Here is a 141,907-nt window from a genome sequence, read left to right on the forward strand (position 1 = left end):
TGATTGAGATCATCTATGTAAGTGTGTGAGAGAGAGCATGTGTGTAACTGAGAGAAACTGGTCAGAGAGGTGATGTGTGTGTGTATAGGAAAGACAATGGAAGTGACTGGTTGGGAAGATGACTGGAGTGTGTGTGAGAGAGAAAGTGATTGTGGGAATGAGAAGCCTGTGCATGTGGAGAGAGCTAGCATAGGAGTGAGAAACCTGGGTGTGTGGGTATGTGTGAGACACAGCATGGAAGCCTCTGTGTGTGCGTGCGTGCGTGTGCATGAGAGAGAGACTTTGGGAAGGTGACTGGTGTGTGTGTGTGTGTGTAAGAGAGAGACTGGTCAGGAGATGGTGTGTGAGAGAAAGAAACTGGTATGTGTGTGTGTGTGAGAGAGAAAGTGATTATGGGAATGAGAAGCCTGTGCATGTGGAGAGAGCTAGCATAGGAGTGAGAAACCTGGGTGTGAGTGAGACACAGCATGGGAGTGAGAAGCCTGTATATGTAAGATAGAACATGGGAGTGGGAAGCCTCTGTGTGTGTGTGTGTGTGTGCATGAGAAAGAGAGATTGTTCGGGAAGGTGACTGGTGTGTGTGTTAGAGACTGGTTGGGAGAGGATTGGTGTGTGAAAGAAACTGATCATGGGGGGGTGTGTGTGTGTGAGAGAGAGAGAGAGACTGGTCGTGGGTTCTAAGGAAGAGGACCATGAGTACAGAGCTTCAGCCACTATTGCTTCTGGTGTGTGCTATGGCCTGCATGGAAGAGGAGTAGGAGAGCTGCTGGAGGGGGTTAGTAAAGGTGAATTTTTAAGTTTATTTTTCTTGATTGACTGCCATTTTAATTGCTGAATATTATGTGATGTGTCTGCTGTTTTTAAATATTTTATTGGTGTTTGGAGAATTTTAAATAAGTTTTCCCTGTACGTACCCCGATCAGTCCAGACACCTGGGTTTTGCCTCCCCTCCAGCAGATGAAGACAGAAGTTTTTCCAAAACAACCCTGCCTCAGTCTTACTCTGACTCCAGCAGATGGCGGAGGTGCAAAACCCACAGTCTCTTCTGATTTAAAAAAAAAAAAAGATAGGCAGTCAGGTATAGTAAGTTTAGCAATTTAGGGGCTTGTGTTCCTTTGTTTAAAAAAAAAAAAAAAAAAAAAGAAGGAAGCTCGCTGAGAAGGCCTGTCAGTCTCCCAGGGGGTTGCCAGGTCCTGAGGGGACCATACTCCCTGGTCGAGACAGCTGCTGCTAAGGGTCGAGGGCCCTGTCACGAAAGCAGCACTGAGGTGATACCGGGGAGCCTGGCTCACTCACCCCAGCAGGAGCAGGAGCTGCCCAGAACCAAGGATAGCGATGGAGCAGGTTTGATTGGAAAAAAAAAAAATTGATAGAATAAACATTCTTCTGCTTTTTGCCGGGCCGGCTCTCCTGTCTTTTCTTTTGGGTTTCCCATCGAGCTGCGCCGCCATTTTCTTAATTTTTTCGCCAGTTTTCTCGCCGTGTTGGATCGCTTTGAATTTTGCCAGTCCGAGCATGCCCCGGGGTTCCTCCTGCCGTGTGTGCAGCTCGTCGCGTGGGCGTCTCTAGCGCAAAGGCCTCTGTGCTTCCTGCTCGCAGGGCAGCGAAGAACCCTCTGTTTCTCCTCGGGAAGGTCGAATTAGAGTCCTGCGGTCTGCCACACGGCCCGCATCGATTTGCACAGGATCAGCTGAGCTGCTCTCGCTGAGCGCGGGTACGGTGGCCCTTTTGGGGTTGCTTCAGGCAGCCGCATGGAACGTGGTGGGGGAGGGGATTTTACCCCCTTCGCTCTCTCCACAGCAAATGCCTTGGGGGGGGGGGCGCTCCCACAGGCCCAGCCTCTCCTGTGGTCGAGGATAGCCCTGAGGGGGCTACTGATTCCTTGTCGGACTCCTCCTTTTCTTTGGAGTTCGTGCTGCTGATGCACAAGGCTTTTAAAGCCAGGAAGACAGGGAGAAAGCAGGCTGCCGAGAAGATTTTGTCGCAACCCTCAAACAAGAAGTCACGGAAGCGTCTTGGTTCCAGAGTGGGCTGAGCCACCTTAGAGCATTCTTGCGTTCTGGGCTAGCTGAGATAGACTCGGACTCCTCAGGAGGATCCAGATCCCCAGTCTCATCTCCCCGGGGGGAGGGGGGGGGGGGCACATGGGGGCCCAGACACTCAGCAAGACTTAAACCAGGGAGCTCAAGTGCTGAAAGGAGATGAGCCTAAGGTGGTTCGCCTCTTTAAGAAAGAGGAGCTGAATCTGCTTATCCCGGCCATTTTGGGGAAATTAGGCTTGGAAGCCCCGCCGGCGGAGTCTCGGCTGGGAACCATGGATCTAGTATTGCTGGGGCTCCGGAGTCCTGCGACTTCGTTTCCGTTTCATTTCTCGGCGATGGATCTACTGTTTAGAGAATGGGACAACCCAGATTTGGGGTTGAAGGTCAGCAAAGCAATGGACAAGCTATATCCTGTGCTGGAGGAGGCATTTGATCTGCTGAGGGTCCCTAAAGTAGATGCAGCAGTGTCTGCAGTTACCAAGAAGACCACTATCCCGGTCACGGGGGCGACGGCCCCTAAGGATCTGCAGGACCGGAAGTTGGAGCTTCAACTCAAGAAACATTTTGAGGTTTCAGCGCTGAGGGTGCGAGCGGCAATGTGCAGTAATTTTGCTCTGCGTGCGGATCTTCGTTGGGCCCAACAGCTTCTAACTAATGTCGATCTCTCGGAGGGTGAGGCTCTCCACACAGTTCGTCTGGAAGCAGTCATTGCTTACAGCGCAGATGCTCAATATGATCTCTTAAGGACGTCCGATAGGTCCATGGTCTCAGCGGTTTTCGAGTGTAGGCTTTTATGGATATGGAACTGGGCAGCGGATGTCTCGTCCAAAGCCCAGCTCGGCTCGCTTCTCTTTAAAGGCAAGTTACTCTTTGGCAAAGACTTGGAAGACATGATCCAATCTCTGGGATAGACCCAGATCGAGGGGTTCCTTTATGGCTCGGTCTCGTTTTAGGAGTAGTAGGAGACCCCGACCAGCGCGCATGTCCGGGTCATCCTTTTGCCCAGGTTCCAGTAGACAAGAGTCGTGGCCTCAGCCTTTTCTAGGCAGACGGTTCGGGAGACCCAGTAACTCCCAGTCGACTACGGGAGCTAAGTCCTCACAATGAGATTCGGCCGGTCCATTCCCCGGTAGCAGTCGTGGGGGCCAGACTATCGCTCTTCTTCGAGGAATGGGCCAAGCTGACGTCGGACCAGTGGGTCCTCACTGTGATAAGTCAAGGTTATGCTTTAGATTTTGTACAGCGCCCTCAGGACCAGTTCCTGATCTCTCCATGCGCGTACCGAGAAAAGCGAGAAGCTGAACGAGGCACGCTACAGCGCCTATTGGACTTGGGGGCTATAATACCAGTTCCAGCTGTGGAACGACGGAGAGGCCGCTATTCCATTTACTTCATAGTCATAAGAACATAAGAAATTGCCATGCTGGGTCAGACCCAAGGGTCCATCAAGCTCAGCATCCTGTTTCCAACAGAGGCCAAACCAGGCCACACGAACCTGGCAATTATCCAAACACTAAGAAGATCCCATGCTACTGATGCAACTAATAGCAGTGGCTATTCCCTAAGTAAACTTGATTAATAGCTGTTAATGGCTTCTCCTCCAAGAACTTAGCCAAACCTTTTTGAAACCCAGCTACACTAACTGTACTAACCACATCCTTTGGCAACAAATTCCAGAGCTTTATTGTGCGTTGAGTGAAAAAGAATTTTCTCCAATTAGTCTTAAATGTGCTACTTGCTAACTTCATGGAATGCCTCCTAGTCCTTCTATTATTCGAAAGTGTAAATAACCGATTCACATCTACTCGTTCAAGACCTCTCATGATCTTAAAGACCTCTATCATATCTCCTCTCAACCGTCTCTTCTCCAAGCTGAACAGCCCTAACCTCTTCAGCCTTTCCTCATAGGGGAGCTGTTCCATCCCCTTTATCATTTTGGTTGCCCTTCTCTGTACCTTCTCCATCGCAACTATATCTTTTTTGAGATGCGGCGACCAGAATTGTACAAAGAATTCAAGGTGCGGTCTCACCATGGAGCGATATAGAGGCATTATGATATTTTCCATTTTATTAACTATTCCCTTCCTAATAATTCCTAACATTCTATTTGCTTTTTTGACTGCTGCAGCACACTGAGCCGAGGATTTTAAAGTATTATCCACTATGATGCCTAGATCTTTTTCCTGGGTGGTAGCTCCTAATATGGAACCTAACATCGTGTAACTACAGCAAGGGTTATTTTTCCCTATGTGCAACAACTTGCACTTGTTCACATTAAATTTCATCTGCCATTTGGATGCCCAATCTTCCAGTCTTGCAAGGTCCTCCTGTAATTATCACAATCTGCTTGTGATTTAACTACTCTGAACAATTTTGTATCATCTGCAAATTTGATAACCTCACTTGTCGTATTCCTTTCCAGATCATTTATATATATATATTGAAAAGCACCGGTCCAAGTACAGATCCCTGAGGCACTCCACTGTTTACCCTTTTCCACTGAGAAAATTGTCCATTTAATCCTACTCTCTGTTTCCTGTCTTTTAACCAGTTTGTAATCCACGAAAGGACATCACCTCCTATCCCATGACTTTTTAGTTTTCTTAGAAGCCTCTCATGAGGGACTTGGTCAAACGCCTTCTGAAAATCCAAATACACTACATCCACCGGTTCTCCTTTATCCACATGTTTATTAACCCCTTCAAAAAAATGAAGCAGATTTGTTAGGCAAGACTTCCCTTGGGTAAATCCATGTTGACTGTGTCCCATTAAATCATGTCTTTCTATATGCTCTACGATTTTGATCTTGAGAATAGTTTCCACTATTTTTCCTGGCACTGAAGTCAGGCTCACTGGTCTGTAGTTTCCCGGATCACCCCTGGAACCTTTTTTAAATATTGGGGTTACATTGGCCACCCTCCAGTCTTCAGGTATAATGGATGATTTTAATGATAGGTTACAAATTTTAATAGATAAGAAATTTCATTTTTTAGTTCCTTCAGTACCCTAGGATGCATACCATCCAATCCAGGTGATTTGCTACTCTTTAGTTTGTCAATCTGGCCTACTACATCTTCCAGGTTCACAGTGATTTTGTTCAGTTCGTCTGACTCATCACCCCTGAAAACCATCTCCGGAACTGGTATCTCCCCAACATCTTCATTAGTAAACACAGAGCAAAGAATTCATTTAGTCTTTCTGCAATGGCCTTATCTTCCCTAAGAGCCCCTTTAACCCCTCGGTTATCTAATGGTCCAACTGACTCCCTCATAGGTTTCTTGCTTTGGATATATTTTAAAAAGTTTTTATTATGCGTTTTTGCCTCTGTGGCCAACTTCATTTCAAATTCTCTCTTCGCCTGTCTTATCAATGTTTTACACTTAACTTGTATCAATCACAAACACCGCCCAAAACAATATGTATTCCAGAAAACACAAACAATATTCAATTGGTTTAATTGGTCTATCCTTTATATCCTTTTAAATAGCCATATTCAACATCAAAATGCTATGAATATGTCATTAAATGTAGGACCCACACTCACAGAGTTTGTATATCCATCAAACTCAGAAAATTTGGTGAAGGATCACTTTTTGTGAATCGTTTTTTTTATGTTTTGAATTTTCATTAAAATGCTGACAAACTGCAAAATGCAACTTCAACTTATTATGTCAAAAATCATAGGAGCCCACTTTTCATTTCTAATTGGCAAAAATTAAGTGAAAGTCCCGAATAAATCATATTAAGAGAGTACTCATCTCAAAATGTCCCAAGTTGAATGCAACACAAGTCCCGACACGATCGTGTTTCGAACCAATGGGTCCTGCTTCAGGGGAAATGCAGTCTCGACTCCTCTCTCAGTTTAATCAGCGATAAGAACTACATCTCTTTAAAGTGGAGAAGAATCAGTGAGGAGAGTGGTCCTGATTGTGAAGTACATCTCTTTAAAGTGGAGAATTAGTAAGGAAAGTGGACCTGGTTGAGAACTATATTTCTTTCACGTGGAGAAGAATCAGTGTTATGCTATCGAGGTGTTTGGTGGATTCTCAGGGGCAACAGTGATGTTATCTCCTACAGGGAGGAGCCCCGAAGGAGACTGATGCACCAGGCTAGACTCAGTAGCACAGATACAGAGAGTAGTTTCTTTTATTGTACAGCTAGGATGACCACCAGAGGTGGCAGTAGAGAGCAGGTTAGCTGGTAGCCGTCTGTAATCCTTGGTGAGGGAGACCCGTCCCACAATGGTGGTGTAAAGCCCCGATGCAGATGTCCAATAAGGCACTGTAGGAGAGACAGACTGGCAGATGTTAAACACACGCCCGTAGCTGAGTAGAGCGAATCCCAATGAGCAGTAGAGAGGATAAGTGTTAGCAGTCCGTAGTCCTCGGCAGAGGAGACCCGTTCCACATTGGTGGTGTAGGACCTGATGCAGAGAGGTAGCGAGGAACTGATGAGAGACAGACTGGTAGAAGCTGTACTCACTCTCTGTAGCTGATAGATGGATTTCCAGCAGTTTGACAATTGGAGCAGACATACAGGCCCTCGAGGAGCGAGTACCTGTAAGAGGATAGGCACCTGTAAATAAGCAGAGGGCCCCCGAGGAACGGGTACCCAGGTTAGAGAACCCCGAAGGGTGAAGATAGCTTCCAGTGGATAGAAGCGGCAGAGTAGCTTCAGAACGGGGCATACCGATCCTTGCTAACTCGGCGAGAGTCAGCAAATGGGCAACCTTAACTATGCGGAAGCAGTGACGTCACTAGAGGGGGACGCCCCCGAGGTTCGCGCCAATCCTGTTACAAAGGTAGGGATGCGCGCATGTGTGCATGCCCTAGGAGGCCTCGGGTCAAGATGGCCGAACTCCGCGCCAGAGCCGCTCCGGGGAAGCCGGAGGGTGCGGCAGAGAGATGCCATGGACACCATACTCCCGAGGCTGGTGGAGAAAGCTGAGAGAAAGGTGAGGCATGTCGGGCGAAGTTGTCTGAGCCTGACGGACGCAACAGTTAGTAAGGAAAGTGGACTTGGTTGAGAACTGTATTTGTTGATAATGGAAGAAAATCCTTCGGGCAGATTCAGACTTTAAGTGGGGGGAGTTTCGGACCTATCTGTAAACATCAGTTTTTGAAGATAACATACAGCTCTTTTGTAATACGTCTCTGTTTGGTGTAATTGTGAATAGGGGGGGGGAGTTTACTAGTGTGTTTGGAAAAGTGACGACCTGTTTGAAGACTATGGATATTAACGTGTCATTTCCAGGAGGGAGATAAAAGGTCCCGGGGTTCACCATGTTTTTTCAAGTAAGCGTGTTTGAAATCAGACAGCGGGAGAAAGAAACACAGGAAAATTAGCCATTTGAAGATTGAAAGTTTATCATTGATTAAACAGAGAGGAGTCGAGACTGCATTTCCCCTGAAGCAGGACCTGTCTGTTCGAAACAGGATCATGTCGGGACTTGTGTTGCATTCAACTTGGGACATTGTGAGATGAGTATTCTCTTAATATGATTTTTGACATAAGAAGTTGAAGTTGCATTTTGCAGTTTGTCAGCATTTTAATGAAAATTCAAAACATAAAAAAAATCTATTCACAAAAAGTGATATTTAAAATAAAGTGACCCTTCACCAAATTTTCTGAGTTTGATTGATATACAAACTCTGTGAGTGTGGGTCCTACATTTAATGATATATTCATAGCTTTTTGATGTTGAATATGGATATTTAAAATGATATAAAGGATAGACCAATTAAACCAATTGAATATTGTTTGTGTTTACACTTGACTTGGCAATGCTTATGTTTTATCCTATTTTCTTCAGATGGATCCTTCTTCCAATTTTTGAAGGATGTTTTTTTGGCTAAAATAGCCTCTTTCACCTCACCTTTTAACCACGGCAGTAATCGTTTTGCCTTCCTTCCACCTTTCTTAATGCGTGGAATACATATGGACTGCGCCTCTAGGATTGTATTTTTAAATAATGGCCATGTGCCTGTCGTACACTTTTAACCTTTGCAGCTGCACCTTTCAGTTTTTTCTATTTTCCTCATTTTATCAAAGTTTCCCTTTTGAAAGTTTAGTGTTAGAGCTGCAGATTTACTTATTGTCCCCCTTCCAGTTATTAGTTTAAATTTGATCATGTTATGATCACTGTTGCCAAGTGGCCCCACCCCCGTTACCTCTCTCACCAAATCTTGCATTCCACTAAGAATTAAATCTAAAATAGCTCCCTCTTTTGTTGGTTCCTGAACCAATTGCTCCATGAAGCAGTCATTTATTACATCCAGGAACTTTATGTCTCTAGCAAGTCGTGATGTTACATTTACCCAGTCAATATTGGGGTAATTGAAATCTCCCATTATTATTGCACTGCCAAATTGGTGAGCTTCCCTGATTTTTCTTAGCATTTCATCATCTGTCTGACCATTTTTGTCCCCAAAAAAGGAAGGTACTTTCAGACATTCTTAGATCTCAAAAGAGTCAACAGATACCTTTGGGTGCCACGTTTCAGGATGGAGACTCTTTGATCCGTCATCGCCTCCGTACGGCCAGGGGAGTTTCTGGCATCTCTAGATCTCACGGAAGCTTATCTCCATATCGGCATCCAATGGTTGCACCAGAAGTTCCTTCGGTTCTGCATTCTGGGAAATTACTATCAGTTCTGGGCTCTGCCTTTTGGGCTCGCCACCGCTTCCAGAACGTTCACCAAGGTGATGGTGGTGGTAGCAGTGCAAATCCTGAGGGAAGGCCTGTTGGTGCATCCCTATTTGGACGATTGGCTGATTCGGGCGAAGTCCGAGGCTCTGTGTCAGGCAGCTATCCGCCGGGTACTACAGCTCCTGTGATGGCTTGGCTGGGTGGTCAACCTTGCCAAGAGTCGTCTGACCCCTTCGCAATCATTGGAGTTTTTGGGAGCTCTGTTCAACACCAAGCAAGGGAGAGTATTCCTCACTACAGAACGGGTAGTCAAACTTCAGGGACAAGTGTTGTCCATGCGGATGCCCAGGGTGAGAGATTACTTGAAAGTCTTGGGATCCATGTCGTCCACTTTGGAGTTGGTACCCTGGGCCAACATATGCGTCCCTTACAATCAGCTTTGCTGTCCCGCTGGAATCCGGTTTCAGAACAGTTTCAACTACCGCTTCCGCTTACAGACTCCGCGAGGCTCAGTCTCGACTGGTGGCTCGTCTCGGAACACTTGGAGTGCGGAGTTCCCCTGGTAATGCCTGACTGGACAGTCGTCACCACGGATGCCAGTCTCTCCGGCTGGGGAGCAGTTTGTCTGGGGAAGTCGGTGCAGGGGCAGTGGTCCAGAGAGCAATCGCAGTGGTCAATCAACTGGTTGGAGACCAGAGCGGTGGCTCTGGCTTTACAAGCCTTCCTTCCGTTACTTCGGGTGAAGTCGGCCAGAGTTTTGTCAGGCAATGCAACTACGATGGCCTATATCAATCGCCAAGGAGGAACCGAGAGTCGTCCGGTGGCATGGGAGGCACGACAGTTGATGAACTGGGTGGAAACAGCACCTCGTCAGCATTGCAGCATCTCACATTGCCGACGTCGACAACGTACAGGCAGACTTCCTCAGCCGTCACCATTTTGATCCCAGGGAATGGGAGTTGGCCGACGAGGCTTTTCAGCTCATCTGCAATCAGTGGGGCACATCATGCATGGATCTGATGGCCACGTTCAAGAATGCCAAGGCTCCATGCTTCTACAGTCTGCGCAGAGAGACAGGCGCCGAGAGAGTCGACGCCTTGGTTCTGCCCTGGCCAACGAACATCTTACTATACGTGTTTCCTCCCTGGCCTCTGAAAGGCAAAGTGCTTCGGTCAATAGAGCTCCATCCGGCAGAGGTAATTCTAGTAGCTCCGGAGTGGCCGAGGCGTCCCTGGTTTGCGGATCTGCTCAATCTGTGCGCCACGGAGCCCCTACGGTTTTGGGAGTCCGTGGTTCTGCTTCATCAAAGCCCCGTCTGTTTGGAAGAGGCGGGTCGCTTTGGTCTAGTGGCATGGCTTTTGAAAGGCAGAGATTGAAGAACAAAGGTTATTCCGATGCAGTGGTGGCCACGTTGTTGAGATCGCGAAAACAGTCTACTTCTCTTGCATATGTCAGAGTCTGGAAAGTTTTTGAAGCCTGATGTGAAGATCGCGTGGTGGATCCTACACGAGCGTCAGTACCAGACATTCTAGGTTTCCTTCAATCCAGGTTCTCTAAGGGTCTCTCCTGTAGTTCCCGGGTGCAGGTTGCGGCGCTCTGTTATCTCAGAGGTAAGGTCCAGGGGGTAGTGTTGGCATTACACCCAGATGTGGCTCGTTTTCTTCGGGGAGCAAAGCACTTACATCCTCCCATTCGCCACCCGTGTCCTTCCTGGAACCTCAATTTGGTCCTTTCGTCCTTGTGTACTCCGCCTTTTGAGCCTATTAAGCGGATGACACTGAAGGATCTCATGCTGAAAGTGGTATTTTTGGTAGCAATTTCTTCGGGTGTCGGAATTGCAAGTATTGTCGTGCAGGGGACCTTTCTTGCGGATTTCTGATTCCAGTGTGTCCTTGCGGACGGTTCCCTCCTTTCTCTTGAAGGTGGTGTCTTCTTTTCACTTGAATCAGTCGATCGAGCTTCCGTCGTTTTCAGATTTGGACCGATCGGATCCTGCTGCAAAGGATTTACGGAAGCTGGTCGTAAGCAGGGCTCTGCTACGATATCTAGAGGTGACAAATCCTTTCCGTGTCACACCATTTCTTTGTGTTGTGGAGTGGTCTTAAAAAAGGTAGTATGGCATCCAAAACTACGATAGCTCGTTGGCTGAAGGAAGCTATCAGTTCCGCATATTTACTGCGTGGTAAAACGATACCGGTGGGGCTTCGTGCCCACTCTACGGGTCACAGGCTGCTTCTTGGGCGGAATGTCATCAAGTCTCACCCCAGGAAATTTGCATGGCGGCTACTTGGAAGTCTTTGCACATCTTTTCAAGGCATTACAGATTGGTTGTTCGAGCTTCAGATTGCAGGGGATTTGGGGAAGGAGTGCTCTGAGCGGGCCTCTCCGGCTCCCACCCTAGGTAAGTCAGCTCTGGTACATCCCAGGTGTTTGGACTGATCCGGGTACGTACAGGGAAAGGAAAATTAGTTTCTTACCTGATAATTTTCGTTCCTGTAGTACCACGGATCAGTCCAGAGCCCCGCCCGTGGCTGTGTACACTAAAGTATCGGAGAGTCCACTCGTATAAGATTTTTCTCTGGATATTGGTCCTACCTTATCGCTTGTTCTACTGGTTCTGCGAGTTCTGTTCCCAGTTTGGGGTTTGACTTGAGCATTATATTTCATAGTTAGTTATTTATATAGTTCCATTCTGCTTTGACATTACTTGAGAGTGAGGACTGTGGGTGGCACCTTGGTATATATGGCAGGGTTGTTTTGAAAAACTTCTCTGTCTCCATCTGCTGGAGGGGAGGCAAAACCCAGGTGTCTGGACTGATCCGTGGAACTCCAGGAACAAAAATTATCAGGTAAGAAACTAAGTTTTTAATTGTTGGATATTATTCTGTTCTTAGTTGTGAAACATTTATTCTGCTTATTAGTATAATTATACAATTATTTCTGTGTTAGGATCTATAGCTGCTTGGCTAGTTCTGTTTTCCTAATAAGAGGTGTATTGGTGTTTAGGGCCTGATTTTAATATTTGTAGTGTTTCCTTTTCATAGGTAGGGTTGTTACTGTTTGAGTGTATTCCATAATACAGGTATAACTGTGTGCAGATTAGTTTATATGCATTACTGCAGATCCTGGGAGTATGTTAGGTTGGTTCTGTGTATGTGACCGAGGTGAGGTATTTTACTAACATGTAAGCATTTGCATCAGTCTTATTTGTTGCATTTTCTCAAGAGGACATGCATTGGTGATAAACTGCTGTCTTTTCATAAGTAGGGCTATTGAGCCTGGTAGTAGGAGTTTGTGTTGCTGTTACTGGGATGACACTAGAACCAGAATATCTTTTTTGTAAGGTGAGTTGTACAGGGAATGTCATACTTCTGCTTTACATCCATAATTGTGGGTCAGGGGGGTTCCTGTGGATGCAAACTGTACTTTTACATCTAGCCCCATGACGATCATGGGTTCAGTGTGTCACGCATGTGAGAACCATCTGTCAGGTGTGTCCCGACAGAAAAAAGGTTGAGAACCACTGGTATAACTATACTAATAAGCAGAATAAATGTTTCACAACAACTATGAAAAGAATAATATCCAACAATTAAAAACTCATAAAAATTATTTAAAATTCTCCAAATACCAATAAAATATTTCAAAACAGTAGACACATCACATAATATTCAGCAATTAAAATGAAAGTCAATCAAGAAAAAAAAGCCACCTTTACTAACCCCCTCCAGCAGCTCTCCTACTCCTCTTCCATGCAGGCCATAGCACACACCAGAAGCAGTAGTGGCTGAAGCTCTTGTTACGCTTGGGCTCCGGTCAGGAGGCGTGAACACCACCCAGCAGGGTGGCTCCAGGTGGAGAGAGACAGGAAGCTAGAAACAGTGTCTGGTTCCAGGCTGGGTCAGGGCAGGCAGCAATAAGCAGTGTCTAGTTCAGGCTGGGTCAGGGTAGGCGGCAAGGAGCAGAGTCTAAGTTCAGGCTGGGTCAGGGCAGGCGGCAATAAGCAGTGTCTGGGTCCAGGCTGGGTCAGGGCACGGTAAGCAGGGCAAGGCAGGTCAGAAGGCCCGTAGGCCACACACACACAGAAGGCCTGTAGGCCACACACCATAAGCGGGGCAAGGCAGGTCAGAAGGCCCGTAGGCCACACACACACAGACAGAAGGCCCGTAGGCCACACACCATAAGCAGAGCAGGGCAGGTCAGAAGGCCCGTAGGCCACACACACACAGAAGGCCCGTAGGCCACACACCGTAGTCAGGGCAAGCAGGTCAGAAGGCCCATAGGCCACACACCGTAAGCAGAGCAGGCAGGTCAGAAGGCCTGTAGGCCAGGTGAGAACAGCGAGGAAGGAGGCCCGAAGGCCGCGCAAGGCAAGGAAAGGCCCGAAGGCCGCGCAGAGCAAGGAAAGGCCCGAAGGCCGCGCAAGGCTAGAGCAGGGAGCCCAGGAGAGCTCGATGCCGAAGCACCGAGGCAACTGTCAGGCAGGGTTATAAGGGCACACCCAGAGCATAGAGTGGACAGAGGAGATGGACTGGGCCTGTCAGGAAAGCCAGCACTAGAGGGACCCCTGGTGGTGAGGCGGTTGCACTGCAGCCAAAACTGTAACAGTACCCCCTCCTCAAGGCCTCCCCCTCCTCCTGGGTCCCATCTTAGCAGGGGGTACTCAAAGATGAGATCTGGCCCCTCCGAGGGCAACAACAGCTGGAGCCATTCAACAGGCTCAGATGGCTGAGATAGAAAGTCTGTTAGTGGTACCGGTTTGAGCCCCTCCGGGGGTGGCAGCAGGACCGGTTTAGCAGGCTCTTCTCGGGGTAGTGCAGCAGGACCGGTTTAGCAGGCTCTTCTCGGGGTAGTGCAGCAGGTTCGGACCCCTCTCGGGATGAAACAGCAGGCTGGAACACCTCTCTGGGCGTTGTAGCAGGCTTGGCCCCCTCTTGGGGCGATGAAGCAGCAGGCTTGGCCCCCTCTTGGGGCGATGAAGCAGCAGGCTTGGCCCCCTCTTGGGGCGATGAAGCAGCAGGCTTGGCCCCCTCTTGGGGCGATGAAGCAGCAGGCTTGGCCCCCCCCTGGGGTGATGAAACAGGCTCAGATGGCAGAGCAGCAAGGTTTGAAGCAGTGCACATAGAAGACTCAAGTAGCACTGCTGTGGGCTTGAAACCTCGAGCCACACTCTGAGGCTCCTTATTTTGTTTCTGGAGGAGCAGTTTAGAGAAGGCACAGGCAGTTCTAGGACGTCTAGGGAATGTGCTCGTTAGTGTCTCAACAGCAGCTGTGGGCAGCAGAGCCCTGCTAGAGTTAATCAACTCTCTCCGTTTGAGAGAAACCTGTTCCTGAGGCTCTAGCACTGGTGTCACAGAAGCCTTCTTGGCCAGGTAAGTCCTGGGTTTTTCTATCCACAAACTGCCAGCAAAAATGTCTGTTTTAGTTGAGCCAGAAACAGAATACTGGTTAGGAGAGCTGATAGCTTTTTCTAATTGCACAGCTGGTCCTAGAGCAGAACAACGGGGGCAGGGTTTGCCTGGTGGTAACAAACACGGAAGACAGGAGCATTTCCACCACCCTGGTTTAGGAGCCAGACAGTTCAAACACTCCTGATAGACAGAGACATTTTTCTTGTTGCAGTTATTGCATGACCAGTGTTCCTGACCAACAAGTTCACAGGCTAGACAGTTCTGATAGCTTGGATAATTCAAAGTCTGACAGGAATTGCAGGTATAAAACTTTAAAGAAGGAGGCATCTTGAATTAGTGAAAAGTTGACTCACCGGCAGGACACAGACCTATCTCTTCCCCTGGAAAATGTGATGGCTTCGGCATACTGTTACGCTTGGGCTCCGGTCAGGAGGCGTGAACACCACCCAGCAGGGTGGCTCCAGGTGGAGAGAGACAGGAAGCTAGAAACAGTGTCTGGTTCCAGGCTGGGTCAGGGCAGGCAGCAATAAGCAGTGTCTAGTTCAGGCTGGGTCAGGGCAGGCGGCAAGGAGCAGAGTCTAAGTTCAGGCTGGGTCAGGGCAGGCGGCAATAAGCAGTGTCTGGGTCCAGGCTGGGTCAGGGCACGGTAAGCAGGGCAAGGCAGGTCAGAAGGCCCGTAGGCCACACACACACAGAAGGCCCGTAGGCCACACACCATAAGCGGGGCAAGGCAGGTCAGAAGGCCCGTAGGCCACACACACACAGAAGGCCCGTAGGCCACACACCATAAGCGGGGCAAGGCAGGTCAGAAGGCCCGTAGGCCACACACATACAGAAGGCCCGTAGGCCACACACCATAAGCAGAGCAGGGCAGGTCAGAAGGCCCGTAGGCCACACACACACAGAAGGCCCGTAGGCCACACACCATAAGTAGAGCAGGCAGGTCAGAAGGCCCGTAGGCCACACATACACAGAAGGCCCGTAGGCCACACATACACAGAAGGCCCGTAGGCCACACACCGTAGTCAGGGCAAGCAGGTCAGAAGGCCCATAGGCCACACACCGTAAGCAGAGCAGGCAGGTCAGAAGGCCCGTAGGCCAGGTGAGAACAGCGAGGAAGGAGGCCCGAAGGCCGCGCAAGGAAAGGCCCGAAGGCCGCGCAAGGCTAGAGCAGGGAGCCCAGGAGAGCTCGATGCCGAAGCACCGAGGCAACTGTCAGGCAGGGTTATAAGGGCACACCCAGAGCATAGAGTGGACAGAGGAGATGGACTGGGCCTGTCAGGAAAGCCAGCACTAGAGGGACCCCTGGTGGTGAGGCGGTTGCACTGCAGCCAAAACTGTAACAGCTCTGTACTCATGGGCCTCTTCCTTAGGGCCCACGACTAGTCTCTCTGTCTCTCTCTCACACACACACACATACCAGTCATACCCCCATGGATCAGTTTCTGTCTTTCACATACCAATCATCTCCCAACCAGTCTCTTACACACATACCAGTCACCTTCCCGAACAGTCTCTCTCTCTCATGCATGCACACACACAGGCTTCCCACTCCCATATTCTATCTTACATAATCAGGATTCTCACTCCCATGCTATGTCTCACACACACCCAGGTTTCTCACTCCTATGCTAGCTCTCTCCACATGCACAGGCTTCTCATTCCCCCAATCACTTTCTCTCTCACACACACTCCAGTCATCTCCCTGACCAGTTACTTCCATTGTCCCTCCTATACACACACACATCACCTCTGACCAGTTTCTCTGTTACACACATGCTCTCTCTCACACACTTACATATAGATGATCTCAATCAAATGCTCTCATTTACACACAGGCTCTCAGTCACAGTTACACATACACACTCAGTCACACATACATTCTCTCACTTACTAGCTGGCTGTCTCTCTCCCCCCACCAGCATAGGTAGCTGCAGCAGCCTCCTCCTCTAGCCCCCGCAGGCCAAGAAAGAAGAATCCCATCAGCCACGGGAGGCTAATTCTGCTGTCTCCTGTGCCGATTTCTGGCTGCTTCTGATTTTGCTCCCGGCCCACGCTACTGCTCGGGCCACTGCTGCTGCCGCTGCTACTTTTTCGTGCAGCATGGCTCTTTCTTCTTCCCGCGCACCCCACTGCACATCACTTCTTGTTCCGGGCCAGGGGGGCAGGTGCGGGAAGAAGAAAAGGCCCAGCCGCGGTTGCCAGCTTCCAGTGAGACTGCTGCCGTTCCCATCCGGGCTTGAACGTGCTGCTGATAGCCCGGGCGGCAACGGCAGCAGTGGAAGATTGTCCCTCTCGCTCGGTGAAGGAAGCGCAGCGGGAGACCGGTAGCTTAGGACTGATGCAGTAAATCACACCATGGACGCAGAGCCGCAGTTCCCTGTACGTACCAGGATCAGTCCAGACTGCTGGGTTATGCCTCCCGTCCAGCAGATGGAGTCAGAGAGAAACTGAAAAGGCTCCACTGATATACCCTGGTGCGCCCCCTGCGATCCTTCAGTATATCTCTGACTCCAGCAGATGAGAGAGCATAACCTTGCGGTCCTGATCTCCTGTAAATTGAATTGTGAAGGGGTTTTCCCTATCAGGTTTGACTTAGTATATAGGAGAAATCCTGTGACTGGATCAAGGTAATACTTTGTACCTAATTTGGTACTGCTAATTTGGTACTGCTAATAGGAGCCGTAGCAGGCAAGGCAGGGCACTGCCCTACAGCCTTTTCCCGGGGTTTATTTCAGCCCTACCCAGTGAGAGGAGGGGAGAATTAATCGGTGGGCCGGTCACTCTCCCTCTCCGCCTCCTGAGAAGTTTAATTCCTCGGAGAAAAAGTTTAGCCGGGTGCACTACACCCCCTATCGGCTCCCCTAACAAATTGTTTGTGAGGTAGTTTTCTTAGCTGCCGGTGGCAGCGCTATCAATATTAAAAAAAAAACAAAAAAAAAAAACGAGGTAATTTGGTCCCAGCCTGCTTTACTCACTGTGGTCTCCGGAAGGGGTGGCTTGTCACCCAGCCCTTGTTCGCGCCGTTTTTCGCGCCGTTTTTTTGGTTTTCTTAAAAAAAAAAAAAAAAAAAAGAATGCCCCGAGGAACCTTTTGTACGGCGTGTGGGGATCCCGGCCGCCGGCTCTCCCGCGAAGGCCTTTGCTCCCTGTGTCTTCCCGGGGGTGAGGGCTCCTTGCGGGGGCCAGCCGCGGCCGGGGGCTCCCCTTCCCCTCGGCTTGGTGCACGGGCAGCGTCTGGCAAATCTCGGCAGTGCTCGCTGCCGATACCGATGGCGGCGGCCATTTTGGAAAATTCGGCGGCCATTTTGAATGAGCTCGATGGCGACGCAATTTCGTCAGAAGAGGGGGAGGACCTCCCCCCTCTGTCCCCGCCGGACCTTAGCCCCCGCGGGCCAGATTTGCCACCTGGGGGAGCAAAAGGAGGTTCTTTGAAAAGACCTCATCCCTTTACCTCACAATTTGTTCTTTTGCTCCATAAGGCGTATATGGAAGCCGAAACGGAATGGGAACAGGGTAATTCTGGCCCAGCTAAACAGGGGAGAATTTCTACTGGTCTCTTTGGCTTGGGGGATCCAGCTCCGGCTCCTCCTAAACCTCCGCAGCAGGCTACTCCGGCTCCTTCGGCTCCAAAACCGCCACAGCCTGCAGCTCCGGTTCCCCTTTCACAAAATCCGTCCACCCCGGATCCTGATACGGATCTGGGGGGTATGGACCCGGTTGAGGGAGATGATCCTCAGATTCTCCGGTTATTTCATAAGGAGGAATTGGATCCTTTGATTACTCATGTTCTTAGGGAACTAAAGATTCCAGTACCCCAGATAGACGCAAATTCCCAGCCAGGGGATTTTGAATTAGATGGGCTCCGCACACCCGCGCATGCTTTTCCTTTTCACAATAAACTGTTTCAGCTTGTATCCCGGGAATGGGATAATCCGGAGGTATATCTTAGAGTCAGCCGGGCTATGGATAAGCTTTACCCTCTCCCTGCTGATTCCTTGGAGCTCCTTAAGGTGCCAAGGGTGGATTCGGCGGTCACTGCCATGGCAAAGCATACCACCATTCCCGTAACTGGGGGTACGGCCCTTAGGGATCTTCAAGATCGGAAGTTGGAGACGTTGCTTAAACGCATCTTTGAGGTTTCAGCCTTGGGAGTACGGGCGGCCGTTTGCAGTTGCATGGTACAAAGGGCTACCCTTCGCTGGGTACAACAGATGTTGACATCTCAGGATCTGCCTCCGGATGAAGCAGAGCAGGCAAACCGCATAGATTCTGCGGTGGCTTACGCCGCAGATGCCTTCTATGACCTCCTCCGCACTTCGGCCCGGTCTATGTCTTCGGCAGTGTCGGCACGGAGGTTACTCTGGCTGCGTCACTGGGCAGCAGATTCTTCCTCCAAGGCCCAACTCGGTTCTTTTCCTTTTCGGGGAAAACTATTATTTGGCACCGAGTTAGAAGACCTTATCCGGTCTTTGGGGGAAGAATAAGGTGTTCAAGTTGCCAGAGGACAGGCCTAGATTTTTTCGCCCTTCGGGTACCTTCCGCGGACGATTTCGCGGGCAGCGACGTTTTCGATCGGGGAGGGGTTCCTCTTTTGCTACAAGGCAGCCATCTACGCGCTCCCAGTCATGGACTCCTTCCTTTCGTGGTAGAAGGCCGGCACGCGCAGGGGCGTCTCATACCTTCGCCTCCTCTAAAGCGGCTCAATGAAGGGACGCCGGCCCATTCCTCCGTCCCGGAGGTCGGAGGACGACTCTCTTACTTTCGGGAGGAATGGGCCACAATTACCACGGACCAATGGGTCCTCGACATTATATCTCACGGATACGCCTTAGATTTTGCAAAACCCCTGCGCGATTTGTTCCTAATCTCTCCCAGCGGTTCTCTGGTAAAGCAACAACGAATTGCTCAGACCCTGGAGCGGTTACAGGAGCTGGGAGCAATAGTGCCAGTGCCGCCCGCCGAACAACGCACAGGCCATTATTCCATTTATTTCATCGTTCCCAAAAAGGAGGGCACGTTCCGGCCGATTCTGGATCTCAAACGGGTCAACAGGGCTTTGCGCATACCGCGGTTTCGGATGGAGACCCTGCACTCTGTCATCGCCGCGGTACACAAAGGCGAATATTTGGCTTCCTTAGATCTCACGGAGGCTTACTTGCACATAGGGATCCAAGAGTTCCATCAAAGATTTCTGCGCTTTATGGTCCTGGGATCTCATTTCCAGTTCTGCGCTCTTCCGTTCGGTCTGGCGACAGCTCCGAGAGTGTTCACCAAGGTAATGGTGGTCGTGGCGGCGAGTCTTCGGAGAGACGGAGTGTTGGTACACCCTTGTTTGGACGACTGGCTCATTCGGGCAAAATCGCGCCGTCTCTGCGAAGACGCAATTCAGGCGGTTCTCCATCGGCTCCACTCCTTGGGTTGGGTAGTCAATTACCCCAAGAGCCATCTGATTCCCTCCCAGAATTTGGAGTTTCTGGGCGCCTCGTTCGATACCAAAGTGGGGAAGGTTTTCCTGCCACAGGCAAGGATGGAGCGGCTGATGGCGCACGTTCGCCGTCTCCTCGCCCTTCCCTTGCCAGTGGTATGGGATTACTTACAGGTCCTTGGATATATGGCGTCCACTCTGGATTTGGTTCCGTGGTCTTTTGCGCATATGCGACCGCTACAGAGGGCCCTTCTGTCTCGTTGGGACCCCAAATCGGAAGAGTTTCAGATACCTTTGCCACTCTTACCCCCAGCAAGGACCAGTCTGCAGTGGTGGTTGGATCCGGTCCACTTGCTCCAAGGTACCGATTTGGAGCCACCCCAATGGATCATTGTCACGACCGATGCCAGTCTGACGGGCTGGGGAGCAGTCTGTCAGTCTCAGTCCGCTCAGGGACGTTGGACGCCTTCTCAGACCAAGTGGTCTATCAATCGTTTGGAAACAAGGGCGGTTCGCCTAGCGCTACAGCAATTTCTGCCTTTGATTCGGGACAGAGCAGTTCGGGTTTTGTCCGACAATGCAACCACGGTAGCGTATATAAATCGGCAAGGCGGTACACGGAGTCTACCGGTGGCAACCGAAGCCAGCCAATTGATGGTGTGGGCAGAGCAGCACCTGTCTCGGATCGCGGCGTCTCACATCGCAGGAGTCGACAACGTTCAAGCAGACTATCTCAGCCGGCAACGACTAGATCCGGGAGAGTGGGAACTATCTCCCGAGGCACTCAGACTCATCTGCCGCCGGTGGGGAACTCCACGGTTGGACCTCATGGCAACTCGTTTGAATGCCAAGGCAGCTCGCTTCTTCAGTCGCAGAAGGGAACACGGGTCGGAGGGCGTGGACGCGCTAGTTCTTCCCTGGCCCACGCACGTTCTTCTGTATGTGTTTCCACCGTGGCCGTTGGTGGGGAAAATATTGCGGCGAATAGAATCCCACACGGGACCCGTCGTTCTCGTAGCCCCGGAATGGCCAAGGAGGCCGTGGTTCGCCGACCTCATCAATCTAGCGGTGGACGGCCCCTTGCGCCTCGGTCATCTGCCTCGGCTCCTTCGGCAGGGTCCAGTATTTTTCGACCAGGCCGATCGCTTTTGTCTAGCGGCTTGGCTTATGAGAGGCGGCAATTGAGAAAGAAAGGATATTCCGAGTCGGTCATTACTACTCTTCTGCAGGCTCGTAAGCCCTCTACCTCGGTTGCTTATGTCAGGGTATGGAGAGTTTTTGACTCCTGGTGTCAGGGTCTGGAAGTACAGTCGTGGAAGGCTACGGTGTCTCATATTCTGACCTTTTTGCAAGAGGGTCTAAAGAAGGGTTTATCCTATAATTCTCTGCGTGTGCAGGTAGCAGCCCTAGGCTGTTACCGCGGTAAACTTGACGGAATTTCCATTGCCATGCATCCGGACGTTGCACGATTTTTAAAAGGAGTTAAACATTTGCGACCCCCGGTACGACCTATCTGTCCTTCTTGGAGTTTAAATTTGGTTCTCTGGGGTCTTTGTACTTCTCCGTTTGAGCCCCTACGAAGGGCTACTCTCAAGGCTCTCACTCTCAAAACTGTTTTTCTCGTCGCTATTTGTTCGGCTCGCCGAATCTCGAAACTTCAGGCGTTGTCTTGTAGGGAACCTTTTCTCCGTATTTCTAATTCGGGGGTTTCTCTACGTACCGTTCCCTCGTTTTTGCCTAAGGTTGTTTCCGCCTTTCACGTCAACCAGACGGTGGACCTACCGGCTTTTGCGGTGGACGGCGCTGAGGTGTCGCGGCAACCGGAACTTCGCAAGTTGGATGTTCGCAGGACGCTCTTGCGGTACCTGGACGTTACCAACCCCTTTCGGTTGTCTGATCATCTGTTTGTCTTGTGGGGTGGTCCAAAGAAAGGGAATAAAGCTTCGAAAGCTACGATAGCACGCTGGTTGAAGGAGGCGATTGTTTCTACGTACATTTCCCAAGGTCGCGCCGTTCCGGAGGGTCTTAAGGCTCATTCTCTGCGCTCCCAGGCGGCGTCTTGGGCAGAGAGTGGTTTTATTTCCTCACAGGAAATTTGCCGAGCGGCTACTTGGAAGACGTTGCACACCTTTGCGAGACATTACCGTTTGGACGTGCGCGCTCCGACGGTGGACTCCTTTGGCAGTGGTGTGCTTCGTGCGGGACTATCAGGGTCCCACCCCGTTTAGGGCAGCTTGGGTACTTCCCAGCAGTCTGGACTGATCCTGGTACGTACAGGGAAAGGAAAATTAGGACTTACCTGATAATTTTCATTCCTGTAGTACCAAGGATCAGTCCAGACGCCCGCCCATATCAGTGAAGAGTGTAAAGTTCCACAACTGTTGTTCTTTTTTTTCGGGTTCCGTTTTTACGGGTACTTGTTCTTGTTTTGTATGGTTGTCTGCAGGGTTTCCTCGTTTTCCACATGTTCATAATTTTCATCTTTATCTTGATCTAGTCACAGAGTTTGCCATAGTTTTCTAATTTTCATACTGCTTTGTTATGGATTATACTGAAGGATCGCAGGGGGCGCACCAGGGTATATCAGTGGTGCCTTTTCAGTTTCTCTCTGACTCCATCTGCTGGATGGGAGGCATAACCCAGCAGTCTGGACTGATCCTTGGTACTACAGGAATGAAAATTATCAGGTAAGTCCTAATTTTCCTTTAGAGCCCCGCTCCCTGCTGTCATAAGATTATGGCTGAGGGGGAACACGGGGCTACTAATCTGGGCAGGCATCGGTGAGACCTCGTCCCTGGCCCACTTTACATGGAGCGCAGGTTGTTTCAGACATTACACATAGATCCTCACTTGGCTTTTATTTCTTCAAAATGTAACATTAAGGCTGGAAACTCTTTCACGGTCATCACAACAATAATGTCCCGCTATTAAGTTTGATTATTGCAAAGAGTCCGGGCCCTGCTTCCTCTTCGTCTTTTGCAGCTTTTCCGTTAATTCCCTTTGGGCAGGAGCCGGTGGCCAGCATCCTGACCAGTTTTGGCTTTAGCAAGAGCTCAGCACGTGTAAGGCATATAAGGCGGCATAGAGGGCCATGGCACAGCTCTGCACCGCTGGGCTCCAGCCTTCAGGACTCACTCCACCTGCTGCTTCATCCCCTGCGAGGCTTCCTTGCCTGACACTAAAGAGCTCCTCCTCCAAGACTTTCTGCACCTTCAGGAGACAAGAGCAAAAATCAGACCCCGGGGCGCTGATAGCCTTCCTTATCCCCTTCATAGCTGCTGTTGCCCATCTGCACACCCCCACCTTCATTATACCACTCCTTCATTTTCCAAGCAGATTGATAAATGACCCTAATTGCTAGAAGGCTTTTTTGCATGCGTTAAGCCCCTTTAACGCCTTTGAAAACGCCTTTAAAGCCTGTGAAAGCACCATAACGCATAGTGAGATGCAAATCAGAAAAAAGGGAGGAGTTTGGGGCGTGATTTGTGACCAAGTGGGCTGGGTTCACAATTTTGCAAAGCCCTATCGCACGGCTTGGCTTTAACGCAGAGCCAGCCAGCTTAGCTATCAGGGCCACGAAGGGGGGGGGGGGGGGGGGGTGGAGAGAGCAAGAGACTAGCCATAATGGCCTCATACTAGATAGGTATTTATATCTCTATGGGAGGCCCACCTAGTAACTCGAGGTGAGGTTTAGGTATTAGTGTAGGGGTTAGGGGCCACTTTGACATTCAAAGTGAGACGTACGAACAGAAAAGTGCTCCCTTGTAAAGATTTGATGACCTTTGGAGTGAGGAAACTCACCCAAAGATGAGATTTGAGCAATGGTCTCTCAACCTAGCTTGATGGACTCTCTACCTGGGTATCATCAAGCTAGGTTGAGAGACCATTGCTCAAATCTCATCTTTGGGTGAGTTTCCTCACTCCGAAGGTCATCAAATCTTCACAAGAGAGCACTGTTCTGTTCGTACGTCTCACTTTGAATGTCAAAGTGGCCCCTAACCCCTACACTAATACCTAAACCTCACCTCGAGTTACAAGGTGGGCCTCCCATAGAGATATAAATACCTATCTAGTGTGAGGGCATTATGGCTAGTCAGTCTCTCTCTCTCCCCTCAGTGGCCCTGATAGGTAGGCTGGCTCTCCAGGACCTTAAAACTACTAAACATGGCCCCACCAGTGGTTGTATGTAGGAAATACAACAATTCTGACACATCACTAAGTATGGAAAAGTTATCACAATTTGTGCTAAGATAGCGCTTCGCATATGTATTAGCGCAAATTGCAATAAACTGCCTATTACCATAAAACACACCCCTTTTCCTATGGCAGGCGATATTTAGTGCATTTTTATAAATCCAGGCCAGAATTTGAAATGAGGAGAGCTAATTAACTAACAGTCCCAGCTAAGATTCCACAAGGCAACCTCCCTTCTTCTGAACATGGCCATCCCCAACACGCCACAGCTGGGACAGAAAAATGCCTCCAGCAGCCCAACCATGACAGCTTGCAAAGAGCAGGTCAGGCAGGTTCCTTCCCAAACTACCTGTAAGGATGTCAAGGTAGCCCCTGCCACACCTGAGCCCTCTTCCCCTCCCTTACTGCTGACCCTGCCTCCTTGGCATTGACTGAGGCTGCGGCTCACCCTCTTAAGCTGCTGGCCTGTATCCTGCCTCTCCACAGACTCCACCAGCAGAGATGTCCCGTCCTCATCCAGCTCTGAAAGATCAAACACATCTCTGAGCTAAAACTTCTTTATCCATCCTCCCCCCTCCAACGAAATGAGGAGGCTTGAAGCTTGCACCTACAGGGACCAGAATTTAGAAGCCAAAATTCAACCGGTATCTGGCTGAACAAGTTACCCAGATAAAGATATCTGGCTTTTTCCAGTCCACTATTCAGTGCCATTTAGCCAGATAAACTGGAATCTAAGACGTGGCTGGATATTCAGATGCCGCACTTAGCTGGATAAATTGGAATCTAAGACGTGGCTGGATATTCAGATGCCGCACTTAGCTGGATAAATTGGAATCTAAGACGTGGCTGGATATTCAGATGCCGCAATTAGCTGGATAAATTGGAATCTAAGACGTGGCTGGATATTCAGATGCCGCGCTTAGCTGGATAAATTGGAATCTAAGACGTGGCTGGATATTCAGATGCCGCGCTTAGCTGGATAAATTGGAATCTAAGACGTGGCTGGATATTCAGATGCCGCGCTTAGCTGGATAAATTGGAATCTAAGACGTGGCTGGATATTCAGATGCCGCACTTAGCTGGATAAATCGGAATCTATCCAGCTCTGAATATCGGATATATGGGGATCAAATTATTTGGCTAATTATCGGATTGTCAAATAGGTCTTAGATTTATCTGGCTGAACATAGTCACTTATCCAGCTAAGGTAGCCAGATAAATGGCACTGGGGATTGTTTTGGCTGCCACATCCAGTTAAGTGGAGCTGCATCTTTAGGTGCCCGTCTTCACCTGTCAGCTGCATCCATGCCAGAAGCTCATCCTTACCGCTCACAGCATCCAGGAAAAAGAGGACCGCTCGGACCAGCGGGATGACTACTGGTCTGCTGGAGAGGCCCAAATATCCCAGCAGCCTTGCAATGGAGGGCTCGGGGTGCGCCTTGCTCTCCCTGGCACTGCAATACAGAGACTGTTCCAGCTGCAAGAGGAGGAGGGGAGAAGCAGCGTTATAAGGGGAGAACCAACCACCCTAAAAGAAAATAAAACATTTAAAAAAAAAAAAAGGGAGATCCTCATAGCATGCTGACAGGTTTATTGTAAAGAGCAGCCAAGGTGGTGGCACGGCTGTCCTTGGAGCAGGGGCGGGGGGGCGCAGCTATTCTGTCAGGACCTTAACAACATAAGACTTGTCATACTGGGTCAGACCAAAGATCCATCAAGCCCAGTATCCTGTCCAACAGTGGCCAATCCAGGCCACAAGTACTTGGCACAATCCCAAAGGGTAGATGGGATAAACTGCATGGAATCTAAGAATAAGAAGTGGATTTCTGCAATTCTACCTTAGTAATGGTTTATGGACTTTTCTTCCTGGAACTTGTCCAAACCTTTTTTAAACGCAGCTACACTAATAACCTTCACCACATCCTCTGACAATGAATGCCAGAGCTTAATAATGCATTGAGTAAAAAAACCATTTTATTAGTTTTAAATGTATCGCCTAGTAACTTCATTGCATGTCCTCTAGTCTTTGTACTCTTTGAAAGAGTATTTTATTTATTTAAAAGCATGTATATCCCACTGATCTACAAAACTCAGCAGGTTACAACATAACCCACATAAAATGGTAACATAAAGGGACGACACCACTAAAATTAAAATATAGACATTAAAGCATCACTAAAGAGAACCAGTTATCCCTTGAGATCCTGCTGCCCTACCTCTCTCTTTGGGATGTTAACCCTGCATCATCACTATTACATGTGGCACAAAACAGGTAGCCTTTGATGATTTTTCTAAAATGTGGGTAATCATGTTCCTTTTTTTAAGTCAGACTTGCTGGTCTGTAAGTTTCCTGGATCACCCCTTAAGCCCTTTTTAAAAATTGGTGTTACATTGGCAACCTTCCAGTCTTCAGATATCATAGATGATGTTACTGATAGTTTACACATTTTCAACAGCAGTTCCCCAATTTAATTTCTCAGTTCTTTCAGTACTGTGGGATGTATGCCAGCTGGTCCAGGTGATTTGCTAGTCTTTAGTTTTTCAATTTGCCCTAGTACTTCTTCCAGGTTTACCGAGATTTGTTTCAGTTCCTCTGAATATAATTTTGTCATAATGCGCTATGTTGATGGGAGGAGCAATCAGACAGGAGTAGCAATCTGATGTATTCCGCAGGCGGAATAGCAATCTGTTGTTATAGACTGCTGGAGAGTAGTGGGTGGATCCTTGAGCCGGTGGCAGATGACCACGCTCCCGGGGGAAGATCCCGAGAGGGACCACCGGCTATGCTTAGAGTATGGAGACAGACACACACTAGTTTTTTTATTAAACAGGTCTTGAAACCACCAGAGGTGGCAGTAGTGAGCTGGAAGCGCCCAGCAGGGCTGAAGTCCCTCAGATACTGGAACAGCGTCCCTGGAGGCTGAGCTGTTGAGAAACTGAATACAGTGTGTAGGCAGGGTATGCAGAGTTCATGAACAGAACTAGAGGACAACACTCACATACTGGTCTCGGGGAGCTCAGGAGCTGGAAAGGATAGGCCCTCGAGGAGCGAGTACCTGGTTCCAGGGAAAGCTCTGAGAGAGCGATGGTAACTCACAATGATGTAGACAGTGATGGCTTCCAGGCAGAAGAGAATCAGCAGATAGTCAGGAACGAGGCCCTCGAGGAGCGAGTACCGGTTCCTGTCTGGAACCTGAAAAGCAAAAGCGAGCGAGGCCCCCGAGTAAGTCTGAGGAGGCAGAGTAGCTTAGGCAGGGTAATGTGAGTAAACCTTGACCTAACCCGAACTCATTGCTAACTGGGTTTGTTAGCGATATCAGAGACCTTTAAATATCGGAAGCTGATGACGTCATCTCAGGGGGACGCCCCTGAGGTTCGCGCCCTTGCTGGTACTTCACTTGGAGCGCGCGTGCGCCCTGGGCTTCAGGCAACATGGTGAATCTGCAGCGTCGAGCCGGTCCAGGGACGCCGGAGAGAGACGGCAAGGAGATGCCGTGGCAGCCAGCCGTCCTTCAGACCTGGAGTGTTGTGAGACCCGATCGCGATTGCATGCGATCGGGCCTCCCTACCTGTTCCCCGCAGGACACTCGGGACTCCTCCATCAGCGGTCGGCAGGGCACGGGTCGCGGCGGAATGGCGTCCTGCCGTCATAAGACAGCATCGAAGAAGCCGCGGCTGGCCCCGCCCCTTAAAGGGGCCGGGCTGCGGAAACGAGGTCGGCCCCGGAGATGACGTCAGAGGGGAGGGAGATTTAAACCTCCTCCGCGGTGTTTTGGACGCCTTTTCAACAGGTCCCTTTCGTGCCTTGACTCTGTGTTTGCCTGCCGCCTGCCTGAACTTGGACTGCCTTGACTCTGTGTTTGCCTGCCGCCTGCCTGAACTTGGACTGCCTTGACTCTGTGTTTGCCTGCCGCCTGCCTGAACTTGGACTGCCTTGACTCCGTGTTTGCCTGCCGCCTGCCTGATCTTGGACTGCCTTGACTCCGTGTTGCCTGCCGCCTGCCTGAACTTGGACTGCCTTGACTCCGTGTTTGCCTGCCGCCTGCCTGAACTTGGACTGCCTTGACTCCGTGTTTGCCTGCCGCCTGCCTGAACTTGGACTGCCTTGACTCCGTGTTGCCTGCCGCCTGCCTGAACTTGGACTGCCTTGACTCCGTGTTTGCCTGCCCCCTGCCTGAACTTGGACTGCCTTGACTCCGTGTTTGCCTGCCCCCTGCCTGAACTTGGACTGCCTTGACTCCGTGTTTGCCTGCCGCCTGCCTGAACTTGGAGTGCCTTGACTCCGTGTTGCCTGCCCCCTGCCTGAACTTGGACTGCCTTGACTCCGTGTTTGCCTGCCCCCTGCCTGAACTTGGACTGCCTTGACTCCGTGTTTGCCTGCCGCCTGCCTGAACTTGGACTGCCTTGACTCCGTGTTGCCTGCCGCCTGCCTGAACTTGGACTGCCTTGACTCCGTGTTGCCTGCCGCCTGCCTGAACTTGGACTGCCTTGACTCCGTGTTTGCCTGCCGCCTGCCTGAACTTGGACTGCCTTGACTCCGTGTTTGCCTGCCGCCTGCCTGAACTTGGACTGCCTTGACTCCGTGTTTGCCTGCCCCCTGCCTGAACTTGGACTGCCTTGACTCCGTGTTGCCTGCCGCCTGCCTGAACTTGGACTGCCTTGACTCCGTGTTTGCCTGCTGCCTGCCTGAACTTGGACTGCCTTGACTCCGTGTTGCCTGCCGCCTGCCTGAACTTGGACTGCCTTGACTCCGTGTTTGCCTGCCGCCTGCCTGAACTTGGACTGCCTTGACTCCGTGTTGCCTGCCGCCTGCCTGAACTTGGACTGCCTTGACTCCGTGTTTGCCTGCCGCCTGCCTGAACTTGGACTGCCTTGACTCCGTGTTTGCCTGCCCCCTGCCTGAACTTGGACTGCCTTGACTCCGTGTTTGCCTGCCGCCTGCCTGAACTTGGACTGCCTTGACTCCGTGTTGCCTGCCGCCTGCCTGAACTTGGACTGCCTTGACTCCGTGTTTGCCTGCCGCCTGCCTGAACTTGGACTGCCTTGACTCCGTGTTGCCTGCCGCCTGCCTGAACTTGGACCGCCTTGACTCCGTGTTTGCCTGCCGCCTGCCTGAACTTGGACCGCCTTGACTCCGTGTTTGCCTGCCGCCTGCCTGAACTTGGACCGCCTTGACTCCGTGTTGCCTGCCGCCTGCCTGAACTTGGACTGCCTTGACTCCGTGTTTGCCTGCCGCCTGCCTGAACTTGGACCGCCTTGACTCCGTGTTGCCTGCCGCCTGCCTGAACTTGGACTGCCTTGACTCCGTGTTTGCCTGCCGCCTGCCTGAACTTGGACTGCCTTGACTCCGTGTTGCCTGCCGCCTGCCTGAACTTGGACTGCCTTGACTCCGTGTTTGCCTGCCGCCTGCCTGAACTTGGACTGCCTTGACTCCGTGTTGCCTGCCGCCTGCCTGAACTTGGACTGCCTTGACTCCGTGTTGCCTGCCGCCTGCCTGAACTTGGACTGCCTTGACTCCGTGTTGCCTGCCGCCTGCCTGAACTTGGACTGCCTTGACTCCGTGTTGCCTGCCGCCTGCCTGAACTTTGGATTGCCTTGACTCCGTGTTGCCTGCCGCCTGCCTGGACCTCGGACTGCCTCGGATCTGCTTTGTCTACTGGAATCCGGATTGGAGTTGCATTGCTTCCCGGGAACTTTGCTCTACACCCCTGCCTGGGAATTGGACTTCCTTCTGACTTCCCTGGCCTGTACCCGATCTGCCAAGGACTGCGAAGGGTAGTGAGGGGTAGCTGTACCGAGACGTCCACCATCCGGAGTCGTGGGGCACCTGGTTCCTCAGGTGGGTGTCTCTCTTTCTCCGGGCCAAGGGTCCACAATATACCAAGTATAACATGGAGGGAGTCGCCACAGAGGTAAAGAGGGCGGAGTGGAGAGGTCGGGCAGCGACGGTCGCAACAAATTTCTGGCATGGGTATATCTCTTAATCTTCCTCCGTGAATCCTGAAGCAAAGAATTAATTTAGTCTCTCTGTTATGGCCTGGTCATTGCTAAGTGCCCCTTTTACCCCTTCATCATCTAATCCAATTGACTCCCTCACAAGTTTTTTTTTACTTCAAATGTACCTGAAAAAGCTTTTACTGCGTTTTTGCTTGCTTGGCAGGCTTCTTTTCAAAATTCTCTCTCTGCCTTCTTTATCAATGCTTTGCATCTGCCAGTGCTTATGCTGCTTCCTGTTTTCCTGTAGATAAGCAGCATGAATTAGCCATGATGTCCTCCCAGCAGCCAGGTGGCGGAGCTCTTCTAGATGATAGAGTTTTTCAGTTAGTGCGCCTGCATGTGTATTCCTGCATGGCCCCTGTCTTCCTCAGTCCGCTTTTTTCCACACGACTGTCAGCACGTGGAACTCCTCTCTCCTCAGAAGGCAGGGAAAAAAAAAAACCCAGCGAGATCATGCCGTGACCGCCTGGCTTAAAATTCTGCCAGTGCGGCAAGAATCTAAAATGTTACCTTTGCCTCGGTCTGGACTATGATCAAGCTGCTTGCAGAGACTGTGGACGCATGTCTCCTCGGGCCCAGCAGCAGTGGGCCTTAAACATCGCCAAGTTGAAACAAGCAGCATCGGGCTCTTATGCCCCCTTTACTGGGTCCACCCAATCTTCTCCCAGGCTAGCCAGCCAGACCTCGAAGCATCAGAGAGCCTTTTCAATTGGGCCTTCGAGTTCCCCCAGCCCGCCACTGAAGCCCTGACGTACGGAGCTGCAGGAGATGTGTTGCTATCACCCACGCGGCTGACGGCACCGATCCCCCGATGCACCCCTACGCTGCACCACACACTGACACGGGTGCGTCGAAGCAGACGCATGACCTCGCATCGAAGCACTCTAAGCATAAGAAGCCGTCAACGCAAGAAGACGCCGACGCAGGACACTCCTAAGACCCCGGTGCGCCACTCAAGCGGAGATAAGTGCTCCAGGGACAACGTGCCTCTCTTAGTAGTCTATTCTGACCTCGAGCTGGCATCCGCAGATGGCTCCACCGGATCTTCAGGATCATCTAGAGCAGAGCTTTCCAAAGTGTGTGTCGCGACACTTTACTGTGTCGCCTGAGGTGTGCCGGTGTGTCGCGCAAGCCCGGTGCACGTGACACACCGGCAAGTGCAGGGACCAGGAACCCATGGCTCCGAGCCAGATATGGCTCTTTGGAGGGCTGCATCTGGCTCGCAGACAAGTATCGCCACACTTTCCCGCTGACCCAGCTGCTCCCCGGTCCTCCTCCGCCCGGGCGGAACGCGGCACCGGCGTGCTCTCTTCTTCCCGCCCCCCCCCCCCCCCCCCGTGGCCCGGAAGAGGAAGTGGAGAGTATCGGGTGAGTGCGCGGCAAGAAGAGGCCATGCTAGTGCACTCGGCATCGGCCCGAAGAAAAGAAGACTGCAGCGCGGCTCGGAGGAAAATGAAGAGGTTCAGCCGTGGCCGATGGGACTCCGCCTCCGCGAGGGCTGAAAATGAAGAGGTTAGCGTTGGGAGGAGGCTGCTGCTGCTGCCGCGAGTTCCCAGGGTAGGGGAGAGAGAGAGTGAATGAGCTAGCATTCACTCTCTCTCACCCCCAGGGTGGGGGAGAGAGAGAGTGCCGATGCCGAGCGCACTAGCGTGGCCTCTTCTTGCCGCGCACTCACCCGATACTCTCCACTTCCTCTTCCGGGCCGCGGGGCCCTGTGTGTGTGTATGAGAGAGTGAGAGATTGCATGTATGTGAATGATTGAGAGCCTGTACATGTGAAAGAGAGTATGTCTGTGATTGAGAGCCTGCCTGTGAGAGAGAGAGAGCATGAATGTAAGTTTACCATTGGGAACCTGTATGTGTAAGTTTGTGATTGAAAACCTGTTTGCGTGAAAGAGTATGTGTGTATGATTGAGATCCTTTGTGTGTGAGAGAAATCATGTGTATGTATGATTAAGAGCCTGTGTGTATAAGTAAGAGAGAGATCATGTGTGTCTGTGTGTGATTGAGAGCTGATTTAGCTGAGGGAGCATGTGAGTATGTGATTGAGAGCCTGTGTGTAAATGAGAGAAAGAGAGGACATGTTTGTAAGCATGTGAATGAGAGTCTGTGTGTGAGAGAAAAAGACAGCATGTATGTGTGTGATTGAAAGCCTGTGTGTGTGTAAGCGTGAAAAGATAGACAGCATGTGTGTAAATGTGTAATTAAGAGCCTATATAAGTGAGAGAGAAAAAACATGTGTATATGTGAGTACTGAGAGCATGTGTGTATAGGTGTGTCATTGAGAGCCAGTGTGAGAGAGAGCGCTGGTATGTGACTGAGAGAGGAGAAAGTTCCAAGCAAACCACCCCACCTCCTGCTAATTCAGAACAATCTCAGGACACCTGATATCAAACGTTCCCAGGTATGCAGAGCAAAAAAATGTTTGTATCCTTATTATTTTTCATTACTGGGTCTTTGTGTCTGCTATTTTGAAATATTTTGTTGGTATCTGGAAATGTTTTATATGAGTTTTTAATTATTGGATATTCCACTCATCAGCTGTTTCGAAATATGTTCTTTTTGTTAGTACAGTTTTACTGCTGATGATTTTATATTTCTTGATTTGTTTTATAAGGATGGGTGATGTTTCTTTTTTCCTTTGTTACACTGCATACAACCTCTGGTTTGCTAGTAGACTGAATTACTGTGTCCCGAAATTATGTTTGTCTAAAAAGTGTGTCACCAACATGAAAAGTTTGGAAAGCTCTGATCTAGAGTATACTCCGGCTTGTCTTCAGCCTCCAGACACAGGCATACAGCGCATCTCCAGGAGCCTCTCACCAAACGGGACAGACGCCCGCCTAAAGAAATCTCTACAGGGAATTGTCCATGCGGGCCAGACTCAGACAGACATACTCCTGGTGGCGGTACCACCATGGGGCGCCCCTAAAGATCCCCCACCTGTACCCCAGGAAACACTAACATCTCAAGCCATGTCGCAGATCTCCATGATCTTGTCGCAGTTTCTCAACACGATAGAGAAACAGGGCAAGCACTCCGACACGACACCTCTCGAGGCTCCCCTCTCTCCACAGGATAGCCTTAGCCCAAGGCCTCATTCCACTAGCCCACACTCCCCGGGTTCTCCACCCAGGGAGGGCTCACCTCAGCCTCCATCCACTTCCCCTGGATCCTCAACCAGCTACCCATCGGACCCCCCCGGAGGATCAGCTGGAGCCTCCAGAGGCTCTCTCATATTCCAAGTTTGTAGAGAAGGTGGGGCACAAGTTAAACACTGAGACCCGAAAGATACCAGAACCCGGGGCAGAAGTCCTTGGCATCTTGAAGATCTTTGAAGCGCCATCGGAGCGCCCACCACTTTGCCTTCTCATGCAGTCCTAGATGCCGGGATAACTAGAGCATGGGAATCTCCATTTGTTGGCCCACCCACTTCCCACAAAACGGACCTTTAGTTCCTTATGAGGCAATCACCTTTCTACAGCGTAGTACAACTTCCGCATGTTTCGGTCGTGGTTGAATCCACCATGCAAAAAGCAAAGAAGTCACTGCTGCATTCCAACACCCCCCTGGGAAAAGATTCCAAACATCTGGACAAGTTCGGCAAACAGGCCTTCCAGTCAGGTATGCTCAACGCAAAGATCCAGCAACATCAATTTTATATCACTCAATATCTATATGAGTGTCTGCAATCCTTGAAGCCCTTGCTGCAAGAGGCCTCCCCAGACAATTGCCTGCCAGATCAGTTCCATGACCTAGAGGAAGGCTTAAGGCACCTACTCCGCACCATCTGTGAGGCCTTCGACACATTGGCCAGGACCACAGCAAATGCCATTGCAGCTCATCGATTGGTGTGGCTCCGCGCAAGCGCAATCCGAGAAGACGTCCATGAAAAACAAGCAGACCTCCCTTGTTTCCCGGACAACCTTTTTGGAGACAAGCTGCACGAGACGGTGGCACAACTCAAGGAACAAAATGTGGCGGTGATGTTGCCGACAACATAGGCAGTAGAGGAGGACCAGAAGACTCATCTGCATACTGCTCCCAGCATCCCCCGAGAGAGGCATCCAGAGGTCACCGCAAACGATCCAGGAATTGAATTCCACAGCCCCAGCTTCCTGAGGCCCCGCAACCTTTGCAGTACAGGAGGATCGGAAGTGCGTACCTCATGGCGCGCGAGTTTCAAACCCTTCTATTCTTTGTGTGAAGATCAATTTAATAGTGTTTAAAGAGGATTGGTAAGTATAGCTTTGGAAAATCTTTGGGTTTATAAAGGTTTGGAGAAAGGTGAAATAGTGGGATTTTTTTTTTTAGAGTTATTGTGTGTCAACCCTTGATTTTTTTTTTAGAGTTATTGTGTGTCAACCCTTGATTTTTAGGCAAGAGAGACTTTCTCATTAAAAATCAATCAGGCTCTTATCTCAATAATACTATTGTACCAGCCCTTATTCAAAGTTTAATCATCCCCTTGTAGGACTCTAGCTGATTAATTAGTAAATTCACCTGTAAATTTAAAGTACTCTAATTTCAACTCCCTTAGTATCCTAAACTTAACTAGGAACTCAATAAAATTAAGATGAAGGCAGCAGTCTAGCAGCAAGAGGGGAGCTTTCCAGAGTGTCACATGCATGATTTTTTTATCCGCCAGTGAGAAATTGTATGTGTGCACTCGGTGCAAAGAGCTCCTGGCTCTCGGAACAAGTCTGATCTCTGGAGGCTAGAGTAGCAGACTTTGAGCAGCTGAGGGAGACCGAGAGGTACATTGATGAGACCTTCAGGGACATAGGAGCCAAGTCCCAAATCCAGTCTGGCAGCCCCAGTGCTACCTTAGATCAGAAAGGTCTCCCAGTAGGAGAACATCACCCTGGTGTAGCAGGAGGTGATCCTGTAGCAAGGACCTGCTCTCCAGGTGATGTATTGTCCTCTCGCAATGAGGACAAGTCTCCCAGGGCTATTGCCCAGGAGGGAAGGGTTGGCCGGCCATCATAGTTGGTGATTCGATTATTAGAAATGTAGATAGCAGGGTGGCTGGTGGACTGCCTGGTGTGAAGGTGGCAGACCTCATGCGTCACCTAGATAGGATTATAGACAGTGCTGGGGAGGAGCTGGCTGTCGTGGTACATGTGGGCACCAACGACATAGGAAAATGTGGGAGAGAGGTTCTGGAAGCCAAATTTAGGATTTTAGGTAGAAAGCTGGAATCCAGAACCTCCAGGGTGGCATTCTCTGAAATGCTCCCTGTTCCAAGTGCAGGTCCCCAGAGGCAGGCAGAGCTCCAGAGTTTCAATGCATGGATGAGACGATGGTGCAGGGAAGAGGGATTCAGTTTTGTAAGGAACTGGGGAAACTTTTGGTGAAGGGGGAGTCTCTTCCGAAGGGATGGGCTCCACCTTAACCAGAGTTAGAACCAAGCTGCTGGCACTAACTTTTAAAAAGGTGATAGAGCAGCTTTTAAACTAGAAGAAGGGGGAAAGCAGACAGTCACTCAGCAGTGCATGGTTTGGAGGAATGTATCCTTGAAGGATACTAATGAAACAGGAGAGTTAGGGCATCCCAACAGAGAGGTTCCAATAAAAGCAAATGTAGTCCATGTGTCTATATGTAAAAAATCACCAAAGCTAATGATTTCCAAATTATCCCTAACAACTGAAAAGCAGATTGTTAATACAAATAAAAAACACACTTTGAAATGTCTGTATGCCAATGCCAGAAGTCTAAGAAGTAAGATGGGAGAGTTAGAGTGTATAGTAGTAAATGATGACATAACTGGCATCACAGAAACCTGGTGGAAGGAGGATAACCAATGAGACAGTGTTATAAGAACATAAGAAAATGCCATACTGGGTCAGACCAAGGGTCCATCAAGCCCAGCATCCTGTTTCCAACAGTGGCCAATCCAGGCCATAAGAACCTGGCAAGTACCCAAAAACTAAGTCTATTCCATGTAACCATTGCTAATGGCAGTGGCTATTCTCTAAGTGAACTTAATAGCAGGTAATGGACTTCTCCTCCAAGAACTTATCCAATCCTTTTTTAAACACAGCTATATTAACTGCACTAACCACATCCTCCGGCAACAAATTCCAGAGTTTAATTGTGCGTTGAGTGAAAAAGAACTTTCTCCGATTAGTTTTAAATGTGCCCCATGCTAACTTCATGGAGTGCCCCCTAGTCTTTCTACTATCCGAAAGAGTAAATAACCGATTCACATCTACCCGTTCTAGACCTCTCATGATTTTAAACACCTCTATCATATCCCCCCTCAGCCGTCTCTTCTCCAAGCTGAAAAGTCCTAATCTCTTTAGTCTTTCCTCATAGGGGAGTTGTTCCATTCCCTTATCATTTTGGAAGCCCTTCTCTGTACCTTCTCCATCGCAATTATATCAGGGTACAAACTATATCACAATGATAGAGAGGATCTACTTGGTGAGGGTGTAGCACTTTATGTCCGGGAGGGTATAGAGTCCAACAGGATAAAGATCTTACAAGAGACTAAATGCTCAGTGGAATCTATATGGGTAGAAATCCCATGTTTGCTGGGTAAGAGTATAGTGATAGGAGTATACTACCGTCCACCTGGACAAAATGGTCAGACAGATGATGAAATGCTAAGAGAAATCAGGGAAGCTAACCAATTTGGCAATGCAATAATAATGGGAGATTTCAATGGGTAAATGGGAGATTTCAATGGGTAAATGTAACATCAGGACTTGCTAGAGACAAAGTTCCTGGATGTAATAAATGACTGCTTCATGGAGCAATTGGTTCAGGAACCAACGAGAAAGGGAGCTATTTTAGATTTAATTCTTAGTGGAACACAGGATTTGGTGACAGAGGTAACAGTGGTGGGGCCACTTGGCAATAGTGATCTTAATATGATCACATTTAAACTAATAAATGGAAGGGGGACAATAAGTAAATCTACAGCTCTAACACTAAATTTTAAAAAGGGAAACTTTGACAAAATGAGGAAAATAGAAAAAAACTGAAAGTTGCAGCTGCAAAGGTTAAAAGTGTTCAACAGGCATGGACATTGTTTAAGAATACAATCCTAGACACGCAGTCCAGATGCATTCCACCATTAAGAAAGGTGGAAGGAGGGCAAAACGATTACCAGCATGGTTAAAAGGTGAGGTGAAAGAGGCTATTTTAGCCAAAAAAAAAACCATCCTTCAAAAATTGGAAGAAGGATCCATCTGAAGAAAATAGGATAAAGCATAAACATTGTCAAGTTAAGTGTAAAACATTGATAAGAAAGGCAAAGAGAGAACTCAAATGATGTTGGCCGTAGAGGCAAAAACTCATAATAAAAACTTTTTAAAATATATCCGAAGCAAGAAACCTGTGAGGGAGTCTGTTGGTCAATTAGATGACCGAGGGGTTAAAGGGGCTCTTAGGGAAGATAAGGCCATTGCAGAAAGACTAAATTAATTCTTTGCTTCCGTGTTTACTAATGAGGATGTTGGGGAGATACCAGTTCCGGGGATGGTTTTCAAGGGTGAAAATTCAGACGAACTGAACCAAATCACTGTGAACTTGGAAGATGTAGTAGGCCAGATTGATAAACTAAAGAGTAGCAAATCACCTGGACCGTATGGTATGCATCCTAGGGTACTGAAGGAACTCAAAAATGAAATTTCTGATCTATTACTTAAAAATTGTAACCTATCATTAAAATCATCCATTGTACCTGAAGACTGGAGGGTGGCCAATGTAACCCCAATATTTAAAAAGGGTGCCAGGGGCGATCCGGGACAAGTGAGCCTGACTTCAGTGCCAGGAAAAATAGTGGAAACTATTCTGAAGATCAAAATCGTAAAGCATATAGAAAGACATGGTTTAAAGGAACACAATCAACATGGATTTACCCAAGGGAAGTCTTGCCTAACAAATCTGCTTCATTTTTTTGAAGGGGTTAATAAACATGTGGATAAAGGTGAACCGGTAGATGTAGTGTATTTAGATTTTCAGAAGGCGTTTGACCAGGTCCCTCATGAGAGGCTTCTAAGAAAACTAAAAAGTCATGGGATAGGAGGCAATGTCCTTTCGTGGATTACAAACTGGTTAAAAGACAGGAAACAGAGAGGAGGACTAAATGGTCAATTTTCTCAGTGGAAAAGGATAAACAGTGGAGTGCCTCAGGGATCTGTACTTGGACCGGTGCTTTTCAATATATTTATAAATGATCTGGAAAGGAATACGACGAGTGAGGTAATCAAATTTGCGGATGATACAAAATTATTCAGAGTAGTTAAATCACAAACGGATTGTGATACATTACAGGAGGACCTTATGAGACTGAAAGATTGGGCATCCAAATGGCAAATGAAATTTGATATGGACAAGTGTAAGGTGTTGCACATAGGGAAAAATAACCCTTGCTGTAGTTAACGATGTTAGGTTCCATATTAGGAGCTACCACCCAGGAAAAAGATCTAGGCATCATAGTGGATAATACTTTAAAATCGTCGGCTCAGTGTGCTGCAGCAGTCAAAAAAGCAAACAAAATGTTAGGAATTATTCGGAAGGGAATGGTTAATAAAACGGAAAATATTATAATGCCTCTGTATCGCTCCATGGTGAGACCGCACCTTGAATACTGTGTATAATTCTGGTAGCTGCATCTCAAAAAATATATAGTTGCGATGGAGAAGATACAGAGAAGGGCAACCAAAATGATAAAGGGGATGGAACAGCTCCCCTATGAGGAAAGGCTGAAGAGGTTAGGGCTGTTCAGCTTGGAGAAGAAACGCTGAGGGGGGATATGATAGAGGTCTTTAAAATCATGAGAGGTCTTGAACAAGTAGATGTGAATCGGTTAATTACACGTTCGGATAATAGAAGGACTAGGGGGCACTCCAAGAAGTTAGCAAGTAGCACATTTAAGACTAATCAGAGAAAATTATTTTTCACTCACTCAACGCACAATTAAGCTCTGGAATTTGTTGCCAGAGGTTGTGGTTAGTGCAGTTAGTGTAGCTGGGTTCAAAAAAGGTTTGGATAAGTTCCTGGAGGGAGACGTCCATTACCTGCTATAAATCAAGTTTACTTAGGGAATAGCCACTGCGATTAATTGCATCAGTAGCCTGAGATCTTCTTGGTGTTTGGGTACTTGCCAGGTTCTTGTGGCCTGGTTTGGCCTCTGTTGGAAACAGGATGCTGGGCTTGATGGACCCTTTGTCTGACCCAGCATGGTAATTTCTTATGTTCTTAAGTCTTAATCTAAAGATGCTTCTACTGGCCCTATCTGCCCTTAATCTGATCCGCCAGCTCATCCACAATCACCTCAACAGCCAACACCTCGCCCTTCCAAGACACCAATGCCCCTAAGCCCCCTCAGGGTTTTTAGCAACACTGGGGCCATCTCTACCGCTACCAGTGGGAGGCATGCTTTCCCACTTCCTTCTGGCGTGGGAGGCGATCACCTCAGACCAGGATAATCAAAGATGCTCAGGATAATCAAAGATGGCTACTTTCTCAACTTTACGTCTCTCCCGCACATAATTCGTCAAAAGCAGGCAGACTCCCAACACAGCCGGCCCCTGCAGGAAGAGATCACCAAACTACTCCATCAAAGATCTATCCACAAGGGGCCTGCTTCTCAACTTCATCAAGGGTTCTACTCCCAATACTTCCTCATTCCCAAGAAGTCGGGAGGCTTACGACCCATCCTGGACCTGTGGTCTCTCAACAAGTACCTAACCAGGGAAAAGTTCAAGATGATGTCACTCAAGTCCATCCTATCCTTTCTCCGCCCCAATGACTGGATGTGTTCGCTCAACCTCAAGAATGCTTACTCTCATATCCCTATGCACCCTACATCATATAGTACCTATGCTTCACAGCCAATGGCCGCCACTTCCAATACAAAGTGTTTCCCTTTGGCTTGTCTTTGGCTCCCAGGGTCTTCACGAAGTGCCTAGCGGTAGCGGTGGCCTACCTCTGGAAACAGGGAATCCAACTGTTTCCTTACCTGTATGACTGGCTGTTAGTAGCCCCCAATCCCCCCGTCCTGCACAACCACTTACTGGCGACCATCCTACGAGAAATCCAATCTACAGCCCTCTCAAACTCTGCAATTTAATCAGCGCATACATCAACACGACTCTGGACAGAGCTTTCCTTCCGGAATCCAGGTCCCTCACCCTCAGGTCGTTGGCCAATCATCTCCACAAGGCCCCCAAGCACCTCCGCTCAACAGATACCCATCCTCTGTCGCATGGCTGCATCCATCTATGTAGTGCCCTGCGCTCACCTGCACATGCGCCACCTCCAATGGGGCATGAAATCCTAATGGAACCAATTTCGCCACCCTCTCTCCAGACAAATCATCCTCACGCCCAGCATGAAACGAGATTTAGAGTGGTGGCTGATTCAGTCAGTGCTCGCAGCAGATGCACCTCTCCGCCCCCCCGATGCATCACATCATTCTCACCATCGATGCATCGACCAAGGGATAGGGTGCCCACCTAGCCCAACTTCAGACACAAGGACTGTGATCCTCCTGGGAACGGACGCAGCAGATCAACCTCCTAGAGCTTCGGGTCATCCGAAATGCTCTTCAAACCTTTGAACCCTCTCTACAGAGAAGGACAGTCATAATCCACACAGACAACCAGGTCGCAATGTTCTACATCAACAAAGAAGGAGGGTCTGGTTCCTGGAGACTGCAAGGAGGCGGTGTGGATCCTGGAATGGGCTGAAAGCAGCTCCATAACATTGCAAGCCACTTACTTACCAGGCATACAGAACTCCAGAGCGGACAGACTGAGCAAGATTTTCTATCCCCACTAGTGGGAACTTCGTCAGGATGTGGCGGAAAGACTCTTTCGAACCTGGGGTCTTCCTCACGTCGATCAGCACCTGGCGCAAGATGCATTTCTCATCTCCTGGATGGGAGGTCTTCTTTACGCTTTCCCTCCCATACCTCGCACAGTCCAGAATTGCATCGTGGACGAGGCCAATCTCATCCTCATAGCTCCAACATGGCCCAGGCAACTGTGGTATGCGTATCTAGTTTGACTATCTGTGGACAAACCGATACCACTGGGCCACAGTTCGGACCTGCTCACCCAGGAAGGGGGCTCTCTGCTTTACCCCCTCCATCTCACTACATGGAGATTGAGAGGGTGGTACTCCGCCACTTGAACCTATCCCTGCAACTTCAGGACATCCTGGTCTCCTCCAGGAAACCCTCCACCAGACAAAACTATCAGAGGAAATGGGTCCGGTACTCTTCCTGGTGTACAGAGAATAGTATGGACCCCTTCACCTGTTCTCCGGAATGATTGCTGGAATACCTTCACCTTCTCTACCGGAAGGGACTGGCAATGGGTCCATCTCAGTGCCATCGCGTCCTACCATCACCTTCATAACGAGGCCCCAATTTCCTGCCACCCACTAATTTCCAAATTCATGAAGGGAGTTCTACAACTGCGACCATCTGTTCAGAATCCTCCAGTCCCGTGGGACCTAAATGTGGTTCTGGAGCAATTAATACTACCGCCTTTCAAGCCACTGGACAGTTGTCAACCGAGATCCCTCTCCTGGAAAGTACTTTTCCTCATCACCTTCACCTCAGCATGACGTGTCAGTGAATTACAGGCACTGGTGACCTACTCGCCGTACCTGGAATTCTACCATGACAAGGTGACTCTACGTCTGCATCCAGCGCTCTTTCCCAAAGTGGTCTCGGCTTTCCATCTAAGCCAGACCATAGCTCTGCCGACCTTCTATCCATAGCCACACAGGAATGACGGCGATCGGAGGCTTCACATATTGGATTGTAAGCATGCGCTAGCCTATTATAAGCAGACACACTCTGAATGTAGAGCCTCCCAGCTTTTCGTCTCCTTCAACCTGAATGGCCCAGTTTCCAAGAGAACCCTTTCATCCTGGATCTCAAACTGCATTCAGTTCTGCTATCAGAAGAGATCGGAGGCCTTATCTACTTCCCCTAAGGCTCACACTATACACCCAACAGTGTGATCCTATCTGCAGGTATTCTGTTTGATGGCGGCAACCCTGGAAGTGGTGCCATGGGTGAGGGCGCATGTGTGTCCTTTTCAGCGCTCCCTGCTGTCTCGTCCCAGGACTATTCAATTTAGCTCCACCTGCTGATGGAGATCTGCTCCCAACTACAGTGGTTGTTACAAGCAGATCATCTAAGGGAGTTTCTCTGAAATCACCGGTCTGGTTAGTACTCACGATGGATGCGAGCCTTCAGGGTTGGTGCGCTTACTGTCAGGAACTGAAAACGCTGGAGTGCGGAAGAGTCTTTCTGGAACATCAATCTGCTGGAAGCCCAGGCGTTCTGGATGGCATGCTTGCAGTTCAGCAGCAGACTGCAGGGTCGAGCGGTCCAGATAATGTCGGACAATGCAACGACAGTGGCTTACATCAATCAGCAGGGAGGAACGAAGAGCCAGCAAGTGTTGCAGGAGATAGACCAAATTTATGGAATGAGCAGAAGTGCATCTTTAGGAAATCTCGGCCTCACACATTGCAGGAAAAGACAATGTTAAGAGCAGACTTTCTCAGCAGGGAGAGTCTGGACTCAGGAGAATGGGTATTGTTGGACGAGGGATTTCAGCTGATAGTGGATTGCTGGAGCCGACCGTTTCTAGATCTACTGGCAACTTCTCACAATGTGAAGGTTCTTCAATTCTTCAGTTGCAAGAGAGAGCCGAAGTCCTTGGATATTGATGCTCTCGTGCAGGAATGGTTGGAGGACAAGCTGCTATATGCTTTTTGCCCATAGTCCATGTTGGACAGAATGGTTTGGAAGGTCGAGGGTCACAGAGGGATGGTGATTTTAGTGGCACCAGATTGACCCAGGAGATCATGGTATGCAGATCTGTGATGGCTCCTGGTAGACTCCCCCTCCAGTTTCCGACGCACAGGAATTTGTTGCGGCAGGGATCTGTGCTTCACGAAGATCCAACTCAGTTTTGTCTTACAATATGACCCTTGAGAGGGCTTGGTTTCTGAAGCTTGGATATTCTACTGCACCATGCCATGAGCAAGAAAGGTCTCCACTTCCTTAGCCTATGTGCAGGCTTGGTGAGTGTTTGAGGCTTGGAGTGAAGATAGAGGTGTTCTTCCTGCTCATTTTAGAATTTTTACAGGATGGGTTGAATAAAGGGTTGGCCCTTAATTCCTTATAGGTGGAAGCAGTTGCTCTTGCCTGTTTCAGGAGTCACGTGAATGGTGAGTCCTTATTGGCTCATCCAGATGTGGCCCATTTCTTGAAAGGAGTGAAACATCTTCGTCCTTCCTTGCGGTTACCAATACCATTGTGGAGTCTTAATCTGGCTTTGGATTTTTTGGCGGGCCCTTCATTTCAACCTATGCGTAGCCTTTCCTTACAGTCACTGACCTTGAAAATGGTGTTTCTTGTACCAATTTATTCTACACATCACTTCTGAGCTGCAGGCCTTGTCTTGCCGGGAGCCATTCCTTTGGGTGACTCCAGGGGTGATACAGATGTGTTCTATTCCTTCCTTTTTGCCAAAAGTGGTCTCAGATTTTCACTTGAATCAGTCCATTTCCCTGTCATTTCTGGATAGGGAGAGAGATGGAGGAATATCGCCTATTGCAACCCTTGGTTGTCAAGAGATACATTGTGTGTTATGAACTCTGCCCGCGGGTCCCCCCACAAGCAGGCACTCACCTCTCTTCCCATGCTTGCTGCCCGACGTGGCATGGAGCCGCCGAAGTCGGGACTTCCCATGCAGCCGGAGCCGCAGACTCCGCTTCCCTTTGCGGCCCGGAGGCCGTCCGTCTTGCCTGCTCTTCATGCGGCAGGAGCTGCGGACCGCTGTCTGCCATCTTCGCGGCTGGAGCCGCCGCCAACAGGAGGCTTGCGGCCTCCAGCCACATCTTTGTGGCTGGAGGCCACTTGGTGGCTGGAGCCATCCTCGGGGCCTCCTGAAGCGGCTGGAGCCGCTGCCTTCATCAGGGCCTGTCTCCAAGCCCAGCCCTGCTTCCTTGGCGCTGACGTCGGTGCAGGACCGCTGTCCACGGTCCTGCACAGCTTCCTTCCTGCTCTTGGGCGTGCGGCCGCGCCTCTCTTCAATATTTAAAGGGCCCATGGCCAGATATGCCCTGGGCCCCACCTAGTGACTATTTCCTGTAGCAGCCCTATAAAAGGGCTGTCCTTGCACTACGTCCTGGCCTTGCATCGGAGTGTCTTCAGCCCTGGAGGCTCCTGCCTGCCAGCGCTCCGACAGGTCCTTTGTCGTCTTCGTGGAGCTCCTCGTCTAGTCGTCTCGTCATGTCTTCGTTGCCTGAGGTCCCTTTCCAGATGTCCTGGTGTCTCGTCATTGATGTCCGCTTGCTGATGTTCCAGGTCCCTTGATGTTCTTCGCCTGAGCTCTGGAGCCTTCTGTTCTGCCAGCCGTGGATCTCCAGATGATGCTTCTCTGTCTTGGGAGATGCCGGCAGTGGACTGGTGTCCTGTGTTCCTGAGCAGTCCTGTGCTGCCAGTCTTTATGGTGCTTTGGATGACATCGGCTTGGTTGTCGAAGTCCCACCTAGTCTGGATCCTCTCCTGCGCTCGTCCCGCTCTCCTCGTGGTCTGTGACCAGCCCCCTCAGGCTGTATAGGGCATGCAGTGGGACAGGGTAGTCTGCGACCAGCCCATTGGGTCCGCCCGTGAAGGTGGACTGAGTAGGGCGCCCTGAGAGACAGTGCCAATGTCTTCCTTCCCAGCTTCTCGTCTTGTCTGGACTTCTCCAAGTTCCTCGTCTCGTCTCTGATGCCGTTGCATCAGCATTGGTGTCATGTCTTCAACAGCCTTGGTGTCAAGGCCTCAGTCTGCCCTCCTCTTCAGGCTGGCTTGCTGCTCCATGCCGATCCAAGTGGCAGGTCCGAAAGGGCTTGGAACGGTCGGAGGACCGTTCCCCTACCAACATCATCTTGTTGTTGGCTCTGGGAGCTTGCAGGCCCGGCAGAGGGTAAGATCGTGTTCTGCCATTCTGGAACACGTCTCCAACCCTCGGTTCAGTCCTGGATCCGTCTGGGGTCAGGCTGAGGCCCAAGGGCACACTAAAACACCCTCATTGTAACAGAATGCAAGGCCTTCCGTGGCTGTTTGCCAATGTAACATTGTGAGGTATCTGGAGGTTTCTAAACCTTTTCAGAAGACGGATCACCTGTTTGTCCTTAACGGTGGAGGTAAACAGGGTGAGCTGGCTTCGTGGGCTACAATAGCTCGTTGGATTAAGGAGGTAGTCATGGCCGTGTATGTGGATGCTGAAAAGCCATTACCTAGTCAGGTTAGGGCTCAGGCAGTGTCATGGGCGGAAGTTAGATTGTTGTCTCCCATCGACATTTGCTGAGCTGCGATGTGGTCCTCCTTACACACCTTTTCTGAGTATTATTGTCTAGATGTGCAGGCCCAGGATGACGCAGCCTTTGAATGTGCAGTTTTGACAGGACTGCGGGCAGCATCCAGCCCTATTCGGGAGTAGCTTGAGTACACCCCACTGGTCCTGAATTCATCTCTCTGGATGCTAGGAAATGAGAAGTTATTTCTTACCTGATGACTTCCTTTTCCTTAGACCAGACAGATGAATTTAGCTTCTTGCCCTTGTGTTATGGTCTCCTGCTGGCCATGTGTTCAAGGGGTTACTGTAAGTGTTACTCCAGTCCCTAGACTAGTAGTGTTAATGTATTCTTTGTCTGAGTTCAGTGTTTCCTGTTGGCTGAGTATTGAAATGATTATCTGTTGTTAATCAAGTGTTTGAGTCTGCCCCCAGTTGGCTTTTGAAGAGAATACTGGCTGGCTGATGTCACTGCAGGAGTACATGTACTGTGACGTCAGCTTTGCTCTGTCTCCATCTGCTGGTAGAGGTGCATAACCCACTGGTCCTGAATTCATCTGTCTGGTCTAAGTAAAAGGAAATTACCAGGTAAGTAGAATTTCTCATTCTTGTTGGTTCTTGTACCATCTGCTTCATGAAGCAGTCATTTATTTCATCTAGGAACTTTACCTCTCTAGCATGTCCTGATGTAACGTTCACCCAGTCAATAATGGGGTAATTGAAATCACCCATTATCATTGTGCTGCTGATTTTGTTAGCTTCCCTAATTTCTGTTAGCATTTCATGGTCTGCTCATTCTGGCCAGGTGGGTGGTAATACACCCCCACTGTTATTCTATTCATCTTCTCACATGGAATTTCTATCCGTAAAGATGCAACATTGCATTTTGTTTCCAGCTGAACTTTTATCCTGTTTGACTCAATGCTCTCTTTAATATATAGTGCCACTATTCCGCTCATCTGATCTAGCCTATCATTTTGATATAATTTGTACCCTGCAAATAATTTTCTCACGAGAAACCAGCAAATAACCAAAGAGTGTCTGGAAATGAACTAAGGTTACCTTCAAACAGCATGGCAGGGTGTCAAAAGGTATTGATTGCTGGGGTCCCCTCTAGAAATCCCGGGGATCTGTCCTGGACAGACCCCTCCTCCTCCTCCCTCCCCCCCATCACTTATATATATATATATATATATATGAGAATTATAATGCTCCACGGCTGTCAGGCTCATTTCATAGAAGCATGACAGCAGAAAAAGACTGTGTGGCCCATCCATCCAATTAATTTAGCATTATAATTCCCATCACTCCCTCTGAGATGCCCTGGGTTTATCCCCTGCTTTCTTGAATTCAGATACTGTTTTTGTCTCCACCACATCCACTGGGAGGCCGATCATTAGTGTCTTTCTGTCTGAAAAAAACCGCAAGTGAAAAGATATGAATGTACCCTGCTTTCAACATCTGCCGAAGTTTTGGGATCTTTTATAAGGAGGAGGAAAGCAGCTAAGAACTGCTCAGCAACTTCTGGAGAGAGTAAGGTGAACTCGACGCATTCCTTCTCAATCTGTGCCATCACAGCCGGGAAACCTGCAAAGCAACGCACAGGCTGAGTGCCCTGTCCCTCAGCACTGTTTATGGATTGATTTGATTTCTAGACTTCTGTACTGCTTGTCCCAACAGTGGCTGGAAGAAGGTTAACAAAACACACAACCGTTATTCCTGAACATAGCCAGATCAGTCCAGACAAGTGGGTATTGCCTCCCTACCAGCAGATGGAGTCAGAGAGCAAAGCTTTGGGCACTGCTACATAACCGAGAGAGCCACCTGCAGTCCCTCAATATCTCTCTGACTCCAGCACATGGTAGAGGTGCAACCCTACAGTCTGAGATTAAGAAAGAGAGAAATTGAAGTAGGAGAATTTCAGAGGAAGCTCCCTGAGGTGTTAGGCTCCTTGGAGGACCATCCCTCAGGTTGAGCCGGGCATCCAGGGGGGGGGGGGAGGGGGTTGGAAGCCTCTGACGTGCTTGCCCGCATCGTGCCGGGGGCCCTGAAAGCCAGGGGACTGGTTCCCTCAGGGCTTCCGAGGCCTCTGTCTGCAAGGCCCTGGAATCCGGGAAGTACCCCTGTATGTGATTTTTGCCTTTGTATCTGTGATTTTAAAGTTTAAAAAAAAAAAAGAGAGGAGAGGAGCGGAGCAGAAAGGCTTTGCTGGGGGGCAGAAGGTATGGCCATAGGCCTCGGCAGAAAGTAGGTAATTACTGCGCCGGTCCGCGCGTGTCCCGGGGGGAGCAGCATTAGCGGCCAAGCCTGGAGTGGAGGAGGCGTGGCAGCAGTTGGTGCGGCCATGTTTGTTTTCCTGCACGTCTCTCGGGTGAGCTGAGGCCGCAGAGCAGCGGTCTTTTCCACCGGTGCCCGGCTGATTTTTCTGCACCGCAGGAAATGGCGCAGCGCGGTTAAGAAAAAAACAAAAAGGCGTGCACCAGAGAAAAGATGGACAGTGGTGTTTGCAGGCCGCAGGATGGGCATCTGTGTGGAAGCACATGGGATGGCGCCCAAACCTCGCAGAGAAGTGCGCCACGCATGTGGGCTGGAGTCTACACGCTTGAATTCTTGCTCCCTCCATCCTGGTTGCGCTTTGGAAGAGGAGGGTTCCTCAGAAGGGGCTTGCTTGGGGAAGCGAATTTCCTGCCCTTCAGGGGTGGGGGGCGGGGAGGGACGTTGGTGTTGGCCGAGGGATCCACAGGACCCCACAAGGTGGCTGGATTTGCAGAAAGCCGCGGGCAGGAGTCCTTTTTAACTAGGGAACCCAGAGATTCCCCTCTCCCGTTTTCTCCTGTGGTTCAGGGGGACTCTGATGAGGGGGGGGGACTCAGATGACAGCCTGAAGCAGGGGATGGATGGCCCTGAGGGATTTTCACCACAATTTAGCCTCTTGATGCATAAAGCCTTCCTGGTAAGGAAGGTGGCTAAGGGGAAGCGGGCGAGAGTGGGGCATCCCCTATCTGCCCTAAAGAAGCCTAAGAGGGCGGCAGGTGGGTCCAGGGATCTACTGCCTTGTCTGGGACTGCATCAGGCAGAGTTGGAGGTGGATCTCAGGGATGGGGGGGACGGGGGGACTCCATGGATGATCCACAGGATGTCCCTTTGGACCACCAGGGGTGGTTCCAGACGCTGATGTGACTGGGGCACTGGGTGTGGACCCGGATGTAGCTAAGGATAACCCAGAGCCGGATGAAATATTGGAGGGGGATGATCCTCGAGTTGTCCATCTATTTTAAGAAGGTGGAACTATGTCCTCTTATTCCCCAGGTCTTGGAGGAATTGAGGATTAAAGTGACTCAGGATGAGTCGGATAGCGAGGGGGGTGAGTCCATTCCTGGATGGGCTGAGGGCCCCCCCCCCCCCCCCCGAGTGCCTTTCCCTTAGCTAAAAAGATCAGGACGTTGGGAAGCTATATCCCCTGATGGAGGAGACTTTGGAGATATTGCGGGTACCCAAAATGGATGCTACGGTGTCAGCGGTCACTTAAAAGATGACAATCCCGGTGGTAGGGACTGCCGTTTTGAAGGATGTGTAGGACCACAAGTTGGAGATTCACCTAAAGTGGATGTTTGAGTTCCCTGCACTGAGTCTTTGGGCTGCCGTTTGTGCCAGCTTGATGCAGAGGGCCTGTCTGTGTGGGGTGCAGAAAGCACAGGAGATGGTGCCCTGCAATCAGCTCGTTTAGAGGCTGGGGTGGCTTATGTAGCCGATGTGTTCTATGATTTGGTTCGCATGTCAGCCAGGAGTATGGTCTCGGCGGTGGCGGCCCGCAGGCTTTTGTGGCTGTGCAATTGGTCAGCGGTCATGTGGTTGAAAGCTCAGCTGTATAATCTCCCTTTCAAAGAGAAGCTTCTCTTTGGGGAGGATTTGGATCAGCTGATGAAGACGTTGGCGGAATCTAAGGGGGAATAGGCTGCCCGAGGATAAACGAGCTAGTAAGAAAGTGTTCCCTCCTCGAACCCAGTTCAGGGATTTGAGGAGATTTCGGTCTGGTAGGACCACCTCCAACGTATCTGCGATGCCAATGGGCAACTGCCAGCAGTCCTTTCGTAGAGGCTCCAGAGATGGAGCCGGTGGTGGCTCCATCTCTGGAGCCTTTTCAGCATCCACCACACACAGTCTCCTGCTTGCTGCGAGACCACGTGAGACTTGAGAAAGGCCTCCCTAACCAGGCACAAAAATTCTAGAGCACAGCTCTCTCTTATGACCTCTAGCACCCAACGGTCCGAGGTAATCCTGGTCCGCTCCACGAAAAAGCTGGATAAGCTGCCCCCTACGGTTTCTATGCAGGGTGTCCCACTCCTGCATAGAAACCGTAGGGGGCAGCTTATCCAGCTTTTTCGTGGAGCGGACCAGGATTACCTCGGACCGTTGGGTGCTAGAGGTCATAAGAGAGAGCTGTGCTCTAGAATTTTTGTGCCTGGTTAGGGAGGCCTTTCTCAAGTCTCACGTGGTCTCGCAGCAAGCAGGAGACTGTGTGTGGTGGATGCTGAAAAGGTTACTGGATCTACGTGCCATAGTGCCCATGCTGCAGGAGGTACAAGGGCAGGTACTGCATTTACTTCGTGGTTCTCAAGGAGGGTACCTTCCTTCCCATTTTTGACCTGCAGAAGGTGAACAGGGCCCTATGGGTAATGCGGTTTCGTATGAGGACACTGCGCACGGTTGAGGCAGCAGTCCACAAAAGGAGAGTTCCTGGCGTCCCTGGACTTGACAGAGGCGTATCTTCAGAATCCAATTTGTATGGACCATCAGAAGTTTCTTCGTTTCATAGTGCTAGGTCAGCATTTTCAGTTCCGGGCCCTTCCTTTCGGACTGGCGACAGCGCCATGAACCTTCCCCAAGATAATGGTGATGGTGGCTGCAGCCCTATGCAAGGAAGGAATTCTGGTTCATCAGTACCTGGACGATTGGTTCATTCGAGCAAAGTCAGAGGAGGAGTGCAAGAGGTAGCTTCAGAGGTGATGAACATCTTGCAATCACTAGATTGGGTCATATGTCAAAGAGCCGTCTGGTTCCAAACCAATCCTTATATTATCTGGGGGCTTTTTTCAATACTAGGAAGAGCAGGGTGATCTTGTTGGAAGACCGAGTGAAGAGATTGCAGGCACAGGTGACACACCTGCTTCGTCTTATGTTGCCAACGGCTCGGGATTACTTTCAAGTGCTCGGTTCCATGGCATCCATGTTAGATTTGTTTCCATGGGCGTTTGCCCACATGAGACCTCTGCAACGTGCTCTGTTGTCCAGGTGGGACCCGTTGTCAGGACAATATCATCTGCCGTTACCCTGCTGCAAGAATCCAGATCTACTCTCTATTGGTGGCCGTCTCAGCACAATCTGAAGAAGGGAATGGACCTGAAACCCCTGGCCTGGGTGGCGGTCACCACGGACGCATGTTCACGTATTTTCAGACAATGTAGCAATGGTGGCATACACAAACCTTCAAGGTGGGATGAATAGTCAGGCGGTAGCTCTGGAGGCACGGCATTTGCTTGTGTCGGCAGTGCGCCTTCTCGAGGGCATAGCGGCCTCGCATGTTGCATGGGCAGAAAACAGACTTCCTCAGCAGGCAGCAATTGGACCCAGGGGAATGGGAGTTGTCCCATGAGGCTTGGAACTGCATTTGTGCCTCGTGGGGAGTTCCCTAGCTGGGCCTTATGGCGAGACGGTTCAATGCAAAGACAAAAAGGTTTCTCAGTCGCAGAAGAGAGGTTGGTTCGGTGGGCCTGGATGCTCTAGTGTGCCCTTGGCCATCGGGGATCCTGCTGTACGTGTTTCCTCCTTGGCCTCTGGTCGGTCGAATTCTGAGGTGAATAGAGGTGCTTCCCGGTTCCGAGGTGTTGGTAGCGCCCGAGTGGCCAAGGTGTCCGTGGTTTGTAGATCTGGTGCATCTGGCGGTGGTTGGCTCGCTTCGGTGGCTCATCTACCAAAGTCAGGGGCCCATATTTTCAGATTGAGAGGATCACTTTTGTCTCGCAGCTTGGCTTTTGAGAGGTGGTAGCTGCGCCTGGAAGGTTATTCGGAGCAGGTTATCTCCACATTTCTCCAGGCTCGTCAACCTGCCACTTTGGCGTATATTCAGGTCTGGAGGACGTTTGAGTCTTGGTGACTTCGGAGACAGGTGCATCCCCTGTCAGTGAAGGTTCCAGGGTCTCACCTATAGTTCCATTCGCATTCAGGTGTCAGCTTTGGGCTCTCTTAGGGGCAAATGGTGAGGGACATAGTTCGTTTCTTAAAAAAGGTCAAGCATTTGTGACTTACAGTCTGGAAATTATGCCCAGTTTGGAGCCTTAATTTGGTCTTCGAGTTTTGTGTGGGGCTCTAATTGAGCCTTTGAGGAGAGCGACGCTGAAGGCTTTGACTCTGAAGGCAGTGTTCCTGGTGGCCTTCTGTTCGGCCAGACAGGTTCCGGAGTTACAGGCTCTGTCTTGCAGGCGGTCTCCTCTTTTTGGTCTAAGGTGGTGTCCTTCTTTCAAGTTAATCAATCGTTAGACCTTCCAGCTTTTCCAGTGTGGTCTAAGGATTCCCCTAGGGGCAGGGATCTGCATCTTTTGGATGTGAGGAGAACTCTTGCGTTATCTGGGGCTGTTGAATAGTTCCGGCGCTCTGATCAACTTTTTGTCCTGTATGGGGGCAGGAAGAACGGAGAGAAGGCCTCTAAAGCTACCATTTCCCATTGGTTGAAAGCGGCTATTTGCTCGGCCTGCATTTGTAAAGGCCATCAAGTTCCAGTGGGGCTGAAGGCGCACACTACAAGATCGCTAGCCACATCCTGGGCAGAACGTCAGGTGCTGTCGCCTCAGGAGATTTGTAGGGCTGCGGTGTGGTCCTCTTTGTATACTTTCATCAGACATTACCGCATGGACGTGAGGACGTAGGAAGAAGCGTTCTTTGGTGAGAGTGTTCTGAGTGCGGGTCTAGGGGTGCTTGGGTACATCCCCCTTGTCTGGGCTGATCTGGGTGTGTTCAGGAAAGGAAAATTGGTTCTTACCTGCTAATTTTTGTTCCTGTAATACCTCAGATCAGTCCAGAGACCCATCCCGTCACTGCCGAAAGACTTATGTTTTTTGCCAACTGGTGGTTCAAGCTGGGCAGCCGTTGATCATGTTTTGGGTTTTTCAGATTTAATTTTTGGGAGTGTTTTGGGCGTTTCCAACCCTATAGTTTTCACTGTTAGCCCGAGAAAGGGGTTTTGGGATTACATCTTGACTTAGGTACAGGTCAAGACTTGAGGGACTGCAGGTGGCTCTCTCGTCCCAAAGCTTTGTTCTCTGCCTCCATCTGCTGGTAGGGAGGCAAAACCCACTTGTCTGGACTGATCTGTGGTATTACAGGAATGAAAATTAGCAGGTAAGAACCAATTTTCCTCTATAATACATTCAAAACACATTATAAATGTTCCGAACAACTAAAAGTACAAATAATAAACAATTTACATATATCCATATGACTGCATGTATCATAAAACAAAATCAACTCAATGTAAGACACATTGTTCCTGGCCCTTAGCACTATTACCTCATTCCTTGCCCCGTAGTGCTGCTCCCTTCCTTGTGCCCCCGGATCAACCCTGCCATGCATTATCACTTACCCTCCTGGAAGTTTTCTAGTATTCTCAGATCTGAAAAACAGCCAGACAGTAATAATCAGTCTCTTACCCTGTGAAGCCCAGGTAGCAGAACTTGAATAGGGAGCTGGGGAGTAACAAGGTGTTCAGCGGTTCAGAGGACTTTGTAGAGGTCCTGAGTGAGTGGAGGGAGCTAGGGAAGTGGTTTACGACACCCCACCCACCCAGGGCACACACAGCTCTCCATGCATACAAATCAGCCAGCTATTAACCTCAGGGAGCAGAGCTGCTCCCAATGCAAGAGCTGCTCCCAAAGCTGCGCCCATCAAGCCAACTATAAAACCGCTATGAACCACTACAGGACCACCATATTACGCACGAAAAGAGATTTCTATGCCAAAAAAATACATAGCTTCCAGTATGACCCAAAAACACTATTTTCATATGTATCAGTCCTTACTACACCTGTTCCACCAGTCATCCCAGAAGAAGAAGCCCAAAACAAATCCACAGAATTGGCATTATTCTTCGAGAAGAAAATCAACAACTTACTCGCACCGCTGACTACTTCAAACACCCAGCCTCCACCCATCTACAAGCCATCCCCATCCACACACAAACCGCTACTAGAATCATTTGAACTCACATCGTCCCTGGAAATTGAATCCTTAATCAAGAAAATGAAGCCATCGTCACATCCAACTGACCAAATACCTACTAAACTCTTACTTACCATTCTAAACACCATAGCCATACCACTGGCAGACATCATAAATTGTTCCCTCGCACAAGAATCTGTTCCGGACTCTTTGAAAACCGCTTCTCTAAAACCACTACCAAAGAAACCCAATCTTGATCCAGCCAACCCCGCAAACTTTCGCCCCATCGCAAATTTACCATTTATCGCCAAACTAATGGAAAAATTAGTCAACAACCAACTTACAGACTACTTAGATTCTCACAACATTCTCTATCCTTCCCAATACAGTTTCCGAAAACGCTTAAACACGGAAACACTCTTACTCTCGTTAACAGACAACATCCTGATGGGCCTAGACAAAGGCCAATCCTACCTTCTGGCCCTTCTCGACATCTCCGCAGCGTTCGACACGGTAAACCATGCAATCCTCATCAACCGTCTGACGGAAATCGGCATCACAGGCTCGGCACTCAAATGGTTCAAATCTTTCCTCAATAATAGGAAATACAAGGTGAGAATAAACGATAAACTATCCCAGCCCATCCCTTCCAACCATGGCGTACCCCAGGGATCCTCGCTATCCCCCACACTGTTTAATATCTATCTGTTACCCTTATGCCAGCTCCTAAAAAGCCTCAACCTAATTCACTTCGTATATGCTGATGATGTGCAGATCTTAATCCCTATCACTGATCCCACCTCCAGCACCCTGCACTTCTGGAACAACTGCCTTCGCTCCATCAATAGTCTACTCTCAAGTCTCAATCTGGTTCTTAACACTTCCAAAACAGAACTGCTAGTCATCTCTCCTAATGACAACAACCCCCTTATCAGCAACCCACTCTCACCATTAGTAAACCAAGTGAGAGACCTAGGAGCTACTCTTGATACCAGAATGAACTTCAAAAAGTTCATTAACACCACCACCAAGGAATGCTTCCATAATCTTCATGTCCTAAAACAACTAAGACCTCTAATACACTTTCAGGATTACCGTTCAGTACTACAAGCCATACTGTTTTCAAAGATCGACTATTGCAACGCGCTTCTCCTCGGCCTTCCGTCCTCCTCAACCAAACCACTACAGATGCTTCAAAATGCCGCAGCCAGGATCCTTACAAACTCTCGACGTAAGGACCACATCACACCAATCCTTAAAAACTTACACTGGTTACCCATCAACCAACTATAGAATACTGTTCAAGACCCTGTCCATCATCCACAAAACCATCTATCATCGATCTAAACTCCAACTCAAAATACCACTCGAACTCCACACTTCCACAAGACCAATCAGATCGGCATACAAAGGATCTCTCCAGGCTCCCCCTAATAAATCCACTAGTCACACCTCCATTCAGAAACGAGCCTTGTCCACTGCTGGACCTTATCAATGAAATCTTCTTCCCCCAGAACAATGTCCTTTCTCCTTCAGAAAGAAACTGAAAACTTGGCTGTTCATTCAAGCCTTCCCTTGATGGGTCACTCCACAACTAGCGTAGACTCTCACCCCTTATTTTCACAGTTCCCCCCCTCCTTCTCCTGGATCGTTCCTGCCACAGTTCGATTTACATAGCAGGCCATTGTCTAAGCTTGTATCTTATGTCAATTGTTACGTTCGTTTCTCTTGTTAGAATTATGTTATGTTAAACTAATATCTTTTGCTCTTAACTCTCCCGTACTGTAAATCCCTGTTCATTGTAACTTTATCTGCTACTCAACTGGTTACCCCTGGTTACGCTGTAAACCGGTACGATAAGACCTTCGTCTTGAGTATCAGTATATCAAAAGAATTTAAATAAATAAAGAGGCAGATGAAAGGCACTTACAGTCGCTTTGAAAAGTTTGTTCTTTTTTCCTTGGTACATGGGAAACAACTAGAAATGTACAAAGAAAAAGTGTGAATAGACAAAAGTGTCCTCTGCTAAAGGCTGAAGAGCTTAGCATACCACTGACCCTTTCCCTTATCCTTATGCAAGGTGTGTGTGAGAGACGATACCCTCCCTCTCCCCTCTCCGGCAGAAAGTATCAGGCCGCCAGGAGTCGAGACCCTCTGATTTATTTTATTTATTTATTAAAATTTTTATACTGGTATTTGGTAGGAACATCAGTTGACAACTAACTAAAAAGTAACAGGTACATCAAATAAAACAATATGGGGTGGATTTTAAAAGCCCTGCGCGCGTAAATCCTTCCGGATTTACGCGCGCAGGGCACTCGCGCGCCGGCGCATCTATTTTGCATAAGCCGCCGGCGTGCGTAAAGCCCTGGGACGCGCGTAAGTCCTGGGGCTTTCTAAAAGGGGCGTGTCGGGGGCGTGGCCGGAGCGACGCAGCGTTTTTGGGGGGGCGATGCGTGTGACGCGGTGGTGGTTTCGGCCCGGGGGTGTTCCGGGGGCGTGGCCGCGGCCTCCAGACCAGCCCCCGGGACCAGAACACAGAGCGGGGCTGCCGGCCGGCGCGCGCAAAGTTAGGGGGGGTTTAGATAGGGCCGGGGGGGTGGGTTAGGTAGGGGAAGGGAGGGGAAGGTGGGGGGAGGGCGAAGGAAAGTTCCCTCCGAGGCCACTCCAAAATCGGAGCGGCCTCGGAGGGAATAGGCAGCGCGCGCTGGGCTCGGCGCGCGCAGGTTGCACAAATGTGCACCCCCTTGCGCGTGCCGACCCCGGATTTTATAAGATACGCGCGTAGCCACGCGTATCTTATAAAATCCAGCGTATTTTTGTTCGCGCCTGGTGCGCGAACAAAAGTACGCGATCGCGCAAATTTTTAAAATCTACCCCTATATGTAGAAACAGTGTTACTATTACATTATTAAGATCAATTACAAATTTATATTATAAAACTTTCAACACATCACACGAAGGACAGTAAAGAAATTGACAACTTGCATTGCTCATCTGTTTTCGCCTTCACTAAAAGCCTGTTGATAAAGCCATGTTTTGATTTTTTTTTAATTCTGCCATGTTGGTTTCTAATCTTAGTTCAGTTGGAAGTTTATTCCAGATTTTAGGCCCAGCTAGCAATAGGGCTCTGTCTCTTACAGTTGTTAATTTAGCTGAAGCCAAAGATGGACTAGTTAACAGGCCTTTATTGGCTGATCTTAAGTTTCTTTGCGGTGTATGGAGTCGTATTGCCGCATTCAGCTATTCAACTTTGTTCCGTGGATCGCCCTGTGCAAAATACATAACGTTTTAAATTGTACGCATTGTTCTATAGGTAACCAGTGCAAATCCATTACAATTGGGGTAATGTGCTCTTTTCTGCTAGTACCAGTTAATATCAGTTGGCGTTGACTCCTTGGCCCTCTTACCCCATTCACCCTCCTGAATCTTCAGAAGTTGCACCCTAAAGCCCAGGACGCTGCCTTTGGGGATAGTTATGCTCTTCTTTTGCCTTGCTTTACTCTGAAATACAAAAGCTTCTGTTATGTAACAAAGAAGAAATGTAAATCTAAAATATGGTACGAGATGCCTTCAACCCTCTTCCAAATAATGGGCTTATAACCCTTCAAACCGCCTCACTGCCAGCTGCAATGGGTTTTTTGCTTTGGTTTTTTTTGGCAATGATCAATTGTTACTGGCCTTTGCTTGGCCAGACAACACTCTGGCCCCCGAGGACTACAAGGATCAGGGAGGGCACATTCTTGGGTTTGTTGGTAAGGGACAGACCTTGATTCCCACTTTAGAGAAGAAAAGGCTGAGGCTGCCCTCCAAGGAGCTGGAAATGTTGATGGTGGTATCCTGTACAGCTTCGATGGTCTCTGTTACCACATACAAATCCTGTAGTGTCTCCTTCAGTTCTCTTATCAATGTGTGATTCATATTAATTCTTCTAAAGAAGAGGCACAAAAAATAAAATAATCACAACAAAAACTTGCAAAGACAAACTGCTGACTGAGGAGATACCCAATAAAAAAGATAGTTTAGGATGGGTGCAGGGATGCAGAGCCTGTGACTGCATCCCTGCAGGGATGCAGTCACAGGCTCTGGATCCCTGCACCTGATGGGTGCAGGGATGCAGTCACAGGCTCTGGATCCCTGCACCTGATGGGTGCAGGGATCCAGAGCCTGTCACCTGTAGGACTGGAGGGAGCAGGGGACGGGAGCAGGGATACAGAGCCTGTCACCTCTAGGACTGGAGGGATCAGGGAAGGGTACAGGGATACAGAGCCTGTCACCTGTAGGACTGGAGGGATCAGGGAAGGGTACAGGGATACAGAGCCTGTCACCTCTAGGACTGGAGGGATCAGGGAAGGGGCACAGGGATACAGAGCCTGTCACCTCTAGGACTGCTCAGGGGAGGGGTGCAGGGATACAGAGCCTGTCACTTCTAGGACTGGAGGGATCAGGGAAAGTACAGGGATACAGAGCCTGTCACCTCTAGGACTGCTCAGGGGAGGGGTGCAGGGATCCAGAGCCTGTCACCTCTAGGACTGGAGGGATCAGGGGAGGGGCGCAGGGATACAGAACCTGTCACCTCTAGGACTGGAGGGCTCAGGGGAGGGGTGTAGGGAGCCAGAGCCTGTCACCTCTAGGACTGGGAGGGCTCAGGAATGGGTGCAGGGATACAGAGCCTGTTTCCTCTAGGACTGCTCAGGGGATGGGTGCAGGGATACAGAGCCTGTCACCTCTAGGACTGGAGGGCTCAGGGGATGGGCGCAGGGATACAGAGCCTGTCACCTCTAGGACTGGAGGGCTCAGGGGATGGGCGCAGGGATACAGAGCCTGTCACCTCTAGGACTGGAGGGCTCAGGAGATGGGAGCAGGGATACAGAGCCTGTCACCTCTAGGACTGGAGAGCTCAGGGGAGGGGTGCAGGGATCCAGAGCCTGTCACCTCTAGGACTGGAGGGCTCAGGGGATGGGAGCAGGGATACAGAGCCTGTCACCTCTAGGACTGGAGGGTTCAGGGGATGGGCGCAGGGATACAGAGCCTGTCACCTCTAGGACTGGAGGGCTCAGGGGATGGGGGCAGGGATCCAGAGCCTGTCACCTCTAGGACTGGAGGGCTCAGGGGAGGGGTGCAGGGATCCAGAGCCTGTCACCTCTAGGACTGGAGGGCTCAGGGGATGGGAGCAGGGATACAGAGCCTGTCACCTCTAGGACTGGAGGGTTCAGGGGATGGGCGCAGGGATACAGAGCCTGTCACCTCTAGGACTGGAGGGCTCAGGGGATGGGGGCAGGGATACAGAGCCTGTCACCTCTAGGACTGGAGGGCTCAGGGGATGGGAGCAGGGATACAGAGCCTGTCACCTCTAGGACTGGAGGGCTCAGAGGATGGCTGCAAGGATACAGAGCAGGTCACCTCTAGGACTGGAGGGCTCAGAGGATGGCTGCAGGGATACAGACCCTGTCACCTCTAGGACTGGAGGGCTCAGGGGATGGCTGCAGGGATACAGAGCCTGTCACCTCTAGGACTGGAGGGCTCAGGGGATAGGTGCAGGGATACAGAGCCTGTCACCTCTAGGACTGGAGGGATCAGGGGAGGGGGGCAGGGATACAGAGCCTGTCACCTCTAGGACTGGAGGGCTCAGGGGATGGGTGCAGGGATACAGAGCCTGTGACCTCTAGGACTGGAGGGCTCAGAGGATGGCTGCAGGGATACAGAGCAGGTCACCTCTAGGACTGGAGGGATCAGGGGATGGGCGCAGGGATACAGAGCCTGTCACCTCTAGGACTGGAGGGATCAGGGGATGGGCGCAGGGATACAGAGCCTGTCACCTCTAGGACTGGAGGGCTCAGGGGATGGGCGCAGGGATACAGAGCCTGTTACCTCTAGGACTGGAGGGCTCAGGGGATGGGCGCAGGGATACAGAGCCTGTCACCTCTAGGACTGGAGGGATCAGGGGATGGGTGCAGGGATACAGAGCCTGCACCTCTAGGACTGGGGGGATCAAGGGATGGGTGCAGGGATACAGAGCCTGTCACCTCTAGGACTGGAGGGCTCAGGGGATGGGGGCAGGGATACAGAGCCTGTCACCTATAGGACTGGAGGGATCAGGGGAGGGGCGCAGGGATACAGAGCCTGTCACCTCTAGGACTGGAGGGATCAGGGGATGGGAGCAGGGATACAGAGCCTGTCACCTCTAGGACTGGAGGGATCAGGGGATGGGGGCAGGGATACAGAGTCTGTCACCTCTAGGACTGGAGGTATCAGGGGATGGGGGCAGGGATACAGAGCCTGTCACCTCTAGGACTGGGGGGATCAGGGGATGGGTGCAGGGATACAGAGCCTGTCACCTCTAGGACTGGAGGGATCAGGGGATGGGGGCAGGGATACAGAGTCTGTCACCTCTAGGACTGGAGGTATCAGGGGATGGGGGCAGGGATACAGAGCCTGTTACCTCTAGGACTGGAGGGATCAGGGGGTGGATGCTGAGATACAGAGCCTGTCACCTATAGGACTGGAGGGATCAGGGGAGGGGCGCAGGGATACAGAGCCTGTCACCTCTAGGACTGGAGGGCTCAGGGGATTGGGGCAGGGATACAGAGCCTGTCACCTCTAGGACTGGAGGGCTCTGGGGATGGGAGCAGGGATACAGAGCCTGTCACCTCTAGGACTGGAGGGCTCAGGGGATGGGGGCAGGGATACAGAGCCTGTCACCTCTAGGACTGGAGGGCTCTGGGGATGGGCGCAGGGATACAGAGCCTGTCACCTCTAGGACTGGAGGGATCAGAGGAGGGGGGCAGGGATACAGAGCCTGTCACCTCTAGGACTGGAGGGATCAGGGAATGGGAGCAGGGGTACAGAGCCTGTCACCTCTAGGACTGGAGGGCTCAGGGGATGGGGGCAGGGATACAGAGCCTGTCACCTCTAGGACTGGAGGGATCAGAGGAGGGGGGCAGGGATACAGAGCCTGTCACCTCTAGGACTGGAGGGATCAGGGAATGGGAGCAGGGGTACAGAGCCTGTCACCTCTAGGACTGGAGGGATCAGGGGATGGGCGCAGGGATACAGAGCCTGTCACCTCTAGGACTGGAGGGCTCTGGGGATGGGAGCAGGGATACAGAGCCTGTCACCTCTAGGACTGGAGGGCTCAGAGGATGGCTGCAGGGATACAGAGCCTGTCACCTCTAGGACTGGAGGGCTCAGGGGATGGGTGCAGGGATACAGAGCCTGTCACCTCTAGGACTGGAGGGCTCAGGGGATGGAGCAGGGATACAGAGCCTGTCACCTCTAGGACTGGAGGGCTCAGGGGATAGGTGCAGGGATACAGAGCCTGTCACCTCTAGGACTGGAGGGCTCAGGGGATGGGAGCAGGGATACAGAGCCTGTCACCTCTAGGACTGGAGGGCTCAGGGGATAGGTGCAGGGATACAGAGCCTGTCACCTCTAGGACTGGAGGGCTCAGAGGATGGCTGCAGGGATACAGAGCCTGTCACCTCTAGGACTGGAGGGCTCAGAGGATGGCTGCAGGGATACAGAGGAGGTCACCTCTAGGACTGGAGGGCTCAGGGGGTGGATGCTGGGATACAGAGCCTGTCACCTCTAGGACTGGAGGGATCAGGGGAGGGGCGCAGGGATACAGAGCCTGTCACCTCTAGGACTGGAGGGCTCAGGGAGTGGATGCTGGGATACAGAGCCTGTCACCTATAGGACTGGAGGGATCAGGGGAGGAGTGCAATAATAGAGAGCCTGATATTTGGTTGTAAGCAAAGGTTGTAATATAGTGTAAAGCTGATTTACTCAGGCCTTTCTGTGGGACAAGCCTGCACCCACCCAACGCATATTACAATAGGTCCTACTAACACAGGTAAATAACAATATAAATCATGAAATACTACATCCTCATAAAATTACAAAATACAATATAAAACCCTATTACAGCCTTATTCCCCTCCCCCCACAAACTAAAGCAGTAACATTTAAATTACACTCCCTCCAAAACCCTGGAGTCCGGGCTGCTTCCAGGCCTTTAAGGGTTTAGAGCTTTGCAAAGCTGACGAGGCTGCTTGTTGATTCTTACTTTTTAACACAAGAAGCTCAAGGTTCCCAATTTAGTGTCTTCAGGGGTCAGGTGCCAGGGTATTGTGCTGGGTCTCAGTCTAGGCCAAAGGGACAAGAGAGGACTGGCCTGAGCTCATGGCTGAGACCGCTTCAAGGGCAGGGCTGGGACGGTCATTTTACCTGTTGTCTTTCAGTGTCTCGAGTGTCGCCTGGGTCACTTTCATCTTATTGACATGGGTGGATCGAGTTTGGGAGATCTCAGCTGCACCTTTAACCTCCACATTTATAACGGGGTCTGGAACCTCTACGTTCAGCACCAGCGTCCCATCGACTTGGTCTGTGACCTTGAACTGCTCTAAACGAAGGATTTCTGCACAGAAAAGGGACCTGGATTGGAGTCGTTAACACAGGAGATGGGACAATTACCGAACACAGGCAGGAGAGGAGCTGTAGGGCAAGGTGCAGACGGGAGGGTTTCCCAAATCCTTACACGGACTGCAAGGACACTATCGGGAGACAAACCTCCCCTAATTTACCAGTTCAGTGCTAGACTTTTGCCTGTGTACCCCTCTTTTTCTCACAAATATACCAGAAGAAAGTCACCCAGCCCTGATTTCTCAGCACCAGCCTAGAACCTCAGATCCAGGTGTGTGCGCTGTGTCTGCCCGCCCCGCATTCTCACCGAGGACTGGGGGAAGGGGAAGGGGTGAGCAGGGCAGAGGTGCAGCATTACCTATCTCCTCCCCAGCATCTCCAGCCTCCATCACCTCCGTCAGTTTGAAGCCGGTGCTCCGGTACTTCTGCTTCCTCCAAGGCAGCGGCAGACCCAACGTCCTCCTCCACAGCAGGGACAGGGGTTTGAAGCGGTCGGAGTGGATTACGCTGGAAGCTGGAGTTAAGTCCCCGTCTGGATCCAGTTGGCTGACGATCGATTTGGCCATGGTGCCAAACACAGAGCCCATTCTCTCAGCAGCCTGGGAGGGAGGGGGAAGAGATCATGGCGGCTCTGGTGTGGGCCAAAGCGATTCTTAGCAAGCATTGGAAACAGCGCAGAGCAAAGCGTCCTGCTCAAGGGGGAGTCAGATCATTACACACACTCAACCAAAAGCCTTTTAGCATCTAAACTCTTTCCTTGCTGAATACAGCACTCAGACCTCGGCAAAAGAAGCAGTTTCAGAAGTAGAAACTGGGCCGGCCCAGTGGCAGTGCTTTGCGCTTCCATGTGGAAGGTCCCTTGTTGGACTCCCAGGACAAGTCTTCCCCTCCGGGAGGGGGAGGGGGAAGGTCATCAGGACCCCGTCAATGCAGGGTTCTTCAAGAAGGCCTGGCACGTGGCTCCTGTCCCAGGACCATCAATAGCAACCAGAAGAAAAAAGGATCAATAAACACCAGGTACTCTTTATTAAGCTCTGAATGTGATAAAAGCCCGACTCAGGCCCAGTTTCGCTCCATGAGCTGCTTCAGGGGCTATTTCCATTCTTGCAGATGATTAATCTTCGTGCAGCAGCTGAACTTCTCCAGTGAGCAGCCAGGTAAATACCAAAGCCTGCACTTGACTCACAAGAGAATTCAATCGAACAGATGTCAATATTAGGATTCTCACGAACGTCAAAACAGCTTGCAACGCTCAGCTTCTGTTCGATTGAATTCTCTTGTGAGTCAAGTGCAGGCTTTGGTATTTACCTGGCTGCTCACTGGAGAAGTTCACCTGCTGTACGAAGATTAATCATCTGCAAGAATGGAAATAGCCCCTGAAGCAGCTCATGGAGCGAAACTGGGCCTGAGTCGGGCTTTTATCACATTCAGAGCTTAATAAAGAGTACCTGGTGTTTATTGATCCTTTTTTCTTCTGGTTGCTACTGCTACATTGGATCAATTTCCGGTTTGTTTTTTGGACCCAGGACCATCACTGCAATGGCCAGACTAAGGTCCCGATGCAACAAGATGAGCTTGGCTCCATAGCATGCGGTTGTGTGCACATTTTTTTGAGTATTTTACTTGTGATGTAACAAGCACTGCACAAAAAATGTGTGCAGAAATGTGCGTAAAACCGTGCACATAACCTAGCGATCCTCCATGCAAATCCCACATTAATCAAGTCATTAGTGGCTGCTCTCCATGGACAAAGGTACAAGGCCATAACTCAGGTTTTCTTAACACTGGAAATGTAACTCCTGGTCAGAGGTGGAGGGTCAGTCTATAGGGCTGAACTGGCATTCAGGGTGCTGGGGGTCCTGTACTTAGCATTTATGTGCAGAAAACCTGAGTTATGCATCCAACTCCCACCCACCCAAATAAATAAGAAAATTGAACTGCTGCTGAAACAGAGGATAGATTACAAGATCTTTGTAACCGAACAACGCTATATAAAACTGGATAAATAAACAAAGATCTGAGACAGCAGGGCTTTACCTAAGGCAGGTCTTGTCAGACAAATCTGATCAATTTCTTTGATTGGGCGACCAGAGTTGGATCAAAGAAGAGCGCTAGACGTAATGTACTCGGATTTCAGCAAGGCCTTTGACACGGTTCCCACACAGAAGACTTATAAATAAATAGTGCGCTCTTGATATGGATCCTAGAGCGACTGACTGGGTTAGAAAGTGGCTGAGTGGGAGGTGACAAAGGCTGGTGGTAAATGAGTTTTCTCTGAGGAGGGGGTTGTTACTACCTGTGTACCTCAGGGATTGGACTTGGACCGGTTCTTTTCAGTATTTTTGTGAGCAACATAACGGAAAGGCTGTCGGGAGAGGTTTGTCTTTTTTGCTGATGATACCAAAATCTATAATAAGATAGACAGCCAGAAAGGAGAGGAAAGATTTAATGCTAAAAAATGCAGAGAAATGCATTTAGGATGCAAAAACCCAAGGGAAGGCTTCAGTACTGGAGGTGAAATCCTTCTAAGCACAAAGGAAGAGCGGGATCTGGGGGTAATTGCATCTGATTAACTTGAGGTGGCCAAAGGTGGATAAAGTGATGGTAAAAGCCAGAAAGATGCTTGGGTGCACAGGGAGAGGGATGGTCAGCAGAAAAAGGGAGGTGATGCTGCCCCTGTATAGGTCCCTGGTGAGACCTCACTTGGAATATTGTGCACAGTTCTGGAGACCCCACCTTCATAAGGATAGAAACAGGATGGAGTCAGTTCAGAGGGAGGCTGCTAAAATGGGCAGTGGTCTTCGCTCCTAGAGCAGCGATTCTCAAGCGGTGTGTCGCGTGCTGCCGGTCTCCCGCTGCTCTTCCTTCACCGAGCAAGGGGGACAATCTTCCACTGCTGCCGTTGCCGCCCGGGCTATCAGCAGCACGTTCAAGCCTGGATGGGAACGGCAGCAGTGTCACTGGAAGCTGGCAACCGCGGCTGGGCCTTTTCTTCTTTCCGCACCTGCCCCCCTGGCCCGGAACAAGAAGTGATGTGCAGTGGGGTGCGCGGGAAGAAGAAAGAGCCATGCTGCACGAAAAAGTAGCGGCGGCAGCAGCGGCCCTGAGCAGTAGCGTGGGCCAGGAGCAAAATCAGAAGCAGCCAGAAATCGGCACAGGAGACAGCAGAATTAGCCTCCTGTGGCTGATGGGATTCTTCTTTCTTGGCCTGCGGGGGCTAGAGGAGGAGGCTGCTGCAGCTACCATTTATGGGGGGGGGGGGGGGGAGGAGAGACAGCCAGCCAGTAAGTGAGAGAATGTATGTGTGATTGAGTGTGTATGTGTAACTGTGACTGAGAGCCTGTGTGTAAATGAGAGCATTTGATTGAGATCATTTATGTAAGTGTGTGAGAGAGAGCATGTGTGTAACAGAGAAACTGGTCAGAGAGGTGATGTGTGTGTGTACAGGAAAGACAATGGAAGTGACTGGTTGGGAAGATGACTGGAGTGTGTGTGAGAGAGAAAGTGATTGTGGGAATGAGAAGCCTGTGCATGTGGAGAGAGCTAGCATAGAAGTGAGAAACCTGGGTGTGTGTGAGACATAGCATGGGAATGAGAAGCCTGTGTGTGTGTGCATGAAAGAGAGAGACTGTTCGGGAAGGTGTCTGGTGTGTGTGAGAGAGAGACTGGTTGGGAGATGATTGGTATGTGAAAGACAGAAACTGATCATGGGTGTGTGACGTGTGTGTGTGTGACAGAGAGACTAGTCGTGGGCCCTAAGGAAGAGGCCCATGAGTACAGAGCTTCAGCCACTACTGCTGCTTCTGGTGTGTGTTATGGCCTGCATGGAAGAGGAGTAGGAGAGCTGCTGGAGGGGGTTAGTAAAAGTGGCTTTTTAAGTTTATTTTTCTTGATTGACTGCCATGTTAATTGCTGAATATTATGTGATGTTTCTGCTGTTTTGAAATATTTTATTGGTGTTTGGAGAATTTTAAATGATTGTTATGAGTTTTTAATTGTTGGATGTTATTCTGTTCATAGCTGTTTGGAAACATTTATTCTGCTTATTAGTATAGTTTTACAATTATTTCTGTGTGGGGATCTATAGCTGCTTGCTAGTTCTGTTTTCCTAATAAGAGATGTATTGGTTTTTAGGGCCTGATTTAATATTTGTAGTGTTGCCTTTTCATAAGTAGGGTTGCTCCTGTTTGAGTGTATTCCATAATACAGGTGTAACTGTGTGCGGATTAGTTTATGTGCATTACTACAGATCCTGGGAGTATTTTAGGTCGGTTCTGTGTCTGTTACCGAGATGAGATATTTTATTAGCATATAAGCGTTTGTATCAGTCTTATTTGTTGTGTTTTCTCAAGAGGACATGCATTGGGGATAAACTGCTGTCTTTTCATAAGTAGGGCTATTGAGCCTGGAAGTAGAAGGAGTTTGAGTTGCTGTTACTGAGATGACACCAGAACCAGAATATCTTTTTTGTAGGGTGAGTTGTATGGGGAATGTCATAATTCTGCTTTACTTCCATTATTGTGGGTCAGGGGGGCTCCCGTGGATGCAAACTGTACTTTTACATCTAGCCCTGTGACGATCATGGGTCAGTGTGTCACGCATGTGAGAACCATCTGTCAGGTGTGTCCCGACAGAAAAAAGGTTGAGAAGCACTGCCCTAGAGGAAAGGTGAGATCTGAGAGAGACACTGAAATACTTCCAAGGTTTCCATGCACAGGAGGTGAGCCCTTTCAATGGAAAGGAAGTTCTGGCAGGGCCACATTTAAGAATTTGGGGTCCATAGGCAGAGTGCCATGGAGGTGCACCTTTGAAGCTGTGCGGACGCATGGCCCTAAGGCAAGCAGAAGCAGCCTGCTCCTTGGCCTGGATATTTGGAGCCTTCAAAATCTGGCCCCCTGGGTAGTTGCCTGGGCTCTGAAACAAGGAGTCATGGGATGAGGATGAAAGAAGGTAGATTCAGGAGTAATCTTAGGAAATATTTCTTTACAGAGGGAGTGGTGGATGCATGGAACGGCCTTCCCTATGGAGATGGTGTCTGAACTGAAGAAAGCATGGGAGAAGCGCAAGTGATCTCTGAGGGAGTGGTGGGGATGGGCAGACTGGCTAAGCCCTCTGTGCTTTTTTTGCCCTCATATTTTTCTGTTAACTTGTGTTTTATGCACATAAAAGGTGTTTTGTGCTCCTAGCTCATGTTTTGAGTGCAGAACTTTTAGCAGCACAAAAGGAAAATTGGTTCTTACCTGCTAATTTTCGTTCCTGTAGTACCACGGATCAGTCCAGACTCCTGGGTTTTGCCTCCCCCCCCCCAGCAGATGGAGACAGAGAAAGCTTTGACAGACTCTGCCAGTTAAGTTGAGGTGCCACATGCAGTCTGTCAGTACTGAACTGTACCCAGGCCAGATGAATAGGACACAATCCACACTATGTACAATTTACCCCAAACGAGCAGAGAGAAGAAAACCTTGGAAATTCAATAAGACCTGTCACCCGCACAACACACGTGTGCAGGACCAGAACATGAAGCCAAACACTGATCGAGCGGACTCTCAAATTTCCCTAACCGAACCTAGGCGGGTGTCTGGACTGATCTGTGGTACTACAGGAACGAAAATTAGCAAGTAAAGGACCAATTTTCCTTTCCCTGTATGTACCCAGATCAGTCCAGACCCCTGGGATGTACCAAAGCTTCCCTACACTCTGTGGGACCCCGAGAGTCCCGCTCAAAGCACACGGGCACCAAAGCCCCTGCTTCCGGGGCCTGGACATCCAGACGGTAATGTCTGGCAAATGTGTGCAAAGACTTCCAGGTAGCAGCCCTACAGATCTCCTGTGGCAAAACCTGCTGACACTCAGCCCAAGAGGCCACCTGCAATCGAGTAGAATGAGCCCGAAGCCCAACCAGCAGCGGCAGACCTTTGGCAATGTACGCAGAGCTGTTAGCCTCCTTCAACCACCGAGCAATAGTGACCCTAGACACTTTATGTCCTCTCCAGAGACCACTTCACAGCACAAAAAGATGATCCGACAGTCGGAAACTGTTGGTAATCTCCAAGTAACGTAAGAGAGCCCATCTCATGTCCAAGTTTCACAACTCTCTGGCCTGAGGAGTGGAGGAACCTAAACCCTGGAAAGAAGGGAGCTCCACAGGCTGATTCACATGAAAGGAGGACACCACCTTAGGTAGAAAGGAGGGAACCATTTATAAAGACCCTCCTGAGTCAGTAATCCTCAAGAAAGGTTCCCTACAGGAAGCTCTGACACCCGCTGAGTGGAGGCTATCGCCACTAGAAAAATCACTTTCAAAGTAAGATCCTTTAACGTTGCGTGCCTTAAAGGCTCAAAAGGTGATGCACACATAGCCTTCTAAACCAGGCTGAGGCACCAGGAAGGACAAGGATTCCGGATGGGAGGATGTAAATGCTTTGCTCCCTGAAGGAAGCGTACAATGTCCGGATGTGCAGCCAAACAAACCCCTCGCACTCTACTATGAAGGCAACCCAGAGCCACTACCTGAACTCTCAGGGAATTAAAGGACAAACCCTTAACCAGACCATCCTGTAAAAAGGCCAAGACTTCACTCATGGCGGCATGAGTGGGATCCAACCTGTAATCCACCCACCAAGACTCAAAAACACCCTTCACCCTGACATATGCTAGGGAAGTAGAGGTTTTCCTGGACTGCAAGAGAGCAGCAATCACGACTAACCCTTATTCCTTAGCTGCTCCCTCTCAAAAGCCAGGCCGCTAGACAAAAGCGATCTGCCCCTTCCAAACAAATGGGGCCTTGACGGAGGAGATTTCGCAGGAGCTGAAACTGCAAGGGACCCCATCCAGTGCTAGGTTGACCAGGTCCGCAAACCATGGGCGCCTCGGCCATTCCGGCGCCACGAGAATTATGTCCCCCCGGTGGGCCTCTATGCGGCACAATACCTTGCTGATGAGCGGCCTCGGGGGGTGGGGGGGGGGGGGAACACATAGAGCAGGACATCTGATGGCCAAGGGAGGACCAGAGTGTCCACCCCTTCTGCTCCAGTCTCCTGACGCCAACTGAAAATCCTTGGGGCCTTGGCGTTGCGAAAAGTCGCCATCAAGTCCATGCAGAGCTGGTTCCACCTGCTGCATATAAGTCAAAAGACTTGCTCCGAAAGCTCCCACTCCCCGGGATCCAACTAGTGACAACTCAGGAAGTCTGCTTGAACGTTGTCTGAGCCCACAATATGAGAAGCTGCTATCCGCTCCAGATGCGGTTCTGCTCAGCTGATCAATTCCTGGACTTCCAGAGCTACTGCTCGGCTCTTGGTGCCTCCCTGGCGATTTATGTAAGCCATGGCTGTCGCACTGTCCGACAGGATCCTCACTGATCTTCCTAGGGCCTGGAAAGCCAGTCACATGGCCCTGGTCTCCAACTGGTTGATGGACCATGAGGACTCCTTCACCGACCAAAGGCCCTGGACTGAACTGCTCTGACAAACTGGCCCCCAACCGGAGAGGGTGGTTACCACTGTTCAGGAGGGGACTTCCAGGTCTATCCTGTGGTGAAGTTGTCCGGGGTGAGCCACCAGGAGAGGCTGGACCGTGCAGATTCTATAAGCAGTAGCTGAAACTGCTCGCAGATCGGATCCCAGCGGGTAGCAAGGCGGATTGAAGAGGCTTCATATGAGCAAAGGTCCATAGGACCAACTCAAAGATGGAAGCCATGGAACCCAGAACTTGCAGGTAATCCCAGGCCCTAGGCATGCGCATGGTCAGCAGTGAGCGAACCTGAGCTTGCAACTTGTGGATCCATTCCACGGTCAGGAACACCTTGCCCAATCTCATCTCAAAGAGGGCTCCCAAGAATTCCAGGGTCTGGGAGGGAACCAGATGACTCTTGGCAAATTGACTATCAATCCCCGGGACTGCAAGAGGTACAGGACCCGATCCACTGCCTCCTGACAGAGAGATTCTGACTTCACTCGAATCAGCCAGTCATCCAAGTAAGGATGCACCAGGGCTCCTTCCTTCCAAAGGACTGCTGCCACCTCCACCATTACTTTGGTAAAGGTTCTGAGCGCCATCGCTAGACCGAAAGGTGGGGTACAAAACTGGAAATGCTCTCCTAGGATCATAAACCAGAGGTAGTCGGGTCGAATCCCGATGTGCAGGTAAGCCTCTGTCAGGTCCAGGGATGCAAGGTACTCTCCCTTGTGGACTGCCGCAATCACAGACCGCAAGGTCTCCATGCAAAAACGTGGCACCTGAAGTGTCTTGTTCACCTTCTTCAAGTCGAGGATGGGCCTGAAGGTGCCTTCCTTCTTGGACACTACGAAGTAGATGGAATATCTGCTTGTTCTTTGATCTGCAGGAGGCACCAGCACAATGGCCCCCAGCTCATGGAGGCGAAGGACGGTAGCTCACACTGCTAACTCTTTTGCTGATAAGAGCATGGGAAGACAAGAAAACAATCCCTGAGAGGCCGAGCAAATTCTAAAGAATAACCTTATTACGTCCAAGACCCACTGGTCAGAGGTAATTTTGGCCCACTCCCAGAAAAAAAGAGCCAGCTGGCCCCCGATTAGCGGCACCAAGGAGTGGACCGGCCTCGCTTCATTGGAAAGATTTTGCTCCACCCACTACCTGGGCGGAACCATCTCTGCTGGGCCGGCGGCCGCGAAAAGGCTGACTCCACGACTGCTGCCTGCTCGGGGGTTGCCGGCAGAAGAACCAGAAGATCTAGATGCCCGAAATCTACGATTTCTTCAAAACTGTGCCTGAGAGGGAAAGGGAGACCTTGCTTTCAGCTTATACTCGGGCAGTTTGTGAACTTTATTCTCTCTCAAGGATTTGATCTCCTTACCAAACAGCAGCTTACCCTTAAAAGGGAAAGAACCCAGTTGCGCCTTGGAGGAGATTTCCGCCGCCCAATTCCTCAAGAACCTGCGAGCAGAAACAGCAGATATCATAGTCCTGGCCAAGGTCCGCAGCAGGTCGTACAACGCATCTGCACTATAGGCTACCACAGCTTCCAGCCGCTCAGCCTGGAGGGCCTCCGCATTGGAGAGGGACTTATCCATTTGGAGTTGCTGCACCCAACGAAGACCCGCTCGTAACATGAAACTGTGCACATAGCAGCCCGAGCCCCCAGGGCAGAGACCTCGAAAATCTTCTTTAGGTGAACTTCCAGCTTCCTGTCCTGAAGATCCTTGAGCGCTGTAGAGCCAGTGACAGGGATGGTCGTCTTTTTAGTAACTGCAGGCACCGCAGCATCCACCTTTGGAATCTTAAGAAGGTCAAGGGCATCCTCTGGAAGCGGATATAGCTTGTCCATGGCGCTACTAACCTTCAAACCTGCGTCCGGGGTATCATACTCCCTGAAGAGCAGGGCGGTGACAGACATGTGAAATGGAAAAGCTGTAGTTGGACCCCAGAGGCCCAACATCACTGGATCCACAGCCCCAAACGCCATGCTTTCCTGGAGGGCCTCAATGCCCAGCTTCTCGAGAACTGAGGGAATCTGGGGCCAGTTCCTCTCCCCGGAACAAACACACCACCCTGGGTCATCCCCAGCAAGCAACGGAGCATCAGACTGGGACTGATCGGGATCCCGGTCCACCCCATCAGCAGGCCCCTCTGGAGGATCTGAACCCTATGCACTATCAGGAGCCGAAGCCGCAGCAGGTATCACAGACCTCACTGGACGGGAAACCTTGGAGACCCTCGCACTCTCAAGGGTCCTAGGCCTCGTGGGGACCGCAACCGTAGCCATCTCCTGCCTTGGACCCTTGAACCTCTTGCCAGCTCTGAAGGAGATCTCCTTGTGACCGAGGTGCTTGGCAGAGCATCTAGCCTTAGACTTTGTGTAAAAAAAGCACAAACTCAGAGGAAACAGAGGATGAGGAATCTAGCCTTCCCCAGGCTCCTCCTCAGAAGAAAGGCCCCCAGCCACCGCGATGCAGGCCCCCCCCCCCCCCCGGAGGCCCCAGCTTACGGCAACGAGGGAGGGGAATTCCCCCCCCCCCCCCCCACAGGCCGCTCAAACGTGGCCAAAATGACTTCCGTTCCTGTTCTAAGCGGAAACGGGTCTCCCAAAGGCTCCTGAGCCGAAGAGAGCCTCCCAGGCTCCTGGTGAGCTGACGGCTTCCCCCTCGCAGCTGTCCTGGAGGGTCCCTCCCATCGGGGAGGCACTCCAAACACAGGCCGTTGCGCGAAAGACGCACACACACGCAGCCCCACAAGCAACACAGGCTGCACCACGCGGCATGACCAGAGAGCCCTAACCGCGGGAGTCGGGGAGGCAACGTGGCATAAAGGGGAGAGTCCACGAAAGCCATCTGAGGCAGCAGCTGCCGGAGCTGTCACGCACCGAGCCTACCTTTGCTCTGTTCCAAAGGGCTCTTCGTTTGTTTTTTTTTAAACTTTACTACAGTGTTCGGCTGCAGGCTCCTAACGTCCCCTGGCAGGTGAGTGAGCCAGGCTTCCTGGTATCAATCCTGGCGATTGCCAAAAGGGGGCGAGCTGCAAGGTCTCTGACCCTCTGCTCGAATGCCTTTATTACCAGGGGGGGATGGTCCCTCCGGGACCTAGCAAACCCCTGGGAGGCTGTAGACACCTCTTGAAAATAAAGCTTCTTCTTTTAGTTGGATTAAATTTTTTTTTTTTTTCTGTTCAGACTACAGGAGTTTGTACCTCCACTATCTTATCTGCTAGAGACAGAGAAATACTGGCAGACTGCAGGTGGCACCTCAACTTAAGGGGCAGTGTGAGCCAAAAACTTCTCTGTCTCCATCTGCTGGAGGGGAGGCAAAACCCAGCTGACTGGACTGATCCGGGTACGTACAAGGAATCATGATTTATGGTGTTAAACATGTCGTCTGTGCACATTTCTGGCTCAGTGCAGTTTTTATGAAAATGTAATCAACAGATTTAAACAAACACTGAGTACACAGGGCATGGCAGCAGTGACTGAGCACACCAAGAAATGAGTAGGAACAGAAACCCCCGCCATGAGAAAGGGAAGGAGAATTACCAATAGCCAACCACTGATTAAATCCATTGAACTGTCAGTATCAATAATTAGGAAGTATTCAAAGCCCTGCGCCTAGCTCGTCGTGGTAAAGAGGAAATATATGGCATTCAGATACCCAATGTCTCCTTTTTCATTCTAGAAGAGTAAATCTTCCCAGGCAACAGTTCCAGAAGTAGCAAATTATAGACAGCATTTGACCAGCACATAAAGGGGCCGACGTAATAAGGTGCCCTGAATCTGCCACTGGTTTCTGCCAGCTAAATAGGTTTCCCACGCAAAGCCCTATACGGGCATATAGAAGGTTTTGTGCACGGGGAAAAAACGCTTTCAAATACACTTACTAAGCCGTGGTTTTTTCTGCGTGAGTGCATGCTAATGGAATGCAAAGGAGGTGATTATCTATTCGTGGGCAAGGCAGGGAGCCACGCGAGAAGACAGAAATGTTAGTGCGGGTTTTTTAATGCAGGAGTTTTAGCGCCATAGTCAGGACACGAGTTAAGTGGCGGTGCCATCTCAGGGGCCATTTTATTTCATTGCTTGCGTTGGTGTGGTATGGTTGTGTGTCCGGCGAGGATGCAGACTTCTGATTGTGTCCAGCTGTTCCTGATGCTGTAGTGTATCCTGAGGCTTCACCACAGCATGACAGCAACAGAAGATTTGGCAGAGGTCATGGCTGCCATGCAGTGTGAATTAGCAGCCATTAATATATTTGCCATGATTTCTGCAGCCCATAGTTATTAGAAATAGAAGCATTCCTATGCCAGGGACATCATTTTGCTAAAAAGAGAGAGACCCGGTCGCTCGCCACATTTGCTTTTATGTGTGGGTTTATGTGCGGATTATCGAGTAAGAAAAAGGAAGTGATTATCCCCTTGTACAGGTCCTTGGTGAGGCCTCACCTGGAGTACTGTGTTCAGTTCTGGAGACCGTATCTACAAAGAGACAAGGACAAGATTGAAGCGGTACAGAGAAGGGCGACCAGAAAGGTGGAGGGTCTTCATCGGATGTCATACGAGGAGAGATTGAAGAATCTAAAAATGTACACCCTGGAGGAAAGGAGGAGCAGGGGTGATATGATTCAGACTTTCAGATACTTGAAAAACTTTAACGATCCAAAGACAACGACAAACCTTTTCCGTCAGAAAAAAATCAGCAGAACCAGAGGACACGAGTGAAGGCTCCAAGGAGGAAGACTAAGAACCAATGTCAGGAAGTATTTCTTCACGGAGAGAGTGGTGGATGCCTGGAATGCCCTTCCGGAGGAAGTGGTGAAGTCCAAAACTGTGAAGCACTTCAAAGGGGCGTGGGATAAACACTGTGGATCCATCAGGTCTAGAGGACGCGTATAAAGAGCAGGCAGCAAAACACTGCACGGAGCGGCAGTAGCCACAGAGGCATTCACGGAGCGGAAGGATGGAGGGCTGCCATCTCCCAATTAAAAAAAGAAAAAACAAACAAAAAAAAAAAAACCAGGGATGGGTTCATGGGCTATAGGTATTACCAATTATTAGGCTTATTCAATTACCAATTATTAAGCTTTTCAATATTTGATGATAGTTAATGTAACTTTCAAGGCATACTTCACTTTCAATGCATATCCAGCATAGCTCCCTGCTTCAACATCAGGGGAGAAGAAAAGCTAATTCACGCATATCTCTGCTTCAACGGCAGAGAGCTATCCTGCCGCTTACCCAACTAATCAAACTTAACATTTCACTTGGAAGCAGCTCCATCACTGCTCTCTACATTAATAGTGGAGGTGAAAGGGAAATAGAACCAAAGGTTACTAAGAGCCAAGAGAAACAGATAAGTATGAGAAAAAAGAAGTGTGAAGCTTGCTGGGCAGACTGGATGGACCGATTGGTCTTCTTCTGCCGTCATTTCTATGTTTTTATGTATCGGCATGGATGCAGGCGCATATCACATAGCGCCTTACTGCGCATCTGTACGTGTGTTTTTTCATGAGTGCATGGATTTGTGCGCGCAAATCATTTACATAATTTGCTTGGGTTTTTTTTACATCCTATGGAGGCTCCAGCTTCAGCCTTGCGCAATGATCAAAATCACGCTCATGGGGCGGAGACAAGATGGCCGCGTGAGAGGATACCGCATTTCTTCCTGGCTGAGCTTCTCTGGTTTCTTTATTGAATATTTTCCTTGGTTTGAGCTGCCATGCCTCATAAGAGAAAGGAAAAGATAAGGATTTATCCTACCGAACGCTCCATCCCTTCAGACCAGCGATTCATCTTTGAATACGCGGTTCCCACCCCAGAATAGAGGGTGTCTACTCCCACTGGCGAGGCTGTGAGAGGAGCGCAGCTGTCGCCGGGAGAAGTTTCTCTGACCCCTCCTGACCTGCGTCGACCGCCGCCGACTTTTCTCTCCGAGGCCGTCGGCGTCGCTGGGACGCCGAGAGTGTGTGAAGCTCTGCTTGTCCAGCTGGAGGGGGCTGCCGGCAGATTGTCAAAGTTGGAGACAGTTTGGATGGAACCCTGGCTCGGGGGACCCCTGAAGAGAGAGAGCAGGTATGGTTGGTGAGTCTCCTCTTGTTTTACCGTTGGAGAGAGTGGGTGCAAGTGGCTCCACCTCCTCAGCTTTGATATCTGCGAACTCCAAGTACCCTTGCCCCAAGACAGAGATTATAAAACTGGCGGTTGTGACATTGGAGTCCCTTTGGGATCTCATTGCAGGAATGGTGTCTACGCTCAATGATCACTCTCAACGCCTAGATCAAGTATCAGGAAAACTGGCGCTAGTCGCTCAGGATCCCCAGCGTATTCTTCAAGAGCGTGCTTTATCTTCCCAGTCTGTTGGAGAGGATGTGAAAAATCTACATTCTGCTAAGTTTGCAATAATGCTGACTGCACTAGCACATCAAGAAGGCTTGAAACACTTGAAAATTCCCTAAAGCATTTGAACTTGGGGTTACTTAACTTTCCTAAAGTTCTTGGAGAAATACTCCTGATTACATTTAGAAAATATTTGTCTGAAGTCTTGAAAATTTCCTCTGATTCTATTCCCCCCAACAAAGCTAATGTTTCTTCTTCATAGGCAAAGGTGTCACAATCCGATATACAACAGGAAAGGGGTAATATTCCCAGTCTGTCTGAATATTTGGAAAGTTCTGCTGCTGAATTGGTTGATAAGAGACCAGCAAAACTGATCTTTCTTTACTGAATAAGATGTAAGTTTGATTATGAAAAATTATTTTAGGAATTTGAAAATAGCATTTATGGGGGACAAGGTTCGAATATATCCTGATCTAGCTAGGCCCACGCAATTACATAGGAAAGCGTTTCTGAATATGCGCTCAGAAGTTGTTAACTTAGGAGCTGGTTTCACCCTTCGTTATCCATGTAAGTGTATAATTAAGTATCAAAGCAATTCCTAGATATTTTTTGTTCCTGAACAACTTCATGAATTTTTGAATGTCAGAACACAAGTTACTGCTAATAACGTAGACAGGTCTTAAATGTATAAACTGGGAAGACACGTGTGATTTCCAATATATTTGAAATATTTCCTTATCTCCTCAGTTTTACCGTCACTGTACCCCCTCCTCCCTATTTCCTTATGATGGATGAGAGATTGTGTAATAATGTCGAACTGATTTGTAATGTTTTTTGTTCTCTCAATTTCTATTACAAAGTTATTGCCTTGTTAAATTTGAGAAATTCTTTAATAAAGAAGAAAATTTAAAAAACAAAAAAAAAAAAATGCTCACAACTAGCACCTGTTATGCCGCGGATCTTATCATATTAGCCCCAAGGGAGGCTCCATTTCCTGTCGGCCGGTAATGAAGCATCTGTTGCCGCCCATCGGTCACAGGCGGCTGCGACCTATGCTGCTCACCTCCTTTCTCTACACAGCTCCAAGTCTGGGTAGAATGATGGCCTCCGCTTCCACACGCCGGCCCTCAAGGCGTGCCTGGGGCAGCGTGGGCACTCCCGGCAGCCATCTTTCATCCGAGGTTACTTAGGCACGTGCGCGCCTGCCATCCTTTTAACTACGTCATGGCGGGAACCTCAGGGGCATCCCCACCACATGACGTCACCTGCTCACGAAACTTAAACCCAGCTGACCATCTGAGCTACGGGTTAGCAGGGAATCTCGTCCTGCTAGTTCCGCTACCTCGGGACTTCCTCACTGACTACTGGGTGACCTAGGTTCCTGCTCCTCGGGGGCCTTGCCGCACTCAGGGCTATCCGCTCCTCAGAGAGCCATCTCTCTCTCTTCTTATTTCAGTGAGTTCCTGCATCATTCTCTTCTACTCCTGCTGATCCTGCTCCAGCCATCCTCGGGGCTTTGCCACCTCTGCCTCTACCTTCCAGTGTGAGTACACTACCTTTGTGGCACGGATTCTCGGACCACTACCAGATCCATCGTGTCTTGTGCATTCTACCAGAGGCTTCCGGCCTACCCCACGCTGCGGACCACTACCGGGACAGCCAGCACAAGCAAGCCTAGATAAGGTATTCACCGGGACTCTCCGCGTTGCGGAGTTCTACTGGACTTATCAGCTGATTCCAGCCTCCTCTGCGTGCTCTACAGGATTTGTTGCTGTACAATAAAGTTGTCTCTCTGTTGTATCTCTGCTGAGACCTTGCTTGTCAGGGTAAGGGCTCACAGGGCTCCACCCTGTGGGCGGAGTCTTTGCTCACCTCGACCCAAGGGCCCACTATTAAGTTCAAGACACACGGAACATAACAGATTGCTAACTCCATGGACCCGGCTCAGCTCATTCCTGGCCTGGCCCAACGGATCACTGAGCACCAGAGGTCTCTTGACACTTTGTCTACAGCCTTCAACCAGCTGAATTCCAGACTGATGGACAAGGACTGGTATCCCTTACCATTAATTTCAGAACTATTTGATTGACTTTAGGGGGGGCGAAGATTTTCACTAAACTGGATCTAAAGGGCACCTACAATCTTGTTCATATCCGCCATGGAAACGAGTGGAAAACAGCCTTTAATACTCGCGATGGCCACTTCGAACATTTGATAATGCTTTTTGGCATCTGTAATGCCCCGGCCGTATTTCAATATATGATGAACGACATTCTACGGGACCTTCTGTATCAATGTACGGTCGTTTATCTTGATGACATCCTCATTTTTTCCCGTGATGTGCAAACCCACCAAGCAGATGTCGTTACTGTTTTACAGCGGCTCCGGGATAACCATTTGCATGCCAAGCTTGAGAAGTGTGCCTTTCACCAAGAGTCTGTTCCATTCCTTGGGTACATTTGTCGAGTAAAGGATTTCAGATGGATCCCCAGAAAATGAGAAGCATACAAGACTGGCCTCAACCTTCTGGTTTCAAGGCCCTACGCCACTTTCTTGGCTTCACTAATTATTATCTTTCTTTTATCAAGGACTACTCTACCTTGACAGCTCCTCTAACAGCTATGACAAAGAAAGGAGCTAACCCCTCTGAATGGTCTCCAGAGGCCATTTCCGCATTCCAACTACTAAAGAAAGCCTTCCTTCAGAAACCATGCTTACGCCACCCTGATCCTCACAAGCTGTTCATCGTTGAGGTAGATGCCTCAGTCGTCGGCGTAGGGGCTGTCCTTAGCCAGCACAGCAATTCACTCGTTCTACACCCCTGCTCCTTCTTCTCAACTACGGCATCGGCAATAAGGAACTGCTTGCTATCAAGCTAGCATTTGAAGAGTGGCGCCCCTGGTTAGAAGGTGCCCAACACCAGATAACAGTGTTCACTGACCACAAGAATTTGGAATATCTTAGGCACGCTCAAAGGCTCAATCAATCATTGCCAAGCTAGATGGTCTCTGTTTTTCAATAGATTCAACTTCCTGCTGAAATATCGTCCTGCTGAGAGAAATGTTCGGGCAGATGCCCTTTCCTGGTCCTTCACTCCGGATGATGTCCCTAATGAGACACATCACATCATTGACCCTGAGAAGTTAATGCTGGCCGCTACCCATTCGGTTCCTGCAGGGAAGACGGTAGTTCCTCTGTCTCTAAGGAGGAAGCTTTTGAATTGGGTTAATGATTCTAAGTTAGCAGACCACCCTGTGTTGTGTCCGGTCTCAGATGGCTGCGACCTCTGTGCCTCACCTTTTTTCCTTCTCTCTCCTCAAGCCTTGAAGATGGCTGCTGCCGTGTCTTCATGCCGCTCTCTCCGGGGTCCCCGGATCGGCAATGGCGACAGTGTTCACCATGATTTTCCTGAGGACCTCCTAGGATGCGCGCGCGCACGCCACCCATGTCTTTATCCACGTCTTGGTGGGAACCTCGGGGGTATCCCCTCAGAGTGTCATCACATCCTGATATTTAGCCTGCCCTTCATTTGCTAACAAACTGAGTTAACAAGGATTGGATTGCCTCCGGTCTAAGATGCTCTGCCGCTTCCCAGCTGCCACAGGAAGCTCTCTCTGCCCTTCGGGGTATTCTTCACTAATCTGGGTACCCGCTCCTCGGGGGCCCTTCTGCTCTTTTTCAGGTACCTATCTTGGGATACCAGGTACTCGCTCCTCGAGGGCCTGCTCTCCCTAATCTGGTGCCTGCCACTGAACATCTTCTGCCTGCCAAGACCTTCAACCATACAGCTGTCTGCTTCAGTGAGTACTAATCCTTTCAGTCTGTCTCACCTTCGGTTTCAGCGCTCTGTGTCTACATCCGGGACCTGTTCCTGCTACACCGCGCTGCCTATCACTTACTCGAGGACCCCTGGACTACTTCACTGGGTTACCTTCACTGCTGCCCGCTCCCCGGGCAGTACCATCGAGCTGTACAATAAATACAACTTCTCTGTGTCTGCGTGTATAGAGTCTAGCCTAGTACTGCGGTTCCTCACGGGGCTCCTCCCCATGGGAGTGGCCATCACCGCAATACCCAAGAATCCACTCCAACACCTCGTACCATAACACCCTGGACAAGCCATACCCTTGCTACCCTACGGCGATACTATCGGTGACTGTCAATGAGGAAAGACATGCAAGCTTATGTAGAGTCCTGCGCCAGGCAAAAACCTCCTGACGATCGTCCTTGGGGCCTGCTCCAACCTTTGCCCATTCCTGATGAGCCGTGGACACATTGCAACAGATTTTGTAGTCAACCTGCCCCTTTCTAATGGTAACAATACGATATGGGTTACTGTGGACCGGTTCTCAAAGATGGCGCACTTTGTTGCTCTTCCGGGACTGCCATCTGCTCCAGAGTTAGCCAAGCTCTTCGTTAAACACATTTTTCGTTTAAATGGGATGCTGAAACGTATAGTATCAGACAGAGGAGTCCAGTTCACCGCCAAGTTCTGGAGGGCACTGTGTCAAAAATTTGATATCTCTCTGGATTTGACATCTGCATACCACCCTCAATCCAATGGACAAAGAATGAACAGGACTCTTAAGCAATTCATCCGCGCATATGTCAACTTGAGGCAAAATGATTGGGCAGAGTTACTACCCTGGGCTGAATTTGCCTTGAATTCACATCCGGCATCCGCCACAGGATCCTCACCATTTCAGATTGTGTATGGTCGTCAACCATTTCCACTACTCCCATTACCATTGACCGGTACATCTCCAGCTATACAAGCTACAACTTATGAAATTCATCAACTCTGAATTCAGACCAAGGAGCTCCTTCATAAAGCTGGACAACGAGCAAAGAAATTCTATGATCTCCATCATCAAGCAGCTCCCCAGTTTAAGCTAGGAGATAAGGTATGGCATATAGGCATATAGGTAGAGCATATAGAAAAACATGATTTAATGGGACATAGTCAACATGGATTTACCCAAGGGAAGTCTTGCCTAACAAATCTGCTTCATTTTTTTGAAGGGGTTAATAAACATGTGGATAAAGGTGAACCGGTAGATGTAGTGTATTTGGATTTTCAGAAAGCGTTTGACAAAGTCCCTCATGAGAGGCTTCTACGAAAACTAAAAAGTCATGGGATAGGAGGCGATGTCCTTTCGTGGATTACAAACTGGTTAAAAGACAGGAAACAGAGAGTAGGATTAAATGGTCAATATTCTCAGTGGAAAAGGGTAAACAGTGGAGTACCTCAGGGATCTGTATTGGGACCGGTGCTTTTCAATATATATATAAATGATCTGGAAAGGAATACGACGAGTGAGGTTATCAAATTTGCGGATGATACAAAATTATTCAGAGTAGTTAAATCACAGGCAGACTGTGATACATTACAGGAGGACCTTGCAAGACTGGAAGATTGGGCATCCAAATGGCAGATGAAATTTAATGTGGACAAGTGCAAGGTGTTGCACATAGGGAAAATTAACCCTTGCTGTAGTTACACGATGTTAGGTTCCATATTAGGAGCTACCACCCAGGAAAAAGATCTAGGCATCATAGTGGATAATACTTTAAAATCATCGGCTCAGTGTGCTGCAGCAGTCAAAAAAGCAAAAAGCAAATAGAATGTTAGGAATTATTAGGAAGGGAATGGTTAATAGAACGGAAAATGTCATAATGCCTCTGTATCGCTCCATGGTGAGACCGCACCTTGAATACTGTGTACAATTCTGGTCGCCACATCTCAAAAAAGATATAGTTGCGATGGAGAAGGTACAGAGAAGGGCAACCAAAATGATAAAGGGGATGGAACAGCTCCCTTATGAGGAAAGGCTGAAGAGGTTAGGGCTGTTCAGCTTGGAGAAGAGACAGCTGAGGGGGGATATGATAGAGGTCTTTAAGATCATGAGAGGTCTTGAACGAGTAGATGTGACTCGGTTATTTACACTTTCGAATAATAGAAGGACTAGGGGGCATTCCATGAAGTTAGCAAGTAACACATTTAAGACTAATCGGAGAAAATTCTTTTTCACTCAACGCACAATAAAGCTCTGGAATTTGTTGCCAGAGAAGGTAGTGCAGTTAGTGTAACTGGGTTCAAAAAAGGTTTGGATAAGTTCTTGGAGGAGAAGTCCATTAATGGCTATTAATCAATTATACTTAGGTAATAGCCACTGCTATTAATTGCATCAGTAGCATGGGTTCTTCTTAGTGTTCGGGTAATTGCCAGGTTCTTGTGGCCTGGTTTTTGGCCTCTGTTGGAAACAGGATGCTGGGCTTGATGGACCCTTGGTCTGTCCCATCATGGCAATTTCTTATGTTCTTATGTTCAGTACCAGATATATTCGACTCAAGCTACCCTCAGTTCGTTTCACTCCGTGATATATTGGACCCTTCACCATCCTCCGACGTTTGGGACCTTTGACTTACAGCTTGAGGTTACCACCCTCAATGAAAATACATAATGCCTTTCACGTTTCACTTTTGAAACCACTTATCCTGATCCACAACCCCTTGATGCTGAAGATGACATAGCCTACAAGGTAGATGATATCCTGGATGTGCGTAAAAAAGGGAAGCACTGGGAGTACCTCATCTCCTGGGAAGGGTACGGACCAGAGGAGAACAGCTTGGAGCCTGCTGCTAACATACTGGACAAAGAGATGCTACATTGTTTCCACCTTGCTCATTCCAAGAATCCGAAACCCCCTGGGAGGGGTCCTAAGAAGGGGGGGTACTGTTGCGCCTGGTTGCAGGCAGCTGTGACCTATGCTGCTCACCTCCTTTCTCTACACAGCTCCAAGTCTGGACAGAATGGCGGCCTCCGCTTCCACATGCCGGCCCTCATGGGGGCAGCCATCTTTCATCCGAGGTTACTTAGGCATGCGCGCCCTCACCTGCCATCCTTTTAACTACGTCATGGCGGGAACCTCGGGGGCATCCCCACCGCATGACGTCACCCGCTCACGAAACAAACCCAGCTGACCATCTGAGCTACAAGTTAGCAGGGAATCTCGTCCTGCTAGTTCTGCTACCTTGGGACTTCCTCACTGACTACTGGGTGACCTAGGTACCCGCTCCTCGGGGGCCTTGCCACACTCAGGGCTATCCGCTCCTTGGAGAGCCATCTCTCTCTCTTCTCATTTAGTGAGTTCCTGCATTGTTCTCTTCTACTCCTGCTGATCCTGCTCCAGCCATCCTCGAGGCTTTGCCACCTCTGCCTCTACCCTCCCGGTGTGAGTACACTACCTTTGTGGCACGGATTCTCGGGTTACCCCGCTTGCGGACCACTACCGGTACAGCCAGCACAAGCAAGCCTAGAAAAGATATTCACCCGGACTCTCCGCACTGCAGAATTATACTGGACTGATCAGCTGATTCCAGCCTTCTCTGCTTGCTCTAGAGGATTTGTTGTTGTACAATAAAGTTGTCTCTCTGTTATATCGCTGCTGAGACCTTGCCTGTTGAGGTAAGGGCCCCCGGGCTCCTCCCTGTGGGCGGAGTCTTTGCTTGCCTCGACCCAAGGGCCCACTATTAAGTTCAAGACAAACCGAACATAACATGGTCACAGTCCTGGCAACCAGAAAAGCCTTAGAGATCCACAAGTTTTGTATCTCCGTATATCGGTTGCCTTCAGATAGGATGCCATTTGTAGAAAGAAAGGCAACTGTATGGAAAGAAATGTCCCCAACATAATCAAATAACATCATCATAACATATGGAATGAGCTGAGATACTGGGAATCTATTTACATTTTAAACCTACATCAGAATCTGTTAAGCCTGCTAAATAGGCTTGCCTTTGTGAAATATAAGATCTGGATAAAATCTTGTACTGGAAGAAAAACCTGAAGTGTAGTTCTTGTGTCCACCTATTCCATAAATCTTCTAAAGAGAAGGACTGCAAAGCAACTTGCAAGGATTTACGAAGAGAAGACAAAAGCGTTTCTACTAGGATCTTCCAAATCAAACCATTCTTGCATATCTCCTGCTTATCAGCACTGAGGTCTTTTTGATTTAAAGAATGCAAATTCTGCCTAATCTGCAAGTAGCTAAAGTGATCTACTCCCTGGTCACCTAATCTTTTGAACCTGCGCTGTGTTAGTACACCATTACCTTACTGCACTAGGAGTTAACTCTTTTGATTTAAGATGGGAGTAAGGGAAATGTGACTGAATGCCAAAGCTCATGTTTTTCTTGGGGGAGGAGCTATACAACAGGGAACAAACTCTGAGTAGTTGTGGGTCAAGGGTCAGGACTCTAGATCCCAGCCCTGCTGTGTTCAAAGTCAGACGAGGAAATCCCTGATCCTTCCCACCGGTTAGCTCTTCTGGAATGAAGGGCTCAGCTGCAGAGCGAGTTCCTCCCTGCAAAGACTCCTCTAAGTGTGATTTTACACGAAGACTGCCAGAAGTGCTCTCAGGCCATCTTATACAGTAAGCGTGACCCAGCAGCCAGCTCACATGCAAACCATTAATCACACACCCCCCAACCAAAAATAAAAGCCCCAAATCCCTAAGCCCACCCATGAAAAGCATTGCAAAGTAACACAGCCTTCCTGCCAGAGTCTCTAAAAGCCAGAAGCAGACTTGCCAAAGCTCCGGTGGCCCCCTGCTTCCCCCGGAAGGGTTTTATTACCCGCCTGCTCTCCGATCGCTGGGAAACTCTCTGTCGGAGCCTGGCCAGGAAAGCCCCCGAAATCCAGCCCAGTTCACAGTCCCTGTTTCTGTTGGCCACGAGCTGTCCGGAAAGAGTTCTGGCTCGCCGTCGCCACCTGCTGTTCCAACTGTGCAACTGCAAGCTCCCTATGCCCTCTTTCCTGCGGCTGAGCTTGTACCAAGGCAGCCAACGCCTTTTTGGGGCGGGGATCCAAACAAAGCATCCTACACCCCTGCCCCCTCACTCCAGCAATTTACTTACTACAGCTGCTGTGTGGAGCCCCGGCCCCAGTGGCTCTCCCCATTCTACTGCCCATGATTGGGAAGGCTCACTGTCCCCTTAGGGAGAAATTGCAGGAGAGTGGCATCCAAATGGCAGATGGCATTTAATGTGGACAAGTGCAAAGTGATGCATAGAGGGAGTTACCACCCAAGAAACAAGCTGATACAGTACAGGGCGCTCCGGTGGAGCGCACTGTTAACCCGTGATTAGACACGCGTTTTCAACACGCTAGCTTTATCCCTTATTCAGTAAGGGGTAATAGCGTGTCGAAAATGCTCGTCCAACCCCCCCCCCCCCCCCGAACCTAATAGCGCCCGCAACATGTAAATGCATATTGAGGGCCCTATTAGGTATTCCCCGCGATTCAGTAAATAAAATGTGCAGCCAAGCCGCACAGTTTATTTTAAGAAATTAGCACCTACTCAAAGGTAGGCGTTAATTTTTGCTGGCACTGGAGAAGTGCACAGAAAAGCAGTAAAAACTGCTTTTCTGTGCACCCTCCAACTTAATATCATGGCAATATTAAGACGGAGGTCCCGAAAGTTTAAAAAAAAAAAAGAAAAAAAAATTTTGAAATAGGCCCGCGGCTCGAAAACCGGACGCTCAATTTTGCCGGCGTCCGGTTTCCAAACCCTGTGGCTGTCAGCGGGCTCAAGAACCGACGCCAGCAAAATTGAGCGTCGGCTGTCAAACCCGCTGACAGCTGCCGCACCTGTCCGAAAAGATGCGTTAGGGACGCACTAGTGTCCCTAGCGCCTTTTTTTACCGCCGGCCCTAATTTAAATAAATTAAATTACTGTATCGTGCGCACAGGAGAGTGTCCTGGGCGCTTGCCCGCTGTCCCGCGAGTTTTACTGTATCGGCCCGAAAGAGATCTAGGTGTCACAGTGGATAATACACTGAAATTGTCAGCTCAGTGTGCTGTGGCGATCAAAAAAGTAAACATGTTAGGAATTATTAAGAAGGGAATAGCAAATAAAATGATGGATGATATAATAACTCTGTATCGCTCCATGGGAGACCACTCCTTGAATACTGTGTGAAATTATGGTCGCCGCATCTAAAAAAGGATATAGTTTCACTGGGAAAGTTACCGAGAAGAGTGACAAAAATGATAAAGGGGATGGAACTGCTCCCCTATCAGGGGAGCAGTTCAGCTTGGAGAAGACGGCTGAGGGAGATATGACAGATGTCTATAAAATAATGAGTGGAATAGAATGGGTAACTGTGAGGTATTTACTCTTTCAAAAATTATAAAGACTAGGTGACATTCTATGAAGTTAGCAAGTAGCACATTCAAAACAACTTGGAGAAAATTCTTTTTCACTCAACGCACAATTAAGTTCTGGAATTCAATGCTGGACAATATGGTTAAGGCAGAAGCTGGAGTTTCAGTGCCAGGTCCTGGAGGCAGGATTTATGCACTGAAAACATGCTTTTTGCACTGAAAACATGCTTTTAGCACAAATGATTTGTGTGTATAAATCATGTTTTACTGTACACTAAGCCTCTTCTTTGTGCATATTTCCTGGTTTGTGGGCATTTTTAAATTCCTGATGCATTTGCTTGGCAGTAGATTACTGCACTGGGAGTTTTAAAAAAATTAGCATGTTAAGAAATTGTGCACAGAATGTCAGTTTTTTTACATTGGCCTCAGAGAAACGACGGGGTATTTTCCCTTTGAAAGTCTGCATGAAGTATATGCATTAAAAATGCATCTGCACAGTTTGCAGTTACACAGGTTGTTGTAAAATGTTTTCCTTAATGTGCACTGCTCTCTCTCTGGTGTTTTTCTGCAGGGGGGAAGAGCTCCTGAAAGTTGATGGCAAACCGATAAGTTAGCCAAGTATGGAGGGCCCGGCTCCTGCTCGTTTGTTGACCTTGCTTTCTAGGTGTCTGGGTGGACAGATGTGAAAAGGTGGATCTGGTTTGTGATATTTTCCGAGCCTGTTTTGCAGTTTGGTTCACCTGTTGCCCACACCTCTCTTTATCTGAGCATCCACTGAAGGTGGCTCAGGGCTCTCCCGTTGTCTCTGGAGGGAGGCAGATGAATGCACTGGCTCCAAGTCCAGGGCAGGAGCCCATTTCTCCAAGCAGCTCCTGCCTCTGGATGTCTCGTTTGCTGCTGCACATCCAGGAAGCATTCTCCACGCGCTCCTTACCTTCCACACCTCTCATGGCAGGCCAAAGCAAGCAAAGGCCAGGGTTACATGAATAGTCACCTTTTATTCAATTTCTCTTTCAATACTGTACAAAGGGATAATAAAAATACTATTCACACTTTTTCTTACATTGCCAGAGGACGGACCTTTATAATTTCATGTACACACACGCACACACACTTAAAAAGAAGGCAAATGCTATCCAGACACTGGAGGAAAAACGTCCCCTCTACAAAGCAGGAACAGAGTCTACAAAATTGAGTTCAGCTAACTGAAGGCTCTTTGCATGCACACACATTTATTTAAAAATATGGATATTATATTTAACTACCAATGTAATATCTCACTGCAAAGAAAAAACAATCATATTACATGTGATCAGATGTGGAGCCCTGTAATTGCAACTTGATGTCCCTGCTCAGGCAGCAGTACCCCCCCACCCCAGTTTAACAGGATTTATTCAGGGAGGTGCCCCTTTGTTAAATTATTAGTTTTTAAAAACAAAGAATGCCTCCACCTGCAGCGAAGCTGATCAGAGCTTCTGGATGAAATCCTGACAGTACATCCCTGGGGATTCATTGAGAGAGCGAAAGAGAGAAAATGGACTGAAGGTCCCAGCAGGCTGCGATGACCCCTCGACCTTCACGTCCCACGCTGCGCCCAAGCCCGGGCTCCGTGGAGATGTCAAAGTGCACGGTCCTTAATGATCATTTTGTCAGCATTAAGTAAAGCACCTACCGTAGTTTACTTCAATATACTTTTAAATAAAAATAAAAAGGCACAAGCACAAAATTCACTAAAACTCCCTTTGAAAGCAGTAGTTGTGTGCAAGTATGCAGGAGGTACCGTAGCAATCTTACCCGACAGCCAACCTTTCCCTCTGCCTGGATTCCTATGCCTTTTATCCTGCTAATCAACTTTCATAGATCTCAAACTTTAATGAGGTTTTTTTTCTCAGCTTCAATTCTCTTTGAGCTTGATTTCAATTTTTAAAGTGAGTTCCAGCAGACGCCCCCATACACAGGACATTTGTGCACCAGGAAAAGAGGGTGAGGCATCTTAGGTGTGTGCAGACAACCATACTTGTCAGTAATGCATACAAAACTTGGCGTCCCCAGAAAAAAACTTAAAAAGTACCTGGAAATATGAAAGTGCACTAGCACAAGTTAACCATTATCCAAACAAATCAGGAAAACAGGGTCCAGGCCTCTGCTATGTGTGACCTGAGACACTGCCACTGGCACGCCACATCCAGATCAAGCAGCAACAGCACATATGTGTGCACACTCCACTTACTGTTCCTTTACATGGGACAGTCCCTGGACATGGTGGTGGACTTGGCTTTGGCTCACAGAGAGAACAGGAGGCCTGGAAGTAGTGGAGGCCTCTTCCCTTTCAGCATTTGACCAGCAAAGGACCTCCCTCAGGTTGCCTGGCACAACTTTCAGGACATAGAGAATGAAGTCTCCCAAACATGCAACAATGGCACCACCTTGTGTCCACTGAGCAGATTGCAGCTGGACAGTCCTTATAAACTGAGTTTTTATCATAAGAGCTGGTGAAACAGATGTCCACTCCTTCAACGCCTCCTTCCCAAATTTTTACCTCAGTGTTTCAAATGCTAAAGTATCTTCAAAACCGATTCCACTGCAAGCTACCTGCTCCTGCTGCCTTGTCCGATAGTCCCTAGCCCCCTGATTCATAATAAAAATGTTCCATAATTTGGTTTCAACCAATCAAGTCACATAACCAAAATACAAAGTGTGGGGTTAACAGTGACATCACTTGAATTTCAGATAAAAGCAAGAAGTGGCTGCAGTTCCTGGTGCTTGAACGCCATCTGCCGGCGTGCATCTAACAAGGCTGAAACTATGGGGCTGAGTGAGCAGAGCCCTGGCCATAATCTGGAGCCACCAGAGCCTCTCTCATCCATGGGTGTCCCCCCACCAGCACCCTTTTCCATTCTTTGCAGGACACTCCTGGAAATCCATATTACACCTTACCAGCTCCGGAAGGAAGCACAAGCATTAGGAAGCGCACTAGCAGTAAATGTCATAGACTGAGATCGTACCCAATGTCCTCTGGCTTACGGGTGAAATTAATTCCTGTAGCAGTACGCAAGGGGCAAACTCATTTAGACACACTGACCCAACAGCCTGCAAGAGTGACGAGGGGAGGCTGTAAGTTTCCCACTGTGGACAGTATCTCTAGGATCTGACTTTTGCAGCAGGAAACCCCTGGTCACCCGGGTTCTTCTAGCCTGGCTCAATACATCTATTTCTTTCCCTCCCCAGTTTTCTGGCTAAATCGTAAAATAATAATATGCAGTCACGCCATGTCCAGCAGCATTCCCAGGCACTTTGCATCCACCTCTGGGGTGGAAAGTCTACTCGTTCCAAAAGGCAGGAACAGTTTTGTTGACATGATTATCCCAAATCCATTAAACTGCGGAGGGAATAAACATCACATCGAGTCAATGATTTTGGCTCAAGAATGCTATAAACAGAACACTATACCATTCTCAGGATTTAAGCAAAAGTACATTCAAATCTAATTTTGGAGGATTTTAACTGTGGATGTCAGTGTACTTCTGGGCTCTCCAGAAAGGTGGCAATCTAAGAACAGGAGCTTGGAGCAGAACCCCAGACCAAAAAGGAAAAGCTACCACCACAGGTTCTTCTCGGCCGGCAGAATAGAACACAAGTCTAAGGCTCCGCCTACATCTAGGCAGATAAGGGCGCTGTCTTGCTGTTTATCATCAACAAGATATGTGGGACCAATCTATAAATATTCCAAAGTGCAGGTACAATATAGAGAGCTGAAAAATGCCTCAGAGGAGACGCGCATTCAACAAAAGATACCACCTTTACCATGTGAAAAGTGAGACAACTTTAAGGGAAAAGGGCTGCTACCGAGCTTACCACAATTATTAAGCGACTTTTTAAACCCCATTTCCAATTAAATTTATGAAATCCCCAAAAATGCAATTTATAAGTCAGCAACTGAATTTCAGGGAATTGGTGTGCTGCATTCCTGCCCACTTCCACTGCTCTACAGAGAACACAAGCCGCCAGCAGCACCTCTTACAGAAGCCAGATCATCACTGTCCTGCTTGTCACGCTTGATGTGGGCACAGCGACACTCTTACATAGGAGAGGCAAGTGTGGGATTCCCAGACCAGGCTCATCCTCGCATTGCTGGCATTCCAAGCTCTCTCTGAACTTTCTGATTACACAAGTCATGAGAAAACGTTACTCGGAACAAGATGGCAGCCTTGTAGGGGCGGCTGAATGCTTAAACGCATCCAACCCTGTCCCTTTTAAGTTAGCTTTCACTCGTACAGACTGCCAGGGAGCCAGAATTATTCCCCATATTGCTCCCTCCCTCCGAGCTACTCTGAGGACCAAGTGGATCGCTTACACATGCCCAACGTATGAGAAAAGGAAATCAAGAGTCACCACCAGAAATATGCAAGGTGGAGTGTGAAAAGGAAAGTCCACAGAACCCTTAGCAGAGAAAGTCCAGGAAACCCCAGCAGGAATGGCTAGAAACATGATTGGTGCATGCTGAGAGGGAAGTCTGCGGCTGATTCTGCTGCAGACTGTTAGCTCAGTCCTATCAAGCTCTTGTTGATCTGGTGCTGGCCTTTCTGACTACCGGTTGTCACCATCCAGGGATCCGAGGCCCCATACTTTCCTTACATCCTGTTTGCGTGCAGCCTCCTCGGATTCAGAGGCAAGAAGGGGACAAGGGAAGCGTCAGCAACCCGATTACCGCTGGACAGAAGAAGCACAACCTCCTCACCTCCTGGATAAAACTCCCCAGACCATTTCTGATCAACATGAAATGACCAGGGGACCCCAGCAAACACCCCCCTTTCCTTGCCAGGCCCCGAGCAACTCTCCAGTAGCTGAAAAGTCAAAGCTTACTGAAGGGGCATGGGTCTTAGGTGGTCCACGGCCTGAAGCCCACCTTCCCACAGACAGCTCCCTACGTCCGAATCAAGGTGTCTCCTGGCCCTCCAATGACGAGGCTGCGCCAGGGAGAAGCGTTCAAATCTCCCAGCAGCAGACAGATGTTCTGCTCTTCACAGTCCTGCCCATACCCGGCACAGGGGAGGGGCAAGGTCCCGCCCTAATATTTGTTGATGCCAAAGATTCGGACTCCGTGCAGCTGTGGCAGTTTGGGGATCAGCACGCTCATTAGGGAAAGGGTGTTGATGATGAAATGTATACGGTCGTACTTGGTGTAGAAGCTGGTCAGGAAATATCTGAGGGAGACAGTGAAAGAGACTGTGATTCTCATTACAGTACAAATGTTAATACTGTCCCAGCTTCTAATCACGTTTGGGGAGAGGAGTTCTCCACCCCTAAGCCACAAAAACCACAGCCTGGTCTCTTTAATCCTCTGTGGTCCTGCTAAAGGTGCAGCTCCCACTCCCCATATTAAACCCTTTTCCAAACACATTTTCATGTTATAACCTAGATTACAGATCCTTCTCCTGATCCTGAAAACATTGATAATTTTAAATTACACATCTTATCTACAGAGTACTCTACAATGTTCCTCCCTAATTCTCTTATTTAATAGACTGTAAACTCTAGGTGGAAGGGACTGCCCCTTATGTGTATTTGTACAGCAATGTGTATGTCTAACAGCACTATGAAAATAATTAGCAGGTGCATGGGCAGAGCTGTGTGTGTGGGGGGGGGGGGGTCTCAATATGCCCGAGATGCATTGACAGAGCTGTGTGTGAGGGTCTCAGTACTGGAATAGCAGAGGGTGCAGCAGGGCAGGAGTGAGGTGTAATGGAAGAGCTGTGTGTGAGGGTCTCAGTACTGGAATAGCAGGGAAGATGCAGGACAGTAGTGAGGTGCATTGGCAGAGCTGTGTGTGTGAGGGTCTCAGTATTGGAATAGCAGAGGGTGCAGCAGGGCAGGAGTGAGGTGCATTGACAGCTGAGTGTGAGGGTCTCAGTTCTGGAATAGCGGGGAGTGTAGCAGGGCAGGCATGAGGTGCATTGGCAGGACTGTATGTGGGGATCTCTATATGGGAATAGCAGAGGGTGCAGCAGGGCAGGAGTGAGGTGCATTGACAGAGCTGAGTGTGAGGGTCTCAGTACTGGAATAGCAGAGGGTGCTACAGGGCAGGAGTGAGCTGCATTGGCAGAGCTGTGTGTAGGGTTCAGAACTAGGATCTTAAAGTAAAAGTCTGCTCTCTCTTTAGTCTGTGCCAGTAAACCTTCCTTTTCATGAACAAAAATCCTGACTACAGCCATCATTTTAATTAAAGGCACTGATTTTGTGTGTGTGTGTGTGTCCAGCCTCTGGTGACTGGGCACAAACCCTCCAAGAAAACACTCACAGTATGATGGGGGTGATGGTCAGAAACTTGCGTGAAGCTGTGAACTGGACTCCATAGTCCATCTGCTCCCAGTGGGTGAGCAGGCGGGCCTTGCCCTGGTCTGGCGTTTCGAAGGGCGTTCCTTTCACCGTATGCAGGAAGATATACATACCCTGGGGAGAGAGGGAAGACAGGAAGAGCCATAACCTCGGCAGCTGCTAGAGGTCACAGAGCATGGCTCAGATACAGGCTCCTGGGCCTGCTGCCTCTGCCAGAAGATCTGCTGTGCTGAGCATGCTCTTGTAGCCATGGGGACAGGCCAGGGCTCTATACGCAGGAAACATTTCAGCCTAGCAGCCCTTGGTTTTCTTTCTGCTGAATAGGAGATCGGGGGGGGGGGGGGGGGGGGGGGGGGGGAGTTTGTTGGGTTTTTTTTTACCCTTTCCAAGCCTTGTTATCAGTGCGGGCTGGTTAATATTCTCTCTGCTCCTGACTCACGTGATTTGTCTCTCAGGGACATTTCACTTGTCTGGTGCCCAGTGTCAACATTCACCAGGGCCCAGTATTCCTCGGGTGCCTGGCTCCACCTGCACCAGATCAGCCAAGAACCTTTTTACAGACAAAAATGGACAAAATGTCCTTCTAGGGCTTGAGATCTGCATGAGGTCAGGCCTGCAGCTTGTAAAGGGTCTGCTCCCTCCATTGCTTGCATCCCCACATGTGACACATGGCTGCCAAGTCCCCTTACCATGTTGTGAATGATGTTGGTGAGGGTCCAGACGACGGGAACGCTGAAGCAGGGGATGCTGAGGAGGACCACATGCAGGAGGCCGATGGCCAGAACGTAGGACAACCAAATGCCCCTGCTGTTCATCACCCGTGTGTTGGGGTTCACCTCGCTGTGAGCCGTGCCCACATTCATTGTGGCTCCCGGTGTCGGTGTCGTCTCAGCAGCCTGCAAGAGACAAAAGAAGTCATCATGTCCAACACTGGGGGGGGAAAACCCCAAAACAGTCTCAGCATCAGCAGGGGGCCTGGTCATGGCATAGGCCTTCCCTCATTATCACTGCATGGCATCTCCTGCAGCGAGAATGAAAACTCAGCTACCACACAATCTGCAACAGGGAGAGGCACCTGCTGACTCCACAGCCCTAAGGCATCATCCTCTGGCCTGGGCAGCAGATGCAGCTCTTCCTCCAGCTCCTTCCAGCTGTGCTTCCCCACTCCCAGGAGCACGATTTGGTTCTCCCTAAGATCATTCCCAGCCCCAGGATGGATTGGCGTCCAGATCGCCTGCTTGGCAGCAGACGTCTAATTCACTGCTGGCTCTCGGCTGCCCCCTGCCACCACACCCCATACGGCAAATAAATTTCCCCATGTGTCAAACTATCAGCAACTCCCTCTCCCCACCCTCTTCCTAGCACTCCCTAAATCTGTTACAGTGATGACTTTCCTCAGCTCTGCTAGCAGGCACCTTCCGGTCCACCCTGCTCATTAAAGCTTAGGTTTAACCAGGAGCCCTCAACGCAGGTCCCCCAACCTTACTGGAGGCTCAGTTTCATTTGCAACACTGCTGCTCCGTGCAGGTCAGTCCAGTATTTCATTCCCATCATCTTGCCACCAGGAATTGTATTTATTTATTTATTTAAAATCTTTTCTATCCCGTCGCTCAGTAATATGCCGTCACAACGGTTCACATGGAGGCACATATAGTAAATTGTACATGCATCTGTTCCTATTTTTGGCAAAGCTCGTTAACATAGTTTCATAATAATGGCTAATAGTTCAATGTTGTCTACTCTGTCCTTTAACTACAATAAAAACTCTGTTAGATTATACATTCAAGTTAAAAGGTGCAATAAACAAACCGAAACATACATACGTATATCTTCCGTGTACATCCCATGCATTTTTTAAAATTCTTTAGTGTTGCAGGGTGGCTGGGGCCGCAGAGAGGAGAGGATGTTTGTGGACAGGGGGATGCGCAGCAGGCTCTCTCATACAGCCAAAGTCCCCAGGGCTGTGCTTGGCCTGCCAGCAGTGTTTCACCATTCCCGACCACTCCCCCAGTCCCTTTCTTGTGCAATTCAGGACATGCTTTGCTCCAAATACCCAGCTATTCAGACTGTAAAGACAGAATCCTCCTCAGCAAGTCTTGCTTAAATACAGGTCAAATATAAATTGCTCCAGTTAATCCATATATATTGCTGTCCCACACTAGAACACCAAATCCACAGCAAGGGTGCTTTAATCCTCCTGGTTTTACTATGATCCACACATCTTTGTATCTGCACTGAGGATGGATCACAGAGAATTAACCTTACCCCCATGTTATACAGATTCTCAATCTATGCCAAAAGGCCAAGAAGGGACCATCGTCAGCCCAAGCCCCTGTGCTTGGATCTCTGCCAAAAGAAGACTGAGAAGTAATCTAGACAATGCACCTCATTCCTGCCCTGCAGCACCCCTGCTAATCCAATACTGTGACCCCCATACATAGCTCTGCCAATGCACCTCACGCTTGATTGCAACACTTCCTGCTGTTCCATTGCTGAGACCCCATACTCAGCTCTGGCAAGGCACTTCACTTCTGCCCTGCTACACACCCTGCTATTCCAGTACCGAGACTCTCACACGAGCACCTCCACACACAGCTCTGCCAACGCACCTTACGCCTGCCCTGCAGCACCTCTTGCTATTCCAGTTCTGAGACCCTCACACAGCTCTGCCAATGCACCTCACTCCTGCTCTGCAGCTTCCCCTGCTATTCCAGTACTGAGACCCTCACACACACACACACACACACACATAGCTCTGGCAATTCACTTCACTCCTGCCCTGCTATTCCAGAACGAGCACCTCCACACACAGCTCTGCCAATGCACCTCACTCCTGCCCTGCAGCACCCCTAGCTATTGCATTCCTGAGACCACATACACAGCTCTACTAATGTATCCTACTCCTGCCCTGCAGCACCCTCTGCTATTCCAATACTGAGACCCTCACACACAAACACACACACACACAGCTCTGCCAATGCACCTCACTCCTGCCCTGCTGCATCCCCTGTTATTCCACTACGGACAGTCCAAATGCTACAGTCAGCTTTTCACCTCTTTTATGTGCCTCTGGTTTGTTGAAATCTTGACAGACAATTAAGTTGTTGCCTTTTTGGGTTCAGTGGGAGTCATTTGCTTTAATCCAATCAGCCAACCCCGATGTCTAACCCCTCCCCATACTCTGCCCTGTAACTCCAACAGGCCAAAGCAGGCGTGACCACAGCATGCACCCTGCTCTCGCTCTCTCTCTCTCACCTCCAGGTCCCGTCAGCTGACACTTCCTGCTTATTACACGCCCCCCACCCCCCCCATTTGGACAATGCAAGACATTTTAGTCAAGGCTCCCCAAAATCTGGTTCGCTGGATAGAGTGTGTGAGTGGGACAAACATATTCCAGCAAACCCAAGTAAGAGCAAATGGTCACCCGGAACAGGTTCTGCAATATTTAAAGAGCTGAGTGCAGCAGAAGCTCTTCAAATCAGTCCCCTGCAGGAACAAGAGGAAGGCCAACACATTCCACTCAGAGCTCTGTATCTCTATCACCAGCTGAGAACAGGGATCAAGTCCCCCATCACCTTATATCTGCATGCACTGTCTCAACTGTATCCAGCTCTATCTCATGCATGGTCATTGAAATGATTCTAATCCTTCTTTTCCTCTGATTGTTGAGGGGTCTGAATATAAAGACCCATCTCTCTTTGACAGAGTGGGGAGTGCCCCTATGGAGATGTTATCTCAGGGAGGGAAGAAGGGAGATTCTATGACAGAGCAAAGCTACTAGGACAAGTTTCCAAGCTATGTACACCTAATGGACTTTTAATTGGATTAATCTGACAGAATATATGAATCCAGGAATTTTTAGTTTCAGGCGTGAGCTGCAACGCATGTAAAATTGTCATGCCAAAAAAGTTATTTAAATCTGACTCAGTCTAGAACACAACCAGCCCAGCATCTCAGAGCCAGGAGAGCATTTCCAAGATGAGACCCAGCTTGAGAACTTGAGTCATGAAGGGGATGCTGGAGTCAAAGGAGTTATTCTGGCAGAATGATTTTCCACCAAATGTTCAGTTTCCTGTCTGAAATGAGATGGAGATGGAGGTGGTTGTGGTCTCTGGGATACTCTCAATCTTCCTAGCACCCTGAGCAATTGTAGTCCTAGAGGGCCAAACACTAGTGAAGCTTTCAGAACATCCCTAAGTTAAAACTCACTGCTTCACAAGACGTGGCGTTTACAAAATATTCCTGAGCTTCAATTACAAGTTAAGATATTGCATCAAGCAATATAGAAAGTAACCATCGCTAAGGTTTTGCTGCTAACTGTGAACGCCCCCTAAAAAGTCACACATAGGGGGTCATTCACTAAGCATTTTTCCCATAGCCCTACCACAATCGACCTACAAATTCCCCTCCGCTTACACAAATCCACAAGACCTACCAGAGAAGCATACAGAGGATCCCTCCATGTTCCCCCTACTAAAACCACCATTCACAGCACCTTAAGAGATCGAGCCTTTTCCACAGCAGGCCCATCTTTATGGAACTCCATCCCCCCAGATCTCAGAAATGAGCCATGCCTCCTAACCTTTAGGAAAAGACTTAAGACATGGCTGTTCAGGCAAGCTTTCCCGAACTCCACCTAACATGCCTCACCAATAACTACTCTACACAGCAGCTATATATATTGTATAATGTATATATTGTATACTTGTATATAATTAACTTCTTCTATCTCTCTTTATTTCCTCCACCCCAGTTCAATAGTCCTTGTTAATTGTAACTGCATCTCTTCATCACGTTTATCTAGGTTCTTTGTTGTATTCATTGCACCCCTGTTTTTTATGTAAACCGACATGATGTGAGCTCTTCATGAATGCTGGTATAAAAAAAAAACCTTAAATAAATAAATAAATAAATAAAACAGACACAAAATAGAAGAAAACCTTTAGTAGATGACGCCCATAGTTTGGAATATTTGCTTAAAAATGTAAGACCAACATGTGGAAAGAATTTTAAAAGGACGGCTGCGTTTTGTGTCAGGTCTCCCCCACAAGTAAGGTGGCGTCTGAGGGCAGAAAATCAAGGATCGCCAATTTCCTCCTGTTTTTTATATTTAACAATTTTTATTGCTTTTTCCCAATTACACTGAATTACATGACAATTTGCGAGATACAGTGTTTCTTCAGCATCCCACAACAAGAAGCAATACACGGTTACAGATCAATGTATTAAACCTCCCATTTCCTCCTGTTTCTATCACCAAAGGGAGCGGACATCATTGATGAAAAAAAAACCCCGAAACAAATAGCAATAAGCACAATATCCTGTAAATCTGTATTTATTTATTTTTGCTGTGGATTTGGGGAGGTAAATAAATAGAGGAGTCGGGTACTAAAACTCAATCTGATTTTTATACCTGACCATTCATGGGGGGGTAGAAAATGCTCCACATATATTGAATAGGACTGAAGTGTGTCCTTCAGAATTATACGCGCAATGTTTGAGACTGGAGCAAGGCGCACAGCTTCTCCCTCACGAGCAACAGATGCCAGCGAGGACGTACAAAGATGAGAAAGGTGATCCGGGCTACTCTAGTTTTGAGCTTTGTCTTAAGTGTTTCCTTTTGACCTTGACCCCCTTTATTCATTTTGATGTAAATGCAAATATCTCTAACCTGCCAAGGACTCGATTCCCTTCGGAACTGATTTGGTTTATCTTTCAAGCTGGTGAGTTTCACAGAGAGCTCAGCCCCGCAGTTCAAAGGCATTGGATAGCGAGGGAGTAAAAGGAAGCCCCTCTTTGGGGATTTTAATGCCAGCCAGTACCCTGTGCCAACTGGAAGCTAAGGGGCACTGCTGGGAGGAGTCAGTCTCCACCGATCCCGATTCTGGGACATCTGTTCACTGCCGAGCCCCAGGACCAACGGCAGGGAAGTTTTACAGACAAACACAGGCTATAGGGAATGCCGGGGGGGGGGGGGGGGGGGGGATGGGGACGGTAGTAACTGCATCTCCATTCAAGTGACTGGAAGTCCACAGCTTTCTCACTATAATCCACTCATGTGCAGGCTATTCTGAAATACTCTCAGTCAGGGCATCATTGAAAATTCATACATCAGTATCGACAAGAGACTCCAAACTACAGACATCTGCATGTGTCAGCACTAACAGTGTGTGTGTGTGTGTGTGTGTGTGCATGCATGTCTGCATGTACATGTATAAGCAGTGTATATATGCATTGCATGTATAAGTTGTGTCTATGTTTGTGTTTCTGGACACCAGCAGTGTGTTGGCATGCATGTCCATGTGTACATGTATCAGCAGTGTGTGTATATACATATAACAGGTATGAGCAGTGCATATATGTGTGCATGCATGTTTAAGTGCACACATATGAGCAGTGTATGCATGTACACACGAGCAGTGTATATAATCTGCATGAACATTATAAGCAATGCATACATGTGTGTGTGCATACATGTACACTTATAAGCAACGCATATATGCGTGTACATGAACAGTGCAAGTATGTTCACATATACACGTATGAGCAGCGTGTACATGTATGAGCTGTGCATGCACATTCATGTGTACACGCATGAACATTGTCTATATGTCTGAGTGTGCATGCTTGTTGCTGGACTCCGGCAGTCTGTGTGCATACACGTCCGTGTGTACACGTATGAGCAGCGGATGTCTGTCTGCCTGTCTGTCTGTACTCACCGGTGGTTAGGGGGGGCAGCGGTGACACTGAGCGCTGTAGTCGGGCCCCGGGCTTCGCCCCTCCCCCCCCCAAACTATCCTATCCCTGGTTTCCCACGGACCTCCGGTCTCCGGTCGCTGGTTCTTCCCCTTCCTCTGGTTTGTTTTCTTTCTCCGTCTCAGCTGACAGCGCAGCAGCTTCCCCGGCGCCGTAACGTCACAAACACGCGCCCGCCCGCCCGCGGCCTGCCGGGAACTGTAGTCCCGAGCCGTGACGTCAGGCTGAGTCCTCTCCTCCCTCCGCTGCGGCCCCAGGGTAAAGTGTTCCCCGGCTCGTCTGTAGGGGAACAGCACCGGGACAGCCTGCAGGAAGCTCCTTATTCCTGTCTGTATGTTTTAAGTCTTGATACTATCGTTTTAAATTGTTTGTTTTATGTTTATTGTATTATGAATGCAATTCGGTTAGCCACTTTGGATAAATGAAGCAAACAAATCTTTTTAAATACATAAAATTGTTGTATTCAAGTGTGCATCTTTTGAATATGGCCACACTCGCTGTTCTCCTTGCCAGTGGCCCGACAACCACTGCCGCTGTTGCTCCTGGGTCTTCCTGTTTTTGATGTAACCGAGTGGCTGCAGATGACAAACAGGAGAACACCACCCACTGTGGTGGAAGTAGAAAGCACCTTTGAAAAGGTGACTTTTCACATCAGGAAGGGAAGAGGAAGTGAGAAGTTATATGTCCAGAGAGGCCTTCCAGGAAGATGGCCTTAAGACTACCATCTTGCCAACCTACTTCCTGGGCTAAAGTCCGAAAGTCCATTGCATAATCTGCCAAGGAGCGAGCCCCCTGACGAAGTTGCAGCAGATCAGATGTAGCTGTGGCTACTCGGGCGGGCTCATCAAAGGCCTGGCGGAAGTTCGTGATGAACTTTTGTAAATCCGTTAGCGAAGAATCATTGTTTTCCCAAAGGGGAGAAGCCCATTATAAGGCTTTCCCATCAAGCAGGGACAGGATATACGCCACTTTCACCGCATCCGAGGGAAACTGCCGAGGCAATAAGGAGAACCGCACAAAACATTGGTTCAGGAAGCCGCGGCAGGTCCTTAAATCCCCAGCGTAGCGGGAGGGTGCCGGCAGCTGCGTCACTGAAGAGTCTTGGGCCTCGGGTACTGGGTCTGGGGCAGAGGCAGCCCGGACATCCAACCAGGCCGATAACTCCCCTATTGAACCAGTAAGGACCTCAAGGTACTGCTTTTGATTCTGCAGCTGCTGGGCCAACCCAGGCAGGTCCAAGGGGACAGGCGCATCCGCCGAGTCCATGGCCTTGCAATCTGTTATGGGAGTCTCTGTTTAGTGAACCCTTGGGCCAACCCACTGGAGACTGGGAAAGATGGTCAATGTCTCTAATGAACAGCAGGCCGGGAGGCAGATGTTCAGGTAGGACGTAGATGCTCTTTACCCTGGAAGCTGGTACTCCCCCAGGAGGAGCCCTTAGGGGCCCGGCCGCTGGGACTTAGGTGGCTTCACCCTTGGAAGCCGAAGGCCCCCTGGGAGGAGCCCGTAGGGGCCCGGCCGCTGGGACTTAGGCGGGTAGTGGGTCAGGTAACTGGAACCAGACTAGGACAGTAGCAATACTGTAACTGGGTACGGGTTCTGGAACCAGGCAGGAACTGTAGCAGGACTCGGGTACTGGAACCAGGCAGGAACTGTAGCAGGACTCGGGTACTGGAACCAGACAGGAACCAAGCAGATACTGTAGCAGGAATGGAGCGACGAAACAGGGCGAGTCACTCCGGGGCACAACGCAACAGGGAACCAGGAGGCTAACCCATTGCAAGGCAAAGGCTGGATGGCCGCGGCCGGCTTATCAAGGCTGCGGTGTCTGACGTCAGGATTTGGGCGGAGTCAGCACTGGCGGGAAAACGGCCTAGAAAAGCGCCCAAGTGGTGCGCGCACGCACCTAGGAGCAGGGCATCCATGGCAGAACTCTCAGCGGCGCAGCCCCAGCGGGGACGCCACCAACCAGGAGATCCCTTGTGAGGTCTGGCACACTGATTTCTTCCTCTGAGCTTTTGGATCCACTGAATGTTCATGCAGCAGACTTTGTTGGTCCTGTCTGTCTCTTGCAGGGGTCTTGCATGTGTCCCTTTGGTTCTGGTGATGGTGGCTGCTTTTTCTGATAGTCTCTTTCACCATGTTTTCTCCTTCCTCATCTGGATTCTTCTAGGGACTCTCACCTGTGAAGCAGAAGGACAAGAAAATTATTCCTTACCTGCTAATTTTCGTTCCTGTAGTACCATGGACCAGTCCAGACGGTGGGTTATGTCCCCCGTCCAGCAGATGGAGTCAGAACAGAGCTCGAGAGTGGCACCTCATAGGCTAGCGCACCCTCTGCTGGAGCTCAGTATCATGAATAACAAAGCTGAAAATAGCCAGGTAAAGAAACAAGTTGGATCAAGAACCTGAAGTGAAAACATCAAAAACAATAACAGGTGCGACCAGCAACCCAGGTCGCAACAGGCAAACTTGTGAGGAGCTGCAACCTCGAACAAAACCAGGTAGACGAGGAAAAGTAGACAATAAGACAGCTATACAGTCAAGAACCCGAGCAAGAGCTTAAATCCCAGAGTGGTGGGCGTCTGGACTGGTCCATGGTACTACAGGAACGAAAATTAGCAGGTAAGGAATAATTTTCTTTTCCCTGTACGTACCAGGACCAGTCCAGACGGTGGGATGTACCAAAGCTTCCCTAAACCGGGTGGGCCCCCGAAAGCCCTGCTCGGAGGACCTGATCGCCAAAGTGGCCAGATCCCGAGGGAGCCAGGTGCAACCGATAGTGCCTGGCGAACGTATGCAGCGACTTCCATGTCGCCGCCCGGCAGATCTCCTGTGGCGAGACGGAACGAGACTCAGCCCAGGAAGTTGCCTGCGAGCGAGTAGAGTGAGCTCGGACGCCCCTGGGTGGATCCCGCCCAGAACCAATGTAGGCCGCCGAGATGGCATCCTTGATCCAGCGGGCAATGGTCGTCTTAGACGCGGCGGCACCCTTCTTAGGTCCCGACCAGAGGACAAACAGATGATCGGAGACCCGGAAGTCATTGGTAACCCCCAAGTAGTGGAGGAGCACTCGCTTCATGTCCAGGTGTCGGAGCGCCCGAGACTCCTCTGGAGAGAAAGCCGGGAGTTCAATCGTCTGGTTCAAATGGAACGAAGAAACCACCTTCGGCAGGAAGGCAGGCACTGTACGAAGCGAGATCCCGGCATCCGAAATACGTAGGTAAGGCTCCCTGCAGGATAGCGCTTGCAGTTCCGAGATACGACGAGCGGAGCATATCGCTAAGAGGAAAACCGTCTTCATGGTGAGATCCTTGAGAGTAGAACCTTGGAGAGGTTCGAACGGAGCACCCGCCAGGGCCCGGAGCACTAGATTAAGATTCCACGACGGGCAGGGGTCCCTGACCGGAGGCCGGAAATGCTGCACTCCCTTCAGAAATCGGGCGATGTCCGGATGGAGAAGGAGAGAAGTCGTGGACTGTAGCAGAACATTCAAGGCCGCTACTTGTACTCTGAGAGAATTGTACGCGAGGCCCTTATCCAATCCATCCTGTAAGAACAGAAGGATTAGAGAAACCGTCGCCTCCGTGGGCCGGGCCCCATGAGTGGCACACCAGGACTCGAAGACTTTCCACACTCGAACATAGGCAACAGAAGTGGAAGTCTTGCGGGCCTTAAGCATCGTCGAAATCACCGCCTCCGGATAGCCCCTGCGACGGAGGCGGCGCCGCTCAAAAGCCATGCCGCAAGACAAAAGAGTTCTGCCTGGTCGAAAAATACCGGACCCTGGTGCAGGAGCCGGGGGTGATGACCCAGACGAATCGGTCCGTCCACTGCCAGGAGTAGCAGGTCCGCGAACCAGGGACGTCGCGCCCATTCCGGAGCCACGAGAATCACGAGGCCCGCGTGGTTCTCTATCCTGCGAATGACCTTGCCCACTAGGGGCCAGGGAGGGAAGACATAGAGCAACTGGTCGGCTGGCCATGGCAGCACGAGAGCATCTACTCCCTCCGCGCCGCGCTCCCGTCGGCGACTGAAGAAGCGCGGGGCCTTGGTGTTGGCCGCCGTCGCCATTAAATCCAGTCGCGGAGTCCCCCAGCGGCGAACAAGGAGTTCCATCGCGTCGTCGGAGAGAGACCACTCGCCGGGGTCCAGCCGCTGTCGACTGAGGTAATCCGCTTGGATATTGTCCACCCCGGCAATGTGCGAGGCCGCGAGCCGGGCGAGATGGCGTTCCGCCCATTCCATCAGGAGAGTGGTTTCGGTGGAGACGTGCTCGCTCCTCGTTCCGCCCTGACGATTGATGTAAGCCACGGTGGTCGCGTTGTCGGAGAGAATCCGCACCTCCCTGTTCCGAACCAAAGGGAGAAAACGCTGGAGCGCTAGTCGAACCGCCCTGGTCTCCAAGCGATTGATCGGCCACCGAGACTCCTCCGAGGTCCACAGGCCCTGTGTGGCGCTGCGGTCGCAGACGGCGCCCCAACCCACGAGGCTGGCGTCCGTGGTCACCACCACCCAGGTGGGAATTTCGAGCGAAACGCCGCGAGCCAGGTGGGACGGCACCAACCACCACTTGAGGCTGTCCCGAGCCGCCTGAGGAAGAGGCAGAATCACTTGATACTCCTGTGAGACCGGTTTCCAACGAGAGAGCAGCGACGCCTGCAGGGGACGCAGGTGTGCAAATGCCCAGGGTACCATGTCGATCGTGGAAGCCATCACACCCAGGAGTTGTAGATAATTCCAAGCGGTGGGTTCTGTCAAGGACGCGAACTGACATATGTGCTCCCTTAAGGAGAGGGCCTTGTCTGACCGCAGGAACACCATGCCCTGTTGCGTGTCGAAGGTCGCGCCCAGGAAGTCCAAGCGTTGAGACGGAACGAGGGAACTCTTGTGGAGGTTCACGACCCAGCCCAGGGAGCGCAGGACCTCTAAGACCCTGGCCACCGAGGCTTGTCCATGCGAGAAGGACTTTGCCCGCACCAGCCAGTCGTCCAGGTAGGGATGCACTAAGATCCCCTCCTTTCGAAGGGCCGCCGCCACTACCACCATGATCTTGGTGAAGGTCCGCGGAGCCGTCGCAAGTCCGAAGGGTAGGGCCCGAAACTGGAAATGCTGTCCGAGAATCTTGAAGCGAAGGTAACGCCTGTGGTCCGGGCGTATGGGAATGTGTAGGTACGCTTCCGTCAGATCCAAGGAAGCCAGGAACTCCCCCCGGTGCACTGCGGCAATTACCGAACGCAGTGTCTCCATGCGAAAACGGCTGACCCGCAGGGACCGGTTGACCTCCTTCAAATCCAGTATGGGCCGGAACGACCCGTCCTTCTTGGGTACTACGAAGTAGATGGAATAGTGCCCCGAGCCCACCTCGGCGAAGGGGACGGGCACAATAGCCTCTATATCCTGGAGTCGGTCCAGAGTTTGCTGGACCGCCATTCTCTTGAGCTCGGAGCCGCATGGGGAGAAGAGAAACTTGTCCCGTGGCGGACGGACAAATTCCAAGGCGTAGCCGTGCTGGATGGTGTCCAGGACCCACTGATCTGCGGTAATGTTTGCCCACTCCTCGAAGAATTCCGAGAGTCGACCCCCGATGGGGGGACCGGAGGAGTGGGCCGCTCTGGCATCATTGGGTAGATTTGGCAGGGGTATTCCCCTGCCCCGAGCCCTCTCTCGCGGGCCTCCGCCCGCGAAAGGAACGCGACCAAGGCTGTGGCCTGCTGGGGGCTGCGCGAGGGCCCGGCTGCCGGTACGACCTGTAACGTCGCTGTGCCCTAGCTCTGGTTCTGGTGGAGGCAAACGCCCGATAGGGTCGCTGTCTATCCTCGGGTAGACGATGCACTGAGTTTTCTCCCAGCGATTTGATGATTTCATCCAGATCATTGCCAAAGAGAAACTTACCCCGAAAAGGCAGTGATCCTAAACTCGACTTAGAAGAGGCGTCCGCCGACCAATTTCGAAGCCATAACAGCCTCCGAGCGGCCACCACCGAGACCATGGAGCGGGCCAGCACACGGAAGAGGTCATACAGAGCATCCGCCCCGTAAGCGATGGCAGATTCTAGACTGTCGGCCTGGGCGGCCTCATCCGGAGGCAACTGCTGAGACGTCAGGAGCTGCTGGACCCAGAGCAGACTAGCCCTCTGAGTCAACGAAGTACACATGACGGCACGCATGCCTAGGGCCGAGACTTCGAACACTTTCTTGAGGAACGTTTCCAGCTTGCGGTCTTGCGTGTCGCGTAGGGCCGTCCCGCCAGTGACCGGGATCGTCGTCCTCTTTGTCACCGCTGATACCGCCGAGTCCACCTTAGGAAACCGGACGAGATCCAAGAAATCCTCTGGCAGCGGATACAATTTTTCCATGGCACGGGAGACCCTCAATGACGCCTCGGGGGCGTCCCATTCCCCCGTGAGGAGTTGCAGGAAGGATTCATGTACCGGGAAAGCCTTCGCCCGAGGCCTGAGGGCGGCTAGAACTGGATCTCCTTTCTTTGAACACGTAGCAACCGCCGGGGCCACCGGTGCCGGAGGGTCCGGCGGCGGATCCAAGTCCAGCTCTTGCAGAGTCTGTTGGAGCAGATCCTGCAGCTCTTCCCTGTGGAAGATTCGTAAGGCGCGCGGGTCGTCGCCTTCCGCTTGGCCATCCAGTTGTGCCGGATCCGGAGGGTCCGAAGGGTCACCTCCCGTCGAGGAAGCCGCTCCCACAGCACGAGGCGGGGATGGCAGAGCAGAGGTCCCTGGGACTGCCCCAGCCGGAATCCGAGGCCCGGATGGTGGTAAGGCTAGCTTAGGGATCTTGGGAGGAGAAGGCCCTGCTGGAGCACCCCCCGGATCTGACAGACCCTGTAAATATGCCATATGCATTTTTAAAATGAAATCTGGGGAGAAAAACGGCAGACCGGGGGGCGCGCCCGAAGTAGAGGCCTCCTGAGGTAGACGAATCGGCAGGCCCTCCTCGGAGCTACGCGGGAGACGCGGTACGCCCCGAGCTGCAGCATCCTCCTCCTGCGCGTTTGCCGCGCCAGAATCCCCCTCCAAAATGGCCGCCATTCCCGCCCTCGGCGAGGAAATGGCCGGCCCACGCTTCCCGGGCTGCGGGGAGGGGGGCGTCGGGAGCGAACCCGAGCCGTGCGCGGCGTCTTCCTCCTCTGGAAGGCAGCGCGGGCAAACCCCCTCCCGCGAGAGACGAGACCCCTGCTCTCCGCAGGACTCGCAACGAAAAGAGCGCGGCATCGGCACGCCGCGCGAGAAGGACGCCTCGGGGGGGGCCGAAAGAAGATCGCACCGCGGGGGGGCCGAAGTGGCCTGCACAACCCGCCCGAAGAGTCCTCAGGCACCGGCGGGAAACAACCCCTGCCGGCGCGCCCAGGCCCGAGAGAGATGTGCCGGGCCGCGGGACTGACAGTCAAAATCGCAGAAGCCGGCGCCACCGGCTGAAAACGCTGAAAGGCAAAAGCACAAAAACCAAACTTACCCAAACGTGAGTAAAGAACCGCAGGAGGAGGCAGAATAGAAATCGGAAGGCACGCCTCCTCAAAAATTAACCTGACAAAATTTGTCTTAAAACTTTTTTTTTTTTTTTTTTTTTTTTTTCAAACTAACTTGATCCAACCTGTTAACAGAAGAAGAAATGACAGGAAGAAACTCAAAGAAGAGCAAAATAAGTCCGAAAACCTGTCACTCTGGGGAAGCTCTGGTTTCCCCAACTCACATCTGCTGGAGTCAGAAAGATACTGAGCTCCAGCAGAGGGTGCGCTAGCCTATGAGGTGCCACTCTCGAGCTCTGTTCTGACTCCATCTGCTGGACGGGGGACATAACCCACCGTCTGGACTGGTCCTGGTACGTACAGGGAATGAGTGCATTTGCATTCTCTCTTCATCTGATACCAGCGCTCCTCATTCATTTTGACTCTTTCTTTTCTTCATCTCATTTTGAATACATTTTTGGGACTTCCTTGTGCCCTCTTTGGCTACCAATTTTTTTTCTAGTCCCCTTCAATTTTCTTTTTAGAATTGCCAGGTCTGTCCATTTGTCTGTCCATCCATGGTCAGATATCAGGGAGATTCTGGCTGAACGGAGTTGGCTGCAGTTTGATTTGGGAAACAGTGACTCTCACAACAATAGAAAACTGAAATGGTACTTTGCTTATGGTGGAAATGTGCCTCTGAACAATTTTAGCCTGTTTTCCCATAGACATGGCACAAATGACTCTACTTTGTAGTTGGGTGCCAGTCCATATGTTATTACCAACTCATTTATCAAGAATTTGCAGTGTATTTTTGGAGGAACAGCCACAAGATTTTGGTTTGATAAAACAACAGTTTTCCTGCTCTGTTCTACAAACAAATTCAGGCGGTCCCTATCACGTGACCTGTCTCTGATCCCCTGCATACATTATCTCTCCCAGTCTTGTCCTGCAGGATCTGAATCATTGCCATACCTGGGAGCTTTTGAGCTGTGATCAACCTGAGATTGCTGTTGAGAAGGAATGGAATAATATGTATCAGCTTTCTCTCTTCCACCGCTCTCCCCCATCCAACTAATCCACACTTTATTTTTCTCCCACCCATCACCATCACCTGCCCTCCCCCTTCCTCTCTCCCTCACACCAGCACTCTCCTTGCTCCATGACTTCTGCATCCTCACTCCTCTACCCTTAGCTGAGTGATTCCCAAGTCCTGGAATCGCAGCTGCAGACTGAGCTCTGTGTGTATTGCAGCCCTTCTCCAGTTCCTCCCCACTTGCTGCTTGCAGTGTCTGCTCCGGGCTCCCTGTCCTCTGCAGGCTTACTGAGGAAGGGAGGTGGCTGAACTGTTCACAGAGAGACTCTGCGATGCAAATTCCCTGAGTCTCCGGGTGAAATCCTGAGAGTTCCCAGCACATAGAATATCTTCAACTCCCCCCCCCCCCCCCCAAGGTCCTGATTTATTAAATCCCTGTCCCCACTTCCTCCTGAGATTGGAAGTGCAATCCTGTATCAGGCTTCAATCCTTTGTCTTGTAACTGCACAATTTTTCTTGGCTATTCCCTATGACCCCCAATGCCATGTGTTCATATTGTTATTGTGTGCGCTCTCCATATATCTTGAAATGCCTTTACGTCCTTAATCCCCCTGTTTCCCCTGCCCTTGTTTCATGTAATTTCCATTCTCTGTTAACAATGTTCTATGTAAACTGGCACGATGTACCTACGAATGTCGGTAGATAAAAATATAAAATAAAATAAATACTGACTTTAGGTAACAGCAGGCATTCAGCACTAGATGCAGGGAGTTCAGGATGTGCCTTATGATGTGAATCACTTGTGTATTGGTTGGGGTGGGAGCGATCTGTCAACTGACCCAGTGTCTGGAGTGTCTGTTCTGGGTTTGGAACTTGTATCCCAGTGCATTCTGGAATTCGTAGTCCTGCTTTTTACAGCTAAAAGTGAGACCTGGTAAGCTCTCCCTCCAAACGCTTGTGCTTTTGGTGGTTCTGATTCAGTAGTTTTGCTGATAGAGGGAACTATCTGCAGCTCTCAGAAGAGCTGCACTTCCTGATGGTATTGCTGCTTTCCCGCTACCCTAGCATTCATTCCTGAGTTCCAGCTTCGCCTGGGTTTGCATCATGCCCTCTCCTGCAGAGCCAAGGGCATTCAAGCTTTCTCTCTCTCAGCTGCCAGTCTTGTACCACTGAGCCGAGCTGGAATAGGAAGGCTTACCTGTCACAGCTGAGCCCCTCTAGCAGCGCTGTGATGGGCAGAGAGACAGCATGGCTGGGAAGGGGTATCTGTCAGAAAACTCCCAAAGGAGTGAAAAACCTTTTACTGAGCTACCAAATTCCGCCCAGGAACATCTAAGCAAATTCCATCTGCCGGAAGAGGACTCAGTGCCGAGGATGGGAAATGGGTGCGGAAAGCGAGAGGTTTGAACCCAGTATCCGGGAAGGAAGGGGGCAGGGAACATTAGATGCAGAGGGTCTGGCAGTTCTAGCCAGTTGATGGTTTGAAAGCTGACCTCTTGCACTTTGATAATGGAACAGTGCATCAGTACAGTTTATTTTCAGCATTGGGTTTCACACACTCCAAAGCATGACGCCACAGACACGGTGTGCATTTGGTTTTCTTTCTTTTGGGCCCTGCAGTTTCTACATACAGGCTGGTGCCATTTTGTATGGAAGAAAGTAATAATAGCATCTGCCTCACTTTGCTGGCACTGTGTGACATGGTGGCAGCAGTGGGATAGCTCCTGTGCTGTGAAGATTTAAACAAATTGTAAAGGCTTCATAGGATAAGAGGGTCTGGGGGTGCTTGGGATATTGGGGAAAAGCAGGAGAGGTGTTTGTTGTTTTTTTGTGGGGGATTGAACAATTAAAAAAAAATGAAATGAATGAAAACAAAGTTTGATTTGTTTCATTTAAAAAATGAAAGTACATCTCTACTACAGTGCCATGAGCCTTCACTCAGCTAGCCAGAGGCTTTCCCCTGTACAACCTCCTCAGCCCCTCTAGCATGGCCCTCATGCTGACAGTTCTTGCCCAGGGGCCACAGACCACAATGTGCACAACCTCTGAATGTGGCTTCTAGGTGTTTCCATTGGGCTATGGCTGACTCCCTCCCCCAAAAGGCTCTGAAGGCTGCCTCCAAACCACCCTGAGCTGTGGCCACTGCCTCCAAACCACCCTGAGCTGTGGCCACTGCCTCCAAACCATCCTGAGCTGTGGCCACTGCCTCCAAACCATCCTGAGCTGTGGCCACTGCCTCCAAACCACCCTGAGCTGTGGCCACTGCCTCCAAACCACCCTGAGCTGTGGCCACTGCCTCCAAACCATCCTGAGCTGTGGCCACTGCCTCCAAACCACCCTGAGCTGTGGCCACTGCCTCCAAACCATCCTGAGCTGTGGCCACTGCCTCCAAACCATCCTGAGCTGTGGCCAGTCCCAGGAGCAGAAGCCTGACTTGCAAACTGAAGCCAGTTCTCATGGATGAGGCCTTGTCACAGAGCCACCTGTCTGACTCTCTTAATCTTCAGAACTGAAACCAAGCAGAAACAGGAGAACTTTCTTTCACTCTTCACATCTACTCAGTTCACCTACTTGCCTTTCTGTCCTTCTGTCTGTATATGGAAGGCAACAAAGGGCAGCAGTAAATGGAGTTCATTCTGAGGAGAGGGGATTGCTAGTGCGGTGCTGCAGGAATCGGATCTTGGACCAGTACTTTTCAACTTTTATTTTTGTAAATGATATTGCAGAAGGTCTGTCTGGAAAAGTTTGTGTTTTTGAGATTGATACCAGGAAGATGTGAAAACGATAAGGAGGAATCTAGTGAAGCTTGATTAATGATCTAGAATCTGCAGCTAAGATTTATTTAATGCTAAAAAATGCAAATTCATGCATTTGGGATGCAAGAACTTAAAAGAGTGGTAAAATCTAGGGGGTGAAATTCTTCTAATTATAAAACAAGAACAGGACCTGGGGGCGTTGTATTTGATGATCTTAAGGTGGCCAAACAGGTGGATAAAGTGATGGTAAAAGCCAGAAAGATGCTTGAGTGCACAGGGAGAGGAATGGTCAGCAGAAGAAGGGAGGTGATATTGCCCCTGTATAGGTCCCTGGTGAGACCTCACTTGGAATATTGTGCACAGTTCTGGAGACCCCACCTTCAAAAGGATAGAAACAGGATGGAGTCAGTTCAGAGGGAGGCTGCTAAAATGGGCAGTGGTCTTTGTTCTAAAGCATAGGGGATAGACTTAAAGATCTAAACATGTACACCCTAGAGGGAAAGGCGAGAGATAGGGGAGATCTGATAGACATTTAAATACCTCCAAGGTTTCAATGCCCAGGAGGTGAGCCTTTTTCTATAAAAAGGAGGCTCTGGAAAGAGAAGTCTTCAGATGAGGTTGATTTATCTAGACTTCTAGAGAAATATTTCTTTACAGAGAGGGTGGTGGAGCATAGAATAACCTCTCAGTGGAGGTGGTGGAGACAAGAACAGAATTCAAAAAAGCATGGGTATTTAGGCCACACACATATACACACACAGAATATACCGAGTACTCCCACAGGCCTACGTCGGGGCTAATTCTCAGGAAAGAAGGAGATAAAGAGGGACTTCTATACCTGGGGGCTTCTCCCATACACAAACCGACATGCACACTTACACTGAGTCAGTACACCAGCATCCGGGGATTGATGGTAACACATACACTGAGTCAGTACACCAGCATCCGGGGATTGATGGTAACACATACACTGAGTCAGTACACCAGCATCCGGGGACTGATGGTAACACTTACACTGAGTCAGTACACCAGCATCCGGGGACTGATGGTAACACATACACTGAGTCATTACACCAGCATCCGGGGATTGATGGTAACACATACACTGAGTCAGTACACCAGCATCCGGGGACTGATGGTAACACATACACTGAGTCAGTATACCAGCATCCGGGGATTGATGGTAACACATACACTGAGTCAGTACACCAGCATCCGGGGACTGATGGTAACACATACACTGAGTCAGTACACCAGCATCCGGGGACTGATGGTAACACATACACTGAGTCAGTACACCAGCATCCGGGGATTGATGGTAACACATACACTGAGTCAGTACACCAGCATCCGGGGACTGATGGTAACACTTACACTGAGTCAGTACACCAGCATCCGGGGATTGATGGTAACACATACACTGAGTCAGTACACCAGCATCCGGGGATTGATGGTAACACATACACTGAGTCAGTACACCAGCATCCGGGGACTGATGGTAACACTTACACTGAGTCAGTACACCAGCATCCGGGGATTGATGGTAACACATACACTGAGTCAGTACACCAGCATCCGGGGATTGATGGTAACACATACACTGAGTCAGTACACCAGCATCCGGGGATTGATGGTAACACATACACTGAGTCAGTACACCAGCATCCGGGGACTGATGGTAACACATACACTGAGTCAGTACACCAGCATCCGGGGACTGATGGTAACACTTACACTGAGTCAGTACACCAGCATCCGGGGACTGATGGTAACACTTACACTGAGTCGGTACACCAGCATCCGGGGACTGATGGTAACACATACACTGAGTCGGTACACCAGCATCCGGGGATTGATGGTAACACATACACTGAGTCAGTACACCAGCATCCGGGGACTGATGGTAACACTTACACTGAGTCAGTACACCAGCATCCGGGGATTGATGGTAACACATACACTGAGTCAGTACACCAGCATCCGGGGATTGATGGTAACACATACACTGAGTCAGTACACCAGCATCCGGGGATTGATGGTAACACATACACCGGGGACTGATGGTAACACTTACACTGAGTCAGTACACCAGCATCCGGGGACTGATGGTAAGTTTTTTCTGAGCATTTGTTAAGCAAAAGGATAATAACACAAAAGATAAATAACAGCAAGCACTACAGCGTTGATTACAAGCAAACAATAAAAACTACTGGAAAAGTTTTAAAAGATGCATATAACAATAGCAAATCTTACGTTCCTCATAGACGTTGAAATGGGCCCAAGAAATCCATCTGGCTCTGAGCTCTGGAAGTCTGACAAGTAACCAATGGGACACTGTGATACCAGGGTACAATTATATTTATTTATTTAATTAGTTTGACATTTTATATACTGTTGTTCCATGTATAGATCACAATGGTTTACAAAGTGACAATCAGAGTTATAACTCAGCAAACAAACAAAGAAAGATTGGTTACAGGGTGGTATTCATGGCAGACATTCATTTCTATCAAGGGCAATTTTTTTTAATACATATAAAATTAATCTAGTACATATGGCATAGAGAACAGATAAAACGACATAGTTTTCACATCTTGGGTTGTTTTGAGAATCTTGCATTCACTCGTTTGATTTATTCTTCACGATTCAATTATTATCTTTTGTCCTTCTTGTTGTTGTGGTTCTCTGTATTTTGATGTTTTTAAGTTAAATTATATGCGTATTTAAACAGCCATGTTTTTAATTCACATTTGAATCTCTTTCTATCCATATAACGTCTCAGGCATAGAATTCCAGAGCTTTGAACCCGCTATGGAGAATAGTCGATGTCTTATTTGCGTCAGATGTGTGTTCCATATTGTGGGAATATTCAGTAGTCCTTTATTTTGGGATGTTAGCATTCGTTTAGGATTGTAGGGCTGTAGTGTCACTCCTAACAGTCTAGTGTTATTAGAATTAATGGTGTTGAATATTATTGTTTTACTGTATAGTAGATTCTGGATTGAACAGGTAACTGATGCAGTGACATCAGCGAGGGTGTAATGGGATCATATTTCTTGGATCCTAATAATAATTTTGCTGCAGCATTTATAATAGTTGTATTGGTTTTAAGTGACTTGCTGGCAGACCTAGTAGTAAGGAGTTACAGTAGTCAATGTTTGAAAAGAGCAGAGTCTGCAATACAGTACGGAAATTTGCAAAAGTTAATAATGGTCTCAACCAATGTAGTAACTTCAACTTGGTGTAACTTGTCTTAATTAATTTATTGATTTGCACTTTCAGTTTGAGGTTCTCATCTAGCTTGCTTCTAAATCCCGTACTTGATTTGAGCCAAATTATTTCAGGCTTTTAGGGTTTCATGTCAGTTTAAGTTCTGATAGTTCTAGTTGTATTGCTTTCATATAGGTAGTGAGCGTCAAAGCTGTATTTTCAAATGATCTGGAGAGTGGACTGTAAAAAGGAATATTGGTTCTTACCTGCTAGTACCACAGATCAGACCAGTCTCCTGAGTTTTGCCTCCCCTCCAGCAGATGGAAAGTTTTACTGCCACTGCCACTTAACATGAGGTGCCACCTGCAGTCCCCGAGTATTGAACTGTACCTAAGCCAGAAATGAAAGAAACAAAACCAACTTCTTGAATAACTAACCTCCCCTGAACGAGCAGTGGGAAGAGGAAACCTTGAACTGAAAACTGCACCCACACAAAACCCTGAGTAGTTCTAACAAAAAACCTGAGCCATTCTTCAGAGTAATCACAAAAAACAGATCGAGCAGACTCTCCAATTCTCCCTTTCCTCCAGTGATTGGGACTCTGGACTGATCTGTGGTACTATACGAATGAAATTAGCAGGTAAGAACCAATTTTCCTTTCCCTGTACGCACCCAGATCAGTCCAGACTCCTGGGATGTACCAAAGCTTCCCTAAACAGGGTGGGACCCGGAGCGTCCCGCTCAAAGTACACTCTCCCCAAAACCCATGGCCTCTGGAGCCTGGACATCCAAACGATAAAGTCTGGCAAAAGTGTGCAATGATTTCCAAGCAGCCGCTCTATAGATCTCCTGTGGTGAAAGTAGCTGACACTCTGTTGCACCCGTCGGTTGCAGACGGCTGTGCCCTCTATTACTCACCTCTCTTTTGGCTAAAACAACTCCTATCAAAAGAACAGCTGCCTCCGCCTCTCCACGACGACCTTGCTGGCGTCCTCGGTCCGACATGGGCGATTGCGTTCGCCATCTTTGCCCGGGAATTACCTAGGGCACGCACGCAGCCCCGTCTTTTACGTGCGTCTTGGCGGGAACCTCAGGGGCGTCCCCACCGCATGACATCACCAACACTGGGCATTTAAACCCGTCTCACAAACTCTGCTACAAGTTAGCAAGGAATCCTCCATGCTGATCTCTCTTCGCTACCAGACGTCTTGCTCTGTGTGCCTTCGCTCAGGAACGACTTAGGTACCCACTCCTCGGGGGCTTTGCCTCGCTCCTCTACGCCCTTCGGGGTAACTCACTGCGTACAAGGATGCCTTAGGTACCTGCTCCTCAGGGGCCTTGCCTCGTCCTGAACCCTCTCTCCTTGGGTGTTCCCTCCTCCATCTACTACCAGCTTCTGAGTGAGTACTACTGCTTCTACTCTGTCTCTGCTTCATCTCACCACTCTCACCATAGATCCTTGGCCTACCCCGCATCGCGGACCACTACCGGATCTACTCCTGTGGCACTTCCACCTGTGTCAGGGTTCTCGGCCTACCCCGCCTTGTGGACCAGTACCGGACCCATCTTCATCTCAGGACCTGATTCTTGGCCTACCCCGCATCGCGGACCATTACCAGATCTACTTCTGCGGTATTCCATCTGTGCCAGGGTTTCCGGCCTACCCTGTTTCACGGACCACTACCGGACCCATCTCCCTTATATCTGGTGAGGCTGTATGCCTTCATCTGCATTCTCTCTGACTGAGTATTGCCATTACAGTGACTCTCTCCTGGCTGGAATCATCACCCGTTCCTCGGGTCTCCAACTACGTTATAGTACAATAAAGAATATCTTTCTCTGTGTCCATCACTGCCAAGAGCAAGCCTATCACTGTGAGTCCCTGCAGGGCTCCGCACTGTGGGAGGTGTCATCTCTCTCAGTGACCAAGGGCCCACGTTCTGATGTCAAAAACACAACAGATTGTTAACTCCATGGACCCGGCTCAGCTCTCAGCCTTGCAGGCCATTCCTGGCCTGGCACAGCGGATTTCAGAGCAACAGAAATCCTTGGAAGCACTAGCCGCAGCCTTCAACCAGTTGAACACTCGACTGAACACATCGACGGCTCCTGAGAAAGAATCTTCTCCTCAAGTGGTTGCTGTTCGTACCACTGTGCCACTATCAGTTCCTACACGCTTTTCTGGTGATGCCCAGATGTGAGGGGTTTTGTAAATCAATGCTGCATGCACTTCTCATTGCAGCCTAACTATTTTCCCACTGTGATTTCCAAAACCACCTACATTCTATCACTGCTCGATGGAAGGGCCCTGGCCTGGGCCTCACCTCTCTGGGAATGCAGTGATCCTGTCCTGAATGATCTGACTGAATTTTTGAACCTCTTCAAATCTGTATTTGAGGATCCAGCACGTCAGACCATCGCGGCTTCTAAACTTCATCGTAAACTAGGAAGCAAGCTGTTACCTGATCATGTGATCGAATTCAAGACACTTGCATCCGAACTCCATTGGGATGTGGGATGTCTACGTGCTATCTTTCTAGAGGGTCTCAATACCTGTATAAAAGACGAACTAGCGGCTCGTGATTTGCCTGATACCCTGGACTCCCTTATAGAGTTGGCGGGAAGAATTGATCGCTGGATACGCGATTGGACGCAGGAGGCAAAGAGCCATAAGAAGTTCCCTACGGGAGGTAATCGTCCTCGAGTCCTGCACATGATTCCGACCCAACCTTCAGATCCCAGTGAAGAAGATGAACCTATGCAGGATGCAGTCATTTGACCTCTAAAGAGAGATGTTTTCGCAGACGCTCGGGTCTCTGTATGTACTGAGGTCAGTCCGGCCATGCCGTTCAGACCTGCCCTATCTGTCCGGGAAAAGGCCAGACCTAGGATCTGCCAGGGGACTCCTCCTAGGTCTAACTGCACCCTCTCCTCCATTATCTCTCTCTGTCACTCTCATTTCCAGAGGCCTTGAATTTTCTATGCTTGCACTGGTGGATTCTGGTGCAGGAGGAAACCTTTTGCTAAAGAGAATTGCAGACCACTTGCGAATTCCTAATACATCCATTAATGTTCTCCATGTACACCCATGAGTTGTTCTCCATGAATGGAAGATAGCTACACCTCTCCTGCTATCTTTCATTCATGGAGAACAACTTCCAGGCGAAGTCTCTCTTACCACGCATCTCATAAGCCTTCGCACAGGGGCTCTACACACCGAAAACATCTCCTTCTTGCTCCTAGAGAAGGCCATTCACCCTATGGTACTCAGGCTGCCGTGGTTGCAAGACCACACGCCGCAGTTTGATTGGAAAACCATGGAACTCTCAGAATGGGGCCCAGGTTGCCATGATCATTGCCTAAAGAAAGTTACACCACTGCCTTTCCTGTCAACAACTCCCTCACTACCGGGTCTACCTTCTCCATATGCGTCTTATCAGGATGTTTTCTCCAAGCAAGCAGCAGATGTATTACCTCCGCACTGGACCTATGATTGTGCGATAAACCTCAAGCCTGGGTCAGAGCCTCCCAAAGGAAGGGTATACCCCCTTTCACTGACAGAGATTGATGCCATGTCAGCCTATATCAAGGAGAACCTACAAAAGGGATTCATTAGACCCTCTAAGTCCCCAGCTGGTGCTGGATTCTTTTTTGACGGGAAAAAAGATGGCTCACTTCGCCCTTGTATCGATTACAGAGGACTCAATGAGATAACCATCAAAGACCGTTAGCCTTTACCCCTAATATCTGACCGACTGCAGGGGGCTAAAGTGTTCACCAAATTGGATTTAAAAGGGGCCTACAACTTGGTCCGAATCCATCATGGGGATGAGTGAAAAACAGCCTTTAACACCCATGACGGACACTTTGAATACCTAGTCATGCCCTTCGGATTGTGCAATGCCCCCGCAGTATTTCAGAATATGATGAACAATATTCTACGAGACCTTCTGTACCAATGCGTGGTGGTATATTTGGATGACATCCTAATTTTCTCTCAGGACCTTCAGACACATCAGGCTGACATAAAAAGGGTGCTTCAGAGACTGCGAGACAACCGTCTTTTTGCATCGCTAGAGAAGTGTGCTTTTCACCAAGAGTCAGTGCCCTTTCTGGGGTACATTGTTTCTAAAAGTGGTTTCCAGATGGACAGCCAAAAGCTGAAAAGCATTCAAGATTGGCCGCAACCCACTGGATTAAAAGCCCTGTGCTGTTTTCTCAGCTTCACAAACTACTACCGTACCTTTATCAAGCACTAGTCCACCTTAAGAGCATCACTCACTGCTCTGACCAGAAAAGGGGCTGATCCATCTCGTTGGTCTCCTTTCAAACTAAACCTTGCTTTCACCATCCTAATCCGCAATATCCCTTCATCATTGAGGTCGACGCCTCTGACGTTGGCATGGGAGCAATACTGAGTTAATATAGCGATGCTCATGTCCTCCATCCCTGTTCCTCTTCTCACGGCGATTCTCTCCTGCCGAGAAGAACTACGGAATCGGAGATAAGGAATTGTTAGCTATTAAATTGGCCTTCGAAGAGTGGCGTCCATGGCTGGAAGGCGCACAGCACCAGTTAACGGTGTACACCGATCATAAAAACTTGGAATATTTACGACATGCCCAACGCCTCAATCACCGACAAGCAAGATGGTCGTTGTTCTTCGATCGCTTTGACTTCTTGCTTAAGTATCGTCCTGCTGAGAAGAATGTTAGGGCTGATGCTCTCTCATACTCATTTTCTCCGGTGGATATTCCAGATGTACCTCGCCACATCATTTATCCAGAAAAAGTGATATTGGTAGCCACTCATGCTGTTCCTGCCGGGAAGATGGTGGTGCCTTTGGAGATGAGAAAGAGATTACTAAAATGGGCCCATGACTCCCGTCTAGCGGGCCATCCCAGACAAGCTTGTACCTTAGCCATGCTTCAACGTTTTTACTGGTGGCCTTCTATTAAGATTGATGTCCAAGCTTATGTGGCCTTGTGCAACATCTGCACGAGACAAAAACCTGCTGCCGTACGACCCTGAGGTCTTTTTCAACCACTGCCTGTGTCAGAAGAACCCTGGACCCATATTGCAACTGACTTCGTGGTGGACTTACCCCCTTCCTCAGGGAACAATACGATATGGGTAACCGTAGACAGGTTCTCGAAGATGGCACATTTTGTGGCTCTGCTGGGTCTCCCTTCACCGCTGAGTTGGCCAAACTATTTGTTAAACACATCTTCCATCTCCACGGCATGCCCAGACACATCCTATCAGACAGAGGTGTTCAATTCACCGCAAATTTCTGGAGAGCTCTTTGTTGGAAGTTCGACATCACGCTGGACCTAACATCAGCCTAACACCCTCAATCTAATGGTCAGACTGAGTGGATGAATAGGACACTCAAGCAGTTTCTGCGTTCGTACGTAAACTCAAGACAAAGTGATTGGGCTGAATTGCTCCCTTGGGCCGAATTTGCCCTGAATTCTCATCCAGCTGCCACTACGGGATCTACTCCGTTTCAAGTGGTACACAGCCGTCAGCCACTACCTCCGCTACCACTGCCACTGTCCATGACTTCCCCAGCAGCTCAAGTTACCGCTGTTGAATTACAACAGTTATGGAAACAGACTAAGGACCTACTCATCAAGGCGGGCCAAAAGAACATACGATACTCACCACAGGAAGGCTCCCCAGTTTCAACCGGGGGACAAGGTATGGCTTAGTACAAAGTTTCTCCGCTTAAAGCTGCCCTCTGCACATTTTGCACCACAATATATCGGACCCTTTGCCGTCCTCCGACGCTTGGGGAACTTGACTTACAGCCTGAAACTACCATCTTCCATGAATATCTATAATGCCTTCCATGTGGCCCTATTAAAACCACTCATCTTATCCAAATTCTCTGACAAGACCCCGGAACCTGCTCCGCTTGACTCCGAAGAAGACATCGCTTACACCGTGGACGATATCTTGGATGTACACAAGAGAGGTAAACGATGGAAGAATCTTATCTCCTGGAAAGGTTATGGACCGGAGGAGAACTCCTGGGAGCCTTTGGTCAACATTTTGGACCAAGGATATAATCCGTCGCTTCCACTTGGTTAATCCTCATAAGCCTAAACCCCCTGGGAGGGGCCCTTGGAAGGGGGGTACTGTTGAGCCCGTTGGTCACAGATGGCTGTGCCCTCTCTTGCTCACCTCTCTTTTGGCTAAAACAACTCCTATCGGAAGAACAGCTGCCTCCGCCTCTCCACGACGACCTCGCTGGCATCCTTGGTCCGACATGGGCAATTGCGTTCACCGTCTTTCCCCGGGAATTATCTAGGGCGCGCGCTCTGCCCCGTCTTTTACGTGCGTCATGGCGGGAACCTCAGGGGCGTCCCCACCGCATGACGTCACCAACACTGGATATTTAAACCCATCTCACAAACTCTGCTATGAGTTAGCAAGGAATCCTCCATGCCGATTTCTCTTCGCTACCCGTCTCACTCTGTGAGCCTTCGCTCAGGAACAACTTAGGTACCCGTTCCTCGGGGGCCTTGCCTCACTCCTCTACGCCCTTCGGGGTAACTCACTGTGTACAAGGACACCTAAGGTACTCGCTCCTCGGGGGCCTTGCCTCGTCCTGACCCCTCGCTCCTCGGGGGTTCCCTCCTCCATCTACTACCAGCTTCTGAGTGAGTACTTCTGCGTCTACTCTGTCTCTGCTTCGTCTCACCACTCTCACCATAGATCCTCGGCCTACCCCGCATCGCGGACCACTATCGGATCTACTCCTGCGGCACTTCCACCTGTGCAGGGTTCTCGGCCTACCCCGCCTCGCGGACCACTACCGGACCCATCTTCATCTCAGGACCTGATTCGCAGCCTACCCCGCATCGCGGTCCACTACCGGATCTACTTCTGCGGTACTCCATCTGTGCCAGAGTTTCTGGCCTACCCCGCTTCGCGGACCACTACCGGACCCATCTCCTTCTCTATATCTGGTGAGACTGTATGCCTTCATCTGCATTCTCTCTGACTGAGTATTGCCATTAGAGTGACTCTCTCCTGGCTGGAATAATCACCTGTTCCTCGGGTCTCCAACTACGTTGCAGTACAATAAAGAATATCTTTCTCTGTGTCCATCACTGCCAAGAGCAAGCCTATCACTGTGAGTGCCTGCAGGGCTCCGCCCTGTGGGAGATGTCATCTCTCTCAGTGACCAAGGGCCTACGTTCTCATGTCAAAAACACAACACACTCGGTCCAGGAGGCCACCTGAGAGCAGATAGAATGTGCCTGTAGCCCCTCCAGAACAGGGCGACCTTGACAGATAAATGCAGAGCTAATAGCTTCTTTCAACCACCACGCAATTGTGGCTCTTGATGCCTTATGACCCTTTTTGGCGCCACTCAATAGCACAAAAAGGTGATTTGACATATGGAAACTGTTCGTGACCTCCAGATACCACAACAAAGCTTGCTTTATGTCTAACCACCATAAATCTTTAGTGTGCGGTGCCAAAGTATCTAAATTTGAGAAGGATGGAAATTGCACTGACTGATTTAAGTGGAATAAGGACACCACCTTGGATAGAAAAGAGGGATCCGTTCTCAAGGACACCCCTCATCCGAAATTCTTAAAAAAGGTTCCCTGCATGATAAGCCTTGAAGCTCGGAAATTCGATGAGCCGAACAGCCACCAGGAAAACCACTTTCAAGGTGAGATTTATTTATTTATTTATTTTAGTTTTTTCTATACCGGCATTCATGAGAGTATCACATCATGCTGGTTTACAATAAACAGGGGAGTGATAAAAGTTACAGTGAACGAAATAAACAGGTACTGAACGAAAACAGTTACAGTTACAATAAAACAGGGATAAGTACAACTAGGAGCAGTGAAAAATGATAGGAAATTTAACAGAATATATTAATAGGAAATATATTGATAGGAGCAGTGAAAAATGATAGGAAATTAAACAGAATATATAAATGGCTCATGGCAAGAGAAGCCGGTTCCAACTGAGCTTGACGCAGGAAGAAACTTCCATAGTCGCACGTCTCAGAGGTTCGAAGGGGGGCACACACATGCTATTTAAGACAACATTAAGGCTCCAGGAAGGGCATGGCTGTTGAACCAGGGGGCACAAGTATTTCGCTCCCCGAAGAAACCACACAATGTCTGGATGAGTCACCAGCGAAACTCTTCCAACCTTACCTCATAGACATCCTAATGCTGCCACTTGAACCCTGAGGGAATTAAAGGATAACCCTTTGACTAAACCATCCTGCAGAAAAGCAAAAGTATGCCCCATCGAGACTCACCTAGGATCCACCCACTGACCAGAACACCAGGCCTCAAAAACTCTCCATACCCTTGCATAGGCGAGGGAGATGGAGGTCTTCCTAGACTGCAAGAGGGTAGCGATGACCGCATCCAAATAACCTTTGTCTCTCAAATGCTGCCTCTCAAAAGCCAAGCCGCTAGACAAAATCATTCTGCCTGATCTAAATAAACGGAACCTCAGCACAGAAGATTTGGCAGGTGAGCTAGCTGCAATGGTTCGTCCACTGCTAGGTTGACTAAGTCCGTAATCCACGGATGCCTCTGCTACTCTGGTGCGACAAGAATCACGTCGCCCAGATGAATCTGTATGCGCCGCAAGATCTTACCTAATGGCCAAGAAGGAAAAACATACAGGAAGATATCAGTCAGCCAAGGGAGAACCAAGGCATCTACCCCCTCTACTCCTCTTTCTCTTTGCCAGCTGAAGAAATAAGGGGCCTTTGTATTGCGGAAGGTCACCAACAAATCTACACACGGTATGCCCCACCTGAGACTGATGAGGTGCATCGCTTCTTCTGACAGCTCTCACTATCTGGGGTCCAGTTGCTGCTGGCTTAGAAAATCCACTTGCATGCTGTCCGAACCTGCTATGTGGAAGGCTGCCAAGCGCTCCAAATTTTATTCTGCCCAATCAACCAAAAGCCAGGCCTCCTGAGCCACTGCTCAACTCTTGGTACCCCCCTGTCACTTGATGTAAGCCACTGTTTTTCCCTTACCAAGGGTAGAAATGCCTGCAGGGGCAAACGCATGGCTCTCGTCTCATTGTCCACAAGGATTCCTCTGTCAACCACTGCCCCTGCACAGATGGGTTCTGACATATTGTTCCCCACCCGGAGAGATTAGCATCGGTGGTGAAGATCGACCAGATCGGAATGTCCAGGTCCATGCACCAACTCAATTTGTCTGGGAGGAGCCACCAGAAAAGACTTGAACACGCAAACTCCGTAAGAGGGAGAGGTAGTTGAAAAGGCTCTGACAACAGGTCCGAGCAAGATAGTAAAGCTGATTGTAGAGGCCTCATGAGCAAATGCCCATGGAACCAATTCCAGGGTGGAAGCCATAGACCCGAGATCTTGCAAGTAATCCCAGACCTTGGGAACTTGCTTTTCCAACAATTTGCAAACCTGAGCTTGCAGTTTGGAAATCCGCTCTTCGGTGAGGAACACCTTCCCCACCCTTGTATCGAAACATGCCCCCAGGAATTCCAAACTCTGGTGTTGCGACCGCTCTGCTTTACCTCTTTTTCTCCTCTTTCACTCTCCTTGGGCAAGATGGCTGCCTCCGGTGCCGAGTGCCGAGGGTCTCAGCGTTTCCAAACGCATGGCCGACTGGGCATCCTAGTCGGCCATGCTCACTCTCGTGGTCTCCTAGGGCGCGAGCGCGCACATTTCTTATGTTCAAATACACGTCATGGCGGGAACCTCAGGGGCGGCCCCACCGCATGACGTCAGTACCTCCGGGTATAACAAGCCTCTGCTTCCGCTACCACCTTGAGTTAGCATGGACTTCGGTTATGCTACTCTGACCGCTCTAAGCTGCTTGCTTAGACACCGCTATCACTCAAAGGGCCTCACTTCTGTAGAAGCTCTAGACACCCGCTCCTCGGGGGTCTCTCGCTTCCAACTACCCTTCGGGGTCCTCACTAACTAAGACAACCACTCCTCGGGGGTCTTTCTCTCTCTCTACATTTCAGGATATCGGACCATCAGGTACTCGCTCCTCGAGGGCCTACCTGCCATTATATCCTGCACCACGGACCTTCGGTCCTACCATTCCACCATCAGGAAGACGCCTTCATTCCTGTGAATACCGCTATGATCCGGTGCTCCAGCTCCACCCACCAGCTGCGGCGTTATCCGCACCGCGGGCTCCCGCCTACTGTGTACATCTGGGTGAGACTACACTACTGAGCCTGTTGAATGTACTGGCACTTCATGGATCAGTGCCTTCTCTTCCTGCTTCTACCGTCTATCTACAGCAGTACAATAAAGCTTCTATCCATACTGTGTCTGCTATCTGAGTTCAGCCTATCGCAGTGGTTCCCCACGGGGCCCCTCCCTGTAGGCGGAGTCATCTCCACTGCGACCAAAGGTCCACAATTCCACAAACACAACACTCTGGGAAGGAACAAGATGACTCTTGGACAGATTGACTATCCACCCAACGATCTCAGGCACCAGAGGACCAAATCCACTGCCCTCCGACAAAGGGATTCTGACTTCACCTGAATTAGCCAGTCGTCCAGATAGGGGTGGACCAGGATCCCCTCTCTCCGGACAGTTGCAGCCACCGCAACCATTACCTTGGTAAAAGTCCTGGGTCAGGACTGAAGGGCGGAGCGCAAAATTTAAAATGCATCCTCAGAATCATGAACCTCAGACATCTCTGATGATCAGACCGGAATCCTATGTGCAAGTATGCTTCAGTTAAATCCAGGGATGCTAGGTACGCTCCCCTGTCCACCCCTTGTGCACCATGGCAATCACTGAACGTAGGGTCTTCATTCGGAACCAAGGAACCCTCAGATCCACGTTCACCTTTTTTAAAACGAGGATCGGATGGAACGTGAATTCCTTCTTGGGAACTATGAAATAAATGGAATAGCGACCTGTCCCTTGCTCCTCCAGGGGGACAGGGACAATGGCTCCCAGTTTGTGCAGGAAACGAATGGTGTCTCGTACCGCCAGCTTCTTTTCTTTATAAGTGTATGGGGAGACCAAAAACTGATCTCATAGAGGCCGAGCAAATTCTAGAGCATAACCTTGTTTTATCACGCTTAAGACCCACTGGTCTGATGTGATCGTGGTCTACTCCTCTTAAAATAGAGCCAGATGGCTCCCGATCACTGGAACAGAGGAGTGGACCGGCCTTTCATCATTGGCATGATTTGGCTCCACCCTCACCCTGGGAAGAGCCATCTCTGCCGGATCGACACCCACGAAAGGACTGACTCCAGGATGGTCATTTGCCCGAGAACTGCCTCGGAGTAGTTCCTGATGCTCTGGGTGCCTGAAATCTTTGACTTCTTCTGAAGAAAAAACAATGAGGAAAAGATCCAACAGAAGAAAACAGGATAAAGCATAAGTGTTGGAAAGTTAAAAGTAAGACATTGATAAAACAGGCTAAGAGAGAATTTGAAAAGAAGTTGGCCGTAGAGGCAAAAACTCACAGTAAAACTTTTAAAAATATATCTGAAGCAGAAAGCCTGCGAGGGAGTCAATTGGACCTTCAGATTATTGAGAGGATAAAGGGACACTTAGAGAAGATAAGGCCATGTCAGAAAGATTAAACAATTTCTTTGCTTTGGTGTTTACTGAAGAGGATGTTGGGGAGATACCCATTCCAAAGACGGATTTCATTGGTAATGATTCAGATGGACTGAATGAAATTACGGTGAACCTAGAAGATGTAGTAGGCCTGATTGATAAACTGAAGAGTAGTAAATCACCTGGACCGGATGGTATACACCCCAGAGTTCTGAAGAAACTAAAAAATGAAATTTCAGATCTATTAGTAAAAAATTGTAACCTATTTTTAAAAACATCCATTGTGATTGGAGGGTGACTAATGTAACCCCAATATTTAAAAAGGGCTCCAGGGGTGATCTGGGAAACTACAAACCAGTTAGCCTGACTTCAGTGCCAGGAAAAATAGTGGAAAGTGTTCTAAAGATCAAAATCACAGAACATATAGAAAGACATGGTTTAATGGAACAAAGTCAGCATGACTTTACCCAAGGCAACTCTTGCCTCACAAATCTGCTTCACTTTTTTGAAGGCGTTAATAAACAGGTAGATAAAGGTGAACCGGTAGATGTGGTGTATTAGGATTTTCAGAAGGCATTTGATAAAGTTCCTCATGAGATGCTTCTAAGAAAAGTAAAAAGTCATGAGATAGGTGGCGATGTCCTTTCGTGGATTACAAACTGTTTAAAAGACAGGAAACGGAGAGTAGGATTAAATGGACAATTTTCTCAGTGGAGGAGGGTAGGTAGTGGAGTGCCTCAGGGATCTGTACTGGGACCTGTGCTTTCAATATATTTATAAATGATCTGGAAGGGAATACGACGAGTGAGGTAATCAAATTTGCAGATGATACAAAATTATTCAGAGTAGTTAAATCACAAGCAGATTGCGATAAATTGCAGGATGACCTTGTGAGACTGGAAAATTGGGCATCCAAATGGCAGATGAAATTTCATGTGGACAAGTGCAAGGTGATGCATATAGGGAAAAGTAACCCATGCTATAGTTACATGATGTTAGGTTCCTTATTAGGAGCTACCTCCCAGGAAAGAAATCTAGGCATCATAGTGGATAACACATTGAAATCGTCGGTTCAGTGTGCTGGGGCAGTCAAAAAAGCAAACAGAATGTTGGGAATTATTAGGAAGGGAATGGTGAATAAAACAGAAAATGTCATAATGCCTCTGGTTGCCGCATCTCAAAAAAGATATAGTTGCGAAGGTACAGAGAAGGGCAACCAAAATGATAAAGGGGATGGAACAGCTCCCCTATGAGGAAAGACTAAAAAGGTTAGGGCTGTTCAGCTTGGAGAAGAGATGGCTGAGGGGGGATATGATAGAGGTGTTTAAAATCATGAGAGGTCTAGAATGGGTAAATATGAATCGGTTATTTACTCTTTCAGATAATAGAAGGACTAGGGGTACTCCTTGAAGTTAGCATGTAGCACATTTAAAACTAATCTGAGAAAATTATTTTACTCTCAACGCGCAATTAAACTCTGGAATTTGTTGCCAAGGGATGTGGTTTGTGCAGTTAAGGCCGGATTTTATAAAATTGCACGAGCGCGTACAAAAGTACGCTGGATTTTATAAGATACGTGCGTAGCCGCGCATATCTTATAAAATCCGGGGTCGGCGCGCGCTGCCTGTTCCCTCCGAGGCCGCTCCGATTTCGGAGCGGTCTCGGAGGGAACTTTCCTTCGCCCTTCCCCCACCTTCCCCTCCCTTCCCCTACCTAACCCACCCCCCCGGCCATATCTAAAACCCCCCCTTACCTTTGTTGCATGATTTACGCCTGCTAAAAGCAGACGTAAATCTGCGTGCGCCAGCGGGCTGCTGGCGCGCCATCACCCGACCCGGGGGCTGGTCCGGAGGCCTCGACCACGCCCCTGGGCCGGCGCCACAACCCCGGGCCCGCCCCCGCAATGCCGTGTCACGCCCCTGAAACAAAGCCCCGGGACTTACTCGCGTCCCGGGGCTCTGCGCGCACCGGCGGCCTATGCAAAATAGGCGCGCCGGCGCGCAGGGCATTTAAAATCCACCCCTTAGTGTAGCTGGGTTTAAAAAAGGTTGGATAAGTTCTTGAAGGAGAAGTCCATTACCTGCTATTAATCAAGTTGTCTTAGGGAATAGCCACTATTACTGGCATCAGTAGCATGGGATCTACCTAGTTTTTGGGTACTTGCCAGGTACTTGTAACCTGGATTAGCCACTGATGGAAACAGGATGCTGGGCTTGAAGGTCTCTTGGTCTGACCCAGTATGGCAATTTCTTATGTTCTTTCCCTTTTGGCTTATCTTCTGGCAACGTTTGAACCTTATTTTCACCAAGGAACTTGATCATCTCCTCAAAGTCTTTACTAAAGAGCAATTTCCCATTAAAGGGCAAAGATCCCAACTGAGAAACTTAGGCTGACCAATTCCTCAACCAGAGAAGTCTCTGGGCTGAAACCGCTGATCATAGTCCTGGAGGAGGCCCTGAGAAGATCATACAAAGCATCTGCACTATACGCCACAACAGCCTCCAGCCGTTCTGCCTGTTGGGACTCATATTCAGAGTAAGACTTGTCCACCTGCAACTGCTGCACTCAGCAAAGTCCTGCTCTCAACATAAAACTGCTACATATAGCAGCCCGAACACCAAGGGCAGACACCTCAAAAATCTTCTTGAGGTGCACTTCCAGCTTCCTATCCTGAAGGTCCTTCAGAGCTGTAGTGCCGGCAACCGGAATGATCATCTTCTTAGTACCTGCCGAGACCGAGGCATCCACCTTCGGGGCCTTCAGAAGGTCAAGCACATCTTCTGGCATCGGATACAACTTATCCATGGCCCTGCTGACCTTTAAACCTGTGTCTGGAGTATTCCACTCCCTGAACAGCAATATGCTAACAAATTTATGAAAAGGAAAAGACCTCGCTGGACGCTGGAGGCAAAGCATGCTTGGGTCCACTACTCACAATCTGAAATCCTCTCGTGGGACCTCTATGTCCAGTTCCTCCAGAACAGCGGGTATGAGAGGACACAGTTGCTCCCTGTGGAACAATCGTACCACCTTAGGATCATCTCCATCGACTGCCAAGCTCTTCGATAACGTCTGATCTGGGTCCTGATCCACCAAACTCGGATCAGACCCCTGAGGGTCCTTGTCAGAGGCTTTGGAGGAGATATCCATGGTGGGCAGCAGCACTGAGGCCCTCAGGAGTCGCCTGACCCTCATGGCTCCCCACATCCCTGGAGGGCCTGGATCTCTTTGCCGGCCTTATGGGAGCCCCCTTTTCAGGTCTGCATCGCACAGACTTCCTGGCCTTATAGGCTTTATTCAGTAAAAGACAAAATCCAAGAGAAGGTAGAAGAAGCATCTGAGTCTTCTTCGGGATCCTCCTCACTTCCTAATGAGGGATCCTGGGTGTCTGGACCTCCCCCGGAGTTCCCTACCACCGGAGATAAAGGAGGAGGAAAATCCCTGTCCCCCTTCGTGGCCCGCATGGGAGTCCTGAACTTTGATAAAATGGCTGCCGTTCCTGTGCTCAGCGGGAAGTGATCATTGGCGGGCTGCCATGCTGGCAAGAACCTCCCAGGCTCACGGTGCCTGGCCAACTTTTCCCCGCCGTGCTTACCAAAGTGCCCTCCGCAGCAGGGAGCATAAGCCGTCGCGTGAGAGATGTCTCCACACCACACAGCTTTGATATCAGCGACGGGCAGCAAGAGATAAAATGTCAGAGGAATGGGGAGAAACTGACTGAGCCGCTCGAATGAGAAGGAAGCAGAGCCGGGATCGAAAACATGCCATCCCACAGCAAGCCTCTTCTGCTCTGATAACATTTCCTTCCTCTTTTCTTTTTCTTTTCTTTTTTTTTTTTTTTAATGAAACTTTAACAAATAATAAAGAAAGCACTTCTCTTAAGAATGGCTGCAGGCTAGGTCTGTCCCTCAGGGCGAGTGAACCGGTACCCCCTGTCCAGCAAGAAAGGAGTGAGCTACGAAAAGGGTCCCCGACTCCCTGCTTCTCCGCTTCAAACACCAGGGGGGGTGGCCCCACCAGACCTAACGACCCCCCGGAGGCAAGCACTACTGAAAACTGCAGTGCTGTATTTTTTTTTTAACCTCAGACTGCAGGCTTTGCACCTCCACCATCTGCTGGAGTCAGAGAAATACTGAAGGACTGCAGGTGGCACCTCATGTTAAGTGTCAGTGTCAGTAAAACTTTTTCTGTCTCCATCTGCTGGAGGGGAGGCAAAACCCAGGAGTCTGGACTGATCTGGGTACGTTCAGGGAACTGTATGTCGTCAGCATACAAGAAGAAAGTTATTCCTAGATTCGTCAGTAATTTACTCAGTGGGAGCATGTAAATATTGAATAGTGTTGCTGAAAGGGCTGAACAAAATGATAGGATGGATCAGATTGGTGGAGGGGTGGCACTATATGTTAAAGAGAGCACTGAGTCAAACAGGATAAAAGTTCTGCAGGAAACAAAATGCAGTGATGAATCTTTATAGGTAGAAATTCCAGGTGAAAAAGGGAATAAAATAGTAATGGGAGTGTATTACCATCCACCTGGCCAGAATGAACAAACAGACCATGAAATGCTAACAGAAATTAGGGAAGCTAACAAAATCAGCAGCACAATAATAATGGGTGATTTCAATACCCCACTAATGATTAGGTGAATATTACATCAGGACATTCTAGAGAAGTAAAGTTCCTAAATGAGATTAATGATTGCTTCATGGAGCAGCTGGTACAAAAACCAACAAGAGGGGAAACTATTTTAGAACTAGACTTCAGTGGAACACAGGATTTGGTGTGAGAGGAACAGTGTTGGAGCCACTTGTGATCATAATATTATCAAATTTGACTTAATAACTAGAGGGAGCACAAAAAAGGAAATCTACTGTGACAACATTTAACTTTCAAAAAGGTGACTATTATAAAATGAGGAAATTAGGAAAAAACTGAAAGGAGCAACGCAAAGGTTAAGAGTTTAGCTCAGGCATGGATATTGCTTAAAAATACCATCTTGGAAGCCCAGAACCGATGTATTCCATGCATTAGAAAAGATGAAAAGAAGGCTAAATGAGTACTAGCATGGTTGAAAGGTGAGGTGAGGTGAGAGAAGCTATAATATCTAAAAGTACATCTTTCAAGAAATGGAAATGAGCTATGAATGAAGAAAACAGGAAACAACATAAGCACTGGCAAGTCATATGCAAAGCATTGATGAAGAAGGCAAAGAGAGAATTTGAAAAGAAGCTTGCAGTGGAAATAAAAATTCATAATAAAACATTTTTCAGGTACATTTAAGGTAAAAAGCCTGAGAGGAAGTCATTTGGACTATTAGATGATCAAGGGGTAAAAGGAGCACTTAGGGATGACAAAGCAATAGCAGAGAGACTAAATGAATTCTTTGTTCAGTATTCACTGAGGAAGATATAAGAAATATACCCATGCCAGAAATGATATTCAAATGAGATGATTCAGAGGAACTGAAACAAATCTCAGTGAACCTGGAAAATGTACTAGGGCAAATTGACAAATTAAAGAGTAGCAAATCACCTGGACCAGATGGTATAAATCCCAGAATGCTGAAAGAACTGAGAAATTAAATTGCGATCCTGCTATTGGAAATTTGTAACCTATCAATAACATTATCTACGGTACCTGCAGACTGGAAGGTTGTCAATGTAACACCAGTTTTTAAAAAGGGATCAAGGGGTGATCCAGGAAATTACAGACCAGTGAGTCTGACATCTGTGCCAGGCAAAATGGTAGAAACTATCATAAAGAACAAAATTGTTGAACATATAAATAAGCATAGTTTAATGGGACAAAGTCAACATGGATTTAGCCAAGAGAAGTCTTGCCTCACAAATTTGCTTCATTTTTTGAAGGAGTAAATAAATGTGAATAAAGGTGAGCCAGTTGATATAGGGGTAGATTTTAATAAAGTACGCCCGCGCCTACTTTTGTTCGCGCACCAGGCGCGAACAAGAGTAAGCCGGATTTTAATAGATACGCGTGTAGCCGCACGTATCCTTTAAAATCTGGGGTCGGCGCGCGCAAGGCTTCCCAAAATTGGCAGCCTGTGCACGCCGAGCCGCACAGCCTGCCTCCGTTCCCTGCAAGGCCGCTCCAAAATCGGAGCGGCCTCGGAGGGAACTTTCCTTCCACCCCCCACACCTTCCCCTCCCTTCCCCTACCTAACCCACCCCCCAGCCCTATCTAAACCCTCCCTACCTTTGTTAGAAAAGTTACGCCTGCCTGAGACAGGCGTAACTCGCACGCACCGGCCGGCTGGCTCGAGATTCCCTGGCCCGGGAGCAGTTTCGGAGGCCTCGGCCACGGCCCTGAAACGCCCCCAGGCTGGAACCACGCCCACGGCCCCACCCCCAGGTGACACCCCCCCCCAGGTGACACGCCCCCAGGAAAGCCCCATTCCGGAGCTTGCACGCGCCGCCGAGCCTATTCAACATAGGCTCGGCGCACACAGGGGGAGCTTGGGGCAGGTTTTCGAGGGGTACGCACTTATCTTATGCTCGTACCCCTTTGAAAATCTGCCCCATAGTGTATCTGGGTTTCCAGAAAGCATTTGATAAAGTCCCTCATGAAAGGGAAGAGTAACCCAAATTATAGCTACAAAATGTGAGGTTCCACATTGTGAGTTACTACTCAGGAAAAGGATCTAGGCATCATAGTTGATAATACATTGAAATCTTCTGCTCAGTGTGCAGCTGCAGCAGCCAAGAAAGCAAACAGAATGCTAGGGATTATTAGGAAAGGAATGGAGAATAAAACAGAGAATATCATAATGCCTCTGTATCACTCCATGGTGCAACCTCATCGTGTTGTGTTGAGTTCTGGTCACCATACTCAAGAAAGATATAGAAGAATTAGAAAAGGTACAGAGAAGGATGACCAAAATGATAAAGGGAATGGAACAATTCCGCTATTAAGAAAGGCTAAAGAGGTTAGGACTCTTCAGCTTGGAGAAGAGATGGCTGAAGGTGGATATGATAGAGGTTTATAAAATAATGAGTGGAATGGAACGAATAAACATTAATAAGTTGTTTATGCCTTCAAAAAGTATAAAGACATAATGAAGTTACTGGGTAATACATTTAAAACTAGTAAGCGACAATATTTGTTTACTCAACATATAATTAAGCTCTGGAATTCGTTGCCAGAGGATGTGGTGAAAGCTATTAGTGTAGCTGCATTTAAAAAAGATTTGGACAAGTTCCTGGTGGAAAAATCCATTAACCATTATTAAGGTAGAGTTGCAGAAATCCACTGCTTATTCTTGAGATAAGCAGCTTGGAATCTGTCTACCCCTTGGGATCCTGCCATGTACTTGTGACTTGGATTGGCCACTGCTGGAAACAGGATACTGGGCTTGATGGACCCTTGGTCTGACCAAATATGACAAGCCATATGTTCTTCTGTTCTTCTGTTCTAACAACAATGATGCTATTCTTACAGCTTTGCTTATTTTTATAGGACTTTTCTAACACTGCTTGAAGTAGGTACCTCCCTTTGAGGTACATTTTAAGACCGGCATGCAGGCGTACATATGCGCGCGTTTGCCGGTGCGTGCACATTGACACAGCAGTTTTATAACACATGCGCTTATACGTACATGTGTTATAAAATTGGCTATATGTGTGTACATGTGCGCACGACTTTATATTCACGCAAGCAAATGCCGACTCCAGCGTGTGAGTGGGGGAAATTTTAGAAAATACATGCACCGACGCAATTACCTGTTTCCCCAGTTCATTGTCAGTTTGCCGTCACTTCGCCCCAGTAAAGGAGAGGACTTCCTAAACCCCCTTACCTAACTTGCCTCCCTTTTACCCTATTAGCCCCGACCCTTAAAATCCCGCTGACTAGCCTAGATTTTGCTGTTTTATCACTTATACGCCATCCATGGCAGAAGTAAAGTTACACAGTAGGAGACTCCAGCACGCACTTGTGCGCATAAATACTTAAGCGCAGACGTCATGGCACAGACTTGGCCCACCCACGCCCTGTCCAGTTTTTGAACTGTTTATTTTGTGCGTGTACCAGGAGATACGCATGTACTCACGTGGTTTTTAAAATCCGTTCGTCGCACACTGGGCCGAGACATGCGCGTATCTCCCAGTTTTGGCGCACGTAGCGCTTTTAAAATCCAGCACATTGTTCTTATCTCACAGTTCAGCACATTTGCTTCTTAAACCTTGGTGCTATTTGGTATTTACCTCTGTGCCCTGCTACCAGTTTCTTGTCTGACCTGGGCTAATGGTTCTCATGGGATCAGCGCATAAGCATTTCTGAGTATAAACATCTGCATAGCCCTTAGAAGCAATAATCGCCATAGTTCCCAGAGACATCTAGAGAGAACTCTCTGATCATAACAGCATTTCCAGCGGGTGTCATAGACATCTTCCTTCTCTGCAACCTTTTTTACCTGACAGTTCCTGTACTAATTGAGGTTGGCTAGCAATTAGACCAACTCCCATTGCAATGGGACAAGCACAGGGAGTGGTAGGGATTCTAGACCTGAGCACTTGATGGGCAGATGAGATGGACCACATGATATTTTTCTGCTTCACATGTCTATGTTTCTCTATAAGACTGGCAGTTTAACCTTATGCTTAGAAATCAGAATTGTAAAACCTAGAGATTCAAATTCCAGTCCAATCTCTGCTGCCAGCCACATGATGACCTCTCTGTGCTCATACTCTGCCTAGAAGCTCACTGGGGCAGGGATATTGTAACCAAGTTCTTTATCTTATAGAGTGCTGTATGCACTGACAGGGGATCTTAGTAACACATTTAATCATTTCTCTGCTGGTGGTGGGGCAGAGGAAGGCTGCTGTTGAGGAAAAAGGTGCTGGAGAGTGCAGGGCAGTTCATCATTCACTCAAAACTAGAAGCCCTGGGGAGGAAATTGCAGGTGCTGGGGGGTAATATTGTGCTCAGACAATTAGCAATAGCTTAAGTGTTGAGAAGATGACTACTAAACTTTTTATAAAGGGAGGCACCAGCTAAAACAAACCTATAAACCATAGCAAATGCAAGAGCTCAGAGAGAGGATAAATTTGCCTTGAGCAGTTCTGCTGGGGGATCTTGAGTGCTCCTGTGACTAAGCTGGTAGAGTATGAATGAGGAAGACTGGATAAGAAGCTCTATCCTAAGTGGTCCCGCTCTGTGGCTGGCAGCTGGGCTAGAGGCTTGCAGTGTAGATGGGACTAATTGGTCAGATTGTTCTTTATCTGCTGACATCTAGTATCTTATATGTTAGTATACTGATGAGATTTATAAAGGCAATTTTTGTACTGGCACAAATAAAGTATGATTTCTTTTGTTGTACCTTGTCTGGTGCATATAGAGGAAAGGCAATAATAACTAGTAAAGAAAAGGACCTTATCCTTGTGCAAAAAGGCAGATTTTAAAATAGCCACTAATTCTCTTCACTGAAAATAATAACATAAGAAGTGCCATAGTGGGTCAGACCAAGGGTCCATCAAGACCGGTATCCTGTCTCCAACAGTGGCCAATCCAAGTCACAAGTACCTGGCAAGTACCCAGTCATTAAATAAGAACATAAGAAATTGCCATGCTGGGTCAGACCAAGGGTCCATCAAGCCCAGCATCCTGTTTCCAACAGAGGCCAATCCAGGCCATAAGAACCTGGCAATTACCCAAACATTAAATAGATCCTATGCTACTAATGTCATTAATAGCAGTGGCTATTCCCTAAGTCAGCTTGATTAATAGCAGTTTATGGACTTCTCCTCCAAGAACTTATCCAATCCTTTTTTAAACCCAGCTACACTAACTGCCTTAACCACATCCTCTGGCAACGAATTACAGAGTTTAATTGTGAGTTGAGTGAAAAAGAATTTTCTCCGATTTGTTTTAAATGTGCTCCATGCTAACTTCATGGAGTGCTCCCTAGTCCTTATATTATCCGAAAGAGTAAATAACCAATTCATATTTATCCATTCAAGTCCTTTCATGATTTTGTAGACCTCTATCATATCCCCTTTCAGTCGCCTCTTCTCCACGCTGCACAACCCTAACCTCTTCAGCCTTTCCTCATAGGGGAGCTGTTCCATCCCCTTTATCATTTTGGTTGCCCTTCTCTGTACTTTCTCTAGTGCATCTTTATCTTTATTGAGATGCGGCAACCAGAATTGCACACAGTATTCAAGGTGCAGTCTCACCATGGAAAAATACAGAGGCATAATGACATCTTCCATTTTATTTGCCATTCCCTTCCTAATAATTTCTAAGATTCTGTTTGCTTTCTTAACTATCTCAGCTCACTGAGCCTATGATTTAAATGTAATATCAATTATGACGCCTAGATCTCTTTCCTGGGTGGTAGCTCCTAAAATGGAACCTAACATTGTGTAACTACAGCATGGATTATTTTTCCCTATATGCATCACCTTGCGCTTGTCCACATTAAATTTCATCTGGCATTTGGATGCCCAGTCTTCCAGTCTCACAAGGTCCTCCTGCAATTTATCACAATCTGCTTGTGATTTAAGTACTCTGAATCATTTTGTGTCATCTGCAAATTTGATCACCTCAATCATCGTACCCCTTTCCAGATCATTTATAAATATATTAAACAGCACCGGTCCTAGTACAGATCCCTGAGGCACTCCACTGTTTACCTCTCTCCACTGAAAACTGATCATTTAGTTCTACTCTCTGTTTCCTGTCTTTTAACCAGTTTGCAGTCCACAAAAGGACATCGCTCCTTAATTGGAGTGGAGTGGGAGGGAACTGGGCAAAGGCTTGATTGCGTCGCTGCGTGTACTTTACAAAATTCCCCCCCCATGCGTGCGAGTCATGGGCCGCCCGCACATGCGCATGTTATTAAATGATTGCGTCCATGTGCATGCGCCGGGAACCGCATACACATGGACGCATGTGCGTTGGTTTGAAAATCTACCTTATAGAGAGGTGTCATGCATTGTGCATACTGAGAGCCATGTAATGCATCTTTGTACACAGAAAACCACTTGATGGATCTTATTCCCAGAGAGCCGCATAATGAATTATGCACATGGAGAACCACAGAATGCTATATCCTTCAATTTATATTTCTCCCCAACTTTCTGAAAAGAAGAAAGCTTCTGAGTTTGTTGTGTGTATGTTCCTGTAATAATTTTGGGTTGGATGTCCTATCCAGGACATGCCAGGAGTTCCAAAAGAGCTATGTTTTAGGATCTGTCTTTACTGTATTTACGGATGGGTGCACACATCCCAGAACGCAGGTTCCATTTGTCCTGCAAGGAATTTCTTTTTGTTTATGCAAAATTCATGTTCTTGGTCCACAAACCATGACCTGGTCACTGCCTGGTGGCTGTGCCTGTCTGACTCTGGTGAAACCTGACATTTCAAATCGGTGACTTTCTTCTCAATTGACAACTTGTATGCTGCAGCTTTTTAAAAATCCTATAAATATTAAACTTCCTCCCACACTCTAACACTCCTCTTTTTTTTTTTTTAATAGACTCTAAATATAGATTTGTTTTCCCAATTGCTTAGAGATTTTAAGCACGAAGAGAAGTGACTTGCACACCAGAGCCGTGTTTCCTAACCTGGTCCTGGAGCCTTGCCTCCCGGGGCTGGTTTACAGCCCAAGATCAGTTGGGAACAGCCAACTGGCAATGGGGGATTACTTCTCTCCCTAGGCTCTAACCTTCCCTCCTCTCTTCCTTTGCATGGCTCCTCCCACCCCCACCCCCATTTCTCCCACACCTTTCCTTGTCTAATCATTTCCTCTGTGACCTTATAAACTCCTTGGGGAAGAAACTCAACTAGATCTCATCACGGTTGGTTGCTCTCGGATCTTTCTGCACACTAGCACTAGTGCTGCAGTGCCCACCTCCTGCTGTCCTCAGGCTAGGAGCTCCATATAACTGGGGCCTTCTCCACTTCAGTGCTTCAGTATTAATTAGATCTATAGACTCGTTCCTTCCCCCCCTCCTGTCCCTTCTGAAACTGCAAGAATTCAATAAGGGCAATCAACAATGGCATTCCCCCGCCCCGCCTGGGGTTGGACAGCCAGGGCTGTAACGCTCCATCACTCCCCCTCATCTCTGGAGGTCGCTGCTACCGGCAGGCAGGGTCAATGAATTGCTAAACTTAGCAGCCTTGCTTCAGTTCATCATCTTCCCCTAGCTATTTTTAACCCAGGACATCAGGGACTGCTGTTGCCACTGAGCTTTTCCCGTCTAAATGATCAAACACATCAACCCCAGCCCTCCTTCCCATTCGCTCTATTATTGGCAGGCATTTCATAATTCACTTGTATTTTCTCGCAGGCATTTTTTGCTCATTCCATTTGGACCTGAAGAAGGGAGGGTAACCCGAAAGCGAGTCAAGCTATGTACATAAAGGGATTTGTTTTATGCAGGTAGCTTGTGTTTGTCAACCTTTATTTCCATCTAAATGAGAAAGTGGGTGGGCTGGGGGGAGGAGACCTTTCAGCTGGTAGGACATGGGGGAGACTAGGGCCCCCTCCCCCACCTTAATTAGCTGTGTGCCATGGGGGCAGGGGGGGTGAAGGAGAATTCTTCCTAAAACTGTCCAACTCTGTGAAACCTGCAATTCGTGCCGACAGATGGTGCAGAATGATCCCCCGGCCTCCAACAATGCAAACCTCACACCTTTACTGTGAGGACTCAGCATGGAGCATGGGTCAGAGGCTGCCTCCATAATCTTCCACCCCTTTAGCTCAGACTCTCTCGCAAGATTTTTCCATCCCTCTCCTTGCTCAGTATCCTCTTCATTCAGAAAGTAGGACTCCAGGCAGCACAATGCATCAGGAAGAGAGCATCCCAGCACTCTCTGCTGAGTTTCACAACAGGATAATCATTCACAGAGATTGCCTGAAGCACTGAGCTCAGGGTCAAATTAGGGAGCAAGAACAGTGTTAAGTACCTTCCCCCTCCCCCCTCCCCCACAGTAAGTACCTCCCCCCTCCCCCACAGTAAGTAAGGCAGGCGTTGTGTCTCTCCACCCAGGAAGAGAGTAGCCAGCTTCCTAGGTTACCCACCCTCTATATTTAGCTGCTGGGCTCACGGTGTTTTTCAGAGAGGGGACTGCAGTTTATAAATAGCAGATGTGACCATAAGAGCTGTGCCCAGGAAAAAGGATTTGCCCAGGAATGGGGCTTGCCTTCCTATGTATCCAGGGATTTGGCGGCAGGATTTTCCAGAGCACAGATTAGATGTGTGAGTGTGTGTGCATGTATAATGTCTGAGCAGGGGAGTGCATGCAAGTTATGTCTCTGTATGTGTCTGCATGGGAGGGAAGGTCATGTCCACTCTTGGACCTGTTAACCTCTGAGGAGATGGATGAGTCCCTGTTTTCTAGGGACTTTCTTTGAGCTGTGTACTTTTGTGTATTCTTGTGATTGTGAATGTGGAAGTATTTGGATCGATGCTTAAACCTGTTCCCCTATTGGTATTTACATTCCCCCACATTCGGCCCAGCAATTTCTAATCCAAGTTTGAGGTAACTGAATGTGGGTATATGCTCCAGTCTACATAGATTTTTTCCTGAAGATGTTTTGAAGTATGAATATATGTGACATCTGCCTGAATGGACAATAGCCAGGGTAGACATTATGATGATTGATGCTACTGCTCACAAGCTTGAAAATGGGGCTCCTTCAGCTCCATAGCTGTAATTATGTCTTGGTGTAGGCCGGAACTTGTCAGGCCCCCTTTCCTCACCCTTGGGCACACTGGCTCCCGCAGTCTGCCAGCTGCGATGGAAAGGAAGCTGGAGCTTCCCCTCCTGTCAGGGGTCCCCAGGCGCCCCCCCCCCCCTTGGTGCGACTCGCTGGAGCAGATGCCTAGCAACCGGCTGAGGCCTTGGCAACCCTTTGCCCTGTGCAGCAGGGAGAGAGCTGCAGGTGGAGCCAGGCAAGCACAGCCCAGGGGTCTGGAGAAACAGACCGAGTGCAGCAATGCCCCTTTGAGCTGCTCTCGCCTGTCTTTCTCTGTTTCTCCCTAAGTCTATTCTGACAGCTCTTTCAGCAAATGTGACGGGGGCTCTCTTATCTAATAAGAGGCACTGTCCTCAGAGCATCTTAACTCGTATCCCAGAGAATTCTCCGGGCCAGCAGGGCATTCTCGTCCAGTATAGGTTTCCCTCCAAGGCATTCGACTCCTTGGAGTCCTGATGGAAGGCAAGTGCGGGACCCAGGGATGTAATTGGGCTTGGGAGGGGGGAGGGGGGCATATAATGCTGCTGTAGGGGGAGACAGAGGGCTAGATGGGGCCTGGTCTCTTCTGCAGCCCTGGCGTCCTGTCTCTCTGACCTGCTGCTTTCTTCTCTCCCCTTATTTATCCCACAGCTGCATGTGATCATCTCTTCGGGAGACGCAGTCCTGCTGCCTCAGGTTACCAAAGAGATGCTAAGGAGAAGGTCTGGTGAGGAAGGAGCGCTGTGAAAGCAGTTAAGGGAGACGATGAAAGGCACCTAGCCTGCCCAGATGGGAAACACATCGCCTGTCTTTGCTCTTCTGAAGTTCCTCTTTCTTCAGCTGCAGTTTTCCCAGTGTGTTTTTATCTCTCTTTCGTAGTATTTGGGGCTCGAGGGAGTGTGCCAAATGACTCTGTTCTGCTCAATGCATCTGTGGAGGCTCTGTTTGCCCTGCGTAGTTAAGACTGTGCAAACGGGGGCAGGGACACATCCCTCAGGGGCTTGCGTTTGGTAGATGAGAGTTCTGGACTGATTCCACACCTTCCCGTGCATGTGGGTCACCACCTTTATACATTCTGCGCAATCTTTGGTGAAGGTGGTTGGAGCTGGGGAAGTCGAACAGGAGTGGAGTGAGAGCAGCCAGATGAGGAGGAGCATTCCCCTTCTCCGATGATGCACCTGTGGTAATTAGACCAGAACATAATGACTAAACAGGACCGGGTGAACCTCTGTGAAATTTCATTTTTAACCCATTCCCTTTTACCACCCTCCACTCTGGGGTGGCTACTGGCTTGATTCTGGTCCACCGTATCCAGGTTGGAGTGCCTGCAACCTTAAATGCAGGGCCCTCTCCACTTGGGTTTCAGGCATACTTGGAATCTGTGTATATAGTGACTACTTTGTCCTTAGCCCACCTAAGGGTTCTTGCCCTGACTATTGCCATCGGTGTGCACTGGGGCTGGTCCTTCAGGTCGGGTTGGCTGGCATGTATGGTGGTCATGCTTTCTTCACAGTCATGTGTTACTGGTTCCGGGGCCGGAAGCTGGGGCGTCGTAAGAGCCTGTTTCAGCTCTTGTAGGGCCCTCAGGTCCGGCTTGTATCACCTCGTACGTCTCCCGGGCGATTAGAAGGTCGTCGACACACTGAACAACTGGCCCCGGCTCAACCTGGTACATCTTCAGGTCTCTAGCCAGTTGTTCTCCAAACAGGGTCGGCGAGTTCTGGAATCCTTGTGGGAGACGTGTCCAGGTCAGTTCCATGTGAAGACAAAGAATTGCTGGCGGTCCTCCGCCAGGGGAACAGCGAAGAAGGTGTCCTTTAGATCGAGTACACTGTAACGCTTGGCTTTTGCTGGGATCTGAGTCATGGGGGGACACGGGTTGGGGACCAGGGCAGGCCTGTGTTCTGCGGGATCTGGTTTCTTTACCGGCAACAGTGGCATGTTCCACTCAGATCTGATTGCTTCCAGGACTCCCTGTTTCAGGAGTGTTTCTGACTCAGATCTGATTGCTTCCAGGACTCCCTGTTTCAGGAGTGTTTCTGACTCAGATCTGATTGCTTCCAGGACTCCCTGTTTCAGGAGTGTTTCTGACTCAGATCTGATTGCTTCCAGGACTCCGTTTCAGGAGTGTTTCTGACTCAGATCTGATTGCTTCCAGGACTCCCTGTTTCAGGAGTGTTTCTGACTCAGATCTGATTGCTTCCAGGACTCCGTTTCAGGAGTGTTTCTGACTCAGATCTGATTGCTTCCAGGACTCCCTGTTTCAGGAGTGTTTCTGACTCAGATCTGATTGCTTCCAGGACTCCGTTTCAGGAGTGTTTCTGACTCAGATCTGATTGCTTCCAGGACTCCCTGTTTCAGGAGTGTTTCTGACTCAGATCTGATTGCTTCCAGGACTCCGTTTCAGGAGTGTTTCTGACTCAGATCTGATTGCTTCCAGGACTCCCTGTTTCAGGAGTGTTTCTGACTCAGATCTGATTGCTTCCAGGACTCCGTTTCAGGAGTGTTTCTGACTCAGATCTGATTGCTTCCAGGACTCCCTGTTTCAGGAGTGTTTCTGACTCAGATCTGATTGCTTCCAGGACTCCCTGTTTCAGGAGTGTTTCTGACTCAGATCTGATTGCTTCCAGGACTCCCTGTTTCAGGAGTGTTTCCTCCTGGTCCCTTCAGGCTGTATGCACTCTTGTCGCCTCCACCGTCATCTGCCAGTGGGGGTTGTCCGATCTTCTACCTCCCCGGCCCCTCTGTGGCGATGCAGGTCCATCTTTCTCATCAGTATCCGCTGCCGGGCTCCCATATTTCTCTTGCCATTCTTCGCAGTCTCGCTTCCAATGGCCTTCTTTCTTGCAATACGCACACTGATTCCTTCCCAGAGGGAGCCTTGTCCTCCCTCCTCTTCGCGGTCCGTCAACGTCTCGACTTCGGGTGTCCTTGAGGGCGGCAGCCAACAGGGTCACTTTCTCTCTCATATGTCTACTTACTTCTCTTTTCTCTTCTACTTCTCTGTTTGCAAACACATGGTCTGCTATAGCTTTCAACTGGCTGAGGCTCATGCCCTCAAAGCCCTCGGCCTTCTGTAGCTTCCTTCGGATATCGGGGGCTGACTGACTTACAAAGCTCATGACCACCATTTGTCGGTTTCCAGGGTCCTCCGGGTCAAACGGACTGTGTCTGCGGTATGCATCCATGATTCGTTCCAAGAAATCTCTGGGGCTTTCGTCCTTCTTTTGTGTAACATCATGGATCTTATTCATATTGGTTATTTTTTTCTTTCCCTTTTTCAGAGCCGCCAGATAGGCCTGTTGATACGCGGCAATATCCGCTCTTCCTCTGTCTGTCTGGTGATCCCAGGCGGGGTTAGTCTGTGGGACTAGTTGCGCAACTCTAGCAGCGGGATCACTTCCCTGGCGGGTGTTGGCTCTTACAGCCTCTT

At 49.3% G+C, this 141,907-nt stretch overlaps 2 protein-coding genes across 4 annotated transcripts; both read right to left on the reverse strand.

The window, feature by feature from the left end:
* Positions 1-22,371: 22,371 nt before the first annotated feature.
* On the reverse strand, positions 22,372-84,265 carry GSDMA (gasdermin A). Its single transcript, XM_029572468.1, has 11 exons — positions 84,107-84,265; positions 62,035-62,275; positions 61,482-61,671; positions 57,024-57,186; positions 56,666-56,759; positions 55,186-55,233; positions 52,681-52,710; positions 46,492-46,631; positions 25,049-25,199; positions 24,171-24,244; positions 22,372-22,738 (listed from the first exon to the last, which is right to left on the reverse strand). The coding sequence occupies exons 2-11, from the start codon at positions 62,261-62,263 to the stop codon at positions 22,571-22,573; spliced, it is 1,287 nt and encodes a 428-aa protein (XP_029428328.1). The 5' UTR covers positions 62,264-62,275; positions 84,107-84,265; the 3' UTR covers positions 22,372-22,570.
* Positions 84,266-86,615: 2,350 nt separating this feature from the next.
* ORMDL3 (ORMDL sphingolipid biosynthesis regulator 3) lies at positions 86,616-98,870 on the reverse strand. 3 transcript variants are annotated; one of them, XM_029572469.1, is made up of 5 exons: positions 98,693-98,870; positions 93,797-94,039; positions 92,663-92,869; positions 91,936-92,087; positions 86,616-90,841 (listed from the first exon to the last, which is right to left on the reverse strand). In XM_029572469.1, exons 2-5 carry the CDS (start codon positions 93,818-93,820, stop codon positions 90,706-90,708), a joined length of 519 nt encoding a protein of 172 aa, XP_029428329.1. In that variant the 5' UTR covers positions 93,821-94,039; positions 98,693-98,870; the 3' UTR covers positions 86,616-90,705. The 3 variants fall into 3 exon arrangements, with proteins under 3 accessions (XP_029428329.1, XP_029428331.1, XP_029428330.1); XM_029572471.1 differs by having other exon boundaries at positions 93,793-94,039; XM_029572470.1 differs by lacking the exon at positions 93,797-94,039 and having other exon boundaries at positions 98,693-98,867.
* Positions 98,871-141,907: the final 43,037 nt, after the last annotated feature.

The sequence above is a fragment of the Rhinatrema bivittatum genome, chromosome 12 (genome assembly GCF_901001135.1).
Source record: "Rhinatrema bivittatum chromosome 12, aRhiBiv1.1, whole genome shotgun sequence".
In the NCBI taxonomy this organism is placed as follows: domain Eukaryota; kingdom Metazoa; phylum Chordata; class Amphibia; order Gymnophiona; family Rhinatrematidae; genus Rhinatrema; species Rhinatrema bivittatum.

What these genes read in the sequence shown, in the direction of transcription:
- GSDMA (XM_029572468.1), bottom strand. Translation starts at nt 62,263, where the DNA reads ATGGGCTCTGTGTTTGGCACCATGGCCAAATCGATCGTCAGCCAACTG. An exon ending in TCTCTAAAGTGGGAATCAAG is followed by an intron (nt 56,760 to 57,023) that starts GTCTGTCCCTTA and finishes TTTGTATTTCAG; the next exon opens with AGTAAAGCAAGGCAAAAGAA. An exon ending in ACAAACTTTTCAAAGCGACT is followed by an intron (nt 52,711 to 55,185) that starts GTAAGTGCCTTT and finishes GCTGTTTTTCAG; the next exon opens with ATCTGAGAATACTAGAAAAC.
- ORMDL3 (XM_029572469.1), bottom strand. Translation starts at nt 93,820, where the DNA reads ATGGGATGTACACGGAAGATATAC. An exon ending in GATGTACACGGAAGATATAC is followed by an intron (nt 92,870 to 93,796) that starts GTATGTATGTTT and finishes TGTCTCTTGCAG; the next exon opens with GCTGCTGAGACGACACCGAC. An exon ending in CCAACATCATTCACAACATG is followed by an intron (nt 92,088 to 92,662) that starts GTAAGGGGACTT and finishes CTCTCTCCCCAG; the next exon opens with GGTATGTATATCTTCCTGCA.